This window comes from Megascapheus bottae, chromosome 32 (genome assembly GCF_031878675.1).
Source record: "Megascapheus bottae isolate mThoBot1 chromosome 32, mThoBot2.hap1, whole genome shotgun sequence".
In the NCBI taxonomy this organism is placed as follows: domain Eukaryota; kingdom Metazoa; phylum Chordata; class Mammalia; order Rodentia; family Geomyidae; genus Megascapheus; species Megascapheus bottae.
In genome coordinates this window covers 3730861-3869366 of record NC_143540.1, presented here as the reverse complement: position 1 = coordinate 3869366, position 138506 = coordinate 3730861, and the positions used below count along the sequence as shown (strand labels likewise).

Here is a 138506-nt window from a genome sequence, read left to right as displayed (position 1 = left end):
GAGTGTAAAAGAGCTCAGGGACAGCGCCCAGGCCCTGAGTTCAAGTCCCACTGCTGATAAAAACAAAAACCCAAAGAAAAGAAACTAGTGGTGGAGTCAGGCCGGGCCTAGGGGAAAAGGGCGCTGCTGGCGCCACATCAAAGCTTGCTTTGCCCAGAAGAAAAATGCCTTTTGTTTCCCACATGAGGCCGACGACCTCTGCGTCCACAGACCTGGCCGCGGGAAAGGAGGGGCCCGGCTTTGTTAGGCGGAGCCGTTTCCTGAGAGCTGACCGCCATGTCATTTTCAATTCCCTGTACATGCTCTTTGACATTCTGGAGCCTCCCGACATTTTGTACCACGTTCCCCCATCCTCTTCCCCAACAAGTATCCCCCCTAAACTAGCGTTTCCCTCTCTTCTGCATTGGGGTGGAGGAGATCTGAGGAGTTGGAGTTTACAGGCAGGAGCTTATTTATTGCTTGCGGTGGTCCTGGGGCTTCAGCTCAGGGCCAAGGCGCCGTTCCTGAGCTTTTCCGGCTGTAAGCACAGCTCCAGTCTGGCAGTTTGGTTGTTAACTGGAGATCCTAGAGTCTCCTGGACTTTCCTGTCCAGGCTGGCTTCAAACCGTGATCCTCAGATCTCAGCATCCACAGTAGCTGGCTGGGATTAGAGGTGTGAGTCACGCATGCGCACATGTAGACTGCTTCTTCAGTGTTTATGAAGCCATGTGACGAGAACGGTAAGGTTTTTTCCTCCCCCTCCCCCCCACACACAGCACAGCACATTGCCTTTTGTGTTAAGGTTGCCAGTGTCAGCCCATGTGTGGGCCCTCCCCCCTCGCCCTCCCCCCTCGCCCTCCCCCTCTGCTCCTCCCCGAAACCAACTCATTACTCATCCAGTCATGCACTCAACGAACATTTTTTCCATGCCCGCTGTGCTGCAGGAACTCGAGTTTCGGGGACTCTTGTGAGTCAGCGCAGTTAGTTATCAGCCGTTGCACAAAACCAAACTCAACATCTCTGTGGCTTAACCCAGCAAAAGCTGATTTCTGGCCCACATGAAATCCACGGCAGGCTAGAGGCAAGCCCTGGGGGAAGGCCCCACCATGTGTCAACCACCTCCACCTGCAGGTGGACGTGGCCTGGGAGGTGGGGGCACCTTTGCCCTAGGGATGTGTGTGCGTGTGTGCATGTACTAGGGTACTGGGGCTTGAACTCAGAAACTTGTGTTCTCAGTTGGCTTTTTCCACTCAAGGCTGGCGCTCTACCTCTTGAACCACACCTTCACTTCTGGCTTTTTGGGCTGGTTCGTTAGAAGTAAGAACTTTCATGGATTCTTCTGCCCAGGGCTAGCTTTGAACTGTGAGCCTCTTGTATAGCTAGGGTCTCAGGCATGAACCAGTAGAAGTAGTTGAGGCAGGAGGAGGTCAAACCCCACTTTCTACCCAGTCCCCGAATTGTGCTGTGAAAAGCCAAGCTGGGCTTTGCTGAGGGGGCAGAGGGAGGGGTGGATATGGAAGAGGAGGGCAGGAGGGGGAGAGGGCAGCCACACCAAGGGATCCCTCGGTGCTATGGGTCTGAGTCACACCTGGATACCAGAGTACACTGAACGCTGGTGGGGGGGGGACCACTTCTTGGAACAAAGTGTCTAGACACTCACTGATTTATCTATGACTGGGGAGATGGGGTACCCCAGGTCCTCCTGCAGGTCTAGCTAGGCCATAGATTCGAATTTCGAGATCCAAATGCTTGTCTGATGACTTCCGGAAGGAATGAGCAGGCAGGTGGTCAAAAGGGAAAGGTTCAAGTGAACGCACACACTAAAGCAACAGCAGGAGGAGATGGATCCGCCCGAGCCGGGCAGCTGCAGGGCTTGCTGGAGCCCAGGGGCTGCGGGGTGGTGGTGGTGGGGAGAGTGGGAGAAGTCACTGTCCCCTCCCACCGAGAGAGCAAGGGCCTTCTTCAGAAACAGTGCACACAGTGTGTCTGCAGCAAGACTGGATCACCAAAGCCAGGGAGCAGGGTGAGGGGCTTGGAGATGACAGCAAGGATTCTGGATTGGTCCCCAGGGCAGTTTTGATCTAGCTGGCTAAAGGACACCAGAGGAGCCAGGCCTGAAGGGGTCAGGGCCAGGCCCAGGCACACGGGTACCTAGCATAGTATTTTAATTATTTACTAAGCCAAGCGCCAGCCGCGCTCGTGCTGGTTGTCCCAGCTCCTCAGGAGGCTGAGGTGCGAGGAGCCACGGTCTCCAGGAAACTACCAAAGAGCCAGAGTGGTCCCGTGGCTCATGTGGCAGCCTGGAGCTGCTCTCACGGGTCTGCCCCTGTCTCGGCAGCCATGCTCCAGGCCGTGCGGGCACTCATGATCGTGGGCATCGTGCTGGGCGTCATCGGGATCCTTGTGTCCATCTTCGCCCTGAAATGCATTCGCCTCGGCGGCATGGAGGATTCTGCCAAGGCCAAGATGACGCTGGCCTCCGGGATCCTGTTCATCATCTCAGGTACGCGGGGCCGCTCCCCTCTCCCCTCTCCCCCCACCTCCCCAAAGGGGTTGAAGGGGGGGCTACAGCCAGGCACTGCAGCTCGCTCCTCCCCATCATCCATCCTAGCTCAAGACAAGCGCTCTACCACTTTGAGCCCCAAAGCACCGTTTCTGGTTTTCTGGGGGTTCACTGGATGTACGAGTCTCACGGGGACTTCCCCGCCTAGGCTGGCTTTGAACCATGATCCTTAGCTCTCCAGCCTCCTGAGTAGGTGGGATGGATGACAGGGAGGAGCGAGCCACCAGAGCCTGGCTTCCAGCACCCTGAGGGTGCTGACTGGCTCACTCCGTGCCCACAGGCATTTGTGCGATTATCGGGGTGTCTGTGTTTGCCAACATGCTGGTGACCAACTTCTGGATGTCCACAGCCAACATGTACGGCAGCATGGGTGGAATGGTCCAGACGGTGCAGACCAGGTAACCCCGCCCCACCGCCGAGACCCTGGCAGGAAGAACCATTCAAAAGTGTGTCGCTCATGGGGCTGCCAGGACCTAAAAGAGCAAACTTTCTCAGAGGCAGCCACGCCAGGTGGTAAATCAACCATCACCCATAGATTCATAAGCTTCATCTCGGCGAGCTGTCCCTGGGGACAGAACTTGAGGCTGATCTGACATTCGCGCTGAAATACAGCCCTGGTTTATCTCACGTTCTCACACAGGGGAGGCAGGTGGGGGGGGGAGGGCCTGGTGGTGGTGACCAATCAGGAGCATCTGGGGACACAGCAGCCTGTCTGAGGGGGAGGGCCCTCAGGGGTGGTGACCAATCAGGAAGTATTAGTCCAGTATGCAAATATACAGTATGCAAATGAAGTGTGCAGATATGAGAGCAAATTGCCCGGGGATCAGGGAGAACTGGATAAAAATTGGAATGGAAAAGGAGAAAGGTGTCAAACAGACCTGCCCCTTTCATTCATTCGTTCTGCCACTGTATTGGTTACCTGCGGTGGGTACCTCAGTGTCCCTCATCTACAGGAAATTTAGGGGAAATAAAAGGGATTATGAAGCCAGGTGGCTCACGCCTGTCACGCTAGCTACTCAGGAGGCTGAGATCTGAGGATCACGGTTCAAAGCCAGCCCCGGCAGGCAGAAAACTGCCAAGTGGAGCTGTGGCTCGGGTGGTAGAGCGCCAGCCTTGAGTGAAAACAAAAGCTCCAGTAAAGGAGGCACAGAGGGTTTGGGCCTGGCAGGGGAAGAAGCTTCTAGAATCACCCCGTCTGGTCCCTGCTCAGGTACACGTTCGGCGCAGCTCTGTTCGTGGGCTGGGTGGCCGGGGGCCTCACGCTCATCGGAGGGGTGTTGATGTGCATCGCCTGCCGGGGTCTCACGCCAGATGACACCAAGTGAGTTCTCCAAAGCCAGCCAGGCTGGGCATGCGTGGTCTGTGGGGCGGGAACCCTTCTCCCGTGGCTAATGGTTTATTGGACTTCCTCTTGTGCGGTCAATCCACAGAACCACACAAACACATGCCAACTTAGACTTAGGAGGGAGGCCGAGCACTCACGGCTCACACCTGCTATCCCAGCTCCTCGGGAGGCTGAGGTCTGTGGATCACAGTTCACAGCCAGCCGGGACAGGAAAAGTCCATGAGACTCTGATCTCCAGTGACCCAAAAGCAAACCAGACAAGAGGTCAAGTGCTAGTCTTGAGCGTAAATGCTCTGAGACGGTGCCCAGGCCCTGAGTTCAAACCCCATGACTGACCAAAACAAAAGATGTAGGAGGAAAAAAATACACCCTTTCTAGGTTCCTTCCAGCACCAGTATTTCATGCCTCAGTGGTCCTCCCTGGGGAGAGGTTCGACACCACACCCCCTCCCCCCTTCGGTGACCTGGCAACACGTAAAGGCCATGCAGGTGGCGTGGGGAAAAGGCCTCGGTGACAGGCTGTTCTGTTTCGCTTGCAGCTACAAAGCCGTGTCGTACCACGCCTCTGGTCACAATGTGGCCTACAAGCCCGGAGGCTTCAAAGCCAGCACTGGCTTTGGGTCCAACATCCGGAACAAGAAGATCTATGACGGCGGGGCCACCCGCCCCGAGGATGAGGCCCAATCTCAGCCTTCCAAGTACGACTACGTATAGTGCCCCAGGACCCCTGCCCCCCGCAAAGCCAGACAGAGCCCCCCTCCTGCCAGGAGAGTGCCTTCCTCCCCAAAGGAGACGACCTTCCTTCCTACTGCTTCTGACGCATGGTTGGAAGTTACACTTGAGTTGAGCTGTGGTGACCACTTGGCCACATGTGCCTGTCTCCAACCACTTCAGCGCAAATCTGCCACATTTTCTTTCATAAATTAGAAGACATAGATACATCTAGATCACTAGAGAAGAGAGAGGATGGATGAATAGATAGATGCCAGATTAGATATAGGTGATAGATTGTAGAGATAGAGGAAAAATAGATTGATAACAAAATTGTTAAGATAGATGTAACATATCCCAATCTTCTATTTTTAATATATCCCAATTTTCTATTTTTAATATAACCTTTCTAAACTGACAATCAAATGGGGGCTTGACTCCGTTCCTGACACTTGGATAACTTAGACACTTTCCCTCCTCCTATTTAATAGATCCTTCGATAATCTCCTCCCCAGTTTACCCCCATGAAAATTTTGGAGAAAAAAAAAAGTAGAACAAAAGCTTTACTTTCTGCTTTTTTAAATGTTTGCCTCCTTTAACCCCAACTTGACTAACAAAGCCTTATTGCATCAGGGTGCTACTTGCTCATGCCTGTCATCTGAGCTTCTCAGGCTGAGATCTGAGGATCCAGGTTCAAAGCCAGCCCCAGTGTGAGGCTCTCAGTTACAATAAACTACCAAAAAGCAGGAGTTCAAGCTTCAGGACTGGCACAAAATAAATGAACACGACCTCACCACAGAGCAAATTGCAGGGCCGAGATGACGCATCACCCCGCAGCCCACGACCTGGCTTTTCTCACATTGGGAGCTCAAGTGACAGGATTGATGCATTTCCAGTTGGATTTCTAATATTTTGTTAGCGTCTGCCAATCTCACCTCAGCCTTCCAGAGGCCTCAAGCACTGCACTGGCACAGACTGTGTCAGATTCACACCAGATCAGGGCCCAGTCAGTAATCGAGAGCTGTGTTCACCAGGGACCAGCACACAGCCCTCCAGAGAACCTTCACCCGTGGTCAGAGGCCAAAACCAGTGCATGCTACCCGAACTCATTGCCTGACAGACCACTGAACTAGCCAGACCACTGAACTAGCCAGACCACTGAACTAGCCAGACCACTGAACTAGCCAGACCACTGAACTGGAGGGGGAGCAAAGATGAGAGGGAAACAAGCTATCTAGGAATACAGGTGAAGGACTGTCAGGGTCTGAGTTGAGTTCAAGGCCACAGACATCACCCCCACCTCCCCATCCCTCACCAGCCCCGCTGTATACACTACAGAGTCTGAGCAGATGGGAGGAGTGAGGTCAGCTAGGTTTTCTCTCAATCCCTGGATTGTCCCAAAGCTCCAGGTGGCTGAGAGACTCCCTAGGTTTCCTTCCACTCTCACATCGCTTGCGCAGGCGCTGAGTGTTCACCACGTTTCCTAATGTAACTATTAAACACACTTGTATCTTCCTGTGGAATGGCTGCTGTTCTCTTCTTCCCCGGCCTCTGGTCTGTGGCCTGGCTGCTCTGATGCCAGGCAGGGCTGGGTCCCCCCCGCACCCCCCCCCCACCCAGTGGGTCCTGCACATTGAGCAGCCTTTATTATAAAGAAGTTCAGAGCGAGTGGGCACATGGGGTGGCTTCAGGTATTTGCCAGTTCCAGCCCCCCCCTCCTTCATTATGAAAGCTGCCGCCCTGGGCCCTCAGGAACCCAGAGAGTTTGTTTGCTTTGTTCAACAGGCAACTTGAACTTGACCCTAAAGAATATTTTGCAAGTCAAATATCAAACTTGAGCCAACACAGGTAGCTCATGCCTGTAATTCTAGCCACTCAGGAGGCTGAGCTCTGAGGATAGTGGTTCAAAGCCAACCCAGGGTTGCGAGGGGGGAGGGAAGAGACTCTTTATCTCCAGTTAACCAGTAAAAATCTACAAGGCAGGCTGTGGACTCAGGTGGTAGAGCACCAGTCTGGAAGCAGGCAAAAAGAAAACAAAACAATCCTCAGAGACAGCACCCAGGCCCTGAGTTCAAGCCGTAGTACTAGCATAAATAAATAAATCCTCGCTATAAACTTGCACTTGTGAGACTGTGTTTATAAAAAGCACCTTTGAAAATTCTTTTCCTTGGGATCTCTAGTTCCTGGGCCTTCTGTGTGGAAAGAGGAAGAGCTGGGCCAAGGGAAGCCTTGGCCTCTAGTAACACAGCCAGGAGTGACAGCACACTCCTATAATCCCACCCCTGGGAAGACAGAGGCAGAAGGATCCCAAAGCCAAGGGCAGTCCCAGCTTATATATAAGATTGTCACTCCTGCCGGGAGTTTGGCCTAGTGGTAGAGTGCTTGCCTAGCATGCACGAAGACCCGGGTTCAATTCCTCAGTACCACATACATAGACAAAAGCCGGAAGTGGTGCTGAGGCTCCAGTGGTAGAGTTCTAGCCTTGAGAAAGTCCAAGGACAGTGCTCAGGCCCTGAGCCCAAGCCCAGGACCGGCAAAAAAAAAAAAAAAAAAGATTGTCATTCCTCTCCCTCCCTACCCGCCGCCCCCTCCCCCCCAGGCAGGGTCCACTCCAGAACGGCTTCCAAAGTGGATCCCAGCCATCCCTGAACCACAGGGAGGAATCAGGCATCCTCCCCCACCCCCAACCCCAGGTTCCACCTTCAAAACCCTTTCCTCCACTCTTAAGTCCCCTTGTCTCTAACCCCCTCATCTCTAACCGGGGCCAGGCGTTCCTGCTCTAGTTCTCAGCTCCCTCCTGCTGGGATTCTCAACCACTCTCCACCACACACGGTTGCTTCTACTTGTGGATCTTAGTGCTATTGTCTGGTGTAGCATTGTTCTTGTGCCTCTGCTTCAGGAACGAGAATGAAAGTGTCTTTTGTTCACTGAAGGAGCTGGTGGACAGGGACCCCGCTTCATATGTAACAAAGCCGAGCCAAAGTAAAATTAAAAAATAAAAAACCTTCCACTTTCCTCCCACAAATACTTCTGGAGTACCAAGAAAATAACTAAATAAAAATAAAACCGAAAAGGAAATGCATCCATAGTTGAGGAGCTTATGGGGGGGGGGGGGGGGACAGCGTGTGACACAGGGCTCAATTCCTTTTTTTTTTCTGGTCCTGGGGTTAAACTCAGGGCCTGAGCACTGTCCTTGGGGCTTTCTCAAGGCTAGCACTCTACCACTTGAACCACAGCACCACTTCAGGCTTTTTCTGTGTATGTGGTACCAAGCAACTGAATCCAGGGCTTCATGTAAGCTAGGCAAGCATTCTACTACTAGGCCACGCTCCCAGCCCTGGGCTCAATTCGTTTCCATACCAAGTTCCCTGTTACTGGGTGAGGAAGAAAGGAGGGAGAGGGGAGGGGAGGGGGGAGGGGGAGGGGGAGTGGAGAGGGAGGAGAGGGAGGGGGAAAAGGAGGAGAGGGGGGGAGAAGGGGGGAGAAGGGGGGGAGAAGGGGGGGAGAGGGGGGGAGAAGGGGGGGAGAAGAGGGGGAGGAAGAGGGGGAGAAGAGGGGAGAAGAGGGGAGAAGGGGGGAGAAAGGGGAGGAGGGGGAGGGAGAAGGGGGGAGAAGGGGGAGGAGGGGGAGGAGGGAGAGGGGGTGAGAAAGAGAGAGGGGGGGACAAAAGAGGGGGGAAGAAAGGGAGAGGGCCGAGGAGAGAGGTTTGCTAGCAGGACATAGTGATGCCACCTATAATCCTGGCAACAGGGGAAGTGGAGGTAAGAGGATCATTATCTTAGAACAATCCCGGGGGGGAATGAATGGAACCTGGTCTAAACAGACACAAAGCAGAAAGGAACATGGTTAGGGCACCTGGCCTAGCAAAAAGCAAAACCCCAGGTTCAAATCCCAAGCCTGCAAGAAGTGGAAAAAAAAAATAAATGCTAGATGGCTTTGAGAAAATATGATTATCCTCCAGCACAAGCACAACCCCTTGGAAAATTCGGGAGCAGAGGCAAGTCTGAGGCCCTCCTTGCTGAGGCAGCCGACCCCACAGCCAGCCATGACGAGAGGGCCAGAGCTGGAGCCAGCTCAAACAACGGGGTGTGCCTGACAGCCAATCCACAAGACACGTGGGGACCCCGAAGGGGGAGGGTCTAAGAGGAAGGTGTGTGGACACGAGTGCACTCTGACAATGTGAGAGTCAAGGTTCGAAGCCAGCCAGCGTGGGAAGTCTGGGAGATTCTTATCTCCAACGAACCACCAACAAGCCAGACGTGGAGCTGTGGCTCAAGGGGGAAGAGTGCCAAGCCTTGAGCAGAAAAGCCCAGGGGGACAGCTGCCAGGCCCCGAATTCAGCACGCGCACACAACACACGCACATTCTCTCTCTCTCTCTCTCTCTCTCTCTCTCCCTCACGCTCTCAGGCCTGGTCACGTGTGGCCTGGTTATAATCCCGGCTCAAGCTCACAGGTGTCCCACGCCTGCCTGCCTCCCAAGATGGCCGCAGAGGGACTTCAGAAGAGAATGGCACTGCACGTGTATGGAAAACTGGGATGGGAGGGGGGTGCCTGCCCTTTGCCCTGCACCCAGTTAAAAAACTCATGAGCCCAAGGAAAGCTTTTGGGGTGTCCACACCCCCACATTCCATCACAGCTGCGCCCTGTACCTCTGGCCCCTGGGGTTATGACTCAGTTTCTCTTTAGTCCCCCCAGAGTCTTAACCCCCACAACCAGCATGGGCCCCACTTTCATCCTAGACCTTCAAAGGCCCCAAAAAATACCACACCGAACCCACAAAGCAGTTCCTGCTGTTCTACATTAGCTACACGCACAAAACTAAAGCCAAAATAACAGAAGTAACAGAAAACGGCGTGAAACCACCCCAAGCCCCCAAATAACATGGCAATAAACACAGCTCCGAACCCCCAAATTAAGACGGTAATAAATACAGGCTCCTGGCATCTGGAATGAGAGCGCTGGAAATTTTTCACAGAACAAGGGGGAAAAAAAAAAACCACGTTTGTTTTGGTTTTCTTCCAGATCCAGATGGCTTGTAGGTGAGCATGAGTAAACAGACTCACCTTTTTGGGGGGTACACGCCCAGAGGGTGGAAGGCTGGAAGTCCAGAAGATCCTATCCGTGCCTCTCCTTGCCTAGAGAAGGTGCCAGAACCTTCTCCAGGTCGTGGGAAGCTTGTGTTTGCTAGGGTCCCTGCGGGGACGCCTGACCTCCTTCTTGGCCAGGCTGTGGTGGGGTTGGTTTATAAGGCGGGGTGATTCCCCTCACTTGTGGCGGGGCACTGGGCGGGCAGGTGGGGAGGGTGGTTGCTATGGCTTTAGCTGGCTTTACCTGGGAGCAGGTGGGCTTCATTGAGGCTGCAGGGCGGGTTGGGCGGTGCACACCTGTAAGTCCTAGCTAATCAGGAGACTGGGTGGGAAGCCTGAGGTTCAAGACTACCCCAGGCCAATAATAATGATAATAATAATGATAATCTGCTGGGTCTTGACGCAGAGTGAACCCTGAAGCACAGCCCGCCGCCCCTGCTCCAGTCCCGGCTCCAGGTGAACAGAGGGACTCGTTTGTGCCTGGCGTTTTAACTCGTTGTTTGTCTGAAGACTGAGTGCATCGCCTCCCGGCTGGAAACCTGGCCACCCAGGCGTCCACTCAAACGCAGAGGAAATGTCTGTGGGATTTTTGTGGCCTGAGGTGCCACCCTGCTCACGACAAGACCAGCGTTGGCAGCTTCTTAAGTGATCTTCTGGTTTCCAGGCTGCTTTGCTCAGGAGAGAGAGAGGAGAGGGGGGAGAGGAGAGATGAGAGAAAGAGTAGTGGAGAGAGGAGAAAGAAGGGAGAGGGAGGGAGGGCGGGAGGAAGAGGGGGGGAAGAGGAAGAGAGAGAGAGCACACCCTGGAATTTCACCCACATGTCATTGCAGCTCTACCGAACCCCACTCTGGCCCCTTCCCCTTTCCCTTTTCTCGGGGTAATTCCCCAAGAAAACTCTGGCCCTGGCTCCTTTTCTGCCAACAGAGCCCCAAAGAACCTCAGTGGGCACCGGCCCTCTCCACCACCCCTCCAGTCCCAGAAACAAAAGAAAAGAGCTCAGCATGGAGCTGGTAGAGCCTCACGTCTGCAGATCAGAAACTCGTGTTTTCACATGAAAAGGAAAATAGGACAGGGCTGTGAGTGCATGCACGTCGGGGGTGCTGGGCGGGGGAGGTCCCCTAAATCCCAAGGCTTTGAGAAAGGATGATAACAAGATCACACCTACTCTAGGCGGGAGGAGCCCCCCTCCCGCCAGCCCCTCTCCCTGAGCCTTGTGCCAATCCATGGACCATGGTGGACCTGGCTTCTCTGCCCACTGTTGACCTGAAGTTGGTGCCTGGGCACCGCCTCCTCATTACGTCCTTCCCCTCCCACTGCTGCATTCCCAGGTGTAGGTAGAAGCGGGAGGGGGCAGAGGGTGGCAATCTGGGGGAGTAATTAGCAATGGAGATTAGGGGGTCACTGGGGTCCCCTCAAGGTGAGGGCTCACCCTCCAGACAAGGCCCTGGGCCTGGCCTTTGCACTCCCGACGTACAGGCAGGAGAGAGTGGACGGGCTCCCTTCCCTGCTCCTGTCCCTCCGGAGGAACGGTCCCTCCCGGCTCAGGATGACGATGGAATCACCAGGCTGGGACCCTGTGTCGACCAGAGAGCCAAGGACTGGCATCGGATGGCTCTGGTTGCTTAGAGTGGGACAAGGAGTTTGGCTTCTTTCTTTGGCCCAGATTCTGAGAGAGATCTTCCAACGAAGAGATCTCCAGGTCACTCTCCTCCTCAGAAAGCTGCGGGAACCAAAGCAGGGGGAGGAAATGCCATATGAGCCCCCACCCCACGCCACCCCACCACGGGTGGTACACGCCTGTCATTCGCGCTACTCAGGAGGCTGAGACCCAGAGGATTGTGGTTCAAACCCAGGCAGGCAAAAACATCCCTGAGATGCCAACTCTAAAGTCACTAGCAAAAAATCAGGGTTAGAGGACTGGCTCAAGTGGTAGAGCGCTAGTTGAACAAGTACACTGAGTGAGAGTGTGAGATCTTGAATTTGAGCCCAAAAAGAGAGAGAAATAGGGACAGAGACAGAGAAAGGGGAAGGGAGGGAGAGGCGTTGATAATGCAATGGAAGTAAAAATGCATAAGCAATAGAGAAATCACTTTTCTTCCTCATGCCTGTTTCCCCACCTTGCAGCATCTGCTTCAGAGACCCCGGGGCCAATGGGTGAGCAGGACAAAAAGTACCCCAGCCCGGTCAGGCCCCGTCCTCCAGCTTACCTGAGGCGCCCCTCCCGCCATGGCTGTGGCTGCTCGCTGGGGGCCAGGGCCGGGCCTTGAAAGCACGCTGACCCCACCTGCAGGCTTCTTCGCTGGAGCCTCAAGCTGCTTCTCCAGGTTTCTGACAATGGACTGGACCAGGGTCCCTGGGAGGGGAACATGTGTCTGGGTAAGGGGGACCAGGGTGGGGAATGAGAGCTCTCTGGTGGGACTCTTGACCAGGCCCCCGGGAGAGAGGAGGGGGACCCAGGGGTGGGAGTGGGTCCCTAGGGAGACACATCTCCATCAATCACCAGGAAACCAGAAGTGGTGCAGTGGCTCAAAGAAGTAGAGCGCTAGCCTTGAGTGAATAAAGCTCAGGGACAGCCCCCAGGCCACGAGTTCAAGTTCCACAACCGACAGAGAGAGAGAGAGAGAGAGAGAAATGGAGCATGGAGAAGGCTGACTCCCAGCCCACTTACTGGAGGAGCCCCAGCCAGGGGCCTGGCCATCACCGTCCACCCCTTCCTCCTCCTCTGAGAAATCTGTGTCAGACCAGCCCAGGTCTTGGCGGGGCGGGGCTGCCGCCCTGGAGAGAGCTCTGGGGGGCCGGGGCGCCGCGTGCTGGACCATGTCTCCTCCTGAGTCCTCTTCTGAGCTGAACGGGGACGTGCTGCTGCATGAGGGGGGAGGAAGGGCACGCAGGGCTGAAGGAAAACTTGCAGAGCCAAGTCTGTCACCTTGCCCACCTGTTGGGTTTGCCCAGGGCAGTGGCTCCCCCTGTCTCCACCAGGGGTCACCCCAGCCCCAGCCTTTCCAGCGGGGATGGCAGGAGAGTCTTGATGGCTCAGGCTGGAATCCCCCCCAAGGCCTCTCCCTGTCCATGTCTGACCCAAAAGCCTAGAGGGCCAGGCACGGGAGCATCACGCCTGTAATCCCAGCCCCTCAGGAGGCTGAGACGGGAGGATTATGGTTCAAAGCCAGCCGGGGCAGAAAAAGTCCCTGTGAGACTCTCATCTCCAGCAAAAAGCCAGAAGTAGAATTGTGGCTCAAATGGGAGAGCACCAGCCTTGAGTGGAAAAAGTGAGAGCAGGAGGCTTTCTGGGCCTCACCTGAGCCCAAGTCCTGGGGAGGCCGGGGCAGCAGGGGTGGTGGGGGCGGCAGAGGTTCCCCGAGCTCTGGGGCGTGGCGTGGGGGTGGGACGTGTGGGTTGGGGGACTCTGAAGGACGGTGGTCGGGAGCTCTGCTGTCTCGGATGGCCATGCTGCCGGGCTCTTCAGCTGGGTCCGTGCAGGGACTGGAGTCTTCTGCTGGCTTTGGACTAGAAACACAGAAAGAAAGTGGCGCTGGGTGCCTGCAGGCCCCTGGGGCTGGCTGGAGAAAGACAGAGCAGGACTCTGGACACAGATGGATCACCCCGCAGAAGTGGGGGTGGGGGGGAGTTGTCCAAGTCTATGCCACTCAGGATGCCTGGAAAGCCTGGGGACCCAGCTCACAGCTGGACCCATCAGTGGCCTTGCAGTAATGCCCTGCTGCCACTAGGGGTCACCATAGGACCACGTAGGCCACCAAAACCCAGCCACCTTCCATGGGGCCCCAGACAGGCAATTAAATGCAGCCCCTCCAGGCTCCACATTGGCCCCCATGAAGGGCGGGGGGGGGGGGGGGGGGGGGGGGGGGGGGGGGGGGGGGGGGGGGGGAGATTCAGGGGGTGATCAAGAAACATTTCTGGAAAACAAATAGGGGATAAAAGCCATCATGCTCTCAAAGGTGACCGCTGGCATTGCTCGGTCTGTAGGAAAGTACTCCTTGGGAGGCGTATGAGAGGGGGTGGATGGATTAACGGGAGAAGAGCTTTGGTCCAGCCATGAAGACCGGCAGCCACAGCAGAGAGACACCTGCCATCTGTCCGAAGCCCACACCACCCAGAACACATCGGGATTGGAATTTTCAACTGACAAGAACAGTTTTCCAGATACCAACTGCTCTGCCAGCTGCTGAACGTTTTATAGGTTTTTTGTTACTGTTGTTGCTTGTGTGCTTTATCTGTCGTGGGGGCTTGAACTCTGGGCCTGGGCACTGTCCCTGAGCTCTTCAAGGCTAGTGCTCTACCACTTGAGCCACAGCACCACTTCCCATCTTCTGATGGTTCAGTGGAGATAAGAATCACATAGACTTTTGTACCCAGGCTGGCACTGAACTGAGATCCTCAGAGCTCAGTCTGCTGAGTAGCTAGGATGACAGGCGTGAGCCAGCGCACTGGCACCCGGCAATGACAGCACTGTTACGTGACAAATCCCGCTTCGGACGCATCTCAGGAATTATTTCTATGATCGTCACATGATTTCTGTGAAAGGTATTTTTTCTAAGGTAGACATGGTAGTCTATATCTGTAATCCCAGCTATGTAAGAAGCATAAACAGATGGATTACAGTCCAAGGCTGGCCCAAGGCCAAAATAGGGGACTGGATCTCAAAAGTAAACTAAAGCGCAAAACAGTCTGATAAACTCTGGACAGCATTCTGGAGGGTCCTCAAAAAAACTAAACATAGACCTTCCCCATGACCCAGCCAACCACTCCCGGGCCTCTACACTGAGCCTGATAAGCCAGGATATGCTAAAGACACCTGCACGACCATTTCACAATCACACTATTCGCAATAGCCAAGATATGGAGACAACCCTGATGCCCCACAATACATGAGTGGAGCCAAAAATGTGGTGCTGGTGCACAATGGAACTTTATCCAGCCATGAGAAAGAAGAAAATCAAGTCATCTGCAGAGAACTTGAACCAATCATGTTAAGTGAGCACAGCTCACAGAGACAAAATGACCCGTGTTCTCCCTGATATGTGGAAGTGAGATCTAAAATGGCAAATAATACAGAATTCAAGATATGCTCACCCAGCCAGATCAAAAGAAGACACTTTCAGGAGAGAAACACAAAGATGCCTCTTCATATTTATATAAAATAATATACATACTAAAACTCCAGATTGGAAACAAGAGAACTACCCCCCCCCCTTTTCCAGTTTTTGGCGATTCTGTCCTCTTTCCCTTCTGTGTGGTGAATTCACGTGTATATCTTTGGGAGGGTCGGGGTCGGGAGAGGGCACCAAACTCAAGGGGAAAAGAGTGAAAACAGTGGAACACACTGGACACGGGTGAATATGAACTATACAACTCGTGGGTGGAGACAGGACGGAGGGACTGGGAGAGAATGAGGGCGCAGAGGACACTGTACAAAAGGAAATGTCCTCACCACCTGACTCCTGCAACGTAAATTTTAAAAAAAAGTCTGGTGAGCCAGGCGCTCACCCCTGTCATCCTAGCTGCTCGGGAGGCTGGGATCTGAGGATCATGGTTCAAAGCCAGCAGCCCTGGCAACAGAACCGTCCAGGCCTGTGCGTGGCTTACCTGCTGGCTGGCGGTGGGGCTGAGCCGCCGCAGCCCTGCTGGGTCCCCTCTGCGTCATTCTGCTGGTGGCTTCCTCCACCAGCTTCGCCCTCAGAGTCAGGAAGTCAGCAAACTTCCGGGCCTTCTGCTCCCGCTGTGCGCGCAACAGGGACTCCAGGTACCCCATCCTCTCCACCGAGATCCCTTTGGCATCCTGGGGGACAGACAAGGTGGGCTGGGCATACACAGGTCCTGGCCCCCCTGCGCGGGCTGTGGCGCGGGGGGATGAGGTGCTGGCTTGTCACTTCTCTTTTCATTCTGTAACAGAACCAGGGCTTGAACTCAAGACCAAATGCCAATTTCTCTTGGCTTTGATGCCCAAAGCTGCCATGCTAACTAACCCCTTTTGAGCCTCAGCTCCACTTGGGTTTTTCAGGTGGTTCACTGGAGATGGACTTTCCTGCCTGGTCCTGCTTCGAACTGTGATCTACACATCTCAGCCACCTGAGAAGCTGGGACTCCAGGCATGAGCACCAGAGCCCAGCAGCTGGCTCTGTCTTATGCTGGCCTGGTTGTCTCCGGGCTGACACTCTTGGAGAAACTAAGTTAGAGAAAAATAATAATAATAAGTCATCGCTAACCAGCAAAAGTCTGAGCTTTGTTGCCTCTCAGGTGATTGGCGGGGGGGGGGGGGTTGGGGGGCTGGCATCTGAATCCAAAATGAAAATCCATTCATTCAAAACTGGAAATTATTCAACCAAGTCTTGAACATGCGACCAAGGTTACATAACCAAGTCGAAAACTGTCCCAAGTCAGTGCTTATCCAACATTAAATGTAGGTGTCTGGGGCTGTTTGGTTTCTGTCTCTTACTCTTTGAACTATGAAATGGCTATTTTCAAGGCAGTGATTATCAATAGTAAGATGCATTTGTTTTCAAGAATAAATTTCAAGCCAGCTGCTGTTAGCTCATGCAGACACTCCCCAGATACTTAGCAGGCTTTGAAACTTTGAAAAGTGTACTAGCTGGACTGGAGGCATGGTTTCAGTGGTAGAGTGCCAGCCATGAGCAAGAAAATCAAGCACAAGGATCTGAATCCAAACCCTGGGCATGAAAAGAACAATAACAGTAACAGTAAGAATGACTTCACTGATGCCTTTAAAGACAACATGTAGTCTGGCAACACACAAGGGCCTTCAAACACTTATCAGCGCCACCTTTTTCTGGGCTGGCCCCACCCACAGCCACCAGCGAAGGCCTTCATCTAAGGAGAGGGGGTGGGGCCTGGCTCAGAAAATGCAGAGACGTGGGAGAGGAGGTGGGGAGGGGAGAGGGGACAGGAAGTGGGGGAAAGGCAAGGCAAGGAACGTGGAGGGAGCCCCAGGAGGCCGCGTTCCGGCCAGGAGGTGATGGACGGCCAAGGAGGTGAGGGGGAAGCTGCTGACTGCAATGACCCCAGCGGGGAGAACATTCTGGGCCTGGGTGGAGGGCTCTGAGACGCACCCTCTTGATCCCCAAGCCTTCCATTTTCTCCTGCAGCGTGTCCTCCAGAATGGGCCGGAACTGCTTCAGCAAGGTGGGGTTTTGCCTCAGAGCTTCCAGCACTTTCCGCTGGTCGTCTCTGGAATCGTCCGGCTCTATGGAAGAAGACGGTGGTTGGGGTCAGCCTGTCCGCCCCTCCCTCTCCGGCCAGCCTGGCCCTCCCCAATCGATCTGCCAGGGAGCATGGCGTCTGGACCCGCAGCTGAACCCTGAAGGCAATGTGTTCCCTGGGCTCTTCTGTAGCCTGCCTCCTCTGCTTGCCAGCCTTGGCACTCTAGGGTGACCGGCCTTCTCCCAGCCTCAGTTTCCCTACTGGCGAGTCAGAACACCTCCTGTTCTTATTACCTGGCCGGGCCCAGCAACCTACACCCAGCCTCCAGTGTCCAGATCGTGGTGAAGCACACACCAGGTAAACCACAGCAAGAAACTGGGTCCCCACCTTCCTCGGTAGAGTCCTCCTCCACTTCCACACCCTTTGACAGCTCCTGCACCCCTGGAAAGAGCAAGGAAGGGTTAGAGTGTTTGGATGCCCACTGGAAGTCCTCCCTGGTTGATCCCCAGCTGAGCACTGGCTGGAGGAGCAATTTGTTCTCCAATCAGGGTTCACACCCTGCTCACTGCTCTCCTGGGCTGAGCACTGCATGGCAAGACTCTGAACCTCTCTCTGCCTCAGTTTCCTCATGCTCGGGGAAGCCAGGCACCACTGGCAGTGCACACCTTCAAATCCCGGCCCGAGACTAAGGCGGGAGGCGAGCCTGGGCCGCCAGCGAGGGAGGGTCTGCAGCGTAAACAAGTGACTGCATGAATAAACACACAAATAAAGAAGCAAGGCAGGCACCATGGCTCCAGCCTGTAATTGCAGCTACTGGGGAGGGAGTGATAGGGGGATGGTAGTTCTAAGCCAGCCTGGGTAGAAAAGTTCATGAGACTCCATCTAACTCAAGGGCTGGCACGGTGGTACACGACTGTCACCCCCAGGGGATTTGGGGGTGACAAACTCAGGCAAATAGCAAGCAGGCCAGCAACCCCATTAAGGACAAGACCAAGCCAGGGGCCTAGCTGGCCCTCCATCACTGTCCCCAGTCCTCCATGCCTTCACTCAGGGACAGCTACGCCCCCGCCCCACCCCTGCACACTCACCCTCCACCTTCCCCGCAGACAAGGTCTGGATCTGCCAAGAGAACAGAGTGGGTTTCAGGCAGCAGCGCCACGGCGGGGAGACTGGGCCAGCAGGAAGGCGACAGGCCTGTCAACACCAGTGGCCTGGAGCCTGCCTATCTGAAGGCCTGAGCAAGGCTTGCTACCACCCTGCCTCAAGTGGCTAGCAAGTACGAGGCCCTGAACTCAAACCCCAGTAATTGCCCACTCCCCCGGGAAGGAAGAGAGGGAGGGAGGGGAAGAAAGGGAGGGAAAGGAGGGAGGGAGGGAAAGCAGGGAGGGAGGGAGGGAAAGGAGGGAGGAAGGGAGGAGGAAAGGAAGCAAGGAAGACAGGAGGGAGGGAGCGAGGGAGGGAGGGAGGAGAAAGGATTAACCAAGGCTGGGAGGAACACAGTATAAGGAACACTTTGAGTCTGGCCGGGCTAGAATCGCTCTGTGGCTGACCCTCAGGCAGCAGGAGGTGAAACGTGGTCTCCAGGACCAAGTGTGGCCGGCAGCCGAGCACGTCACGGGTGTGAGGGTCCCAGCCCCCGGGGAACCTCCTTCCTGTGTCCATCGCCCTTCTTCCGTCCCCTTCAGGACCCCTGATGAGCTGGATGCCATTGAGCCCAGGGGAAGTCGAGGCTGAAGGGAGTCCTGGGGGGGAGGGGACAGGCCTCCGACCCACCATGTCCTCCTGCGAGGCAATGCGTTTGGCCTGTTCCTGCAGCTGGGCACGAAGGGCACTGAGCTGGCGCTGGGCCTGGGCGGCCATCTTCCTCTCATCCTGGGCCAGGGAGGCCCGCAGCCGCTCATTCTCCTCCTGCAGCTGGGAGGAGGAAGGGGGGGGGGGTCTGTCCCATGTCTGCAGGGATCAGGGTGTGGGCAGCAGAGAACAGCAAGAAGAGCTGTGCCACGCTTGAACAGAAAAAGCTACAGGATAACAGCCAGAGCCAGGCACCGGTGGCTCACGCCTGTAATATCTTAACTGCTCAGGAGGTTGAGCTCTGAGAATGCAGTTCAAAGCCAGCCTGGGCAAGAAAGTCCATGTGGCTCTTGTCGCCAAGGACCCACCGAGCTTTTCTGCTCAAGGCCAGTGCTCTACCCTTTGAGCCACAGCTCCGCTGGCTTTTATTTAATGATTAACTGGAGATAAGAATCTCACAGACTTTTTTCCTGCCCAGGCTGGCTTTGAACTGTGATCCTCAGATCTCAGCCCACAAGGCCTGTAGGGGCAGCACGGAGCACAGACTGCATGGTCAGCTGACCCACCTTGGTGCCTATGGAAGCCAGCTGCTAAGGCCTGCATCCACAGCAAAAATGTCTGATGGGCATCTACGAGTGGGGTGACAGGAGGTGAAGGGGACTCTTAAGGTCACAAGCTTCCCGCCCCACCATCCCACCACCCCGCCCGCTGACCAACCAATGGCAGCTACCTCTCTCCTCTCCGCTGACTGTTCTTTGTGAAGCTGCTTCATTTTCTTCTTCCACTCTGTTTTCTGAAAAAGAATGGGAGCTTGGCTGGGAACCAGCGATTTATACTTGTCATCCTTGCTACTCAGGAAGCTGGATCTGAGGATCCTGGTTCAAAGCCAGTCAGTTCATGAGATTCTTATCTCCAGTGAGCCACCAGCAACCCACAAGGAGAGGTGTGACTCAAGGGGTAGCACACCAGCCTTGAGTGGAAAAGCTAAGGGGCAGCACATAGGTTCTAAGTTCAAGCCCTAGTATGAGCACCAAGGAAGAATGGGGGTAAAAAAAAAAGAAAAGATTGTTACATGGATCCCTCTCTAGACATGAATATATATGTACATATTTGTGTGTGTGTGTGTGTGTGTGTGTGTGTGTGTGTATGATAAAGTTGAAGACAGTATATGGTATTGGCTTGTGATTAGACAGAAAGACTAATTAAACTGAATTAAAAACCTAGACAAATATGAGTTAGTGAAAATTCAAGTGGTCAGTGGATAGGTTACCACCAGTGATTGATACTGTGTAAATAACTAGCTAGCTACCTCTGTGTGTGTGTGTGTATAAAACCTTGAAATGTTGGGCTGGGAGTTTAGCCTAGTGGTAGAGTGCTTGCCTCGCATGCAGGAAGACCCAGGTTCGATTCCTCAGCACCCCACATACATAGAAAAAGCCAGAAGTAGTGCTGTGGCTCAAGTGGTAGAATGCTAGCCTTGAGAAAGCGCGAGAAAAATGCTCAGGCCCTGAGCTCAAGCCACAGGACTGGCAAAAAAAAAAAAAAAAAAAAAAAAACTTGAAATGTTATACCTTATCTTAAACCAAAACAACTTCCACAAAGTCAAAGCATTCAACATAAAATTTAAGGCCATAAAAGCACTGAAAATACAGAACTATTTCCTTCTCAAATCTCAGAATGAGGGAGTCCATAAATAAAAGATGAATCATTTAATTATCTGGACCCCATAAATGTTCTGTCTATCATTTTCTCTGACAATAAGACAGTGGTGGACTAAGAGAAATGTGCCTGATGATTGAGGGGTGGCACTGGCTAGAACAATAAAAGGACTGGGTTGATTACAGGTTATACAAACTCATAAAAGGTAAGGAAAATAGCAATACACTCACATTGATGATATGAACTCTGCCGGTGTAGGAGTGTGTACACCACAAAAACTGGCAAGTGACACAAATCAGAGCTTTTTATTTTCTTAGCTCCAGACAGAACTGCTTGCTAAACATTCCAACTTATCTCAACATTTCAATCTAAATTGATCCTTTAACGCCCAGATGTCTTCACATTCAGGAGACTTGTCACATCTCGTGAATTGTTTTCCACTGGGTTAAGATAAAAATGGCAACCAAGATGTTCAGCCAGAAGCCCACGTGTTTCCATCTAGCTTGCTCTGTGCATATTTGTACCTAGCAGGCAAACTGGATATGGTATACCCACTTTCGGCCTTGTTGAGAAATCTGCCTTCATGCTTATCTGTACTGGTATAAAGATCTACAGGGCGGGAGTGTGGCCTAATGGTAGAGTGCTTGCCTAGCATGCACGAAAACCCAGGTTTGATTCCTTAGTACCACATACATAGAAAAAAGCCAGAAGTGCTGCTATGGCTCAAGTGGTAGAGCTCTAGCCTCGAGAAAGCCCAAGGACAGGACTCAGGCCCAAAGTTCAAGGCCCAGGACTGGCAAAAAAAAAAAAATCTAAACATAAGCTTTGGCATCTTTCAACCTTCCTAACCCACACAGCAAAACTGAGCAGCCATGCTGAGAGCAGTACAGGCTCACGCCTGTCAGCCTGTCATCGCAGCTCCTACACTGAACTCGGAGAATCACAATTCAAAAAGGGGCCTCTTACCTCCAACTGACCACAAAAAAAAAAAAAAAAAAAAGCTGTAAGAAGAGCTGTAGCTGAAATGGTAGAGCCCTAGCCTTGGGCAAAAATACTCAGAGACAGATCTAGGCCCTGAGTCTAGGCCCAGGAAAGACACAGACACACTCACACAGTCAAAAATAGAGCAGTCTTGCGGGGTGCCTCGCTCTGGAAAGAACTCCGAGGACCACTGTTGCTCACCTGCATCTCCAGCTTCTCCTTTAGGGCCTGGAGCTCCTGGGCCTGCCGGAGCAGCTCCTCTGATTCTTCATCCCGCAGGGATCCAAGGTGGGATTCCACCACTTTGTGGGCCTGCAGGGCCTGCAGCTTCTAAACAAGCCAGGCAGAATCTTACTTAAGACACAGATCTACACACGTGGACTAGAAACCTTACCCCACACACCAGCCATGAGACCCCACAGCTCAAGCTCACTAAGAACCTACATGACTTCAAGTATCACACAAATCACCTGCCTCTCCTGGGGCTCTTGACAGCACCCCGTCTCTACCTCGATGCAAGGGATCCCCTGAGAAAACAGGGCCCCGAGTGTTGCTTGCAGTCCACTGACATTCTACTGCATTCAAACCCCCGAGCTCAGTCAGGAGCGCTGGCTCACCCCTGCAATCCTAACTACTCAGGAGGCAGAAATCCGAGGACCATAGTTTGAAGCCAACTCTGGCATGAAAGTCCATGAGATTCTTTTTTCCAATGAATCGCCACAAAGCCAGAAGTGGAGCTGTGGCTCAAATGGTAGAGCCCAGGCCCTGTGCCTTAGTAGTGAACACGAAAGAATAAACGAGAGGAGAGAAGAGAAGAGAAGAGAGGAGAGGAGAGGAGAGGAGAGAAGAGAAGGGAGGGAGAGGGAGGGAGGGAGGGAGGGATAGAGGGTGGAAGGGAGAGAGGGAAGAAAATCCTGAGAACAAATAGCAGGTTTCCAAAGAAAACATGTTGGTACTGATTTTATTAAATAAATAAAACAATTTTTGAAAGTTGGGTACCTCTTCTAGCGTAGAGTTCTGGTTAGCAACTGTTTTAAATTCATCCCAAAATAATTGTTTTAGCTTGTCTATTTCCGCATAAAATTTGCTTCGCTCTTTTTCTCTCCATTCCTCAAATTCTTTCTTCGTTTCCATTTCCCTCTGGCGCATGACCTCCACTTCCTAACAACAATTAAAAAAAAGAAAGAAAGAAAGAAAGAACGAACAATATATCACTACAATATTCGTGAAAACTCACGCAGCTCTCTATGCAGGCTCATCACTATGGAGACCCAAAGAGTTGTCCATCCTAATCCATTCACAGTAAGATAAGGACTTGTCTTTCTGCATATCTTCACAATATCTGGCACCATTGGTAACCAAAAAATACACTCAGGAAGACCAATCGAAGGGATGCACAGTACTTACAGATGTCTGTTGAGAACCCCTTTGTACAACTGGTTTTAAAGACAGTAACAAAACACACACACAAATTTAATCTAACCTACATTTTCATTTAACATAAATAAAATCCATGTCATGCAGACAGGCCTGTGGGAAGCGAGGGGCCTGAGGCCTTCCAGATGCTTTCTGGCCCACCAACAGAGACCGGCCCCACCCACCTGCAGAAGACACGCCCACCCTGCGGCCCCACCCACCTGCAGAAGACACGCCCTCCCTGCGGCCCCACCCACCTGCAGAAGACACGCCCACCCTGCGGCCCCACCCACCTGCAGAAGACACGCCCACCCTGCGGCCCCACCCACCTGCAGCTGCCGCTGCCTCTCTGCCTCCCGCTGGGCCTCCAGCTCGCCTTGGGTGGACTTGAGCTTGGCCCGCAGCTCCTCCAGGGCCTCCTCCAGCATCCTCTCCTGCTGCTTCTGCTTTCCTGGGGGTGTCCAAACAAGACAGGGGAGTGAGGGGTACAGTAGAGTTCCTACCTGAGCAGTCACAGATCAGCTTTGCCCCCAGTTCACTGACCTTGAGTGAAGGGCATAGCCCACATTCAATCCCAGCCCCAGTCCTCCTGCAGGGCCTCCCCGGCTCCTTACCAACACCTTCCACTGTGCTCGTGCCCATGCCCGTGTGCCTGCGCTGGAGGTGGCCCCGGAGAAAGGTGGCGTTCATGAAGGTCTTGTCACACAGGTGGCACTGCACAGAGGGGGAGCAGTTAGCGGGGAGGGGTGGGATCATTCGAGATTCCCCAGTGATCACCAGAGATAGCCTGGGAACTTGCCCTGGGGGTGAAGCCCCTTCCTCGGGCTGCCTCTTGGAAATTAAGTCTTTGAGCAGCTGGGATGTGGCTCTGTAGTAAAGGGATGTGCTTATCATGCATGAGGCCCTGGGCTCAATCTCCCAATTGCAGAAGAGTGGGGAGGGGAGGGAAAGGGTTGGAGGAGAAAGAGGCAGGGGAGGGGAAGAGGAGCACAAGAAGAGAAGAAGAGAAAGCAGAGAAGAAGAATAAAGAATTTAAGGGGCTGGAAATGCGGCTCATGGTAGAGTGCTCGTCCAGCACGCACAAAGCCCTGGACTAGCCCTGCTAATCCTCAGTACTTCATACACCAGAAAAGCTGGGAGTGGCATTATGGCTCAAGTGCTAGAGCACTAGCCTTGAGCAAAAGAAGCTCAGGCACAGTGCCCAGGCCTTCCATTAGTTAGACATATAACATCATAATTTCTTTTGTCCCACCGTGATATATGGTAATATAATAAGAATACTTGTGGTGATGTTATATGGTAACATAACATAATACAATCCGGTAATAGAAAGCTATCTGGTAACAGCATTTATAGAAGGACATCCCCAGTGCCTGGCAGAGTTCCTTTGTAGCCTAGGCTGAACTTGAACTTACAGTCTTCCTAACCTCAGGCTCATGAGGGCTGTGAGGCCCAGCCTGTAGGATTCAGATGACCCTGGGGTGCTGGCTGGGCGGCCTGGCAGCCTGGCAGAACGCGGGGGGGGGGGGGGGGGGGGGTGTTTCTCACCGGGTGGTAGCTGTGCGCCCCGGTCTGCATCAGCAGCTGTTGTAGTGTGCCGATCATCTTCCGCCGCCGCCGGCTCTCCTCCCGCAGGCCCTTGAGCTCCTGCTGGCCCTGCTGCTGCTGGCCCAGGCTGGCCTGCAGCCGGGCCTCCAGCTGGGCCATGCTGACACTCAGGCAGTCCTGGCAGTGCAGCAGGTACTCGATGGTGAGCTGGGCCAGGCGCAGCACCTTGAGTAGTGTGGGGTCCACGGGGTGCCCGCAGCGGCTGCAGGCCTCATGGCCCAGGTCGCAGAAGGTGATGCTGCTGATGTTTTCCTGCAGGGCCTCCACGTCCAGCTCCTGCGCCACTCGCTCCACGTCCAGGGCACTGATGCGCCTCCAGTCCAGGCTCCCACGGCGAGGCTGAAACTTGAAGGCAGGGAGGGTGGAGGCCCCGAAGACGGAGCTGCCAAGGGCGGCTGGGGACTGCATGAGGCCGAGCACTGGGGTGGTGGGGTGCCACCAAGGCCACGGTAACTGGCCAAGGGGCTGAAAGACAGCCTGGAGAAATGGAAGAGAGGAGGATGGCGGTCAAAAGACAGTCCAGGGCAAAAGCACCAGACCCCGAATGAATAGTAAACTAAAAGAAAAAAAGAAAAAAGCGGGAGGTTTGGTTCCAGTGCTTCAAGTGCCTGATTGAGCACGTGTGGGGCCCTGAGTTCAAGTCCCAGTATCATTTTTTTTTAAGTTCAGGAATGGGGAGAGATACATGTGGTGCATCTGAGGATCTGAGCATTCAACCGAGGCAAGATGGGGTAGGGAATGTGGCCTACTGGTACAGTGCTTATCTAGCATGCATGAAGACCCTGGTTCGATTCCTTGGTATCACATACATAGAAAAAGCTGGAAGTGATACTGTGGCTCAACGGTAGAGCTCTAGCCTTGAGCAAAAGAAGCTCAGGCACAGTGTCCGTGCCAAGTTCAAGTCCCACTACTGACAAAAAAAAAATAGTACTACCACTCAGGAGGCTGAGATCAGAGGATTGAGGTTCAAAGCCAGCCCGTGCACAAAAGGACCTGAGACTCTTATCTCCAATTAACCTCTAGAAAACGGGAAATGGGGCTTAGCTCAAGGCTAGGGCAGTAGCCTTGAGCTAAAGAGCTGAGGGACAGCACCCAGGCTGAGTTCAAGCCCCATGACACACGCACACACATACGCACAGAAGTACTACCTTTGAGGATGAGCATGCAACTAAGACAAGAAGAGGCAAATTCCCTGCTAGGCCAACTTCCTTCCACATTAAAAGTCATGGAAGGTTGGAGAATAAAGCCAAGAGCAACAAATGGTAGATATGGATTGGCAGAGGCGACAGGGCCCAGGAAAGGCCCCACACCAGGCTGACACAACAGTCTGGGGATTGTGAAAACGGAAGACAGGTGGGGGAGCCCAATCCCAGTGGCACAATGCGGAAGCGTAGCTCTCAAACGGATACAGAGGAAACTTGAGTGGGTGCAGTATCATTAGCCCCACTTCCCACACAAGGAAGGTGGGGTCTGGAGAGGTCAGATGTCTTACCCCCACGTCTGGAGAGCCAAACTCAAGCGCAGTTTTACATGCATCTGGACCTACTCAATACTGATTCTTGTGCCTTCTTGTCACAAAAGACTATTAGTATTCCTTTTACCATCCAACTTCCAAGTCCATTCTTCATTCCCATCCTCGCTCATTTAACAGATGCCTATCTGGGCCCGGGTACAGGGCCCACGCAGGTGAATCACCCACACACACCTGCTCTCCACCCGGGAGCTCAGCGTGACTCCTGGCTGCCAAGGTATAGAGTGCAAATCTCTCAGCCAGGTCCTGAGACTGTCCACCAGACAGTATCAAATGCTCTACCCTATCATAGACTTAGAAAAACAATAACACACAGCCGTGTGCCCCCTTCCCCTCCCCCCCCCGTACCCATGACCACTGGAAGACAGCCTAGCCTACCCTTGCCTCAGTGTGGAGACACAGAAATAAAAACCACAGTGGGATGATACAGGACTCACCATGCCTAGCTCTGTGCTGTAGCTTTGGGGACAGTCCCTCTCAACTCGCCGTATGTTAGAGCAACAGCAGGTTACCAGGCATGCTGTGGGCAGGGGTAACAAGACGCCTGCTTCCTGTCCTCACCTGAGAATGCCACTACTTAACTATTTAAGCTCTGGTCTGAAGTATGTGCCACCATTCTCTCTCTACATGAAGGTCAGGGTAAGGCTGGTGCTTTACCACTTGAGCCATAGCACCACCTTCAGCTTTTTCTGAGTAGCTTATTAGAGATAAGAGTCTCACGGATTTTCCTGCCCTAGCTGGCTTTGAACCACAATCTTCAGCTCTCAACCTCCTGAGTAGCTAGGATGACAGGCGTGAGATGCCTGGCTACCTCGCCTCTTCTCTGACTGTCCCCTACGCTTTCTCCTTCACAGAGAACACTCTTTACCGTTCATTTAAGGGTGGGGGCCCAATGTCCCCCTAACATTGTGCTGTTCACCTGCACCCCATTTCTTCTGTATGCTTTCCCAGTTTTGCCTGAGCCTCATCCACGGCCACCCCTTCATTCTCTTTCTCTGGCTTTTGCAACCATTAGACCATTAGCCCTGTCAAAATGCTTATATCAGAAACCCAACACTTATACTGGAAACCCAAGTTCCAGACTAAGTCTATGAAGACCCAGGAAGAAAAGGAACCAATGGCATCTGAGGGAGAAAATGAAGAATCATCAAGATGAGGAGGAGGGGAGGAGGAAGAGGAGGAAGATAAGGGGGAGGAGGAGGAGGAGGAGAAAGAGGAGGAGGAAGAGGAGGAGGAGGAAGAGGAGGAAGATGCTGTTATCTGCCAGTTATCTACCTGCCAATTCTGTGCCAGCCTGGAAAGGTATGCTTTCTGGCTAGCCCACAGCCCTTGGAAGTAGCTCTGATGGGCAAAATCTGGCAGATCTACAAACTATCACTCTGAGAAGTAAGGGGTCTACACCCCAAGTCATTCAGCCACAGGCCAATGAGGCCAAGAACCATCAAAATTCAGTCAGACTCCAGAGCTTGTGCATTACACCAAACTAGCGCATGCTGGTCGTGGCAGTGGGAGTGGTGAGAAGGGTGGGTGGTGCTGGTGAGGATGGTGTGGTCACGATGGTAGAGGTGGTTGATGGCGGCGATGCTGGCGGTGGTGATGATGATGCTGGCGGTGGTGCATGGTAGTGACTGTGATTAGGGTGATGCTGTGGTGCTCATTGTGGTAATAACGATGGCATGCAAATTAGGGAAAGCACAGTACCTGAGATTTCTTGAATGAAGTGCAAGGAATGACAGAGTTCACGGCAAATGGAGGTCAGGGTCAGTGCCGGAAACTTCCAACCCTCCTTGTACCTGGGCCAGGCTTGGCTGAACAGGACTCAGCCCCCTGCTCGGTCCCTGATTAGGACAGACAGAAGACAAGCCAAGTGAGAGGGCTGTAGGTTACCTGGAAACCAAACACCCTAGGGGTGAGGACTCCGCCTTCTCCAGGCTGAATTAGCTGTGGCTGGCTTCCCCCATGTGGGCTCAGAAACACAGGATGCAGGTGATTCAGTCTTCAGGAAGCTACTCGAGAGGCTGAGATCTGAGGATCTCAGTTCAAAGCCAGACGGGGCAGGAAAGTCCGTGAGACTCTCCAATGAACCACTCCCAAACTGGATCTGTGGCTCAAAGTGGTGGAATGCTAGCTATGAGCTAAAGAGCTCAGGGAGAACACTCAGGCTCTGAGTTCAAGCCCCACGACCAACAGAAAGAAAGAAACAAAGAAAGAAAGAAAGAAAGAAAGAAAGAAAGAAAGAAAGAAAGGAAGAGGAAGGGAAGGGAGAAAGGAGAAAATCCACCCTCGTCTCATCCAGTGACAGAGCCATCCTAAGGGACATGATCCCTGGAGATTCTGAACACTCCTCACCTAAAATCTGTGCAAGATAACATCCACAACACTGGCCAAATGCTTCCTCTCCCCCCCCCCTTTACATTAACATTTAGACACCACCACCACCTCACTGTTTCCCCAAGCAGCTAAGAGGAGGAGGAGCTGGCAGCCAGTTACTAAGAGGCTGCCAGACAAACGTTGACAAACCTGCCCTGGCTGCCAGTGAGCGTCCCCGGGCCTGCTGAGCCCTGCCTGGGAGAACTCAGCCATGTCATTAACACTAATTGGAGTGGCTGTCAAGGAAACCTTCCCACAGTTTGCAAACAGTCTCGGTCCTATAGGCCAGGGAGCCCAGGGCCCCAGCAGGGAAGAGATGGAGCCAGGGAGCGCCTGCGACCGACCTCAGACTCATCTTGGATTCTGTTCCTTTCTAAACTAAAAACAAAGCAAAAATTGGAATCTTCACTCACGCTGCCCTGAACCTTCAAGTTACAGGAGACAAAGCCACTCCAAGAGGCACAGAAAAGCCGCTCAAAGCTGCCTTCTCCTCTTCCCTGCAAGCTTGGGAGAGATTTTTTTTTTTTATTGTATCTGTCTACTGATGTATGTATACGTGTGTATGTGTATGGGAGGGAGAGAGAGAGACAGAGACAGAGAGAGAAACAGAGGGAGAGCCAGGCATTGGTGGCTCCGGCTTGTAATCCTAGCTACTCAGGAGCCTGAGAGGGGAGGATGGCAATTCCAAGCCAGCCCAGTTGGGAAAGCGTGAGACTCTTACCTCCAATGAGCACAACAAAAACAAAGCCAGACGTGGAGCTGTGGCTGAAGTGCCAGAGGCCTTGTGCATCCAAGCTCAGAGACGGCACGCAGACCTGCAGTTCAAGCCCCAGGCCCAGCACATACGTGCACACACACACACACACACACACACACGTGTGGAAATGCCACAATGAAAACCCTGGCACACTTCATAGAAAGGGAGGGAGGGGAGGGAGGCAGGGGGAAGGAGAGAGGAAGTGGGCAGAGAAGGAAGGCAGGGAAGGGAGAGGGAGGGAGGAGGGAGGAAGAAAGGAAAAAAGGAAGGAGCGGGCGACCACCAAACCATTTCCGGGCAAAGCCCCCAGGCCCTCCGTGGCCCCCCTCGTCCCTCCCGGCCTGGGCTACCTGGGCGCAGGGGCGCAGGGGCGCAGGGCAGCCGCTGGGCGCAGGGGCGCAGGGCAGCGGCTGGGGCGGGTTTACACTAATGTTTAACCCCGGCGGTGTGGACTGCGCTGGATTCCTGGCATATCTGTCCCCAGGCGGGCAGCGGCGGGAGGGGGCCGCGCCGGGCCGCCCCCACCCCTCCCCGGATCGGGGGTGCGCGGGAAGAGGCCGGGGTCCCGCCTCCGGTCCAGCCCACCGGCCCAGACCCCGCCCCCGACTCACCCCGTCTCCCTCCGGCCCCGGGCCGCGGGGTGCCAGTTCCGGGGTCCCCCTCCCCACCCCGAGCTGCACCTCGGCCTCCGCCGCACTCGGGAGTCTCCGGCGCCCCCCACACAAAGGAAACTGAGTGACAGACAGGGCTCCTGCCCGGAGCCCCGGAGCCCCGGAGCCCCGGAGGCCCGGAGGCCGGCGCGGATGGGGAGGAGGACGGAAGATGCCACGTTTGGTCCGTTAAAAAAAAAAGGAGAAGAATCCAGGATGGAACGAAAGGAGCTTGGCGCGCTTTCCCCAGCAGCCCCCACCCCGGCCGGGTACCGGACCCAGTCCTCCTCGGTCACCTGGGCCCGAGAACTGAGCGGACGCCAGCACCCTCCCGGTCCCCGCGGGTGCCGTCCCCGGGGCCTGCCCTGCCGCGTGGCCCGGCGAGAGCCCTGTGCTGGGCTGTTTTTCTTTCCTTTTTCTTCTCTTTTCTTTCCTTTTTCTTTTTTTCCTTTCTTCCTTCCCCTTTTCTTTTCTTCTTAGGGCCTCAGATGCGTGCCCGTGTGCACACACACACACACACATTATACAATTGCCATCGGATCAAGCATTTCTAGGGATATATGCTAAAGAATATTTAAAAGAGCATCGTTCAAGCCTGGCACCAGTGGCTCACGTCTGTAACTCCTAAGGACTCAGGAAGCTGAGAGCTGAGCAGCAGGGTTTAAAGCCAGCCTGGACAGGAAAATCCATGCTAAACCGATTCCTTGAATTTACATCACACAAGCATTAGAAAAGAAATGTTGTAGCCTGGCCCAGGTGGCTCATACCTGTAATCCCAACTACTTAGGAGGCTAAGTAGCTGGAAGAGAGAGTGGCTCAAAGCCAACCCCTAAGAGTCTATCTCCAGTTAACTAGTAAAATGCTGTATGGGAGGCATGGTTCATACGGTAGAACACTAGCTGTGAGCAGAAAACCTGGCAAGAGTACAAGACACTGAGATGATGACAATGATGATTTAAAATAGAACTTTATTAGTGCATTAGATAGAAAGCTTGACACTTGACATAGAAGGAATAGAAGTATAAACAATTATTCCAGACGCACAAGGTATAATGGCATTGAGTGATAAGGTTTCAGGTACCACTACTACTTCACAACTGAAGGACATGATAAATGTTCACGACGAGCAGAAATAAACATGGAAGTTGTCAGACACCCAAATTTAAAGTCCCTATCTAAGTATCACCAAGGTGAGTACATTAACCGGCTGCCTCTCAGAGGTAAACATTGGAGGCCCTCAGGTCTTTCCTTCCCCCCAGCCCCACCCCAGGGAGACAGCTGAACTTTGATGCGGAAACCCAGCATGAAACCAAAAGGCCATAAATGCCAAGGTCAGGTAGGATTTTTTTTTTGCCAGCCCTGGGACTTAAACTCAGGGCCTGAGCACTGGCCTTGGGTTTTTTCAAAGCTAGCACTCTACCATTTGAGCCACTGCACCATTTCCAGCTTTTTCTATGCATGTGGTACCAAGGAATTGAACCCCGGTCTTTGTACATGCTAGGCAAGCACTCTACCGCTAAGCCAAACTTCTGGTCCCTCAGGTGACATTTTTTTAAAAAGTGAACTTATAGTCAGGTATCTTGTGACTCAATCCTAGCTACACAAGAGGTTCAGTCTTGGAGGATTGCTGTTCAAAGCCAGCCTGGACAAGAGAGTCTGGGAGGGGCTGGGAGCATGGCCTAGTGGTAGAGTGCTTGCCTACCACGCATGAAACCCTAGGTTCAATTCCTCAGTACCACATACGCAGAAAAAAAAGGCAGAAGTGGTGATGTGGCTAAAATGGTAGAGTGCTACCCTTAAAAAAGCCCCAGGACAGTTCGTAGCTTGGACTCAGAAAGAGAGAGGGCGGGGCAGGGGGGTGGAGAGAAAGAGAGAGAATGAAAACAGAACCATGCAGGCAGGTGATTCAGGGGCAGGTCAACTTCTATGTGTCGATCACTGGACGAGGCGCTGTCCCTGACTCTTCACTCTAGGCTAGCTCTGTGACGCTTGGAACCACAGCACCACTTCCAGTTTTCTGTGGTTCACTGGAGATAAGAGTCTCAGGGACTTTATTACCCAGGGTGGATTTGAACCATGATCCTCAGATTTCAGCCTCCAAATAGTTAGGATGACAGGTACGAGCCCCTAGCGCCTAGCCTAGGTTTAACTTCTGTCTCCTCCCCATGGCTTCCTCTTGGTTTGTCTCTGGAATTGAACTCAGGGCCCAAGCACTATCCTTGGGCCATCTCAAGGCTAGAGCTCTACCACTTGAGCCATAGCACCAATTCTGGCTTTTTCTATTTATATGGTATCTGAGGAATCAAACATAGGTCTTTGTGCATGCTAGGCAAGCACTCTACCACTAGGCCAAACTGCCAGCCCGCCTCTCTTTCTTTTTGCCGGTTCTGGGGCTTGAACTCAAGGCCTGGACACTGTTCCTGAGCCTCTCTGTGCTCAAGCATAGCACTCTAACCACCTGAGCCACACTGCACCACTTCTGGCTTTTTCTTCGTATGTGGGACTGAGGAATCAAACCCAGGGCTTTGTGCGTGCTAGGCAAGCCCTCTACCACTAACCGCCACTGCTCCTGGGCTCGCTAGTTTAGACAGCCATTACAGATCTCGAGATGTGAGGACCCGCTGAGAGAGGGCATCACCAGTGCCATGTGGCACTGCCCAGTCTGGGCTCTATGGGGTACCCGGGCCCAGCCGTGTGGTCACAGCCCCCTGTGGGCCCTGGATCAGGACCCTGTAGGTCCTGGGGCAGTGCTGGCGGTAGAGGCGCTCCACCAGGGTGTTGCTGCCCAGGCGCACGGTCTTCCTCTCCTGGCGGTTCATGAAGTTCCACAGGTGCAGGGCGTAGGAGGCCTGGAAGCTGGGGTCCGGGGGGTCCCACACTTGGTAGTAGCGCCTCCACTCCCGGAAAGGGATGGGGTAGAACCTCTGGGGGTGCAGGAAGGACAAGTTCAGACACCGCAGGTCCGCCAGCTCCTGGAAGTCTCCCAGCGGGCACCGCACCCTGAGCATGCGCGTCATCAGAAGGGGGCCCTGGTTGCCCCAGATGTGCGAGTTGTAGTGCTCCACGAAGTTCTCCATGCAGTCCCACAGGAAAGGGTGGTGGGGCTGGAAGCCAAACACCCCATTACTGGAGGAGCGAGGGCCCTGCGCGGCCAGAAAGTTCTCCTCCGGGATGGGCCTCAGGGAGATGATATCCGTGTCCATGTAGATGCCGCCGTATTTCCAGATGATGGCCAGGCGCGACGCGTCCGAGCTGACGTGGAGCCAGAACCGCTCCTTCTGGGTGTTGATCTACAGGAGCAGGAGCCAATCAGCAGTGAGGAGAGGGAGGGGCTTCCCAGTAAAAGGTTGACCAAGAACCAATCGGCAGCAAGAAGAGGGAGGGGCTCCGCCGTAGTAATATGGCTCAGAGCCAATCAGCAGCAAGAAGAAGGAGGGGCTTCTTAGTAGTAGTGTGGCCCAGAGCCAATCAGCAGTGAGGAGGAGGAAGAGTGTGGCCTAGTGTAGCTGGGGAAGATGAGGGGAGGGAGCAATCCAGTTTTTCCCAAATCTATTTGCCCTTAAGCCTAACTTCGCAAACTTTCCAGATTTACCTCCTGAAGTAAAAAAATGTTTACAACAATTCATACCAATGGTGAGATTTTAACTAACCTTTTGAAGATTTCATTGAAATGTTAAAACAAAATTTAGTTAAAGCAATGGAAAGATAATGGAGAATCCAGCGGGGATTTCACAATGAGTCAGTATGAGAATGAGTCAGTCTTCTGCGTGGTTGTACTACATTAAGAACAAATCTTACATGGTGGAGGAAGAAGCGAAAACAAGTTTTCAAAATGCTAACAAGCTGATTTTTTTAAAGTCTCGGAAGGTAGAACAACTCAATGTGTATGCTAGTTGAAAACTTGCTGTAGACTCTTTCTCATGTGTGCCCTGGCTTGCTTGTTAATTGCACTAAGTGCTCACAGCATACGCACCAGGCTCTGTTAAAGCTTGCCAGGGCTGTAGCAATGAAAAAATGAGCCAAAATCACTACTGGGAGCCTTTAGACAATAGATAAGCAAATATATAATTTGCTGGCTGTTGATAAGGACTACAAAGGAAAGTCAAAGTTGGGTTGTGTGAGCTATGAAAGGTGCAGGATGGAAGATGGTGTTACATATAGAAGATCTGGCAGAAACTTGAATCAAGTGGGTGGAGAGACCGTGGCCATATCTGAGAGAAGACTGTTGGTTCTAGGTAAAAGGGAATCACAAGGGCAAGGGCTCTAAGGCAAAAGCACTCTGGCTGTGGGGCAGAAGCAGAGGAGAGAGGAGAGAGAAGAGGCGGGAGAAGAGAAAGGGTTAGGAATGAGCACAGATGGACTTGGCGGCAGTAGTTCACACTGTAATACTAGATCTTAGGAGGCTCAGGATCACTGTTGGAAGTCAGCTTTGGGCAGAAAGTCTATGAGATTCCATCTCCAAAATAACCAGTAAAAAGCAGGGCTGGAATCATGGCTCAAGTGATTGAGAGCCAGCTCCAGGCAGGAAAGTCCAGGAGACTGTTTTCTCCAACGAACTACATGAAAACCAGAAGTGGCACTGTGGCTTGAAGGGATTAGAGCCTTGAGCAAAAGAACTCAGGGACAGCACTCAGGGCCCTGAGTTCAAGACTGATGACCAACAAACAAACATAAATAAATAAATAAATAAATGTGAACCCCACTGAAGAGTCTTCCATTCACAGGATAGAAAAGAAAGCTAGTGAAAGTCAGAGGATCTGGTGCCAGCTCCACCTCTGTGCTCAATTTATCACTCATCCATACAGCCCTGCGTTCCCCTAACTGGTCCCTCCCAGCCCCAACTCTTGAAGTCTCCCTGAACACTTACTCGAGTGTACCATGGAAGTAGAGGTGTGTCTTCAAACAGTTTTTTCATATCCAGCGGGAAGAAGAAAACATTGTCCAACGTGGAGAGCAGGGATAAGGCTGGGTAGCTGGAGTTTGGGACCAGCTGGGTTGTGTTGCTGAGCCCCTTCATAAAGAAGGCCACTGGCTGCTCTGGATAAACGTTGGCTGCAGACTCCACGGCACAGGAGACCAGTGACGTGGGTTCTATTCTCTCAGAGGTCTCTATGAATACGATACTGCGGCCCTTATGCAAGAGGCTTTCTGGCGCCTGTGGGGACTTGAAAGGAGGCAGACAGGCAAAGAGGCAGCGGGGCTTCAGGCTGAGCCGGTAGAGAAAGCCACAGGCAAGCAGCAGGACCAGCGACAGAGACAACTGGAGCTCCTTCAGCATGTCCGCCAACCTCCTGCTTCAATGAATATGCTTCATTAACAATCGCACTAACAGGGATACCCCAAACACTGTAAAAGTGGTAGAAGAGCCAGGAGCTCACACTTATAATCCCAGCAATTTAGGAGGATAAGATCTGAAGAGTTCCGTTCAAAGCCGGCCCAGTCTAGAAAGTCTGTAAGACTCTTATTGTTAATGAACCACCAAAAAGCCAGAAGTGGAGTTGTGGCTCAAGGGGTAGAGCACTAGCTTTGAGTGAAAAAATTAAGGGACAGTACCCAGGCTCTGAGTAGCAAGACTCAGTAGTGGCATAAGAAAGACGGAAAAGAGGGCCAGGAGTTTGGCCTAGTGGTTAAAGTGCTTGCCTAGCATGCATGAAGACTCGGGTTCGATTCCTCGGTACCACATACATAGAAAAAAGCCGGAAGTGGTGCTGAGGCTCAAGTGGTAGAGCTCTAGCCTTGAGAAAGTTCAAGGACAGTGCTCAGGCCCTGAGCTCAAGCCCAGGACTGGCAAAAAAAAAAAAAAAAAAAAAAGAAAGATGGAAAAGAAAAGGAAAGGAAAATAAAGAAAAGGAAGGATTCATCAGGGTTAGTTACAGTTTTCCTAGATTTAAGAATGATCTGATTTAGGAAACTAATTAGGTGAAAGAGAAAAAAATAGTACTGGATACATTAGCACAAGACAATAAAGGAAAAAGCCATCTGATCATTTTGATTTGAAGATGGAATGGACTTTGATATCCATTTTAAAAAAGTGTAAGAAGCCAGGCTCAGGGGCTCACACCTGTAATCCTACATACTGAGGAGGCGGAGATCTGAGGATCGCAGTTCAAAGCCAGCCAAGGCACTAAAGTCTGTAAGACTCTTATCTCCAATTAACCACCAGGAAACTGGAAGTGGTGCTGTGGCTCAAGGGGTAGGGCTGTAGCCTTGAGCTGAAGAGCTCAGGGACAACGCTCCGGCTCAGAGTTCAAGTCCCACGACCGACAAAAAAAGCAAAATTAAAAAAGTGTAATAAAGCTTTGTTAAGCTAATAAATTATGCCTATCAGATCATCTATCAACTATTACCATGCACAAAACATTTGAATCACCCCATTGAGATCAGAAATACAATCCAGACACTCACCATTATTGTTCCTATCCAACAGCATTTAGCAAATTCTCACCACGCAATGACACTCAGGAAGAAAATACCTACTGTGACTTAGCCAAGAAGGAGAAATATCACGAGCTGCAGAACAGCCAAGAAAATCCAGGCGCATTTCCTGAAAGACTGAGTGAAGAAGAATATTGAGCAAAGATCAAATGGTTAAGTTAGAATGTTCAAACACACAGGTTGCAAGCAGTTGTCATGTAAATCCAACTTGAATCTACCCACTGCCCCAAACCTAGGCTTCTGAAAACTACCCCAGCACCAGTCTCTCCATAAATGGTAGCTCAAAAAAAATGGTAGCTCAGGTGTACAGCAAGCTCAATGCCAAGGGAGTCTTAGAAAACACAAACCCAGCAAACTAGAGCTAACCTTCCAGACAAAGACTTGTAATGAACTAGCATTGGAGGTCTTAGAAATCAGGACACGTTTTCCTGGTATACCTTCTGATAAATCACCTCCCAGTCTTCCAATTGAACAGCTCAGAGGTAAGTAAACAATTCAAAGATTAAGGCTAAACACAAGAAGTCCCAGTAAGCTCCTCCCTTTGCTAAGGCTCTCCTCACCTACACCCCCAAAACAGACACCAGGTGACAATTAGGCTTCCCAGGATTTCTCCCACGACTCACATACTAATTGGGGCTGTCTGGGGCTCTATCAGAGCTGGAGAAGCTGGGGACCATTTGATCTGGAGGAAGCTGTTCAGGCATAAATCTGGGGTCCATGGATTCTGCACCTACCTGCTCTGTGTAGCTTGAATCAAATTCACGGATGGAGACACAGAAGAGAATCTTCACTAGACAGAGCTAGATGTGGATTCTAGCTGCTTGGAAAACATGAGGCTTGATGAGAAAACAAAACAGGACTCATCACCTACAATTTTTTTTCTTCTGCAGGTCCTAGGGCTTGAACTTAGGGCATGGGTGCTGTCCCTGAACCTTTCTGTGCTCAAGTCTAGCACTCTACCACTTGAGCCACAGTGCCAAGTCTGGCTTTGGCTTTACTGGAGATGAAAGACTTAGAAACTTTCCTGCCTGGGCTGCTTTTAAACTGTAATCCTCCGGGTCTTTTGTCTCCGGAGTAGCTGACAAGGTGAGCCACTGGTATCCGGCTCCAGTGAATTCTTGTGTGACACGAGCCCCCTTACTGCTCTCACAAAACCAGCTTGACCGTCCATGCTGAATGAGGTAGGCCCACACCTCCCCAGGTAATTCTCACTCTAGGGTCTAGGCCCATCACCCCTGAAATAAGCATTTAGTTATCCTCTCTGGAGCTCTTCACAGCTTCAAATAAAATCTCTGCTCAGATGCAGGCACCGGTGGCTCACATCTGTCATTCTAGCTGCTCACATCTGTCATTCTAGCTACTCAGGAGGCTGAGATGTGAGGATCGCCATTCAAAAGCAGCTGGGGCAGCAAAGTCTGGGAGATTCTTGTCTCCAGTAATCTAGAAAGGGAGCTGTGGTTCAAGTGGTAGAGAGCCAGCTGAGTAAGCACGAGGCTCTGAGTTCAAAGAAAGCAAGAAAGAAAGAAAAAAAGAAAGGAAGAGAAATGGAGAGATGGAGAGGAAGGAAGGGAGGGAGGGGGGGAGGGAGGGAAGGAAGCGTCAGGCACCAGTGGCTCACACCTGTCATCCTAGCTACTCAAGAGGCTGAGATCTGAGGATCAGGGTTCCAAGCCAGCTGGGCAGGAATGCCTGTGAGACTCTTATGTCCAGTTAATCATCAAAGATCCAGAAGCGGAACTGTGGCTCACGTGGTAGAGCACTAGCCTTGAGTAAGAACTTAAAGGACAGTGTCCAGGTCCAGAGTTCAAGCACAAGGACCAACACACACACACACACACACACACACACACACACACACACACACACACACACACACACACACACACACAGAAAACAGTGTTTGCTTTAGCTTTGAGCTTTGAGCAAAAAAGCTCAGGGACAGTGTTCAGGTCGGGAGTTCAAACCCTAGGACTGACAACAAAGAAAAAAAAGGAAGGAAGGAGAGAAAGAACAAATGAAGGAAAGAGAAAAGAACAAAGAAAGAAGGAAGGATGAAAGAAGAAAGGGAGAGAGAGAAGGAAAGGGAAGGGAAGAAAAGGAAAGGAAAGGAGAAAAGAAAGGAACTGTTGCCAGGATTCTAAATGGTATTTGGGCTGGCTGCTAAACACCATTAAGTTGTTTTGTAGTCAAATTAATAAACCTTCCCCCCAGTGAACCTCTAAAAAAGATATTCTTGGGGCTGAGATGTAGCTCAGTGGCAACGTGCTTGCCTAGCAAGTACAATGTCCTGGGTTCAATCCCCAGTACCAAAAAAAAGAAAGAAAGAAAAGAAAACAAAAAGGATATTCTTTTTTTTTTTTTGCCAGTCCTGGGCTTGAGCTCAGGGCCTGAGCACTGTCCTTGGACTTTCTCAAGGCTAGAGCTCTACCACTTGAGCCTCAGCACCACTTCCAACTTTTTTCTATGTATGTGGTACCGAGGAATCAAACCTGGGTCTTCATGCATGCTAGGCAAGCACGTTAACCACTAGGCCAAACTCCTGGCCCCCAAAAAGGATATTCTTGCTGGGCACTGGTGATCGTGCCAGAAATCCTCAGAAGGCTGAAATCTGAGGACTGGGACTCAATGTCTGCCCCGGTGGAGAAAAGTTTCTCTGAGACTCTCATCTCCAGTTAACCAGCAAAAGTGCCAAAGTGGAGCTGTGGCTTCAGTGGTAGAATGCCAGCCTTGAGTGAAAAAGCTAAGACACCCTTGCCCCTCAGCGCGTCAATGAGGTATGTCCAGAAAGCATAACAGTACCTGGGCGTCCTTGGGGGTCACAAGCTGATGTCCTTCCTGGAAAGGCCTCCGATCCACCTCAACGTAGACCTTGAAGATCTCATCGACTCGTCCTTCCTTTCTCTGCTTGGCTCTTCTTTCAGCCATATCTCGCTCATGTCCCACTGTTTCTAACCTTCAGGCAGGAACCCCAGCAGAAAGCAAGAACCCTAGACTTACGGGGACACCCTGAACGGGGGGCCCCATCTTTGCCTCAGTAACTTAAGCCTGTGAGGGTCGTAGACAGCTTTTCTTCCATCTCACATGGAATGTCACTGGTTGATTCTCTCCTTCCAGGTCTTAATTATTTCAGGCCAAGCCACCTCTAGGAATCCAAGTAGAGGCGCAGCAGAGGACAGCTCTGGAGCCACGTATCGATAGGTGCACCTACCGTGGTGACAGAGAGGTTTAACAGTTATCTGCTTCCTAGAACTTCTGTAGGTGAGAGGTTTTTTTCTTCTTCTTCCTCACCTGTTGGTGGGATGGAGAGCCATGGTGGACTGACAACACCTTAGAACTCAGTGTGACTCCTTCTGGATGCATACAGCAGAGCTGGACATTCATGGCTCAACCCTATAATCTTAGCTACTCAGGAGGCTAAGATCAGAGAGGTAGGTATGGTTCAAAGCCAGCTTGGAAAGGCTGTGAGAGTGTGATCTCCAATAAAGCACCAAAAAGCTGGAGATGGGGGTAAACTTCAAGTGGTAGATCGTCCACCTTGAACAACACTACCAAAGCTAAGGGACAAATGTGTAGGCCATGACTTCAAATACCAGTACTGGCACACACACACACACAAATAAACAGACAAGCAGAATGTGGGGAAAACATCTCTAGATCCAATGTTATTGCTATTTTACAAGGCTGTTCTGGGCCTTTGGATTTAGTATAATGAGGAGGCCAGCATGGGAAATCACAGAATCAGAGAAACAATTTCTCTATCTCTTCAAATAACCTGCAGTAGAAATTGTGTAGTGACTAGGGCTCAGCTCCCCCTTACATAAAAGACCCACTGTATTGGGCCATGAAAGCTAGAGGCCTCTTTCACAATAAGCGTTTATTGACTTGCATTACACATGGAAAGTACACCTTATAATTTCTGTAGCTTCTTTCAACTTGGGTTTTATGACAAGAAGGAAATGTTAGTCCCAACCATTCTGGTCCTGTTTGCTTAGGAGTCTGTGGGACCACAGTTCCGGTTTTTAACATATTTGTTAAGCAAGTGGTACTGATAAGCTTGTTAAAACATTCAGCTACAAACAGAACAAAAGAAATACACAAGGTGCTAATCCACATTGCTTTTTCTTTTTTTTCTCTTTCCTTTCTTCTTCTTCTTCCTCCCTCCCCCCTTCCTCCTCCTCCTCCTCCTCCTTCTTCTTCTTCTTCTTTTTGTGACAGTCCTGGGGCTTGAACTCAGGTCCTGGGCACTCCTGAAGTAGCTAAGATTACAAGCATGAGCCACCTGTGCCAGGTAGAGGAAAGAATCTAAAGGGATTTTTCTTTTTTTTTTTTTTTTGCCCAGGCTGGAATTGAACCAGCATCCTCAGATCTTAGCCTGTGGAGGAGCTAGGATTATAGGCATAAGCCACTGGAAACTGTACCAATTTCTTTCTTCTCTGGAAGATGGAATAAAGGTAAAGGGGTGCCTTTATACATGGTGCAGGGACCTAGCTATATCCAGACATTTTTGGGTTCAAGTGAGGGATCTGTCCCCACTGAGTTATTGGGAAACCCAGAAAAAATTAATAATAATTTAATTATTGGCTAGAGTCAGTACTTGAGGGTCTGAGTAAAATTTCTTTTTTCTTTTTTTTTGGGGGGGGGGATGGTGGTTATGGTGCTTGAACTCTGGGCCTGGGTGCTGTCCCTGAGCTCTTTAGCATAGGGCTACCACCCCACCCCTTGAGCCACAATCCCACTTCCCGTTTTCTAGTAGTTAATTGGGAAATGAGTCTTACAGACTTTAGTGCCCTGGTTAGCTTGGAACTGTGATCCTCAGATCTCAGCCACCTGAGTAGCTAGGATTACAGGCGTGAGCCACTGCGCCTGGCTGAGTAAAATTTCTTTGTTGCATAGAAATGACTTCCACAAGTTAGAATCTAGACGATAAACTATAAACCAAAGCATATGCAAGGTCATATAAATGCACACACACATATGTAAGCACGGACTAAAGTAGGGCAACACAGGGAAGGGATGCAATAATGTAACCCTTTCAAAGGACTATAACTTACAGATGAACAAAAGGAACACCAGGAGGTTAGACCATGAGCTGTGGGGAGGGGAGGGGGGGAGCAGATAAATGGAGAAAGAAAGGATGGGCAAATGGCAAATGCAGTCATAATATTCAATATATGTATATGAAAATGGAACCAGGCAACTTGAGGGGAGGGGTAGGGTTGAGAGATGGTGGAGCCAGGTACCAGTGGCTCACATCTGTAATCCTGGCTACTTCAGGAGGCTGAGATCTGAGGATCACAGTTCAAAGCCAGCCTGAACACAGAAGTCTGAAAGTCCGTGAGACTTAATCTTCAATTAACGACCAGAAGTGACGCTGTGGCTCAAGTGGTTAAGCTCTAGCTCAGGGACAACATCCAGAGTTCAAGCCCTGCAACCAATAACAACAACAACAAAAATAAAAAGGAAAGAAAGAAAGAAAGAGAGAGATTGATGGAGGATAAAAGAAGGGGTGACACTGGTTCAGATGCATTGTCTTCACAGATTGCCATGTTGAATTGTAACCCATTTGTACAACTCCTCAAAGATAATATAACATTTAAAACAAGGTACAGCTTCAACTCATCCACACCTTTGAGTGTATGTGTATTCCAGTACTGGGTCTTGAACTCAGGGCCTGGGCAGTGTTGTTGGGCATTTTGCTCAAGGTTAGAACTCTATCGATTGAGTCACAGTTCCACTTCCAGCTTTTTCAGTGCTTACATGGAGATAAGAGTCTTAGAGGGGCCGGGAGTTTGGCCTAGTGGTTAAGGTGCTTGCCTAGCATGTATGAGGACCCGGGTTCGATTCCTCGGTACCACATACATAGAAAAAAAGCCGGAAGTGGTGCTGAGGCTCAAGTGGTAGAGCTCTAGCCTTGAGAAAAATCCAAGGACAGTGCTCAGGCCCTGAGCTCAAGCCCAGGACTGGCAAAAAAAAAAAAAAAGAATCCTTTGGGGCCGGGAGTTTGGCCTAGTGGTTAAGGTGCTTGCCTAGCATGCATGAGGATCCGGGTTCGATTCCTCGGTACCACATACATAGAAAAAAGCTGGAAGTGCTGAGGCTCAAGTGGTAGAGCTCTAGCCTTGAGAAAGTCCAAGGACAGTGCTCAGGCCCTGAGCTATAGCCCAGGACTGGCAAAAAAAAAAAAAAAAAAAAAAAAAAAGAGTCTTAGAATTGCCTGGGAGAGCTTTGAACCACAGCCCTCGGATCTCAACTTCCTGAGAATTATAGGCATAAGCCAACAGCATCTGGCTTATGTTTTCAATAAAATAATCCTAACCTCATATTTCTGGCTTTTCATTATCTGTTAAGCTATACCAATCAAACATCCTTCTGCTTATAGAACCTTCCAGAACTATCAAGGATACCTTAATACCCTTTCTGGGTTTGTTCCAGAAATTCTTGTATTTACACATATAATTCTCCACGCACACATCTCCCTTTAACATTTACTTGAGGATAAAGTAGTTGGTGGGGCAGAAGGGCAGGGAGATAAGGTGAAATCATTGTTCCAGTGAACCAATTATGTTCTCGGCCCAACTCTTTCAAGCTAAAGAACTGGACCTCAAAATGGCAGCGACTAAGGGCGGATTGAAGGAGGTTTTGCTGGGAAATTGTGGGAGACAGAGTTTAATTGCTTCTTCCTGCAAAGAACAGGGAACATAAGCCAGGCACCATCCTAGCTACTCAGAGAGCTGAGAATCACAGTTTGAAACGAGCCTGAGCAGGAAAGTCTGTGAGAGTCTTATCTCCACTAACTCACCCCAAACAAAAACAAAACAGGAAATGAGCTGTGGCTCAAGTGGTACAGCATTAACCTGGAGCAAAAAAGAAGTAAAGGAGAAAGCCCAGGTCCTACCCAGAAAGAAAGAAAGAAAGAGAGAGAGAGAGAGAGAGAGAGAGAGAAAAGAAAGAAAGGAGGGAGGGAGGGAGGGAGGGAGGGAGAGAAGAAGGAAGGAAGGAAGAAAGAAAGGAAGGAAGGAAGGAAGGAGAGAGGGGGCGGGGGTGGGCAGAAAGAAAAAAAAAAAAGAAGGAGGGGGTGGACACAGTAGCTCATGTCTGTAATCCCAGCTACTCAGGAGGCTTAGATCTGAGGATTGTAGTTCAAAGCCAGCCTGGGCACTAAAGCCATGAGACTCTTATCTCCAATTAATCATTAGAAAACCGAAAGTAGTGCCATGGCTCAAGGGGTAGTGCAGTAGCCTTGAACTAAAGAGCTCAAGAACAGTGCCCAAGCCAAGGGCAAGCCCCATGACCTGACCCCCTCCCAAAAAAAAAAGAAAGAGGGAGAGAGGGAGGGAGGGAGGGAGGGAGGAAAGGAAGGAAGGAGCGAGGGAGGGAGGGAGGGAGGGAAAGGGAGAGGGAGAGGGACAGAGGGACAGAGAGAGAGAGAGGGAGAGAGAGAGAGGGAGAGGGAGAGGGAGAGGGAGAAGAAGGAAGGGAAAAAAATATGGAACATCTGGCCTTCCTGGGCTAAGTGTCCCTCCCACAGGCTCTGGACTTTTATAAACCATCTGGGAGAAAGAACTCAATAAACTATTATAGACTATATATTTGTGTTACTCCCATATTCACATATTGAAGCCCTAACACCTTAAGGTGATGCTACTTTAAGTGATCAGGTTTAGATTGAGTCACTTATGAGAAGATCTTCCTCTTTTTCTTTCTTCTTCCCTCCGTTCTCCCTGCCTGCCACGAGGTGAGACACTCTGTTCTGTCTCATGGCTTCTCTTCTACAATGTTCTACTTCACTTTTTACAAGCAAGAAATCATTAGTATTTTACTCTGTCAAGAGACCCAAAAAGAGGCGGCCACATTCTGAGAGGCAAATACGGATAAAACACCTATCTGACCAAGATTGTTCTCCAAAATATACAAAGAACTTATAAAACTCAACCATAAACTAGGTGTGGTGGTACGCACGTGGACTCCTCTAATTCCCGCATGGTGGAGTCCAGGGGATAGGATTATAAATGTAAAGCCTGTCTGGGCTACATACTCAAGTCCTGTCCAAAACACACACACACACACACACACACACACACACACACACACACACACACACACACACGAAGCAACTCAATAAATTCAACATAATAAAAATCTATGGCTTAAAAAATAAACCAAAGCCCTTATTAGGGATTCTTTTTTTTTTTTTTCTTATTAGGGATTCTTTCCTTGCTGGTGGTAGCAAAGAACGGTACAGCTTGTGGGAGATGGCAGTTCTGTAGGCTCTTTTACTCACAGGAGCTGAAGGCTTATGTGAACACACATTACGTGTACTCTTAGCACAGGAGCCAAATGCTTACACGAACCAAAAGCCCTGCATGTGGCTGTTTACACAGGGGAGGCTGCCATCCACATGCCATTTAGGACAGGGACCATTATGGAGGCAGTATAAAGGGGAAGGGTGGACAGGGGCTGAAGGAGAAAGGACATGGAAAGGACACAGGGTTGTTGGGTTGGCCTGCAGGATGCTGTAAAGATGGATACATGATTCTGTGCACTCACCCAGCTCCACAGAATATACAGCAGCCACAGCGAGACTGCTGGTGAAAGCTGTCTGTCCTGACATAAGGACCACTCAGGGAAAGGATGCTGAGACCCTACGAGGAGGCAGAGGGCCCTTTACTGTGAACCTGTAACTCTAACTGGATGCTGATGGCTCATAACTGACAACCTAGATAATGAAGAAGCTGAGTCCTAAGGATCACGGTTCAAACACAGCCCAGGAAGAAAAGTCTGTGAATCTCTTACCTCCAATTAACTACCAAAAGGTCCTAAGTAGAGCTGTTGTTCAAGTGATAGGGCATCAGCCTTGAGTGAAAAAGCTAAGGAACATGTCCAGCCCTGGCGTTCAAGCCCCAGTAGCAGCACCAAAAAAAAAAAAAAAAGAAAAAGAAAAAAGCAATCAGGAAGGACAGGTACATTACATACAGAGGAAAAAAGATAAAGATAAGGGATTTCTTATTGTGATGCATAAAAGTGAAGGAACAAGCCAATGTAGATTTAAATCCCCTGGGAAAATCTCTGTGAAAAATGAAGACAAGCCAGGCACCAGTGGCTCACACCTATAATCCTAGCTACTCCTGAGGCTGAGATCTGAGGATCATGGTTCAAAGTCAGCCTGGGCACAAAAATCCATGTGACTCTTTTTTTGTTTTTAGGTACTGGGGATCGAACCCAGGACATTGCACTTGCTAGGCAAGCGCTTTGCCACTGAGCTACATTCCAGCCCCTATGGGAGACTCATCTCCAATTAACAAACAGGAAATGGAGGGCAGGGAGTGCGGCCAAGTGGTAGAATGTTTGCCTAGCACGCATGAAGACCTGGGATGGATTCCTCAGTACCATATATATAGAAAAAGCCAGAATTGGAGCTGTGGTTCAAGTGGTAGAGTACCAGCCTTGAGAAAGCTTAAGGAGAATGCCCAGGCCCTGAGTTCAAGCCCCAAGACTGGCAAAAAACAGCAAAACCACCACCAGAAAACTGGAAGTGGTGCTGTGACTTAAAGTGGTAGTGTGCTAGTCTTGAGCTGAAGGGCTCAGGGACAGCACCCAGGCCCAGAGTTCAAGACAAAAACCAACAAACAGAAAAATGGAAGACAAACACTCTTGGGAGAATGTGGTTAAAGTACTTTATATGCCTGGATGAAAACATAACAGTGACACCTGCTAAGATTGTTTTCGAAGGGGGAGGAAGAGTGGAGGGATGAGTTGATTAAGTATATCATATACAGAAATATCACCATTAAACCCCTTTAGACAACTAATGCATGCTAATGAAAACCACCTTCTAAAAAGAAGACAATGTTTTTAGACACACAAAGCTTAAGTGATTTATTACCAATGGATCATCACTGCAAGAAATGTTAAAAGAAAATTATACCAGGATATTTGGCTTTATGCAGGGAGTGAGGACCACTGGAAATGGAGCAGCTACATGAATAAATGTTTTTGTTTTTGTGCTCGTCCTGAGGCTTGAACTCAAGAGTCTGGAGCCTGTGTCTGAGGTTTTGTTGCATAAGTCTAGAAACTCTACCACTTGAGCCATATAACCTCCACTTCTGGCTTTTTGGTAGCTATCTGGAGGTAAGGGTCTCACAGACTTTCCTGTCCTGGTTGGCTTCAAATGGAATCCTCAGATCCCAGCCTCTTGAGTAGCTAGAGTTACAGGAATGAGCCAGTAGTGCCTAGCTACACCCTGATCAATTCATAGTCAACTACCCTACAGGGAAAACAATCTGTGTAAATATATAAATATATATATATATATATATTTATACTCACTGCTAAAGCTAAAATATGCTATGCAGAGATTGATAAGGATATCAATTTTCGGCAATGAAGTGTAAGATTTCATGTTTTACCCATGCTCGCTATTTAAATAATTTCCTGACATTTTATGGATCATCTCCAATTGCAATTTATCTGATGGACATTAAGCTGACTGGGGGAGGCGGGGGAAATGATCATGAAAAGGAGGGATAAGCCAAGTGTTGGTGGCTCACACTTGTAATCCTAGCTGTTCAGGAGGCTGAGATCTGAGGATCATGGTTCAAAGCCAGTCTGGACACAAAAAATCTGCAGAGACTCTTATCTCCAATTAACCACCAGAAAATTGGAAGTGGCTCTGTGACTCAAGTGGTAAAGCATTAGCCTTGAGCTGAAGAGCTCAGGACAGAGTCTAGGTCCAGAGTTCAGGCCCCACATCCGACAGGAAAAAAAAAAAGGAGATATAGTTAAACGTACAAAAGCAAAGTAACTTTGAAATAAATATGCCTGTTTTTGAATACATCAAAACATTTAATTTTAACTCCTTAAAAAAAAAATCTGGGTGTTCTTTGCATTCATAGTTCCATGTTACAGAAGAGGCGTCTGTCATAAAGTAAATGAGCATTAAGTGCCTAGAAATGGAGGTTAGCGACGTAGATCAATCAAGACCATGCAAGAAACTAATGCATTTATATCTAAAACATATAAAGGCCTAAAGACAGAGTTGATATCATAAAAAACAAGGAAAAAAAATCTCCTTCATAACCTCATTATTACAAAGGTAACACTTGCATCAAAAACCCAACTCTAAAAATAGGGTCACATATGTACACACAATATAGGAAGGGAAGTCAATGTCTTATGCTTCATCATCATCTTTGGCTTTGTCGTCATCTTTGGCTTTGTCGTCATCGTCGGCTTTGTCGTCATCCACTTCTGTGTAGATGGCTTGATTCCTCCTCTTAATTTTCTTTCTCTGTTCGGGTTCGTGTTCCTCACTCAGCCTCTTCAATGGTGCCTCGGTGAAATCCTTCCCATCGTCCTCTGGGGGTTTCCCTTCAGTATCCGGCAGAGAGGCAGACAAGTCATCAGAGGAGACAGCCATGGAATCCGGCAAGACCCTCACATCAGAAAAGCTCGTGGAAAGATCAGAAGCCTGACAGGATGAAGGTTCTACTGATGGCGTGTTCACGTCACTGGGGGACTTTCCACAATCCTCCTCCCCCCCCTCCTCTTCTTCCTCATCCAATGTGATCTCATCCGGGTTAATGGAGGACAGGGCGGATGTGTCTGTGGCATACTCGCTCCGGTCCTCTCCACGGTCCTCTCCAGAGTCGTTGCTCCCCTCCTCTTGCTCTTTGTCTTCCCCACACGGGGGTTTCTCTTCCTGGGCCTCCTGGAGTTTCACATTAATGTCTGTGATGCCCAGCTGGGCGCAGAACTCAGTGGTCTGAGGGTTGATACTGTGGACTGGCTGGAATGGCATCTGTAGCTGGTTGGGGTCGTGGCAGGCTGCGGTGACACTGAAGTTGCAGGGTACTTTGAGGTCTTGATTCATCCTGTCCATGACCTCCTTCATGGCTTCCTCGGTGGCACTATAATCCCACCTAGAAGAGGCAGAGCAATCCACTTTCACATGCGATCCCCCTCAAATAATAGTTGGTGAGACCGGCATGCCAAGTGCACAGAAAGGAAAGGAATCGCCCACAAAATTCTGTATGGTAAGATTGCAGTCAATTTAGTGAAGGACCATTTCAAAACTAAAAACCATCTTTAATTCGTATCTCAAAAGTGAGTATCATCATTCTGTCACCATCGTATCCATTCACTCAGAAGCTCTGGGATGATGTTCAGTCCTTGTCTCCCTCGGGAGAAAATGTGGAGCTTCTTCCTCTGTAACTGTCAGTCAACCTTCAGTTGTCCTGACACTTACTAAAGAAAAAGTTCCTTGATTTAAAAAAAATAACTAACAACTAATGATAGGAGGAGCCTGGGGCTGGGGGCTCATACCTATAATCATAGCTACTCAGGAGGCTGAGATCTTAGGATCTTAGTTCAAAGTCAGCTCAGGCAGAAAAATCTGTGAGACTTTTATCTCCAAGTAAGCACCAAAACAAACAAACTAGAAGTGCAGCTGTATGTAGCTCAGGCGGTAGAGTGTTAGCCCTGAGCACAAAAGCTAAGGGATGGAACCCAGGCCAGGGCCTGCTGGGGGAAGCAGAAGATGCCACGGGCCTCACAGGTTATGTCAGGTCAGCAGGGAGTCACTTGTTAGATTTGCCCAATGCCCAATTCCCAAGAAATACTGTCCCCTGCCCCTCTTGTCCATCCCCCAAACCCAACAAAACAAAACAACACAAAAGCAGCAGAAACCTTCCTGCAGACTCGAAGCAGAAGTTCCGCTCACCGTGTATGTAGGCCATTGTTCTCGGGCATATTCCACCGGTCCACCGTCACGTTCATGAGGTCATTAGTGGCCCGGAGAACAGCGAGCCATTCCACATCATACTCCAGCTGGTCAGAAGCACTGGGGTCATGTGCGATTTCTAAGACCTGGGGGAGAAAGCATCATGATGAGGTGATATATATGCAACCTGAATAGGCTAAAAATTTTAAGATAACCTAATCAAACTATAAAGGAATATAAGTCTGGTGCCAGCAGCTCATGCCTATAATCTCAGCTACTCAGTAGGACGAGAGTTGGAGCCAGTCTGAGCAGGAAAGTCTATGAGAGCATTATCTCTAAACAAACCACAAAAAAGCCAGAAGTGGTGCTCTGGCTCAAGTGAGAAAAGAGTGCTAGCCCCAAGCAAAAAAAGCTCAGAGGCAGTTCCTAAGACCTGAGTTCAAACCCCAGGACCAGCACAAAAACAAAAACAAGCCAGGGACTGGGAGTTTAGCCTAGTGGTAGAATGCTTGCCTAGCATGCATGAAGACCCAGGTTAGATTCCTTGGTACCACATACATAGAAAAAAGCCAGAAATGGTGCTGTGGCTCAAGTGGTAGAGCTCTATCCTTGAGAAAGCCCAAGGACAGTGCCCAGGCCTTAAGTTCAAGGCCCAGGACTGGGAAAAAAAAAAAACAAAAAAACCCACAAACAAGCCAGGCACAGTGGCTCACACTTATAATCCTAGCTACTCAGGAGGCTGAGATCTGAGGATCAAGGTTCAAAACCAGCCCAAGCACAAAAGGACCTAAGATTCTTATCTCCAATTAACCTCTAGAAAAACGGAAAGTGGGGCTTGGCTTAGGCTAGAGTGATAGCCTTGAGCTGAAGAGCTCAGGGACAGCACCCAGGCTGAGTTCAACCCCCAGGACCTACAAAAAAGAAGGAAAAAAAACCAAACCAAACTTTTAAAATCACAGCAAGAGTAAAAATTGTTTTGCCACACATACATACCACACACACACACACACACACACACACACACACACACACACACACAGTGTTTACTTACCTGAAGAAAGTCTCTATGTGGTAAGCATTTGTCCAAGGCTAAAAATCTGGTTGCTTTGGCTGTCTCTCCTGTATCCGTGGCCTAGACAAGATACAACACAAATATAGAATATTAAGGTACCATGGGTAATTCCTGTATTGTTCAGGACACTATCACAAAGGCTCCTAAGCTGTGTATAATAATGCTACTCCCCCCCCCAAAAAAAATAGTCTACATTGACTATGGAATAGAAAGCAAAGCTGGACTGGGAGGTGTGGCTTAAGGGGAAGAGCACCTGCCTACCAAGCACAAAGCTCTAAGTTACATCCTCAGTATCACCAAAAAAACAGTCACCAAACTGGAACCTGTGGCATCTGCATGACTCAGAAGATGGAGGTAAAATCAGTGAATTGTCTGTTCAAATTTCCTGCTATAGGGCCAGGAGTTTGGCCTAGTGGTTAAAGTGCTTGCCTAGCATGCATGAAGACCCGGGTTCGATTCCTCGGTATCACATATAGAAAAAAGCCAGAAGTGGTGCTGAGGCTCAAGTGGTAGAGCTCTAGCCTTGAGAAACTCCAAGGACAGTGCTCAGGCCCTGAGCTCAAGCCCAGGACTGGCAACAACAACAACAAAAAAAAAAAAAAAAAAAAAAATTTCCTGCTATATAATTATACTTCCAAAGAAGCAAGTAGGGAGAAATCATAAATGTGAAAGTGGTACTAGACGTAACACACACGCTTCCCTGAAAACTGAAGTGCTAGTGGGCTTCAGTGCTCATGCCTGTAATCCTAGCTACTCAGGAGGCTGAGATCTGAGAAGTGAGGTTCAAAGCCAGCCTGGACAAAAGAGTCCATGAAACTCTTATCTAAACTGACCAGAAAATAACCAAAAGTGGAGCAGTGGCTCAAGTGGTAGAGCACCAGACCTATTAACCACAACACAAAACTGAAGACACCAAAGAGACACACAGAGCGCCTATTTCTTCCTGGTACTGCAGGGTTCAACTCAGCCTTCAATTCCCCTCTCCACTGCAACCAGGCTGGTATAAGGCGCCACGGTACCCTGCCATTTCCCCATCAAGTCCAGACTGCTTTGTAACTATCGGCTTCTTTACCATGCCAAGCACGGAGCTACTCAGAAGAGGATGGAGACTCACTTCTCTCTCCAGCTTTACAACTCTGCCTAAGTCTCGCTCACGAGTGTTCGGTGAGCGCTGGTTAGAGGCCAGAGAAAGGACATGGCTTCCCACCTTGTGCTGCATCAAGGCTGCAAATTTGACATGAAGGTGGGCAGAGAACCAGTAAGTGGGTTTCAGATGATCCAGAAGTTCTGAGGCGGCCGGGCTGCCCAGCGTGTTATTCTCCACTTCTTGTCGGAAAAAAGACTTGATCTTAAGGAGTTCCTTCTTATTTCCATAGTGATAGATACTTCTGGGCCAGTCGTGAGATAAGAATATATCTATGGGCTGCTTCAGCTTTAAGAACAAAACAGGAAGGAAAACTCTGAACATGAGCTTAAGTAACCAAAACAACCCCGTCTCTTGTCTCCACCACTGAGATGCCCAGACTTCTGCAGAATTCATGCCAGGGACCCATCCTAACACGAGGCCCCTCACCCATCTACACAGAGAAACAGCTTTTCCCTGCCTCAGGAACCAGCCCAAGTAGCCCACAGATGGGATTATAATCATGAACCACAGTGCTTGGCTTTAACACATAATTCTTTACTGTAAGTACTGGAAAAAATAGGGCCACCTGTGAACTTCCGAAGAGCAATTCAAATTAAAAATTTTAGAAAAATCAAATTGATGTTCTCAGAAGTAGCATATAGCAGCTGGGCACCAGGTGCACGCCTCCCATCCTAGCTACTCAAGAGGCTGAGATCTGAGGATCGCGGTTCAAAGTCAGCCAGGGCAGAAAGTCCATGAGACTCTTATCTCCAAATAACCAGCAAAAAACCAGGAGTGGTGCTTTGGCTCAAAGTGGTAGAGGGCTAGCCTTGAGCAGAAGAGCTTAGGGACAGTGCCCAGGCCCAGAGTTCAAACCCTATGACTAAAGAAAACCAAAAAAACAAAAACACTATGACATACAAACCCTCAGCCTAATTTTAATTGTTCTAAAATCTAAGTGCCAGTGACTGTACACAAATTCCCTTCAAACACATCATTTGAAATATGATGTAAAAATCAATGTTAATAAATTCTTTAATTAATGGGGCCGGGAGTTTGGCCTAGTGGTTAAAGTGCTTGTCTAGCATGCATGAAGACCCGGGTTCGATTCCTTGGTACCACATACATAGAAAAAAGTCGGAAGTGGTGCTGAGGCTCAAGTGGTAGAGCTCTAGCCTTGAGAAAGTCCAAGGACAGTGCTCAGGCCCTGAGCTCAAGCCCAGGACTGGCAAGCAATAAATAAATAAATAAATAAATAAATACTTTAATTAAAAAAAAATGTCTGGTTATTTATGAATCTCCTAAAAGCAATTCAAGTCCCAAATTTTAGAAATATAACATTACTGTTCTCAAAAATATCATACAAATAGAATCAAAATGCACTCTGGTACAAAATCACTGAACTTTTTTCAAGTCTGCTGTACCTTTTACGTACCTGCTTTAATTTATAGACTTCAATATTTCTCACATGATATATACTCCTTATTGTAGAAGAATTATAAGGAGGATACTCAAAATGACCTTAAATCAGAAGAGAAACAAACTATGTTATCAACTGTCTTCCTAATAAAGCTATAACATGAATGGGATCATGCAAGTACAGCCTATCTTTATAAATCTATACCAGAGGTTAAGACCACATAGGAGAGCCATTCAGGGGCTCACATTTGTAACCCTACCTTTTTAGGAAGCTGAGATTTGAGGATCATTATTCAAAGTCAGTCTGGGTAGGAAAGTCCATGAGGCTTTTATGCATAGAAAACCAAAAGTGGAGCTGTGGCTTAAGTGGTAAAGCACTAACAGCCTTGAGCATAAAAGCACAGGGACAGAGCACAGGCCCTAAGTTCAAACCTCAGCACTGACACACTGACACACACACTGACACACACACACACACACACACACACGCACACAGAAACCACCAGGCAGAGCAAAAGGACAGAACAGATTTGCGACTTGACCATTATTTCAATGATGTTAAGTTTTGGCTGCCAAATTAATTTATGAAGTTTGATTAATAAATATAAATCTGTGCTATTCCAATAACTTAAAACTCACACATTCCAGGTTAAAAAAAAGTCTGTGAGAGTCTTACCTCCACTGAACTACTAAAAAAGCTGCAACTAGAGCTTTGGCTCAAGCACAGCCTTGAGCAAAGTGGAGGTCAGGGACAGAGCCTGGGCCCTGTGTTCAAGCCCCAAGACCTGCACAGAAAAGCCAAAACCAAACAAACAAAATGAAACATAAAAACTGAGGATGAAGCCAGGTACTGGTGATTCATACCTATAATCCTAGCTACTCAAGAGGCTGAGATCTGAGGATCACAGTTCAAAGTCAGCCTGAGCACAAAAGTCTGTGAGACTCTTATCTCCAATGAACCACTAGAAAACTCAAAGTGGTGCTGTGGCTCAAGGGGTAGCCTTGAGCTGAAGAGCTCAGGGACAGTGCCCAGGTCCAGAGTTCAAGCCCCACGACCGATCAAAACACAAACAAATAACCAAAACAACTGGGGATGAAATTCTTCACAGGAGAAATAAAGTGCAATAATTAAGTCACAGTGTAAAACATTCAGGACAGCTAAGATATAAAAGTAAAGAACGAATCTTCACAATGACAATACCTTTCCGATAGTCATGAGATTTGAAGATACCAGAGATGCCACCAATCCTCACACCTCGGTATTTCACCACACCTGCCAAACCTGGAAAATCACGCAGTGAAACTGAATTACAGCTGGGCTCTGTAGGCTCACACCTGTAATCCTGAAGCTACTCAGGAGGCCGAAATCTGAGGATCATAGTTCAAAACCAGCAGGGAAGTAAAGTTTATGACACTTAACTCCAACTGATGACCAAAAGTCCAGAAGCAGAGCTGTGGCTCAAGTGGTAGAACGCTAGCCTGGAGCACAGTAGCTCAGGGATATAGCCCAAGCACTGAGTTCCAGATCCAGGTCCAACAGTAAGTACATAAGGCAATTGTTTTTGTTAGAGAAAAAACTATGCAGAGGCCTGGAATTTCATGCAGTTCCACATAATAATTATTCAACTAAATTCTCACGATAAAATTAATGATAAAATTTACATTCTGAGAACACTGTTTAACACTGATGTTTAATTAAAATGAATTCCAACAAGCTCCTCCATCTCTTTAAAGCAAACAATGACATAGGATCAACATACCTAAATAATAAATGTTTGGTGCCACCCAGCCGCCGTAAGGTAACTCTTGCAAATGATTTGAAGCTTCATGGTTTCCGCCAATGAAGATGGTGAGAACTGGGGCCTTTTTCTCCCCAGAATAATACCTAGAAAACAGAAAGATAAAAAAGTTCTCAGTTATCAAATCCAGCAGGGATGCAAAATGTTTGGAAGGCAACGTTGATCTCATTCAAAAAAGCTCTCCGTAAAGGACTCCTTCATCCATCCTTGCCCTGAAGAACAAAGGAGTCCAGTGTCTGTGACTGACATCTATCACCCTAGCTACTCAGGAGGTTGAGATCTGAGGCTCAAGGCCAGCCCAGACCGTTAATTCCATGAGACTCTCATCTCCAATTAACTATCAAAAACAGGAAGAGGCGCTGTGGTTGAAGTAGTAGAGCATCGGCCTCGGAGCAGCATAGGGACAGCGCCCAGGCCCCGAGTTCTAGTCCCAGAACACACACACACACACTCTCTGAAGAAGGAAGCCTGGGTTTGGGACCAGCATGATTCAGTGAGGGCAAGAAGCTTATGGAGGGCTGGAAATACGGTCTAGTGGTAGAGTGCTTGCCTAGCATGCATGAAGACCAGGGTTCGATTCCTCAGTCCCACATACACAGAAAAAGCTGGAAGTGGTGCTGTGGCTCAAGTGGTAGAGCTCTAGCCTTGGGGGGGGGGGAGGATTTAGGGAGTCCGTGGCTGTAACCTGAGCGCCTAACGCGGGGACACAGCAAACCTCCTGCACCATTTACAGAACGACCCCAGATTTCCACCCAGTACACAGCAGGCACGTAAACCTGTCCAGTCCCTCGGAGTTCCCCCGAGACGCCGGAGGGGCAGCTGGGTACGGGGGGAAGGGGGGTGACATTCCCTCGGCGCCGGGGCCCGGAGGCGCGGCGCGGCCCGGAGGCGGATCCCCGGAGGCGGATCCCCGGCCGCCGCCCCGGGCTCACCGGTAGAAGGTCTGCATGTGGCGGTAGCGGGGCGGCACCGCCATGCAGCGCAGGTCGGCCTCGTTGCGCACCGCCTGGAAGTCGCCGCAGCACAGGAGCAGGTCCACCGGGCCCGGGCCGCGCCGCTCCGCCACCGCCAGCGTCTCGTAGATCTTGTCCAGCTCGCCATGGCAGCAGCCGGTCACCGCCACCCGCAGCTTACTGCCCGCGTCGCCCTGAGACTCCTGAGGCCCGGGTTCGACGTCCATGGCCACCAGACGGACGCCGTAGTTCCCGCCAACATCACGCAGCCGCGGAGGCCGCGGGGGGGGGGGGAGGGAAAACGCGCGTGACGTCACTTCCGGCGCGCACATCTCGCGAGAGCGGCATCCGGAAGGGCACAGCCGACGCCAAGTATGCCCTGGAGATGTTGATTTACATTTGTATTTATATATTTATTTACATTTGGTATATAGAAACGGCTCAGTGTATTTACATAAAACATGTAGTTTACACACCATGTTATAGACTATATTATAGATATATCATTTACGTATTACATAGTATATAACACTTCACTTCCATGTTACATTATACTATATTATTGTGATAGCATAATATATACTATACGTCGTAGCATATGATACATTACAATAATAAACTATATACGATACTATAACATACTATATATTACAGTATTATATAGAAATGTGTTTATGCATATAGTTGCATGGAAGTTTACATGTATTTATTTTACATGCAAATTTACACGTGCCTTAGGTAAACATATTTACATGTAAATCTCTGTGTAAGTATATGTGGATTTGCATGTAGATACTGACATGAAGTATGTATTTACATAAATATGTACTTATGCTAGTGTGAATTTACATAAATATGTGATTTATATATAATCACATATATTTACATAAAGTATACATTTACATACTACATAAGCATTTTAATAGCTTTACATGTATTCGCTTGTATTTGTATTTATTACATGTAAATAGCTGTTACAGATGCTTATCTACATTTACTTATGTTTACTTGTATTTCCTTATCTATATTTGCTATACATTATGCACTTATTTATTTACTTATCTATGTATTATGTCAGTGTAGGGGGTTGATGGTTGTCCCTCGGCTGTTTTGCTCCAGTGGAGCGATTTGTTCCACCACTTGAGCCACAGTTCCATTTCTGGCTGTTGAGTAGTGAACTGGAGAGCAGAGTCTCTTGGACTTCCCTGTCCAGGCTGGCTGTGAACCGCGATCCTCAGATCTCAGCCTTCTGAGCAGCTAGGTTGACAGCCCACACGTGAGCCTTGGGAATGCGGTTGCCCTGGAGATTTTAGTGTGCACTGGGAAAATCAAGGAGACTCAAACTGAAGGACGACACTTGGAAGGCTATCTTTAGCTTTAGTCCAGGGGGGAGGCAACAGCCTAATTCAGGCATGTGGCCTCATTTCTCCATAAAACATTCAAACGTTTGATCAAGCCCCCTCCACCCCGAATTGATTCAGAGGCCAGAAACAGGCTATCCCGCGTGTTGTATGAATCTTTTTACGTTCCAGACTAAGTACTGGTGTTCACTGAGGCTCCTCCATCAAGTCTTATTTAACACTCGGGAAAACTGAAGTGGAAAGGAGATTTAATAATCTCTGATGACTGAAGTCCATTCTCGACGGGGAGAAGCGGGAGCGGGCAGTCACCTGTCACATTCGGACCCTGGTTGGTGTCGAGAAGCCCTGATTTCAGAATAATCATCAGGTGTAAAGACAAGAGTGAGACCAGCGTGAAAGCGAACTTCACACGATGCAAGCGGCTCCACCGAGCTTTTCTGAAAACTGAAAAACAAAACCAATAAACAACAAAAACAGAACCCGCGCACCCCATCTATCGAGTCCTGACGGGCAGCGCCTGGCCCGAAGCTCCGCCCACCCACGAGGCCACGCCCACCGGGAGTGGCCCCGCCCCCCGCGGCGGCGGGCCGCAGACGCCGGCCGCCCCGTGCGCATGCGTACAACGCCGCCCGCGCCCACCTCCGACCCGGGCCGAGCGGAGCGGCCGTTTCGCAGCGGCCGTTTCGCCAAGCCGGCGCCCTGACGCGTTTCCCCTCGCCTCACTTTCCTCAGTCTTACGAGCTCCCTTCCGGTCGCCGAGCGCTGTCCGGGGCACGGGGGCGTACGTTCCGGCGTGCCGGTCCCGACTCTCCCGCGGAGGCTCCGGGGGTCTTTAGGCGGGTGTCGAAAGTGCCGGCCCCCGCGCCGGCGCCGGCAGCCAGCCGGGTGGGAAGGCTCAAGATGGCGTGTCTGCTGGAGACCCCAATCCGCATGAGCGTCCTCTCGGTGAGTGACCCGCGGGGAGCGGGGACGTCGCTGGGGACCCCCCCCCCTCCGGCGGTGACCGGCGCCTCGGCCGCGCGTGGGGCCGGAGGAGGAGGCGGCGGGGTCCCCCGCGACCCCGGCCCCGCTCCCGCTTCCGGAGCTCCTCACGCCGGCGGGGCGGGGTGGCCGGCCGCGGGGCCGCGAGGCCGCGGGGCGGGGGCGCCCGGACCTTCCCCGCTTCCCCTCCCTCCTGCCCATCGACCCCGGGCCCCGCGCGCGCGGACCCCCGGCTGGGGTGCCGGGACCGGGAAGCTCCGGAATCCGAGCCCGCGCGGCGAGAGGGGCGGGGCGGGGCGGGGACGGGACGGGTAACCGGTGCCCCCCCACGGCCCTTCAGGGCTTCAGGTGGCTCTGGTCCCCGCACCCCCAGGCCCTGGACCGGGACCCGCACGTGTGGACTCCCCCGAGCTGCCACTCTTCCCGGGGTGCTGTCCTCCAAGAACGGCCCTTTCCATGTCTGCAGGGGTGTGTGTGTGTGTAGTATGTGTGTATGTGAGTGTATGTGAGTGTAGTGTTTGTGTATGTGAGTGTGTGTGTGTAGTATGTGTGTATGTATGTGAGTATGTGTGTGTGTAGTGTTTGTGTATGTGAGTGTGTGTAGTATGTGTGTATATGTGTGTATGTGAGTGTGTGTGTGTATGTGTGTGTAGTATGTATGTGTGTGGTGTGTTCGTGTGTGATCCTCCCGCCCTCTCCTCTATTTCTCTTTCTCTCTCTCTTCTAACCTTCCTTCTTCATCTTCTAACTTCATTGTCTCAATAAAAGAGGTTGAGGGTTGGGCCAGCTTTTCCTCATTAGCAAAAGGAGGGAAGGGCCTGACAAGAAGGAATACCTGTTGTTTTGTGTTCTCCTGTTGTTGTTCAAGGCAGACAACGAAGACTACTTTTCATCTTTCACTGTTTACCTTGGAAAGGACAAGGAGCCGTTAGTGAAAGTTTGCTGGGAGCTGACAGCGCGGGCGTTTGTGAACTGTCAAGATTCAGACTGGTCCAGTTTTGTTTTTTTTGTTTTTTTTTTTAACTTAATGGTTCATCTGGAAATAAGGAAGAAAGAGGCAGACCCGTGTAGCGTGTGGAGGGCAATCTGCGGGGGAGAGGGTGGTTGGATTCCAGGTGATGTGTTAGGTACTGCGGCTGGTTTCTCTTCTCCCACAAGCACACCTGTTGAAAACGCTAGGGCCAGATAGCAAGCTGTGGCCTTGAAAACGTTTAAGGTGACAACAAATCGAGAATCTTTTTCTTTGAATGTCGATCCTGGGGCTTGAACTCCTGGATTCTCTCTACATGTGTCTCCTTGCCTAGCTGGATCATAGTTGTGCACTGCCGTTACTTGGCTTATTTGTTGAGAGAGAGCTTTGCTAATTTTTTTGGGGGGGTGGAGGGGCACTGGACTAACCTCTAACTGATTATCTAGGTCTCTCCATTACCAGGTATATCATCTACATTTTGATTGTTCTTCAGTTCACCTGAAGAACAGCTCTTTTACTACTTGATACATTATCAACCTGTATAGTGTGTACAATAGAAAATTGTTATTTACTTCAGTTTTTAGTAAGCAGTTATCTCCTTATTCTGTTCAAAACCTTTCTAGTTTCTGTTAGAATTTGCTTTAACCCAAATCTCATTGAAAGTGTGTCTGCCTGCCTGCCTGCCTGCCTGGCTATCTATCTCTACCTGCATTTTTGTTTGTTTGTTTTTTGCCAATCCTGGGGCTTGATTGAGTTCAGGGCTTGGGCACTGTCCTTGGCTTTCTCAAGGTTGGCACTCTACCACTTGAGCCACAGCACCACTTCTGTTATTGTTGTTGTTGGGTTTTTTCTATGTACGGGGTACTGAGGAATGGAATCCAGGGCTTTGTGCATGTTAGGCAAGCACTCTACCACTAGGCCATGCTCCTGGATCTACCTGCTTTTTTTTTAAATAAGTGATTTAATTCTAGATTCACTGATTTTACTAATTGGTGTGTGTTTGTGTGTTGGTCCTGGGACTTGAACCCAGGTCCCTGGGCACTGTTCCTGAGCTTTACTGGCCTTCATCTTATGAGGTGACCCTTCTTCAGCCAGCCTCTCTAGTCTCTGGGACTATAGATAGTCTCCATGTCTGGCTTTAATAATGTTTCCTCCTGTTGTACTTCTCATTTGAAATTCATTTCTACATTAATTTTCCTAAAGAACATTTTGGGAGACTCACTCCTTTGATTTACTTATTTTTGTGTGTGTGTGGAGGGGAGGGGATGTATTTGAACTCTGGGCTTTCTGCTTGCCAAGCAGGCATGACCATTTTGAGCCATGTGTTCAGCCCTCACCACCCCACCCCCTTTATACTTTTACTTGACATTTTTGTCCAGAGCTGGCCTCAGACCATGGTCTTCTTACCTATACCTCCCTGTACTTGGGATTACAAGCACACTACCATACTCTGCACGTTTCATTGATACGAGATCTCACTAACTTTTTGCCTGCTGATATCATGATTCCCCCCCCCATCTCCTGATCAGTGGGTACAAGCTTAAGGTTAAGCCACTGTGACTAACCTCAGTCTTGTGTGTGTTTTGAAACGAAGCCTTACCATGTAGCTCAGGTTGGCCTTGAACTCTCCATTATTCTGCCTTAGTGTCCCAAGTGCTGTGATCACAGGTATGGACTACCACACCTTGCTGTGTTTAGTTTTGAACCTAAGATTCTTTACCCTGTCCATGAATTGTCCATCCCGTGGATACTACCTTCTTAGGTTAAAGTTGATCGTTGGGTCCTTCCAAACTGCAGTACTTACTGGCTGCCGTCTGTGATGTGAATTACAGCTTCCTGTGGATTTCTTCCTGTAATGTATTTGGAGCTTTGGACATTTTCCAGGCATGGTGTTGGGCAGGTGCACAGGCAGGTCTTCTTGGAGATGTTAGCATTAGGGTGAGGGGAGTATTTATCCAACAGTCCCACAGAAATAGGAAGGCTTTCCCTGAAAAAGATACTGACCTGGAAGTCCAAGAACAAGTTAAGAGCCCACGAGGGAAGGGAAAAAAAGACAGAGGAGACTTGCAGGCAAAGTTTTATCAAGGCTGTTTGTAATTATTCTGCTTTATCTTCTTAGAGTGTGAATTAATTCGGAAGTGAACTGTTGTCCTTTCTTAAACTCTTTGTCCTGCCTGTACTAGATACTTGATGGTTGGGCTGTCTGCTTTGGGAGATGGACCAGCTCCAGCTTTTAGCAGATGGCCCTATGATCTCTCTATTCCTGTCTGGTTTGTGTTGAGCCTCACACCCTCACCCTTTACAACTGATTTGCAGATCGTCCCGTTTTGCAAACTTGCAGCTTGTTTTATGGTTGGAAATGAGTATAGATCCTTAGGAAGTGGCAAAGAGTGTATGGAGGTGTCGTGTATACTTCATGTGTGTTCCCCCATGGGTTCTGACTTACACAACTACAGTACAGTGTCTGACCTCAGCCACTAGGGTAAGCCTGTGCATCTCCTGTCATCATGGATTTGCCACCTCCATCAAGGTAGAAAACAGTCCCATCCCCCCATTTCCTCTCACCCCAGGATAGGATCTCCTTCACAATACTTCTTTAAAATCTGTAATCTAGTCACTCCTACCTCCACCATTAACCCCTGACAACTACAAACCTGCTCCCCTTCTCTGTAATGCCGTTTTCTATGACTACACGACATGCAGTTTTTTGCTATTAGCTGTTGTTACTCAGCATAGTGCGCTTGAGATTCCTCCAGGGTTACTTGTAATGCCTGGGTGGCATTTGTGCTCCCAGTGGTGTGTGTTTGTGTGTCCCATCTTCATTCTTGTTAAGTGGCATCTATCATATAGGATGGGATTCCATTGTATACTAGTTTGTTTAATCATTCACCTATTGGACATTTTGGTTGTTAGGCAGTTTGGGCCATTATAATAAGCTGCTGTGAGCAGTCGTGTAGAGCCTAGAAGCATAGTTTCCAGGGTATGCAGTCAGTGTGTGCTAGTGTGCAAAGGATCTGATGAACTTTTTCAGAGTGGCAGTACCATTGTAAGATTTGGGGTTTAATCCCTAGTGCCCCTCCCCTAAAAAACTTGGTTGTGTTTTGGTTTTGTTACAGTACTGAGGGTCTCCCATGCTCTCCCTTAGCTTTTTCTCCCAAGGGTGGTGCTCTACCACTTGGATCATACCTCTACTCCTGGCTTTTTGGATATTATTTGGAGATAGGAGTTCTTGCCTGGGCTGACTTTGCTCTGGGATCCTCAGATCTCAGCCTTCTGAGTAACTAGGATTACCAGCGTGAGCCACCAGCAAGTGGATGATAGATTTTTATTGTAAAATGTAAAATTTTTAGAATAAGACAGGAAGAAATCCACAGAATCTTATGTTTGGTGATGAATCCTCAGATGTATTTAAAAAAAAATAAAATCAACCAATTAGACTTAACAAACTGAAAATGTATGCCCATGGAAGACCTTGTTAAGAGGATTGAGTTTGCCTACTGTAATGCTTTAATGGTTTGAGAGAGGCAAGGGAAATATGCCTTTGATCACACCGTAGGCTGGTGTAGACAGATAAGCAAGGTATTGATAAATAATCTGCCTCTCTACAGTCTTCCAAATGCCAGTCTGTTTTTTTTTTTTGGTGGGGAGGGGGCAGCCAGCCATTAAAACTATAAGCTATTCAGATTCCAGATAGAACTTTAGTTCCTTGAGTTCTTGACAGTAGTTGTGTTCCGTTGGCTTTGCCTCTTGCTTCATATTGATTTGCTCTCTTACATAGGCAACTGACAAACCCAGGTCTGCTTCAGCCTTGGTTGTTAGTCATGAATACAGAATGAAATCTGTTCAGCATCTGGAAAATCTTGTAGTTAGTTTACCTTACCGGTTAAGTACAGGGGATATCAGCAGATGGGCATAAGTTAATCAGGAGGAACTTCTTGCTCTTCAGTGGCAGGCTGTGAAGAAATGGGTGTGCTTATTGTGTGTCTCAGGACCTTAAGGTCAGATTGCCACCTAAATTCAGACACCCGGTACTCAGGAAGCCTTTCCCTGTGTGTAGAAGCTGTGGATGTTAAAATCCTTAGTGGTGGGGATAAGGAAACTTAATGATCACCTATGTAAATGTAAATCCAGGGCCTCAGATGCACTGGGTGAGTGCATTACCACTGACCACGTCCCCATCCTGGTGATTTGTATCTTTGTGATTTCTGAGTTGGCGGTTGTTTCATAATACCATCTGCCATGTGGAGTTCTGGTAAAGGTAGTAGGCAACAAAACAAAATTCTAGTTACCTACTGGAAATCAGAAAGTATCTGCCATCACTGAACCCCACAGCGATACCTGGACTGTTTGTATAGGAATGAAAGGCCTTCCACTTCTCAACCCTGTCATTTTGACTTAATTCCATAAGCTTAAAAGAATAAAGAGCTACTTAGATTCTTCGGTTTATTCATAATAGGGTTATTTGGGAAGGAGGACAGTGAGACAGTGTTGTCCTTTATATTAGAAAATAAAACTGTGAGGGGTGGTAGCGTGCTTGCCTAGCATGTACAAAGCCCTGGGTTCAATTCCCCAAAACCACAGAAAAAGCCGAAAGTGGTGCTGTGGCTCAAGGACAATGCCCAGGCCCTGAGTTCAAGCCCCAGGACTGGCAAAAAAAAAAAAAAAGGAGGGGGGGAGGTACAGAGGGAGGGGTGAGAGGAGGAGAGGGAGCGAAGGAGAGAGGGGAAGGAAACTGTGAGTCCAGGCGCCAGTGGCTCACTCGTGTAATCTACTCAGGAGGCTGAGATCTGAAGATTGTAGTTCCAAGCCAGCCCGGGCACAAAAGCCCTGTGAGACTCTTATCTGCAATGAACCACTAGGAAACTGGAACTGGTCCTGTGGTTCAAGGGATAGAGCGGTAGCCTTGAGCAGAAGAGCTCAGGGACAGATCCCAGGCCCAGAGTTCAAGACCATGATTAACAACAAAACAAAGAAAAGAAAAGAAAACTGGTTAAGTGGGAAGAATTTCCAGTCCATGGACCTGTTAATATTTGGAGATGCTTACCACCTGGAAAGTTGTTACAGAACATTAGCATCTTTTGTCCTGGTTGAGGAAGAAGGTTAAATTTTCTTTATTCAGCTTTCAAAAGGCTCTGAACCTGAATGGTGATCGATGGGCTAAGAAGAGGAAGAGGAAGAGCCACCATAATCAGCTTGATCAGGCATGGTATACAGAAGCTTTACCTCTTGGGTGAGGCAGTGTTGTCTGCTGACACATTTATACATAAGTGGTTCTTAGCCCTTCTGGGGTAAGCTACTCCACATCCTCTTCCTCAGGAAAACACATAATTTTAAGGAGCTGTGGGTTCTTGAATCCCGGCATTAGTTCTAAATCAGCACCTTTACTTGTCCCCGCAACAGTCATCAGAATATGCTTAGCCAGAATGTAATTTTAAGTCATATGAGGTTGTGAATAAAAGTACTACAGTACAGCTTTGAGATTCATACAAGGGGGCCTGGGAATGTGGCTTAGTGGTAGAGTGCTAGCCTTGAGAAAAAGAAGCTCAGGGACAGTGCCCAGGCCCTGTGTTCTGTGCTCAAGCCCCAGGACTGGAAATAAAGATGCTGTGTGCGGTTTGGCTCCAGAGGCCTTTCATTTTATGTTCGGAATATGCTGGCCATCTCCTGCAAAGGTGCTGTGTCCCCAGAAAGGGCTTTGTGTAGCAGATGGGGTATAAAGTGGCTTATGATGGTCATTATTGCAAACCCAATGCGAGTGACACATTGTTTAGACCCTGAGGGGGGCCTATGATAGGAAAGCCAGAGCAGCAGCAGGTAGAAGAGACAGCCAGCCAGGCGGGAGACAAGCACCATGGATAGCTCCAAGGCAAGGCCATTGCTGCCCTTGAGCAAATAAGGCCTTTTTGTTCAGAAGGCCGCTGGCCCAGTACCACTCCTGAGGTGTACTGCGAGAGTTGGCAGAGTGTCTTTCTATTGCGCAGTCTCAGTGTTGAACCGCTAATGTAACTTAAGCTGTGGACTGGCACAACACCATGCCTGCAACCAAATAGCCTCACTTGGCTATTCATCAGGCTTGGTGTAGGTGTTTGCTGGCCCCGGCTTTCCTGAGCCGTCTTCTCTTTGGAGGCATGTGCCCTCTGTTTTTTCCCCCCACACCCAGCAGTTGGTATACTTGCTGATGTGTAAGTATGTCCCAGGGTTGTGATCCTAACATTGGCTTGTTTGTTTTTCCTTGTCTTCCTGGTATACTGTCACTCGTTTGCCAAAACCACCTTGTCTGAGAAGCCTTTCTCCCCTCGTTCTTCCAGCTAGTAACTCCTCTCCAGTGCTGCCTTCGTCTTCTGCAGACTTGTGTTTTCAAGTACTCGTGGGGGACACAGAAGAGTGAGGACAGTTAGAGTAGAAAGAGACATTGGTCCTTGCTCTGCTTTTCATCTTCAGATTCCCAGTGCTTGTGGCATCCACGAGCCAGATGCTGAGCAGCAGGGTTGCTATGCAGACACATGTCTTTAAGCCCAGATACAGTGCCTTTTCATGATTGTTTTAACCTCACTGAGAGACTTGAGATGTAGAGTTGTGGAACAGTAAAACTAAGATCCACCATAAAATAGAACAGAGGCTAAGGATTTGATGTGCCCGGAAGAACTTACTTTTACAAAAACAAAACAAACCCCCAAAAAACAGCGAAAAAGCAGCCAAAGGGGAAAATGTATCTTAAATTGATTGACCAAAAAACCCAAACAAATAAACCCTGCTGTACCCTAGCTTTTGCTCTTGATATATTACTTCCTGATATGTTTTTGTCATTACTTGTAGCCCTATTTAAGATTTGATGATCTGACCTCTGGATGAAGATCATAAGAGGCTTGTGTTTACACAGCAAGGAATTGATGGGACCCATAATTATTAAAGAGTCCTTCCAGCTCTGGTTCTGTTACGTGAGGAAAGCAGACCTGACTAGAGAGTGCTTTAGTGGCCAATAGTGCTGCAATCATTTCTGCTTGTTTGCTTCTAGTGTTGGATTTTCATACACGGAGTTAATATTGGAAGTAGTAAAATAATTGAATTGCCAGTGAGGAGATGAGAATGAAAGCATCACATTGATTTGGGTTCCTTTGACTGCTGGCAAACGGGAATCTGTGCAGTTCTCCAAAGCTAGAGTTTTGTAACTTAGTCTTTTAAACTGGCATGCCACCTTGGCACTTAGCTCTTCTGAGTACACTGAAAAAGTTACTTTCTCTCAGTGATGATTTACCGCTAAGTGGTGGCAGTACATGAGCATATTCCAGCAGGCTTCTGAAAGCAGATGTGCAACAAATCCTTCGCCTCCGTTCTTCAGTGCATGCTCTTGGCTTTAAATAATGCACTATTGAAAATAAATATAAACTGGGTGCCAGTGGCTCATGCCTGGCATCCTAGTTAGTCAGGAGCCAGCCAGGGCACGAATGTCCATGGGATTCTTATCTCTAACCACCAGAAAACCAGACGTGGCACTGTGGCTCAAGTGGTAGAGCCATAGCCTCGAGCTGAAGTGCTCAGGGACACAGCGCAGGCCCAGAGTTCAAGCCCCACAGCAGACAAAAAAAAATACAAATAAGTAAAAATAAAAGGAGGTAAGTATCTCCCCTTGGTTGTTCTGTTTTGTTTTATTTTGAACTTTTTGAGATCTCAGCCTCCTGAATGCTAGGATTACAGGCATGCACTACCTGGCTCCAGTTACTCTTTATATCCTAGCTCTCCATTCACCGTGCCTCATCTAGTTTAGACTAGGTAGATTGTTCTGTTGGACCTATAATCAGCCCAATTCTGATTGTTTTCCTTTACAGGAATGTGACAACTCTATTATTGAAGTTTTTGTTTTGTTTTTATTTTCGGGGTCAGTCCAAGGGTCTCCCTCAGATACCAGGCACACTCACCCTTTTCTTTGGCTGAGGAACAAATTTTGTCTCCTCTGTGTTTACTAAAGTCCCATCACACCTTCCCCCGCTTGGAGTCTTGCGTCTTGAACTCAGAGCCTGGAGCTGTTTTTTGTTTTTTTTTTTTTGTTGTTTGTTTGTTTGTTTTCTCAAAGCTAGTTTTCTCCCACTTGAACCATAGATCCACTTTTAGCTTTTTTGTTTGTTTGTTTGTTTGTTTTAGAGAGTGCTTAATAAGAGTTCCTTGAAACTTTCCTACTTGGGCTGGCTTCAGCAGAAATCCTTAGCTCTGTCTCCTGAGTAGGTAGGATTACTGGCACGAACCGTCTGTGCCCAACTTATATTACTCTGTATTAAAATACTTCTACATATATGACTTCTATCTGTTAGCCTGCTTCCTAAGTTGAGGAAGACTGTGTGCCCAGATTCATGAGAGAGAGCTCATTGTCTAGTTAAGTTTCTGATGGGAATTGGTGTCTTGTCTCTTCCCGAGCTTGCCATTTGTCATGGAGTCCCAAGCTTTTCTCAGAGTGAGTTAGCAAAGTAAGCTACAAAAATGTCCTCAGTATTTTCCCCTTTTACTTTTAAATGAGCGTAGTTTTGTACTTTGTATCTATCTTTCAGTTCAGTTTTTCCATGGACTTCGTTATTTTTGAAATGGGTGGCTCTTGGAAAACAAAAATACTGATCTTCGACATCTTGAAGGGCACACTGCAGTTTGCAGTTCTTTTTTTTTTTTTTTTTTTTTGCCAGTCCTGGGCTTGAGCTCAGGGCCTGAGCACTGTCCTTGGACTTTCTCAAAGCTAGAGCTCTACCACTTGAGCCTCAGCACCACTTCTGGCTTTTTTCTATGTATGTGGTACTGAGGAATCGAACCCGGGTCTTCGTGCATGCTAGGCAAGCACTCTACCACTAGGCCAAACTCCCGGCCCAGTTTGCAGTTCTTTTAAGAACAACCCCTGGCCTGCATATTCCAGATAGACAGGTGGAGGCAGCAACAAGTTTTGAGTAGGAATCTGTACACCTGCCTTCAAATAGATGATGTAGCTGGTTGATGTTTGGGGGTGATGCTATAAATTTTGATATGCATGGCTTCAGATGTCATCATTTCTCCCCTACTTTCTAGGAAGTAACAGCTAGCAGTCGCCACTATGTTGACAGGCTATTTGACCCTGATCCCCAGAAAGTTCTGCAAGGTGTCATGTAAGTAGTATGTATTTAAGAGTCTTTCAAAAAGTCTTGTTTGTTTTGTTTTAATCTGCCGCTTATTGTAATTCTGTAAATGCAGGGTTGTAACTTTTTTTTTTTTTTCCCGTACTTGGCTTCTTTTTGGAAAGACTGTTATTTGTGACTTTTAATATTTTATTGTAAAGACTTGTCTGTTGTATAGTTATAGCTCTGACCTACTTAAATAGCTTCGTTTTGTCCCCCTAGAATATTGGTTTCACATTTAAAAAATTAAAACATTTCCTTTGGAGAATACTTGTGCTGCTTTCAGTAGCCAAAAGGAAGAGAATAAAATTGCAGTTTTGTAATTGAAAGCAAGGGGAGTATAAGGAAGTAGATCTGCTTAGTTCTTCTTTGTTTTTGCTTTTGTTTTGCCTTATTTTTAGTTAACTCGCCAATTGTTACTGAATCTCCTAGTGCTGTTTTAAATATCAAAATTGAGAAAGCAGTCAGTCATTAGACACTTAGGTAAACTCTTCGTAACTTACATGCCCTTTTCTCCAAAATTCCCTCATGTTTACTAAGGGGAGACATTTTAAAGCAAAGTACTGGAGGTGCTTATACTTTTAAGAATTATAGGTGGATAATAGGATGAGATTTCATGGGACTGACAGGTGAATTGTCTCCTTTTGCCATTCAGTTCCTCACCTGCACTACGCAGGTGATTTGGAAGGAGACTGTCTAGCTTAGGTCTAGCCTACAGCTTCTCATGGAACTGGGAAACACACAGGTCCCAGGGCCTGGGCTCTTCCTGGGAAGGAGAACAGCAGATGCCATTGGGCCTGGGAAAGCTGGTCCCTTTCCTGTCTTCCGTTGTGAACTGTCACCAGTCACATAGTTAGTGTTTTACATTTACTCCAACTCAGTCTAGATCCTCTGACTTACTGAAAGTTCCAAAGTCAGGAAAGTCTATGAGATTTTTAGCTCTAGTTAATCACAAAAAAGCTAGCAGTAGTGCTGTGGCTCAAGTGATAGAGTAGTTGGTTTTTTCCCATGGCTTTAGAAATCTGTCCAGATTATTTAGCATCTGTTTTCTTAGCCTTGTGAATGCTCAGGTACAACACAGCCATGCCTTACATTGTGAGTGTTGTCTCTCCAAGAAGATTGCAAATGCTCCAGAGCAGGTCCTTTATTTGCTGTTTCTGTATGTTTCCAGTGCCTAGTACTGTGCTGAGCTCCAAACCTAATGGTTGAATTGTAGTGACTTAACTAAGGTATTCCCTTCCCCTGACATTAAAGTTGATTGGCAAGAGATTGTAAGTGTCTAAGAGAGACACTTTTATTTTGTGCACAAATGTAAAGGAAATGAATTTACCAAATTCATTTTTCCGTCAGTTTATTATAAAGCCTGATGTGTTCAAGGCAATGGAGTAATCATGTGAGTTCAGAGGATTGGCTGTCACTGAATCCAGGGTTCTGGAAGCAGCTCCACACCTGAGCTGTGCCGCCCTCGTCATCTGCCCAGTGGGGTTGATGCTCCTCAAGGCTGTGGTGAAGATAAAGTAAACTAGGAATGACAGGCTGTCTTGTAAATGTAAAGGTGATTCTACACAGATCTTGCATGGTTTTGCTGTGCTCCTCTCTTGTGATAGTTGAGTTTGCCTTTTTTGAAAGTATTTATTTCTTTGTAGTACCTTTTCTGGAATCATGATAATTATTGGTAGGACAGCTCTGATATTTCCAGGCCAGCGTAGACTGTTGTCATAACAGAGTGCCAGGTATGTTTTCATCGAGAGACTTGAGGTGTTGATCGTCTTTCTGGAGGACATGACAGTGACATGTTAGCTCAGAAGTGAGGATGAGGATGAAGAGATGTGTAATGGAGGGATGAACAGATAAACTGACTGACTATTGTGTCCTTAGAACTGTGGAGAATTATGATTATTTTCTCTTTTAGCTTTAGCTTATTCCAAGAAGTGACCTAGTTTGCTCTTTTTTTTTTGGTGGGTCATGGGGTTTGAACTCAGCCTGGGTGCTGTCCCTGAGCTCTTCAGCTCAAGGCTACCACCCTACCCTTGAGAGCCAAGCTCCACTTCCCATTTTCTAGAGGTTAACTGGAGATAAAGAATCTCAGGTCCTTTTGTGCGCAGGCTGGCTTTGAACCTTGATCCCCAGATCTCAGCCTCCTGAGTAGCTAGGATTATAGGCATGAGCCACCGCTCGGCTAAAATTTATTTGCTCTTGTAGGCAGATTTAGTTATTAAAGCCAAAGTGGGAGTTTTTTGTTTGTTTTTGTTTTTCCCTTCTGGTCCTGATTTTGAACTCAGGGCCTGGATGCTCTCCCTTGTCTTTCTGAGCTAGAGAATAGTGCTCTTCCACTTGAGCCACAGCTCCGTTTCTGGCTTTCTGGTGATTAATTGGAGATAAGAATCTCACAGATTTTCTTGCCAGGGTTGTCTGGCTGGCTGTGAACGGTGATCCTCAGATCTAAGCCTTCTTAGTTGTAGGATTATAGGTGTAAGCCACCGTGCCCAACTGCAAGAACCTAGATATAGGTACATGTTATTAATTGTATTTTTTTTCAGGCCCGGGGTTGTTTAAATGTTTATAGAAAACATTTAATTTGGGGCCAGGAGTTTGGCCTAGTGGTAGAGTGCTTGCCTAGTATATATGAAGCCCTGAGTTCAATTCCTGAATATCACATACATAGCAAAAAACAGAAGTGGTACTGTGGCTCAAGTGGTAGAGCTCTAGCCTGAGAAAACCCAAGGACAGTGCTCAGGCCCTGAATTCAAACCGGGAACTGGCATGCATGCATGCATCCGTGCATGCATGCATAAATAAATAAGTAATAAATAAATGAAAATGTAAAAGCATTTAATTTATTCCTGTTTCTTATGTTTGGGATGGGATGCTGGGAGCCTTGTTTCTGTTTAAGAAGAATGGGGAGATCAGGGAAATACTAGAGGTGAGAGTTCTAGATTATTCACAGGGGCACCTGGTACAACATAGACTGTGAGTAAGTGACTGCTAGGTAAATGAACAGGCTGCATTTATAACAGGCAGAAGCTATCGGAGAGGGGAACAGGAAAGCACAAAGGGCTAGCTGCAAGGTTGGGGGCTACAGAGCACAAGTCAGAGGAAAGCGTTGTCCATACAGATGGGAAGCGCAGTGTTCGGTGTTCACCAGGACCAACCAATGAGGAGAGAGTTTTTAAGACATTGTGTTAGAAGTGCTGGGTTTGATGTTTCTCCACATGTGCTTTGGGACCAGTTACGAGCTCAGGAGCTCAATCAGGATACAGATAGAGGCACTCGCTGTAAGTTTTCTTCCTGAAAACTCTGTGTGGCTAGAATAGATATACCAGCCCATTTACGAGAAAAGTAAAAACGTGGCCAGGAGTTTGGCATAGCAGTAGAGTGCTTGCCTAGCATGCACAAAGACCTGGGTTCGATTTCTTGGTACCACATACATCGGAAAAAACCAGAAGTGGAGCTGGAAGCTCAAGTGGTAGCTCTCTAGCCTTGAAAAAGCCCAAAGACAGTGGTCAGGCCCCAAGTTCAAGCCCTAGTACTGGCAAAAAAAAAAAAAAAGAAAAATCCAGTTTAAAATATTTAATCTGCCTACAAGAGAATTGACTGCTTAGAGCAAGAATAGCACAATCTGTCGTGTTGTTTCCAACCCGTTTACAAATAAAATGTGTGACTTAGCAGCCCAGAGAAAGGCAGGGGAATGGAAACACACTTGCAGGCTCTGCTGACCGGTGTGGTACCGCAGGGAAGTTGTGATAATTAAATGATGCCCTGTACATTCTCAGGGAACCATTGAAAAACCAGCCGAGCAAAGGCACACAACTCACAGACCATAAAGTAGATCAAATAGAATCACAGGAAGTAGTCCAACCAAAGTAAGAAAGGGAGGAAACGAGTCCCAGATGTTGAAGGGCTGCTGGTTTGAGCTGGGTGAGGAAGATGGCCTATACTTCTCCACATGCACAGGACCAGACCTCCCTAGAGCAGCTCAGGAGCTCTCTCCCTCTCCATACTGCTGTCATTCATGCCCCATGGTCAGTGAGCACCTAGTGCTGTCCCTTCCCTTGTCACACAGCAGCTGGTCAGTGCACCACACTTGCCAATTCAAGATAGTGCATGCAAGTGGCGTGAATTCATCTCTTTACAATATACGTTTATCTTCTTTTCTTTCCCTTCATTCAGAGACATGAAAAATGCTGTCATTGGAAACAACAAGCAGAAAGCCAACCTCATCGTTTTAGGAGCTGTTCCAAGGTGTGTTTGCTTCTCACTTCCTTTCTAAGTTCCTAATGTGTTTCCTAACTGCCAGTGAGAACACTCTTTCAATTTTGTATTGTCTTTCCTATTTTTAAAATGAACCCTTTTATTTAAAAAAAATGCTTCCAAGCATCTGGATTATCTCTAAGGAAATCTCTATATATAGCACACATGTTGTGTATGAACGTGCATGATGCTAAAGTGGAGTAAGAAGTGATTGTGGCTGGACACGGGTGGCTCATATTTGTGATCCTAGCTGCTCACAAGGCTGAGATCTGAAGATTGCAGTTCAAAGCCAGCCAGTAAAGTCTGTGATACTCTTACCTCTAAGTTAACTACCAAAAAACCAGAAGTGGCTCAAGTGATAGAGCAAAAGAAGTGCTTGAGCAAAAGAAGCTCAGGGACATCTCTGAAGCCCCGAGTTAGAGCAGGACTAGAGGGAAAAAGAAGGAAATGATTGTATTAATACTCTGGGAATTCAGGAATATTATCGACCCTTCTCCCTTTTCTGAGGATTGATTCAGATTTCTTTTACATACATATTCTCTGGATGGATAGAAGATAGGTATTCTGTTCTCTATATAAAACTATTTAATAAACTTATCTTTATATCTTTGAAGTTGCACAAAGAAGTTTCATTTCAATATGTCAAATTATGAGTTCAGTGAATCTTGATCAGCATTAGTCATTGAGTCATCATTCTCTACATAGAGCATGCTCCTTTTTTTTTTTGGTGGGTCATGGGGCTTGAACTCTGCCAGGCTCTGTCGCTGAGCTTAACGGGAAAAGTACTGCACTAAAAATTACTTTCTTTCAAACTATGCAAAGAGTACACATACATGTTATATGTATGTACCTGTGTAGACATGTACAAATGCACATGCATGCACAAACATCAATTCAGAGAGCCCGAGTGATGTTCTGAAGCTGTCATAAGTTGTGAAGGGCTGGGATTCGGGGAGTAGGACCAGTCTGACAAACTGGACTGGAGTGGAAATGGGAGGATTTCTTCATTCACCATGCAGGACTGTTAGAGGAGAAGAGCTCTCCTTGCTGGAAGAGCTTCTCGGGGTCTGAGCCTTGAGCCTCATCACTATTGGTCTGGACTTAGGGTCCGTTTGTACTTTGAAGTGAAGACCCAGCAGAGCTTGGCTTTGGTAGTCTCTGTATTCTGGAGGAACGCCCTGGGGAGGAGCAGGTAACCGGGGCTGTGGCACTGTTTCCACAGAGACCACTGTATGAGCATTTCAGGTGTGTACCCTGCTAAGCTCTTTTGTTCAAAATGAACAGTCGTAGGGCTTGAACTCAGGGTCCACGTGCTCTCCCTGAGCTTTTGTGTTCATGGCTAACACTCTACCACTTTGAGCCACAGCTCCACTTCCAGTTTTTGAGTGGTTGATTGGAGATAGAGTCTCACAGCGGCTTGGCTGACTGGGCAGCCTTTGAACTGTGATCCTCAGGTCTCTGACACCTGAGTAGCAAGGATCACACACAGAAGCCAATGGTGCCTGGCCAGATATTTATTGAATGACCAGATAGTAGAATTAAATGATTATCTACAGGTCATATGAGCACAGCCAGCCATGTTTTTACTCTGTGGAAGGTGAAGGTAGCCTCCCTTGTCATGTTGCTTTATTGCATTAACTTCTGTCTTTTCATCTCCAATTACCAATTGCCTTCTTTGTAGATTGTTGTATTTGCTTCAGCAAGAAGCGTCAAGCACAGAGCTGAAGGCGGAGTGTGCAGTGGTGTTAGGGAGTCTTGCGATGGGCACTGAAAACAACGTCAAGTCTCTCCTGGACTGCCATATCATCCCTGCCTTGCTGCAAGGTGGGTAGTGACGCTGCAGAGGGTCAGCATGGGCTTGTCGTGTTGTAGCCTGTCACTGGGGGAGAGGTGAGACTCACCAACTGCCTCTGCTCACAGGACTGCTGTCCCCAGACCTGAAGTTCATTGAAGCATGCCTCCGATGCCTCCGTACCATCTTCACCAGCCCCGTCACTCCCGAGGAGCTGCTCTATACGGTGAGTTTGATGTGCTTCGGTCGGCAGTCACGTTTCACTTACTTTTTCTAGCCTGCTCCAGACCGGTCCATGTCCTACTAATGGGTCCTAGTGTATAACTTGGAAGGCTCTGGTCTAGGCCACTGTGAGAGTAATGAAGCCCCAGAGAGGTTACATTGAGACAGTAAGGTCATCTAAATTATGGACTACGTCACTTTTATTCTCGGAGATTTTTATTTCCTGGAGACATTGGAGAATCCTCACAAGGGTTGGGCAGTGGGGGTTGGGGCTGACAACCACCATATCTCAGTGTGCATGTGAGTTAGAGTGTACACAGGTTAGCTGTACGCAGTCACCTGGACACTAACTAGAAGTGACACTGTCTATTCAGAAAAGGGCAGGACTTGTATTTTGAACTCCTGTGTATTGGATGGGTCACTTTGGGCAGTAATGTAACTGTTCGTGGTCATAGTCGTCTGTAAACTTGGGATACATCAGATACACAGAAAGGGAGTGAGTGTGAAGAACTGGGATGCAGCTGTGGGTGAGCAAGAGAGTGGAGGAGGACAGGAAGTGGAGGGAGTGCTGGGGTACCCAGAGTCTCCTGCCACAGGAACTGCTGTTTCATCTTTTTTTTTTTTTTTTTTTCCCTGTGCACTAAGTACCTGGCTTTCTTTTGAGATATCCTAAGTTTTTAATTTCTCTCTGCTTAGGACAGCTTGTAGAGAGAAATGCCTTCTGTCTTCTCTGCTCAGCAGCTTTTGCATATGTGGGGCATTCTTTTCTTCCTTTTGTGAGGGCCTGCAGTAGCTAGTGAGGATGGAGGCTGAGATCCCTTCCCAAACCACAGGACAGGGATCGCTGAAGAGCTGGGAGTCTGCATGGGCTCTCACTTGAGAGACAAGCTTTGTCTGGGATGCTGGATGCAAGTCTCTTTGCCATTTGTGGTTCAGGCTAAAACTCCTTTCACCTTATGCTTCCTTTTGTATTGTAAATAAAAGGAAATTCCCCGGGTATCCGGGAAATTTCCTAGGCCACCCTGTAAGTGTCACGTCAGCAATGGGCAGGTATTGGGCTTTACGTAAGAAGGGGCTAATCATGTAAATTATCTTGATGAATGCAGGCTGAAAATAGCCAGCTACTGTCATTGTGAGCAATTGCAGTCAGTACTGGTGCCTCCCAGAACATTTCAAGATCAAAACTGTCAAGTCTTATTTCTACACAGTAGTTCTTCCTCATGTGCCACTTCCTTCTGTATTGTAGCGGTCACCCTGTTTCAGCGCTGATTCCCTCAAGTCTTACTGCACTGAGAGTACTTTATTGTAAGAACAGAGGCTGATTATGGGAGGGAAAGTTGCCTGCTTGTATTGATTTCAAGGATAAATATTGAAGCCCTTTGCCTTGTTTTGTTTGGTTGTTTTGATGGCCTTTGATGTTGCTTTTGTTTCACTTCATCTCCTAAGCAGACTTGATTGACTGCAGATAGATATGAGTGGAGGTCACGCTGCTAAGGGAACCCCCTCATCAAACCTGTGCGGTGTCTAAGCTCCTTGTTGTCTTCTCCTTCCCTTCTGCTCCAGGATGCCACCGTAATACCACACCTCATGGCGCTGCTCAGCAGGTCCCGCTACACCCAGGAGTATATCTGTCAGATCTTCTCACACTGCTGTAAAGTAAGAACCACACCAGTGTGCTCTCTAGTGGAAAATCTTACATGTTGTTCTGAGATGGGCGCCTTGCTTCTGTGTTCTCCCAGAGATGAGGGTACATGTATGTAAGTGGAATTGTGGGTACTGTTTTTCCTCTGTGTGTGTGTGTGAGTGTGTGAGCTCGCACATGCACTCAGCTTGAGACTTGAACTTAGGATCAAGGCACTATCCTGAGCTTTTTTGCACAAGGCTAGCACTCTACCATTTGAGCCACAGCTCCACTCACTTCCAGCTTTTTTGGATGATTAATTGGAGATAGGAGTCTCACAGACTTTACCACCCAGACAGCTCACCTGCCTTTTTAATGATACGTTTTATTCTCTTCTGAATAAAGAAAATCATTTGATACCATCCCTACCCTGGCTTTAGTTGAATTCTCATTGATTTGTTGGATGAGACAAAATGCATAAGAATTGTGGCACAATTAAATTAGCTTTACTATAACACTGCTACTTTGAAAATCACTATTACATTGACTAGTACGAGATAGTTGATGAAAAATAAAGTAATTCTATTTTCTATCTCCATGACTTCCAATTCTAAGAAGTAACTATTGTCAGGGCTGAGAGTGTGACCTAATGGTAGAGTGCTTGCCTAGCGTTGCATGAAGCATTGGGTTCGATTCCTCGGTACACATACACAGAAAAAGCAAGAAGTGGCACTGTGGCTCAGTGGTAGAGTACTAACCTTGAGAAAGCTCAAGACCTAGGTTTGGGGGAAAAAATGTAACCATTTTCAAAAGAAAAGTGCAAAGAAGCACATTGTGTGTCTGACTGTCCAGTATGCTGTGGTCAGTGCGGTTCTCTTGCAGTTGGTTTGTGTTCCTTCCGACAATGCCCATCAGACCCAAGTCCTAAGAGTGGCAGCACCTGTCTCTCCCAGGCCTAGTGCCGAGCGTGTGTGGGTGAATTTGCTGTGCAGCAACAGCAGAGCGCTAGCTTCCCTGACCCCACCCTCCCCTGCGACCCTCTGTGCGACTACAGCAAGGTCCACTTTACTGTTTTGGGGTTGACCTTATGTAAGGGTGACTGCAAAGTCTATGCTGTTGTGAATGCGGTTTTCTTCACAGATGTCCATGTAATTTTCCTGGGAGGAAATGTGACTTTTGTTAATATTTTGTATTCTCCCTTCTTACAGGGGCCAGATCATCAAACAATTTTATTTAACCATGGTGCAGTTCAGAACATTGCTCACCTACTAACCTCACTCTCCTACAAAGTAAGCTGTTACACACTATGGCCAGGTTTTGTTTTGGTTGTAGAAAAAGAGGCCCCATGGGGTCCTACTTCACTGATAGACTTGGGTCAGGACAAGTGCTTTATCAGGAACTGATACAGCATGCCCTGTGACCCTAGAGAGAATGCTTTTGCTTAAAAAAAAAAAAATGCCCATCTCATCTTCTCAAGACACTGCTGTCCTGTGAATTGCTGATGTTTTTCGCTGGTTACGTGCTATTTCATATCTCCGTGGTTCTGCTTCAGTACTGAGGCTTCTGCTTCAGCAGTAGCTTCTGATATACATTGGAAGCCATGGCTGCCTGGAGCAGTGAAGATTTGGGAGCTTATACTGCAAACATTTACTTGACCACAGCAACTTAAACTTACAGCATACATCTGCATTTAACCCTCTGGTTCTTTGCCCTTCGCCACCCAGTACATTAAATAGAGGATTTTTTTTTTAATTTGTCTTCTTTTTAGTTTTCTGGCTTGTATTTAGAAGAAATAGAAGCATCCACTTGAAAGAACATGATATTTAAAAACCTAAGAAAGGGGCCAGGTGCGTGGCCTCATGGTAGAGACTTGACTAGCATTTATGAAGCCCTGGGTTCGATTTCTTGGTACCACAGACACATAAAAAGGCGGAAGTGGTACTGTGGTTCAAGTGGTAGACCATGAGCTTTGAGAAAACCCAAGCCCAGTGCCCAGGCCCTAAATTCAAATCCTAGGAATGGGGGGGAAAAAACCAACAGCAACAAAAAAACACCCTAAGAAACATTGTGTTTTATATGATATTCTCTTATACTTGAAAATCAATTTTGGCTCTTTCTTTGTTTTCTTCAAATACATGGGTGTTACTGTGATCCTCAGGCCTTTGTCTAGTTCAGTGTTTTCCTCCGTGCTAGAGATTGGGCTGAGGCCCTCAAGCATGCCAAGCAAGCTTTCTAGCCTGCAGCCACACCCTCAGCCCACATGCAGTATTTTAAGCAGAATTGAGAGAGGAGCTTAGCTTCTGACATCACAATTAAAATTAGGGTATCTTTCATTTTTTGCAGGTCCGAATGCAAGCACTGAAATGCTTCTCCGTTTTAGCTTTTGAAAACCCCCAGGTATCGATGACCCTGGTCAACGGTAAGCTGGGGCTTTCTGTGGCCCCTTCATGATTTACTTCACACACTTTGTGCATTTCAAGGCCTGTCTTCATCGCTGCTGTCTGTGTCATTTCCAGTGTTGGTTGACGGAGAGTTGTTGCCGCAGATCTTTGTGAAGATGTTGCAGAGGGATAAGCCCATCGAGATGCAGCTCACATCTGCCAAATGGTAACCTTCAGAGCCCAGTTCCTTCTCAGTGGCTCCACGGCCTCTCCACTCCCCATCCATGAGGGTATCATGAAATCCTTCATTACCAGTACCGTGCTGGACAGGAAGTCTCTTGACAGCTGAGACCACAGAAAATACTTTATTATATCCTCACCTATTCTCCTTCCCTGTCTCTCAATTCAAACTAATACAGAATTAGATCCTGTCAAACCAGTGTCATGTTTAAGCACTAAGCCGAAAAAAGAGATCTGGGAGTTGGAGTTGAGATGTGCACATATCAATATGTACCCTGAGCGCCTTTGGTGTTCTGTTAACTGAACCATTGAGTTTTATATTCAAGGACTGGGCTTTTTCTGTGAACCAAAGGTGCCTATACATTAGTTATTTGTTTGGTGTTTCTGTTTGTCTGTTTTTGTCTCAACCTTGAGCATCTACTTCTTCATTAATACAGCAATATTTTCATGTAAATAGTTAAAATGACAAGGCAATAACAAGCTTCATGACTGTAAACAGTACAGACAAATAGAGACAATAGATTTTTTTTTTTTTTTGGCCAGTCCTGGGCTTGAACTCAGAGCCTGAGCACTGTCCTTGGACTTTCTCAAGGCTAGCACTCTACCACTTGAGCCTTAGCACCACTTCTGGCTTTTTGCTATGTATGTGGGGTACCGAGGAATCGAACCTGGGTCTTCGTGCATGCTAGGCAAGCACTCTACCACTAGGCCAAACTCCCGGCCCCGAGACAATAGATTTTTATAAAAGCCAAACATAGGATGTTTTAGCCTTCTCTTCCTACCTTACTAAAAGACTCAAACACAAAAATGAAACTCACTAATTTAAATTTTTGAAGTACTTGAAGTTTATTATCTTTCTACAAATTAATTTTATGTTTTACTCAGAAGTTATTTTCAAAAATAAAAATATAATTATGAAGTGAGAACCAGATCATTGACTTATCTACAAAGCTACAACTTGTAACCTTCAACTAGTTAATTTCTCATGGTTCTCTGTATTTAAGCAAATGCAAGCCCTCCTTTCTGTGATTGTCTCCTGCTGCTGGAGTTAGAATACTAAGATGGTTTGTTAATCTACTCATGCCTGTAATCCCAGCCAGGAGGCTGATACCTGAGGGTTGTGGTTCAAAGCCAGCCGAGACAGAAAAGTCCATGAGACTCGTATCTCCAAATAACCACCCCAAAATCAGGATCTGTGGCTCTACATGGTAGAGTGCTAGCCTTGAGCAAAAAAGCTCAGGTCCAATGCCCAGGCATGAGTTCAAGCCCCACAACTGACAAATATGCGTGTATTTAAATTTATACAATATACACATATAATATATAAATTTATTTATATCTATAATACTTGAATATATGTCTTTGGCATACTGTTTATACAGAGAGACAGATAGATATAGCCATCCTAGCTATCTAAGTAGCTAGAATTACAGGTGTGAGCTACCATGCCCACTTAACTTCCTGCTTTTTCTGTGTACCAACAAATTGAACCCAGGGCTTCATGCATGCTAAAGCATTCTACCAGTAGGCCATGCTTCCAGCCCTTATTTTTTAGTTTTTTTTTTTTCTGCCAGTCCTGGGCCTTGAACTCAGGGCCTGGACACTGTCCTTGGGCTTTCTCAAAGCTAGAGCTCTACCACTTGAGCCACAGCACCATTTCTGGCTTTTTTTTTTTTTTTTTCTATGTATATGGTACCGAGGAATTGAACCCGGGACTTCCTGCATGCTAGGCAAGCACTCTACCACTAGGCCAAACTCCCAGCCCCTATTTTTTAGTTTTATTATTGAACTGACTGAACCTCAGATAAGGGAATGGCAAAGCCCTTTTTTTCCCCAAATAAATGACAATAATTTTTTTTTTCATAAAATCTTAAAAGACAAACATTTTTCTGAAAGGAAAGGTTTAAACCTGAAAGTAAAAACTTACCTTGTCTTTTTATTCCAGTTTAACTTATATGTGCAGAGCTGGAGCAATTCGGACTGATGACAACTGTATTGTATTGAAGGTAAGCTAATTAATTGATAAAAGTCATACAAGCTTTTAATTAAGTGTTGATGATGAACCTTGCTATTCCTGTTTCTTTTTACAGTTATTACTGTATGTGTGCATAGTCTAAAATAATATTAAAATATTCTTTCCAGAGGGATACCTTGTAGATTTTTATTTTTATTATTTATTTTGGTGCCAATTCTGATACTTAGAACTCAGATCCTTGATGCTGTCCCTGAGGTTTTTTGTTTTCTGTGGGGCATGGGGCTTGAACTCGGCCTGGGCATTGTCCCTGAGCTCTTCAGCTCAAGACTACCACCCTACCCCTGGGCTTGGGCATTGTCCCTGAGCATTTCAGTTCAAGACTACCACCTCACCCTTGAGCCAAGCCCCACTTCCCATTTTCTAGAGGTTAATTGGAGATAAGAATCTCAAGTACTTGTGTGCCCAGGCTGGCTTTGCACCTTGATCCTCAGATCTCAGCCTCCTGAATAGCTAGTATTAGAGGCATGTTTCCCCCTTCCTTCCTCCCCCCCCATCCCTGAGCTTTTTTGCTCAAGGCTAGTGCTTTACCACTTAAGCCACAGCTCTACTTCCAAGTTTTTTTGTTTTTTGTGTATGATTGATTGGAGATAAAAGTTTTATGAACTTTTCTGCCCAGGATGGCTTCAAACCACAGTCTTCAAATCTCAGCATCCGGAGTAGATGGGATTATAGGTGTGAGCATGGGCACCTGGCTTGTCAGGAATTAAGTGTCTTTCATAAGGTAGTTTCATGAAGCTTTAGTCCTGTCCACTGTTTGTTTTGTTTTTTACCATATTGAGAGTTGACCTCAGAGTCTGGGTGCTATCCCTGGGCTCTTTTTTTTTTTTTTGCCAGTCCTGGCCTTGAGCTCAGGGCCTGAGCACTGTCCTTGGACTTTCTCAAGGCTAGAGCTGTACCACTTGAGCCTCAGCACCACTTCTGGCTTTTTTCTATGTATGTGGTACCGAGGAATCGAACCCAGGTCTTCAGGCATGCTAGGCAAGCACTCAACCACTAGGCCAAACTCCTGGCCCCTCCCTGGGCTCTTTTGCTTAAGACTAATACTGTACCTGCTTGAGCCAGAGTTCTACTTCTGTCCATTTGGTGGTTGATTGGAGATGAGAGTATCATAGATTTTCCTGCCCAGGTTGGCTTTGAACTATGATCCTCACATCTCGGCCTCCAGAGTAGCTAGGATTACAAGTGTGAGCCACCAACGCCCTTCTTTACCCAGTCTTAAAACAGAGTTCCTGCTTAATATATATTGTTTACCGTACCAGCACAAATGGTTAACTCATGCTGCATTTTGTTTTTGCATTTAAGAGACCCTTTTATTCTCTGAAAGCCAGTAGAGGAAGTACTTGATTTTATGTGACTCTTAGCAAAATCCATTATGTCAGTTAAGTTTCTACATGCTCTTGATCAAACTTTTGCCTTTATTCAGAAGCCAATCATTAATCTGTGTTTCAGACCTTGCCTTGTTTGGTTCGAATGTGCAGTAAGGAAAGACTACTGGAAGAGAGGGTTGAGGGAGCAGAAACGCTGGCCTATCTCATTGAGCCTGATGTGGAGCTGCAGAGGATTGCCAGCATAACTGACCACCTCATTGCCATGCTGGCCGACTACTTCAAGTACCCCAGCTCCGTGAGTGCCATCACCGACATTAAACGGGTGTGTTCTTTTTCCTGTTCAGCAGCCACGAGAGGGGGCTTCATACTGCTTTTCCATACTGCTCTCTCTCTTCCAAAACAATTGTTAGTTTAAAAATCCCCCCGCCCTTTTTTTTCTGGTCCTGGGGCTTGAACATTGGGCCTGGGCGCTGTTTGTAGACAAGAACCAGCAGCAGCACCCAGTTGGCCTTTTAGAATAAAGGACTATCTTAGCCTTATTCACAGAGATGATATTGCTTTGTGGTTTTTACCATTTCCTCTCAGAAAAGTTTTTACTAACCACATAAACAGAATAAGGAAACTTGAATTCCTAGCCTGTAAGTAAGGCCCTGAACTAGCTGAGTCTCTACTGTACACCAAGACGGGACACCCACAAGGTCCCAGAATTCAGCTCTGCCTCTTCGTTCTCAGCCTTTTGGTCAGAGGTGGTTATCTGTCTCTCTATCATCCCTTCCCATCTTCCCTTACTCCAGTTCACACTGTGCTTCAGGCCTGCCAGAGACTAATGGCAAAAGGGCCATTTGACCTCTCGCTTGGGACTGTGAGGGACCAGATCACACGAGCGTGTTCTGAAATAGAAGTTGCCTATAGCTGGAAGCTATTTCCCTTGACTCATTACTTCTCAGCTATTTGCTCTGTCTATTTCTCTAAGAATGGGAGATTCTCTTACGCGCTTGTGCTTCAGGAGGTTGTAGCTGAGAGGGTGCTCTCAGGAACTTAGTTCCGTCCCAGTGTCATTGTCGTCATGGCCTCTCCACGTTCTGAATTCCAAAATAGCTCACACAGCAGGCATGAAACGCTGAAGATGAACTGTTCAGCACTTGTCTCTGTCTCCGTGGGGGCCTGGGATCACCTCTGGTGACCTTTGCGTTAGTCATGTCCACTGCCCTGCCTTCAAATTACATGTCTGCTCTTCCACAGGGCCCTCTTTTCCCTGAGCTGGTTGTCTAGTCTGCTTCCCTGAGGCTGTTTGTTCACAGTGCCTGTGAACATGCAGCCAGCCCTGGGCAAGGCCCCTGGGCACCGTGGCTTGGCTGGTCCCTCAAGGCCAGGAGCTTCTGATGTGCATTCATGGGCACGTCATATAAGCCCACGGTGGATGGTTTCTGCTGGGAAAGAAGTCTTTCCTTCCCATTTCCTTCATAGTGACACATTCTTTAAAAAACAAAACAAAAAACCTCCTGCTGCCACCTTTGAGCAATAGTTAGTTTTGTTTTGTCGTCTTTAATTTTGATGGTGGATCATCCACCACCACCAAACTGCCCCGAGTTTAATCCCCAGTATTGCCAAATAACTTCATGTCAAGCTGGAGTGTAGTTAAGGTTTTAAAGGTAGATATTTTAAAGCCTACAAAAAAAGTTTTTTTAAAAGATATTTGTATATTGCGAGGCTTCCTCCCATAATCCATCAGTAGAAAGTATTTTTGGAATTACCTTTCAGAATTGTCTCTAAGCTGGGTGCTTATGGTTCACACCTGAAATGCTAGCTACTCAGGAACCTGAGATCAGAGGACCACAGTTCAAAGCCAGCCAAAACAGGAACATCCGTGGGACTCTTTATCTCCAGTGAACCACCAGAAAACCAGAAGTGGGACTGTGGCTTAAAGTGATAGCGTGCTAACTGTGAGCAAAAGCACTCAGGGGCAGGGTCCAGGTCCTGAGTTCAGGCCCCACACCCAACCAGGAAAGAAAAGAATTGCCTTCATAACTACTTCACATTTGTTCTTGTTGTCTATTTTATAGCTTGTGAAGCTTTTATTACCCTAAAGTACTCACTGGATTTTTTTTTTGCCTGTCCTGGGCTTGAGCTCAGGGCCTGAGCACTGTCCTTGGACTTTCTCAAGGCTAGAGCTCTACCACTTGAGCCTCAGCACCACTTCCGGCTTTTTCTATATATGTGGTACCAAGGAATTGAACCCGGGTCTTGGTGCATGCTAGGCAAGCACTTTAACCACTAGGCCAAACTCCCGGCCCCGTGGATTTAACACATTATAACCAGTGACAGTTAATTTACCACTTTCCTGGTTGGTAAAATTATACCACTGATACTGTTTTTGTTGTTGTTTTGTTTTGAGCCAATATGCCAGTTAGCTCTCTAGGGAGTTTGAAGAGCATCTTAAAATGTCTTAAACAGCACCTAAGCCATGGGGTAAGAGTTTACCAGGGGTTTTCTAAGGTAACTCCTTTGGAAAGAGTGCTTGGAGCTGGATGCTGGTGGCTCACGCCTGTCTTCCTAGCTTACTCAGTAGGCTGAGATCTGAAGATCAAAGTTTGAAACAAGCCCAGGCAGGAAAGTCCTTGAGGCTCCTATCCAATTAAATAAAACCACTGCAAGTCGAGCTGTAGCTGAAATGGTAGAGCAAGATGGCTCTGGAGCTGTGCCCAAAGCCTGAATTCAACCCGAGGAGTGGCATTTAAACTAAAAACTAAGTCTAGTCATTTGATGAATAAGCTATGGCTTTTTGTCTATACTGATGACTGGTTCCTGGTCATGTCCTGAGAGCACACTCGGCGTCGCCTTGGGGGCAGTTTGCTGGAGCAGTGGGTGTTGGGAAGGATGCTCTGCTTGGCTACCACAGGTGTAAAAAGCATCCTGTCAGCTGATCATTTTAGTAGTTTTTTTTTTTCAACACAAAAGGAGATTGGACATAAATCTCAGATAATTGTAATAGTAATGACAACTGCAATATATTCTATATTGTTTATCAAGTTTTCACGAAGAGTTGCCGTTTCTAAAAACGTTTTAAATGATGAGATCAGGCAAGCATTTTTCTCTTAGTGTTTGGGAAGCCCTGTGGAAGCCCTGAAGTGACAGCATGCAGTTCAGCGGTGGCAGCCAGCGCTCGTGGAGCCCACGCATGTCTCCTGTTCTGTTGGTTGAGAGCATTTCATGTGGTGTGGGAAGCAAGCATCCTGCTTCCTAGACCTGCCCCTGGGAACACGGAGATTTGAGGGACAGACGTTTAGAAAGGCTTTTTGTCTTGTCCTAGTGTCAGATGTTGTGGGGTTCGTTGTGAGACGCTGGCTGCCAGCACAAGCCCTGCCGACATCAGCCGTGCGTGGCCTCAGTGACATGTGATAGAACCAGAGCTAACTGATAACCAGTGGCAACGTTCCCTGGTCATAGTTGTTCCAGTCAGTTGTTTTGATAGTGAACGTCAGTGGCGGGCAGAGTTGGACTGAATGTGCTTTCCTCTCCTGTAGCTGGATCACGACCTGAAGCATGCGCATGAGCTCCGCCAGGCGGCCTTCAAACTCTACGCCTCCCTGGGCGCCAACGACGAGGACATCCGGAAGAAGGTGAGTGTGGGAGAGGGGCGTCCCCCAGTCCTGACAGCCGGCAGGCAGGGCGTGGCGGCACCCTGAGAGTCCCGAAGAGCACTAACAGCGACTGTGAATATAAAAAAGCAGTGACAGAGGCATAAGTGAAGAAGGAGTGGGACCTGGATCTGGGGTCTGTTTGTTGTTAGAGCATAGAGTTGGCATGGCCGTGCTGGAATGACAAATAACTGGCCTGCTTCTGTGTGCGTGTGCGTGTCATTAATATGGATTATTGTGTTGCACATTCTTGCATGTGTTCTGATAAAAATCACTTCTAGCACTGTGAAGCTTCAGACACTTTGAAAGACCTAACACTTAGAATTGTAAATGTTATTTATGGAAATTCCTTCCAATGCCATGGAGAAGTTCAAATCTATATTGTATATTATTCTTTGATATGTGGCTTAGTTTTTATGTTTGGGTTTTTTTGTTTTTTGGGGGGATTGTTTTTGTTTTTTGCTACTGTGCAAGTTTAATGTGAATAAAATCTTCGTGGAATGATGTTTTTATGTTTAGTGAGTGGTCATCTGAATTTTCTAGTTCTCCAAAAATGTGTCACTGACACAGAATCCTGTGCCACTAGTCTAGTCCAACACTGAACTCATTCTTTTCTTTTTCTTTTTTTTTTTTGCCAGTCCTGGGCATGGACTCAGGGCCTGAGCACTGTCCTTGGGTTCTTTTTCTCAAGGCTAGAACTCTACCACTTGAGCCTCAGCACCGTTTCTGGCTTTTTTTTCCCCCTATGTATGTGATACCAAGGAATTGAACCCGGGTCTTCGTGCATGCCAGGCAAGCACTCTACCACTAGGCCAAACTCCCGGCCCCTCCTAATTCTTTTTGAGAAAAGAACTAGGCAAGAAGTAGAGTAGTGATACTTTCTGACTGGCTTCTGCCACAAGCCCCAAAGTGCTGGAGCTTATCTTTCAAGACATGTCCCTATAGTCTATACGAGACTGTCGATAGTCTCCAGGGAGCAAAGCCACCTGGCAGGTGGCAGTATCCGCTGAGCACAACTGTTTCCTGACTCTCCCCATCTCTGCCAGTGGTTTTGAATAATAGCTACACGTGTTCATACCTTCCGTCGTTCAGAGAAGCTCCTCACGCCCATTGGAAAGGGAAGTGTAGGACAACTTTAAGTGTGCTGAGATCAGTTGGAGATGAACCATTGTTGTAGTCACAGGAGAAATGGCAACGAGGTCAGATGCATCATTAGCTGCCTTGCAATCTGTGCGAAAAAGCACAACTAACCCCCACATGTTCTCCTCACGCTTCAGTCAAGGGCAGCTAGCAAGTTTGTTTCTATTTTGTTTTCTTCACCTTTGAGGGGAGCTTGTTACCAAAAGACCTATAAAATTTATTTTGGACACCTCTAAAAGGTTTCACTTACAAATTGTTCCTTGGAGGCATATATACTAGCCATGCACTATTGCCTATCTATGTAAAGCTGACTGATGGATGTGGAACCCTCCCCCGCTCGTTCACCTGAGGTGTGTGGTACGGTAAAAGAAACTCAAATGTAACTGTGCATGTCTCGGAGTGTATCCCCTACATGCACGTTGGGGCGCGGTTCGGGTGGTTACAAAGGCCCACCGGAGAACAGGAGCAGCCTTTCACCCACTCTTGCTGCTCTAAGGCCAGGTGTGGCACAAACCGGAAGGGACGTAGAGAGATGAATAAGAATGGGGGAACCAGGATGCATACTTGTACCTCTTTGTACTCTGTCAATAAACTTTGTTTTGGAATTCATGGCTTAATTTGTGATATCATGTTCCAGAAATACTTGCAAACAAACAGTCTAATCAGCAGTCTATTAAAGTGTGTGTTCATAATATGTACAGTTTCCTGGTAAGGTTAACTATTGATCATTGCTGTAGAAAGATGACAAATAAAGAACAAGTTATCCTTATTAATCATAGTTTTTTTGTGTGTGGTCAAGATACTGTGACGTTTTCATAAGGGGATTCTTGTAGTGCTTTTAAGTTCTGGAAAATTATTTGAATAATTTATCGTTCCAAGTACATGCCAACGAGAGAAGTTATAATGTGGAAAACATGATTTTGTGTAAAAAGTTACTTAAGTCTGTGCTTAGAAGTGGCAAAATCCTTGTTTCCGCTGTATAAGAAGTAATTATTTTTCCTTTGAATGCCTTCATTTTTTTATCTTTTGTTGAGATAATTATTTGGATAGATTTTAATTTCCTCCATGAAATAGTTCTTCTTTATACATATGCCTTATGAACATTGATTATATTCCTTTTTGTGTGTAGTTTCTTAAAGTATAATGTTTCCTGTTTTCTTTTTTTAAATGTGTTTATGCTTGTCAAGCTGGAGTTTCAGTTCACTGAGTACACGATCTCTGAAAGAAGTCTCTCCCCCTTCCCCCAAGTAACAAAGGATTTTTTCTTTCCATAGAAAAAGATTAAAAGTTCACTTGGTGTGATTTTGAAGATACAGAAAATGGGAATAGATTGTTACTAGAGGAATTAAAGTGCCCTCTTGTGGCTAGTTAGGGAAAGGAGAGGGAATAAGTAGAAAAAACAAGAGTAGAGAAAATATACACCATATTAAAGAACTAACCTTGTCCTAGAATTATGTCTCTATTTCACCACTATAAGAGATATCTTTCTCCTTAGATTTTTAAATTCATTTATGTATTTATTGCATTGTTTTTGATTTTTGAGAAGGGGATCTTACTGAGTTGGACAAACCAACCCTGAGCATATGGACTCAAGCTATCTCTTCTTGCCTCGGTCTTCTAAGAATCTGGAACTACAGGCATGGGCCACCATGCCAGGCTTTAACATATCTATTTATGAAGGCTTGCTGTCTGGCCGTCTCTTCAGGCCAGGCAGAATTAAACTGAAGTCTGACTCTGACCTCTAGGTTAGAGACCTTGCTTTCGAGCATTGTGGGTACATTCTAACTAAAGCAAATTGGCTGTTCCTAAGAAACACTCAAGATAGCTCATTTCTATGAAGAAGTGTGGAACTGAAGATGGAGCAGTCACACAGAGAGAGATTAACCTAAATGGGTCCAGATTTTTCTGTATCCCATGTACAGCGGATATTGTAACTCCCAGCCTTGCATCCATAATCACTCTGTGGCCTGCATGGACTCCTTGAGAGGTCGTGGTCACAAGCCCGGGAGGGCGGTGCTGAAGAGAAAGAAGAGACCCAAGAGAAGATGGTGGGGGGGACACTGGAGCAGATTCACAGTAACTGCACTGACCACAATGCTGAGTGAGCCTGGGCCTTCATCTCTGCCAGTGCAGATAATCTGGACCCCATGTCAGGGTCAAGTTCAGGTGTTTTCTGTAAGCAGCTAACCAGGGCAGAAGCAGCCACAGCAGACAATCCTATAGTTTTGAGGCCAGTTCTTTTTTGTAAGAAAGAATTGTTATTAAACTGATGAACACTGGATCGATGCTTCGTGATCATCCATTAGATGACTGTCATCCAGAATGTAAACTGAAAAATAGTTCCCTTTTATCCATTCCAAGAACCAAGTGGAACTTGTCACAAACTATAAATTGAAGAAAACGGGCAGTAATATAAATTAAAATGTAAGAGCCTGACACTGGTGGCTCACACCTGTAGTCCTAGCTACTCAGGCTGAAATCTGAGGATCATAGTTCAAACCAGCCTAGACAGAAAAGCCCATGAGATTCTTACCTCCCTAACCAGCAAAAAACTGGAAGTGGAGGTGTGGCTTAAATAGTAGAGGGCCAGCTTTGAGCGACAACACTAAGGGATAGCCCACAGGTCCTGAGTTGAAGCCCCAGTACCAGCAACAACAATAACAACAAAGTAAGGCATTTAATTAACCAGGATGGTTTTCCTTTTACTAAAAATAAACACGGTGCAAATGTACAATGAAGTACTTTACCCTTTGCAGACTGACAGCCTTTGAGACAGCTGTCTCTTCCATCTGAACACTGCTTTCAGCTTAGCCTACCTTGGGTGACCTAGAATGTAAGCTGGAGGAGGGCAAGGATTGTGCTGTTTTGCTCATTGACTGTACTCTCACCTACAACGCTGCCTGTGCAGAGCCAACTCTGAATAGATACTTGAAGAATGAAAGACTGGGTCATGCAAAGGCATACACGCTAAGGAAGCACTGAGCCACCGTGCCGCAGATATTGCCCTCCCCCTAGGTGCTCCCGTCTGCAGTAGACCCTAGCGAAATTCAATATATACATCTTAGCATCCAAGCACTGGTTGGGAGGGAGGGGAGGAGTGTAGAGAGGGAAGACCAAGAACAATGTGACACAGTCTGGAGTCTCAGCGTGGTGGTGCACGCTTGGAATCTCAGTAACCCTAACCATGTAGAGGCAGGTCGCAGTAAAAGAACCCTGTCTGAAAAATAAACTAAAAAGAGACAGTTTTAAGTGTAGCCTCCCTCACAAGCCTTACTACGTCAGAGGAAAAGAAGAAATGGATGAGTAGACATTTGCCACCAGGAAGTGTTTGGAACCTATTAAAACTTATTGATATGATCCTTGACTCGGGGTGGCCTGAGTGCCACCATGAAAGGGGACCAGGGGAATCATTCAGTCCACTTGGTAAGAAAGTAGCAGTGGGGGTACTCCTTCAAGAACCCACAGATCTCACTTCCTGAGGACAGAGAATGGACTGGATTTTCTAGATTCACTGCCTGAAGCCTGAACAGTAGAAATTTGTTTATAATCTCCTGCCACCCCGGTCACAATCGTTTCTTCAGAACCTAAGCCTTTTCATACTGCTTTGAGTGTGTTCAAAAAGAAACATACCTCCTTCTCTCCATCTGTTATGTCAGCCTGGCTTGCTCTGGGCTGGCCCTGCCTTTCTGATGAGCTGCTCCCCTTCCCTCTGCGAGACATTGATTGAGAGGTAAAAACAAACAAAAACCTTTGCTGAAAACAACTTGAAACTTGTAATGGACATTAACATTCTTGCATTTTCGAGCAGTTAAGTTCTGTCACCTTCATGTTGTTATTTATGCAGCATTAACCTTTTTCTCCAGATCATTGAGACTGAAAATATGATGGACCGAATTGTGACTGGCTTGTCTGAGTCTAGTGTCAAGGTGCGGTTAGCTGCCGTCAGGTATGAGCTCTACATGGCCTCAATCCAACTTTATTTTTTTTGTCCTTGTTTTTAACCCAATTCCTTTCTGGTCCTTCATGGAGTAAGTGTACAATGCAAATATGACTGGAACGTATGCTCAGGTGAATTCATATAGTCTGTGCCATTCCCTAACAGAACCTAGCATCCAGCACCCGGGAAGGGTCTTCGTATAGTTGGCTTAACTTCCATAGCTGTGCTTGCAGTGGACATTAGTGATAAGTGAAAAAGCCAGGTGATGTATTTGGAATAAAAGTTTAAGCTTCCTGGTAAAGCTAATTTCAGGTTATTCTTTGTAGATGTTTGCACAGTTTATCGAGATCTGTACAGCAGCTTAGAACCAGTTTCCAGGATCACGCGGTGTGGAAACCTTTAATGAAGGTAAGAAGGCATCTTCCTTCAGCTGGGCACTGGTAACTCACACCTGCAATCCTCAGGAGGCTGAGATCTGAGGTTGGCAGTTCAAAGCCAGCCCTGGTAGGAAAGTCCATGAGATTCTCATCTTCTGTGAACCACCAGAAAACCAGAGTGGAGCTGTGACTCAAAAAACACTTGGGGACAGCATCCAGGCTCATTATTCAAGCCCCATAGCCAACAGCAAAGAAAAGGAGTCTTCAAGGCTGAGCCCAGAAGTACGCAGGGCCTTTTGGACATCTGTTTCCTCGAAGCAGATGTTCTGAGCCTCTGTGTGTCTCCATGCTGTTTCTGAGGGAGGGTCCTGGTGTGAGGGGGAAATGCTGGGTTTCTATGTTAACAAAAAGCTTTAATCCCTCACCTCCTGGGATGTTTGTAACCCTCCTGAACCTTAACTCTAGAGCTATCCTTGTAATTTCCAATTTGAAGAAAAGAAAATCCGTCACTTAGATATATTGCTTCTGTAACACCAGTCAGCAAAGCTTTCTGGCACAGTACAACAGCAGAACCGTTTTCTGCAAGGCTTTTGTTCTCACTCCAAGCTTCGGACTAGAGTATGAGTGTCACGTATAGCAGAAACTCAGGAAGACTTGAGGCCAGAGGTGGGGAGGACAACACAGACTGCAAAGGCAAAAGAAAGGATCAGGAAAAGTTTCCTGCATGAGCAGAAACGTCACGTATGGTTCCACGTAGGGGACAGAAGGGACACAGGAAGGGGTGGGGTGTGATATGACATGCCAGTGGGGGGATTAGAACCAAGTGGAAGATTGGACCAACGCCACAAGAGGTCCCTCTCTCTCAAAGGTGGCACCATTGGGTTAAGAAAGACAGCACTGGCAGCTCATGCTTGCGATCCTCGCTGCTCGAGAGCCTGAGATCTGAGGATTGCAGTTCAAAGCCAGGCCAGGCAGGAAAGTTTGTGACACTCTTGTCTCCCGTTAATCGCCAGAAAGCCTGAAGTAGCACTGTGGCTCATAGTAGAATACTATCCTTGAGCAAAATAAGCGCACGGACAGTGCCCAGGCCTGAGTTCAAGCCCCACAGCCAACAGAAAAGGAAGGCAGGAACGAGAGAGAGCAAGCACTACATCCTGGAGATGTTCCAGCTGAAGGACCGGGGAACTGGGTGTGTGGTTGGCTAGTCAGGAGCTTTCAGGAGACACTGGAAGGATTTGAAAAGGATGTCACGACATGGCTGTATAAGGCTCATTCGCCATGTCCTGCGTAAGGCCTGGCCTGTTCCCGTCCAGCAGCGCCCCTCCCTAAGGCTGCCCCCTCTCTGTCCCCCCCACATCAGCCCTTCAGACCAGGCACTCCTTACTTCCTGCTGGCCTTGTCTTTCCTCTCTGTGATCTCAGAAAAGTGATTAATCTGCTCTCCAGTGTAGCACCGGTGCCTTTCTCACTGGGTAGACAGATACGCAGTCTGTTTCAGGTCTGCAGTCTGGAATTGAAGCCACTGGGCCAGGTTTGACTCTCCACCATGATTTTGAAGGTTTTGCCTAAGTTGATTGAGGCTTTCTCTCGTTTTCCCCACACTTTCTTTTTTCTAGTTTGTCTTTTTCACAGCAACCTGGTCTTAATTTGTTGATCATCCAAGATTTTTTTTTTTTTTTTTTTTTTTTTTGCCAGTCCTGGGCTTGAGCTCAGGGCCTGAGCACTGTCCTTGGACTTTCTCAAGGCTAGAGCTCTACCACTTGAGCCTCAGCACCACTTCCGGCCTTTTTCTATGTATGTGGTACCAAGGAATCGAACCCGGGTCTTCGTGCATGCTAGGCAAGCACTTTAACCACTAGGCCAAACTCCTGGCCCCAAGATTTTTTTTTTTAACTTCCAAAATCACTCCTTCTGGGCCGGGAGTTTGGCCTAGTGGTAGAGTGCTTGCCTAGCATGCACAAAGACCCAGGTTCGATTCCTTGATACCACATATACATAGAAAAAGCCAGAAGTGGTGCTGAGGCTCAAGTGGTAGAGCTCTAGCCTTGAGAAAGTCCAAGGACAGTGCTCAGACCCTGAGCTCAAGCCCAGGACTGGCAAAAAAAAAAAAAAAGAAAAAAAAATCACTCCTTCCTTTATATAGAGAGAGCCCTCTTCTCTGATGGCTCAGCAAAGACTGCCCCACACTGATTTCAAAATGGAGTGACACGATCTCTGTCTAGCTCTCAGGGAAGGATCCACACGCAACCTAGAAGGGTTTTGTGTACTGTGTGCATGTGGGAATGACTGCTCTCAAACCACGAGTCATTTGTACATTTAAATATACTACTAAAACCTTTCTTCCAGGCACCAGTGGCTTGGTTTCTCATAGTTCAGAGGCTGTTTACATATCACCTGGCTTTTCCCTTTTGTTCCTCCAGTTTTAAATGACTGGAAAACCACAAGAGTAGACATTGATTTTATTTTATTTTTTAATTTTTGTGTTTTTTTTTGGTCATAAGGTTTGAACTCTGGGCCTGGGCGCTGTCCCTGAGCTCTTCAGCTCCAGGCTACCACCCTACCCCTGGAGCCACAGTGCCCACTTCTGATCTTCCGGTGCTTAACTGGAGATAAGTCTCACGGACTTTAGTGCCTGGGCTGGCTTTGAGCCATGATTCTCAGATCTCAGCCTCTTGAGTAGCTAGGATTATAGAGGAGAGCCACGCCTGGCTTAGTTAAAATATTTGTTGACATTTATTTTTTGTTTCTATTTTGATGAAATCCTATTTAGTCCACATTCATTGTCAACTTGTGAATTTCAGTGTGGATCTCACGTGTATAAATATAATTTTTTTTTTTTTTTGCCAGTCTTGGAGCTTGAACTCCAGGGCCTTGGCGCTATCCTTGGGCTTTCTCAAAGCTAACCATCTGCCACTTGAGCCACAGTGACACCTCTGGCTTTTTTTCTGTGTATGTGGTACTGAGAATCAAACCCAGGGCTTCATGCATGCTAGGCAAGCACTCTACCACTACGTCACATTCCCAGCCTGAGATAGATATATATATAACCTCCAGGATTCCAAACAAGTAATGTTTTTATTCCATAGGTCTTACAGAATGCACCAGATGAAATCCTGGTAGTAGCATCTTCCATGTTGTGTAATCTTCTTCTTGAGTTTTCTCCAAGCAAAGAGGTTAGTTCTGATTTTCTCTTCCTGCATATTGCCATGTCTTGCTAGAGCTTAGTCAAGTACTTGCTTGCTTGCTTGCTTTTTTCAAATTTATAGGTTGGCTTTAAGAATTACTTCAGAATTGCTTGATTTGGGGAGGAGGATAGACGTTAAGTTGTTTATGTAAAAATAATATTGTTTCCTGACCTATATTCTGCTTATTTAAAAGCTATTACAAAACCAAGCACTATAGCCTGTGCCTACAGCCCCAGCTACTCCGGAAGCTGAAACAGGAAGATCACTTGAACCTAGGAATTAGAGGCTAGCTTGTTAGGGCTAGCAAAACTAAGATATTACAGCTTAAAGTTAGTCTATATGGCTTGAATTTGCTAATGTAAGAAACACTTATCTAAAGCCAGGCATGGTAGGGTACACTTACAATCCCAGCCACTAGGAGGAGAAAGCAAGGAGCCAGTCTGGGCAAAAGTTAGTGAGACTGTGCCTCAAAAACAAAATAAGAGCAAAGAGGCTGGGGGTGTAGCTCAATTGGTTAGAGGTCTTGCCAAGCAAGGACTCTGAAGGAGAAAAGCAAGAGAGGACATTAGCTGTCTGCCCTGCAGTGGGATCTTGGCCTGACCTTGGTCTGCTTACAATCTGCACACCCGATCAATCAACTTGAACCACTCTCAGCTTACCTGCAGAAAAAACCTTTATGGTTAGGTTAGGAAACAAGTGATAGCTAATCTGAGTGTTTTTGTTTTTTTTTTTTAACATTGAGAATAAACCTGATCTTGAATGAGAAAGGAGAAAAATGCTACAGAAACACTGTTGGACCAGTTGTCAGGATTTAAATCAGGGCTATAAAAAGTGCTATTTTAATGTCATGATAACTTCCCTGAAGTTACCAACTATGCCGTGATTTCCAAGACAATGTCCTGTACTTGGGGCAGGGGGGCTTTATCTGAATGATGGGGTAAGATGCATGGCTGTGGACACATGTATGAATGAGAGGTGCTGAAACAATCGTGGCTAAAAGTACTGTAACTTGTACACATAGTGGGATGAGGACCACTTTTAAAAGGCCACCTTGAAAGGGATTGCCCTTTTCCTAGGTGTATAATCTGATTACCTAAAATATTTCTATACTGCACCTTGCCATGTTGCCTTTTTGGCAGTCACAGATGATGGTAAATCTTAATCCTCCAGTCTAGGATCTAAAGTTACCAAAAACCCATTTTTAGCCAAGTATGCATGCATGACTAGAAAAGCATGGTTCCTAGGAATAGTTCTCAGAGACACATTGTGGGACATGCCTCCGTTATCTCAGTCCCACACCACCGTGTGGCTGCAGCCAGTGCCCAGCACGTGAGGGGCGTGTGGGGACAGGCTGGGGAGGTTGAGAGCAGGTTCCTAGAGTAGAGACGATGAGGGCAGGCAGGTGTGGGGGTGAAACAAGCAGGTAATGGAGATGTCTCCAGACCCCCACAAGGAAAGGAAATGGCAGGAGTTTGTTGTCTAATTTGTGAGAGGAAAAATCTCTCCTTGCAGTATGGCTTTGGGCTCTGTAAATGTGTGTTTTGCTTGCCAATCTGATTTTAAAGCGGTTGTCTGCTTTCTTTTCTCAACCATAGCCCATTCTAGAATCAGGAGCCGTGGAACTACTTTGTGGATTAACCCAGAGTGAAAATCCTGCTTTACGAGTGAATGGAATTTGGGCTTTAATGGTATGTTTTTATCCTTTTTAAAGTCACAATTTACAAAGAAAATAAAGGTTTTGTCAAAGTTAGTGCTTCAGGGCCAGGAGTTTGGCCTAGTGATGGAGTGCTTGCCTAGCATGCACAAAGACCCAGGTTCGATTCCTCAGTAGCACATACATAGAAAAAAGCCAGAAGTGGTGCTGAGGCTCAAGTGGTAGAGCTCTAGCCTTGAGAAAGCCCAAGGACAGTGCTCAGGCCCTGAGTTCAAGCCCCAGGGTTGGCAAAAACATACACCACAACCCCCTCCCCGACACACACAAGTGGAAGTGTAGCTCAAGTGGTAGAGAGCTAGCCTTGAGTGAAAAAGCTGAGTGCCCAGGCCCTAAGTTAAAGCCCAAGGATGACATTAAAAAAACAAAAAAGTAATAAATAGATTTGATGGTTACTCGGGGATCTTTTTTTGTTGTTGATCATGTGGGACTTAAACTCTGGGCCTGGACACTGTCCCTGAGCTCTTCAACTGTCTTACTCTACCACTTTGAGCCACAGCACCACTTGCAGTTTTCTGGTGATTAATTAGAGGTGAGAGTCACACGAACTTTCGTGCCCTGGCTGGTTTTGAACTGTGATCCTCTGATCTCAGCCTCCTGAGTAGCTAGGATTACAGACATGTGCCACCACACCCGGCACCTCAGGGACCTTAAGACATTCAGATGCCCCTGTGAGTGAGAAAGCAGCTGTGTTCCCCATGGAGAAGCGTATTCAGGAGTGGCACTGAAAGAAGTGTGCATTTCACTAATAGGAACTCAGAGCAGTGTGGCTCACCCCAAAGGACTTTGTATCCATGCTGCTTGTGGCTTGAGAATATCAGTTACTATGAAATCTCATTTACTAAGTCAATGTAGACATGATTCTTGCAACTTCTTCAATCCTTTCAGAATATGGCATTTCAGGCTGAACAAAAAATAAAAGCCGATATTTTACGAAGCTTGAGTACTGAACAGCTCTTCCGGTTATTATCAGATTCAGATTTGAATGTGCTGATGAAGACCCTGGGACTTCTTCGGAATCTCCTCTCTACTCGGCCTGTAAGTAACATCACCCACCCACACCCTGCTCACCTCTGCCTGGAAGTGTGACGTAGTTCCCTCCTTTCCCAGAGAAGCAAGGCCTGGTGGGGTCGCCCGCCATCTTCAGAGCTGCTTTGGGAACTATAGTACACTATAAATGTCACCATGTAGTCCACCCACCACCCTGCACTGCCACCCAGCTCTTCTCCTCCCTCACCTGCCTGGCCTTCGTACCTTATTCTGAACCTGCTTTGCCAGTCGGCATGGCTTTTCTCCTTTGCCTAAAATACCCATCCCTGAGGCCTTTGCTTGCCTGTAGAGCCTTCTTTCCTAGACGACCCCTTCCCGCCCACCTTTACTGGCTGGACCTCAGAAGGTGTGTTTGTAGATCAGTGAGTTCATGGCAGAGTGGAAAGGAACATGCACTTGGCTTATGGGGCACCTTTTCCCCCCTTCCCCCCCCCGTTTGGTGGATTGTAAGCCTGGGTGCTTTCCCTTGGGTCTTTTGCTCACTTTGAGCCACAGCGCCATTTCTAGTCTTCTGGTAGTTAATTAGAGTCTTACAGACTCTCCTGCTGGGGCTGGCCTTGAACTGTGATCCGCAGATCTCAGCCTCTGGAGTAGGTAGGATGACAGACATGAGTCAGCAGTGCCCCGCTGGAGCTCTTCTTCTCTGCTCCCTGAGTGAGCGAGTGTTGGTATCCTTCAGGTAGATGGGGAAACATGCCTGCCACCTTCTCAGGGCCCTGCTGGTCTTTGAGTCTTCTGCTTACATCAGTACCTGCCCCAGGATGCTAAGATAGTATTAATAAAGCCTATCATCTCTCCCACCCCCCATTTTTGTGCTGCTTTTATCTTTGGGCTTGGGGATCCCTGGGGATTTTAGTTCTCTATTCAACTGCATGCTCTCTTCCTGGTCAAGTCACCACTATGGATGAAGGTAAAGCACGGCCTTGAGGTTTGCCATCTAGTCTTGCATGGTAGGGTATGGTGCTTGGAGCAGCAGGGTCTCCATCACTGAACTTGTGGAAGGCTTCTTTCTGTGGTCTAGAGGATAATCCTGCTTTTCCCGTTGTTTTGCAGCATATAGATAAAATAATGAGCATGCACGGGAAGCAGATCATGCAGGCTGTCACCCTGATACTGGAAGGGGAGCACAGCATTGAAGTGAAGGAGCAGGTAGGTGTTGTTCCTAAGGCGGAAGCCCCTGAAGGGGTTTGAGTTCTCTCCTTGCCTGATGCAAAGTCCAGGTGGGCCGTGGTCACTGTTGGAGGGGATGCGGGAGTAAGACGTCGGGGCATTGAGAGAAGCTGAGCTTAGGGTCTCGCCTTCCCTCCCTTCCTCCCCTGGTGGTAAGTGGGGTTTGAACTCAGCCTTGTGCCTGTGAGACAGCTGCTCTGGCACTTGACCCTCCCCTCCACCCCGACCTCGGAGCGTTCTTGACCCCGGGCTGCTGGCTCTTTCCAGACGCTGTGCATCCTTGCTAACATAGCCGACGGGACGACAGCGAAGGAGCTCATCATGAGCAACGACGACGTCCTGCAGAAGATCAAGTACTACATGGTGAGCCTGAGCCCCAGCGCCGCCGACGGTCACCAGTTCCCATGGTCACCCTTTGACGGAGGCAGAGACCTCTGCTTCCCGCAGAAGAGAACGCCTCTACCCCAGGCTCTGCGTTTTCCATCCACCCCTTGCCTCTCTCTTACTCCGAGAGCTCCGGGCTCTCAGCTCCCCCTCAGCGCCCCTCCTTGGCTGGCTCCCTGCCAAGGCTTCGGTGTCTATGGTGGAGGAGCCCTTGAGTCTCTTGGGACCTTCATCCCTTCACCTGTTTGATTCTGAACACAAACTTGTGCCTGTTGCTAAGGCCAGACCCTGAATCTCATTTTCACCATTGCCAAATTGCCCACTGCCAAAATCTGGATGTTTGGCAACCCAGATTTGAAATGATACCCATCCCTTCTCTGCATCAACAGGGCCATTCCCACGTGAAACTGCAGCTTGCCGCTATGTTCTGTGTATCCAACCTCATATGGAACGAAGAGGAAGGTAAGAAACTGGTGAGATTTGCTCTGAGTTAGATCACGGGAAGAGAGGAAGGGCAGGCAGCACGCTGTAGTCCATGGCGCCGCCTGTGACATGATTGAGTGGTCAGTCTCTACAGAGGCCACATGCTAGCATTCCAGCAACGAAATCCGTCTCTTAAGGGTAGACTCGGGGCATACCTGGCCTTCGTGCTCCCCAAGTGATTCCTGCATACAGCCAGGCGTGACCAGGTGGAGAGGAGCCCTGCATGTCGGAGCCGGATTGGCTGGATCGTTCCCACTCTCCAGTCCTGCATTCTAACGAGGCCTAGAATCTGGCTGGCTGGGTCTAGAGGGGGTGTGCATGAGGGGTCACCACTCTTCAGCGGGGAAAGTGGACTCCTAAAAAAGGGTGCACCCTGCACTCGCTAAGTACTTACATCCAGAACAAAGTAGTTGGAAGAGAAACCAGACTCTGCCCACAGGCCTGGAGATAAAGTCACATCTGTATTGCTGGGAGGCCAAGCCAGGCTTGGATTGTGCTAAGAGGCAATGAGCAGTGCAGGGAGGAAGGAAGAGAGTAGAAAAGAATGGGAAGTAAAACAAGACCCTTTGGAACAGGAAGCCTCTGGTTTGTCCTAAAAGCAGGCTGAAGAATCTGACCATGACCTTGTCCATGGAAAGAGCAGCTGAACACAGTGTACTGCCAGGAGAGCCTCGAGGCATAGATCGTTTTAGAAATCTGTGAGAGGCTCAGGAGGCAGAGGCAGGAGGATTGCAAGTTCAAGGCTGGAATAACAAGCCCGGAGAGTGGCCCAAATGTACAGTCCTTGTCTAGCCTGAATGAACTCAGAGTTCAGTCCTCAGTACTGCAAAAGGAAGGGCAGGGGACAGAGGCTGCAATCCGGTTACACCGGGGCAGAAGGGAGGCAAAGGCGACAGGAGAGATGAGCCGTGCTGAGACGTGAGCCCAGCGGCCACCACATCTCGTTTCCCATAACCGACAGTGCTCATCTTACAGGTTCACAGGAACGCCAGGATAAATTACGAGACATGGGCATCGTGGATATCCTCCATAAGCTGAGTCAGTCACCAGATTCAAACCTTTGTGACAAGTGAGTCGCGTTGGAAAAGGACATCATTTTATCTGGGCTGTATTCAATTCTTTTATGAAAGGTTTGAGTTGGATTTCTCATGAACCAACTGTGACAGTTGAGTGACAGAAGTAATAATTAGCAGAGTAGGGTGGCCTCTCATTTCTCCAGGAATTAATGAGCTTGGGCCGGTGGCATCTGACTATTAGAATAGAAATGCAGCTGGCCCATTGGAGAGCAGAAAAGACTTAATAGTGAAACAGTTCAAACTCGCTGAGTACTGCCAGGGTGCCACCGAGGAATTGTCTTCAAAGAGCTCACTTAACACTTCCAGCGAGACCCAGCTCACCCTCAAAATACTCAAAAACACTCTCCCTGGCTATGCACACCCCTTTTACATCCTTGATATAACACAGCAGCAGGGACCACCAGCTCCACAGCTCTCCATCCTGGTCGGTCTCTGCCTTGCTTATCCCCTGTCCTCCACACTCCTTCCACACCTACTTGTCTCAGGTATCTGCCTTCCTGCAGTGTGTGACACAGTGTGTTCCCCCCGGTGTGTCCTCCGTCCCGCTCCCAGTCCATCCACTCAAGGCATAGCTTTAAGGAGATGCCCTCGATCCACAGTCCCCACTGCCTTGGCAGTAGAGGTAGACTGGTGAAGAACTTGGTAAAGCCCTTGTCCTTGTGCAATTCATATTATTCCAGTCCAAAAAGCAACATGAACACATAATACCATAGAAGGACAGGTACTCTGGAGAAGAAAGCAAAGTAAGACAGTGCAGAAGAAGTCTCTTCACATAGGTCAGTGATTAACGGTGACTTGGAGATGGATGGTGGGCAGTGATGACACCTGTAGCATCACTCCTAACACTAGAACTCAGCTTGCTCACATCTTAGAGTCAGTCTGTTCAGAGCTTTCTGTCCTGGTGGCCTGGACTTTTCACAGGATTGTCTTCACGGAGCCTTGCGTAACTGCAGATTGTGTCCACTTTATAACAGAAACAGCTTTCCTGTCACGTGTGCAGTCTTCTTGGTACTCTCTTGATCAGCTGGTAGTAGCTGGAGATCATAGCCTTTTCCTTAACTTGCAGACAACACCTCATCACCTTCTCCTAGTCAGCTCTCCTCCTCTCTCAGCTGCCCAAAGCCTTAAGTGACCTCCCCCAGGGCTGAGACACCACTAAGGAATTCCATCCATCACAGCCGCATGCCATCATTAAAGGAAAATCATACACCCTAAGCCACAGTGGGCTTAAACAAACATGTGACACAGCGTCAGGCAGAAAGCTATAACCCAATGGGAGTTGGAAGCTGGATTTCCCAGGTCCCCCGGGAGATTGGCCTTTTTAAAATATGCTCATCTACCCTCGTGGTACTACTGGGGTTTTCGCCTCTGCTACAGTACTGACATGATGGTAACAGAACTTTGTGCTTTCAGGGCAAAGACGGCACTGCAGCAGTACCTGGCGTGATGGGAGCTCCCCGGCCGGCCCAGCCCGCCACCTGCCAGCGTCCCTCGTCCTTGCCCAAGGACACACACTAGCCTCATTTGATCCCTTCTATTTGCACAAGTCACCTTGGACTGCAGGGAGCTGTTTTGCAAAAGCAATTTAGTAGGCTTAGATCTCAAATTCATCTTGAGAACTTTTTTTGTTATGGGGGGTTTTTTTTGAGGTAGTATTTTCCTCAGAGGACTATCACATTTTATTTTGGTTTGGTTTGGTTTTTCTGAGCTACCTGGACTCTTTATTAGAACAATCAATCATTTTCCTTTGGACCTACAATTTTTTGCCTATGCTGCAGCCACTTTGTGGGTGTGAATGAGTGTGTGTTCATGTGTGTGCGCGCGCATGCGCGTGTGTGTGTGTGTGTGTGCGTGTACATGGAGTCAGAATTGAATGGATGTATGGATGAGGGATACCTCAAATTTTTTCTTTTCTTATTTTGTGTGAAAATCTCTTTTCTACAGATTTTCCAGGGTTTAAGCATTGCTTGCTGTATAAAAGAAAATAACAAAAACTTTACTGAATTATATACAGTTTGAATGAAATGTTATTTTAAAACAAAACAATTGTTTAGTGTTCCATAAAGGTTATGTTGAATTTTGGTCAGATGAATATTTGTAAGTAAAAATATATATATATGCATTTCTGAACCTCAACTTACATAGATTTTCTTTATATTAAAAAAAAAAAGACCAAAAAACAAAAGCAAGCAAGCAAACAAAAATCACAGCAAAAAACTTGGCTGTAGCTGGCCTGAATAACAGGCTTGGTGCTGTGTGAAACCGCGCATCTTACTGCCGACGGTGTGCGCAGGCATAGAGCCTCCTGCCCCTGTCACCATGGCATCCTCAGTGCACACACAGGCACGGAGCCTCCTTGCAGCCCGTCACCATGTTCTCAGGTGTCCCGAGTGGAGTGAGCAAGGCAACATTCACCGGGGTTCTGGAATGCCGGGAGGTGGCCCCGTTGCTGGGGAAAATCCTGTGGGCTACCCTTGATCAGAAGTCAGGAGCCGAGCTTCTCAGTTGTCTTGAACCCCCATCGTCCTTATGGGAAGCTCTGGCCGGATTGAGAAGAACTGGAACCTCCATCTCAAACTACAAGTGCAAGTCCTAGTCAAGTCAGTTCATTGTGCTTTCTGAAGCAGCAGCATCTTAACACTGTGAAGCTCAAAGGGTTTCTGCAAATCCATCTCTGGGCCAAGCTGAGAAGCCCAACTCGCAGCCATCCCTGCAGATTGCATGAGCACTAGCTCGGGAATGCTCGTCGGGATGCTTTTTGTAAAACAGCCAAGATCTTTACCTGCGTGAAGATAAAGCTCCTCTCTGGGTGGAGCGACGGGAAGAGACTCTTTCCCAGGATGATTGAAGATGGTTTCTGTCCTCCTGGCCCCTCTGCACCCCTTGGCAACCAACAGTGATTGCTCCTGACTGAAGGCAGAGCTGGCCCTTCATTTTGCTGAAGCCTGCGCTTGCGCTGTGTGCCACTGGTGGGCCCCAAGCCTGTCCACCACACCCACCAGCCACTCCCGAGGGGCTGCGCCCACCACAGCACCCTCTCTCCAACTCACACCTGCCATGGGAGGCTTGAAACAGTTAATGGTGAATGAATGTTTTTAAGATGTAACATTTCCTATTCTCAACATGACCCTCCCAAGATTCACACATGGAGATGTCCACATTATTTGTGCTTTTTTTTCCTTTTTTTTGGAATATTACTGATTTTTAAAATCTGCCCTAGCAAGAACTTATATTGTGTGCAGATTCCGGGAGTGCTAATGTAAGAAAAAACCAGTTTAGGGCCGGGAGTTTGGCCTAGTGGTAGAGTGTTTGCCCAGCATGCACGAAGACCCAGGTTCGATTCCACAGTGCCACATTCATAGAAAAAGCCAGAAATGGTGCTGTGGCTCAAGTGGCAGAGTGGTAGCCTTGAGGAAAAAGCCCAAGGACAGTGCTCAGGCCCTGAGTTCAAGCCCCAGGACTGGCAAAAAAAAAAAAAAAATGAGGAATTGAGCCTTATTTAGGACCCACTCCTTGTCACTTCTGATACTAGTAAAAAAAAAAATGTGTGTATGTATCCTGGGTTGGCATTTGAAACACAAAAACACTCTAGTGTTGGCATTAAAAAGTACCAGGTAGGGGCTGGGAGTGTGGTTACTTAACTAGCATGCAGGAAGACCCAGGTTTAATGCCTCAGTACCACATATATAGAAAACAGGCAGAAGTGGTGCTGTGGCTCAAGTAGAATGCTAGCCTTGAGAAAACGCAAGGACAGTGCTCAGGCCCTGAGTTCAAGGCCCAGGACTAAGGGTGGGGGTGGGGAGTACTGAATAAATACCAAGAAACCAATAGTGCTTTGCCAAGACAATCTTCAACCTAGATAGCATTAAAGAGTGGAGGACCACAGGACTAATGCTCTGTCCCTTACTCTGGAGAAATCCTGCTGTGTGTATAGACGGTGCTGGAGAGAAGCGCTTTATGGTTTTGTTTTTGTTTTTTTCCTTTTCCGATCTGAGTGAAAGGAAATGTGTTCACCGCCACGTGCAGGTGCCGTGTTCGGGCAGTGTGAAGACAGGAGGAGGAAGACCGGGACAGTCTCTGCAGCCTCCGGACATCGCCTTCCGCTCTCCTTTATGTCCAAATTGTAACCCAGAACTTACGAACTAGAAAAGAATGTAAGAATGTCCAGGTAATAAGTTGCTTTCTTCTCCTCCCACCCCCCCCCCACTTCCCCTCAAGCACTTTATTCAGAACAATACATGTTCTTCTGGTAGTGTTTGGATTTGGTTTTAACACATGTGAATAAACGCCAAGAAAAATAATGGCAAGTTCTTAAAAAAAAAAATGAGTCTGTTTTCCACGTGTCTGGATTGTTAGGAACTGTTAGGTCATACTTGGTGGCTTTTTCTTGGTGACTAGAGGGCTGTTGTGGTGAAGACCTACGCCTGGGGCTCCTACAGGTATGTACAGCCGGCTGGGTGCCTGTCTTCCTGGCCTCCTGAACACAGCAAGCCCTTTGCAGGTGGCTGTCCCAGCTACCAAGACACCCCTTGCTAAAGGGCCAGCCCCTTCCTCCTCCATCTCCCCTCAGGTTTCATTCACAGGTGTCAGCAGCATGGTCACCTCTCAAGGACACAGGGCGTGGACTCTGGGAAGAAAATGGTGGGATGGCTGGCAGGGAGGGGGTTGCAAGGAAGCTCTGAGTGGACCCAAGGTAAGAGAAGAGGAGCAAGACTGGGAAAGCTGCTTTTATCACTGCCACAAGATCAGAAGTAAGGCCTGAGGAAGAAGAAAGGGGACAGGCCCTGTTTGTCACCTATCAGTGCCTTTCTTGCTTTCTTTGCCTCTGCTCTCCTCCTCCTCCGCCTCCGCCTCCTCTTTCTGGGGAAAGGTTCAAGATCCACCAGTAACTCACCTACCATCCCCCTCCAGCCTTTGCTGTTGGAGCCCCCGGTGACCCCATTTCTCAACTTTGCCAGGCACAGAAGCCCCTTGGCATGGTGGCATCTGGGCGGGTCAGATAGCTGTCCATTGGTGTTCCCCTCCATGTAGTACGGATGCCTGGGGACGAGCTCAGGGCGTTGCCAGCTCTCATACGAGCAGATTGAATACCCTTGTGAGCCCATCCACTATGGAAGAGCCCTGCCCTGTAGCGAGCAGTGCCCTGGTTGGGGGGCAGTGTTCCTGCCATCCAAAGGCCATGTGAGGTGCTGGGAAGCACAGTGGCTTTAAACAGCAGGGCCCACCCGGTGTCCAGAGCCTTGCTTCCCACCTTTGGGCGGCCTGGCTCACCCTCCTATCCCCAGAGCCAGCACAGGGCTCACCAGAGAACGCTTTAGGCCAGGCCAATGGAAAATGCAGTGCTTCTAGAAAGTACTGGCTTTGGGGAGCCAGCTGCCTACTTAAGAGAATTCTTCGCAGGTCTTGGGATTAACTCGTGGGTGCTATCAGTGCAGGAGGAAGATGCTGTCTGTGGGAGTTTCCTTCCTGATATGGAACGGAGGGACACAGCCCTTTCTCTTTAGTGAGAGCAGAGGGGGCCTGGTTTGGTGAACCTAACAGAAGCCAAGAAAGAGCTGGGAAGAAGAGGGTATGGCTGTGTGCCGGAAGTGTTCCCTGGGGTTCTCTATCCCTTAGAGGAAGAACTCGGGAGCCATGGCCAGTCAGGGAGCTTGAACTTGGCCTAGGTCCTGTCCTCGACTTATTTGAAAGTCGATATACGGCTGAGGAGATCCTGTCCCGTGTGACAGTCATCTTAGCAGAGTATGGTGACTCATGGGCACTGATTTTTATAGAATCCAGAAGCCACAGGGGAACATAGTATGTCTTTTCTACTGTTTAGTAAGGCTGAGAAGCATATAATGTTCTTACTGCCCACAAAGGACAGTTAAGCGCAGTACCCAGTTGGTGCTCAGCTTGTTGTCAGACTCCTTTCCACAGGCTGACGTGTTATTTGCCAGATGACCCCGTGGCCTTGTCTCTAATCACAGCCCTGGAAGAGCAGCATGAGGTCTTCTTCATCCATGTCCTCCGAAGCCTCCGTGGGGCTCGCCACTGCTTGGGTCTCAGTGCCTGTGGGGTGACAGGTGCTCTGTAGAATTTCAGAAACAGCCACAGCCCAGGCGTCCTCCCGCTTGCCACCCCCCAAGGAAACAGCCAGACCACCTAGCCTCAAGGTAGGGGTTGAGTTGGTATTAGGGTTGGTGAGGTTAAAATTTTTCTAAAAAGGAATAACATCTATTCGGCATTTAAGATGTCATACAAAACCAGTGGCTTACACTTGTAATTCTAGCTACTCTGGAGGCTGAGATCTGAGGATCATACTTTAAAGTCGGCCGGGGCAGGAAAGTCCATAAGATGTGGTGTTGTATGTAGTTCCAAGTAGTAGAGCCCTAGCCCTGAGCAAAAGAGCTCAGGGACAATACCTGGGCTCTGAGTTCAAGCCCCACGACTGACACCCCCTTTCCAAAATTCAATAAGGAATAACAATTATTCAGCATTTAAGATGTTATACATAGGAAACAGCAGTTTAGCCTAGTGGTAGAGTGCTTGCCTAGCATGCATGAAGACCCGGGCTCATTACTCAGTACCACATACCTAGAAAAAGCCAGAAATGGTGCTGTGGCTTAAGTGGTAGAGCTCTAACCTTGAGAAAGCTCAAGGACAGTGCTCAGGCCCTGAGCTCAAGCCCTGGGACTGGCAAAAAAAAAAACCCAAAACATGTCATATACAAAGCCAGTGGCTCATGCCTCTAATATAGTTACCAGGAAACTGAGATCTGAAGATTACAATTCAAAATCAGCCTGGGCAGGAATGTTTATGAAACTCTTATTTCGAATTAATTGCCCAAGAGCCAAAAATGGAACTGTGGCTCAAGTGGTAAAGCACCAGCCTTGACTGAAAAAAGCCAAGTGAGAGAACCAGACCTGAGTTCTGCCCAGTACTGACACACAAAAGTCAAATCATTAAAAAAATAACTGAAGAGCAATGCTGTTGCTCTGTGCAAGCACACAATGCTCAAATGTTGCAAACTCAGTCATTTATGTAGCTCGTTACAGGAAATCCCATGTTTTCGAAAACAGGACTTGATTAGGTTAATAAGGAAGAATCAAAATTCCCCCTCACCTCAGATTTAATAATAGAGACCAGTTGGGTTCTGATGACTTACCCTGAAGGGCTTCTGTGTCTTTGTCTGAAAACCTGAAATTGGGGAAGAGCAAGGCCAGCTCTCTCTTAGCATCTTCTCTGTCCCAGCTTCCATGGACAGCATTGAACGGCATTTCTGTGCCATACTGAGCCCGGAGACTGGGGACATATTTATAAAAAAGAAATGATTGCTGGGCACGGCGGCTCACACCTGTCATCCTAGCTACTCAGGAGATCTGAAGATCACGGTTCAAAGCCAGCCCAGGTACTAAAGTCCATGAGACTCTCATCTCCAGTTAACCACCATAAATCCAGAAGTGGTGCTGTGGCTCAAGGGGTAGGGTGGTAGCCTTGAGCTAAAGAGCTCAGGGACAGCACCCAGGCCCAGAGTTCAAGTCCCACGACTGACCAAAAAAAAAAAAAAGGAAGAAAAAGAAAGTGTTTCATGTGGGGATCTACCAATATGGTCACCAGCTACTTGGGGGCTCTCAACGTTTCTGTGGAACTGCTTTCTCATTGTAGGAAAATAAATCAGAACACCAGGTACGAACGCTGGAGCAAGGGCACGCGGGCGTGTGCTGAGTCTCCAGAGCTTCATCTCATTCTACCACAGCCCCACGAGTGGCGCCCATTCTGACCCTGTGAGTATCAGCAGAAGCATCTGAGCTGCCGTTTTGTTAGTGTTGCCAGAAGAGCTCCATACCATGCCAAGGGCTTGACATTGCTCCTGCAGAGAGCCAGAACTGGCAGTGACCACACACCTTGCTAGCCTGTCCTGGTGCAAGTACTGAGCCCAATGCCTCTGCCCTTTCAGAGTGGTTATCTATACCTCCCTTGTACATGGGAGACCTGAGGCTGAGGAGAAACTCCCTCCTTCCCACCCAGAACAAGGTAACCTCAGATCTGAACAACTGCACTGCTTTCCTCCACCCAGCCGTCTTGTATTTGAATGCTCTGGGGGTCTCAGAACTGCAAGGGCCAGGCGCAGGCTGGTAGCTCACACCTGTCATCCTAGCTGCTCAGGAAGATGAGATGGGAGGATTGTGGTTCAAAGCCAGCTCAGGCAGGAAAGTCTTTGACTATTTCCAATGAACCACCAGAAAACAAGAACTGGTGCTGTGACTCAAAGTGGTAGAGCAAAAAAAAAGCTCAGGGACAGCACCCAGGCCCCATGACACCTCCCCACCCCACACAAAAAAAGCAAACAGAATTGCAAGGGACAAGTACAGTTCCTTGGTCTCTTGCTAAGTTCTTTTTGTGTTGTCTGGGTTTGGCATTGGTGACACCCAGGGTAACTTCACAGAGCCAAGAAGCAAGGCACGTGTCTCAGAGTATCACGCTGGACAAACATCAGAGGCCCTCAGGTCACTCAGGGTGGACAGCGGACGTGAAAGGGGGTCAAGTCTGTGTCACAGATTGTTCCTGAGTGTCTGCCATGACAGGCTCAAGTGGGACCCTAGAATCTACTTCCCGGGTAGGAGACAGACTGTGTGGCTGCCTCTCTGGAGGGGGAGCAGCAGCCTTCAGAGGTGGGACGGGGTCGATCACAGGAAGCCCTTAGCTGGGCTGGGTGCTGAGTCAGGAGGATGTCGTGGGGGACTTCCCAAATATATCATAAGGGGTCCCTATGGCTATGGGGGAACCTTCTCTGTCACCCACAATTCTGGTGGTCCGAACCCCCCAAGGTGGACGGCTGGCTTTGAGATGGGTGACAGGACCGTAAGGGATGGCATCACCTTTCGGGTTGCTCCCTCCGGGCCACATCTGGGTCACAGGGTCCCATGAGGGTTCTCCAGGCAGTCACCACATCCTGGGCGTCCTCAGACCTGGTGAGGATCAGCTGACAGCTGGGGCCACTGCACATGTGATAGATCAGCATTTCAAATATGGCCTAGACACAGAACCAACAGTGAACCGGGGCAGGGCCCCACCCAATGAGAGCTGGTGAGCAGCCATGTCGCCTCCCAGCATGCCCACAGATAGGGGATCCCTGCCTCTGCTCAGGTGGCAGGAACCAGAGAATGGTGGCAGGGGTCACCAGCCACCCCAGGACAACCACCCGGGAAGCTGATGGGACGCTGACCCCGTTGAACACATTGAACAGGACATGTCAAAGACTATAAGGCCAGGTGCCAGTGGCTCGCACCTATAAATCCTAGCTATTCAGGAGGCTGAGATCTGAGGATCGCTGTTCAGAGCCAGGCCCTCCCCTCCAATAATGTCCCTAAGGGACTCTTACCTCCAGTGAACCACTCAAAAAAATGAACATGTCACTGTGGCTGGAGCGTAGAGCGCTGGCATTGAGCACAAAGAGGCTCAAGGACAGTGCCCAGGCCCAGAGTTCAAGCCCCCCAACCACCAACAAAATGAACCATGTAATATGGAAATCTTGTGGTTACTAAGTTACCAAGGAGTGGAATGTAGTTGAAACCTTTTAATTTTTTTTTTTCTGATGCCTCATAGCCCTTCTTCCTCTTTGAGTAACAATGCTCCTGTTTCCTTTTTGGGGAAGAGCCCAGGGCCCTGTTTCATTTGGCCATAGTTTGATTTGTATTCTCCCAACCCACCCCTGACAGATAGGTGGCGCTATAACCCAGGCCAGGTCAACCAGACTCCCAAAGTAGATGAATTGTGTATTTTAAGTGACAGTTGGTAGTGTGTTAGGGGCTATGCCTGGGGCTTTGGTTTCTGAGGTTTCTAGAACTTTCCTAGTTTTTCTTTTCTCCAAACCTTCCTTGTTAAAAGCCTTCAGTTTTCAGTAATTCTGGATGTTATGAAGTCTTGTTCTAATAAATCTTTTATTTCCTTACTTAAAATCTTTTCTTTGCAACCACTGAACTTTACCTGATACAGGTTTCATTCATTCATTCATTCATTCATTCACCTGCAGTGCTGAGTCTTACAGTATTCTAGCATTTTTTTTTTTTTTGCCAGTCCTGGGGCTTGAACTCAGGGCCTGGCACTGTCCCTGAGTTTCTTTTGTTCAAGGCTAGCACTGTACCACTTGAGTCACAGCACCTTTTTCTATGTATGTAGTACTGAGGAATGGAACCCAGGGCTTCATGTATGCTACGCAAGCACTCCACCACTAAGCCACATTCCCAGCCTATATGCTCTGACTTTTGAGCTATGGTTTCCAGTTCTTTGGCTGTTAGTTTAATTTTTTGTTTTGGTTTTGTCGATTATGGGCTTGAACTCAGGACCTGGGTATTTTCCTTGCACTCTTTTCCTCAAGGCTGGTGCCCTATCACTTTGAGCCACAGCTCCACTTCCGGTTTTTTTGGTGGTTCATTACATATGAGGATCCCACAGACTTTTCCTGCCCAGGCTGGCTTTGAACTGCAATCTCAGCTTCGTAAGTAGCTGGGATTACAGATGTGAGCCGCTGGTGCCTGGATAGTTTGCTTTTCGTGTAGGAGCTTGTGCTAACTTTGCCTGGGTTGGCCTTGGACAGCCATTTTCCTTTCCCTGCTGCCAGAGTACCTGGGATTACAGGTCACCCTGCCTGACCCTGGTGGTCAGAAGTTGTGAACACTTCCTGTCCATATTCCTGCTCTTCACCATGCTGTAACTTCTCTCCCAGGACTGCCAGTGTGGAAGCGTGGTGCTGGGGGAAGACAAATGAGTAGAGACAAGAACCGGGCACCTCTTCAGCCCTGTGTTGGTAGAAGAGTCGTACTTCTGTCTCTGTCAAAGTTCTCTCTTCATTTGCCAGAATGTCGAACCCAGCTTCTTGAATCTGTCAAACACATGTAAGTATGCTATAAAACTAAGTCAAGTCCATATTTCTGTCCCAGTCAGCGTTAACAACTCTGTTTACTCAAGTGGAAGTTGAGTTGCCTGTCCTTGGAAGCCTTCTTTCCCCTACCACGTCCCCTCCCTCTTTATCTACCAGAGAGGCCGGTCTCCTCTCACCTTTGTGATAATTTCATCCGTCTGCCCGTGGACCACTGCCTCCGGCTTAATGATTGCCAAGGTATAGAGCTGCTTTACAGACACTGAAGCAAGCACAGGGATAAGATGTCAGTCGCTGGTATTGGAGACTCCCAGAGGCCATTTGCCTCTACGCCAGGCTCCATGGTGCCACATGCTAGGCCCAGGCTGGCACTCTCAGGTGCCCTCCCCTGGATTTGGACTGGACCCTGCAGACCTGGAGAGTCCCGCAGAGTCTAGTGTGAGCTGGGCTTGGACTGCCACGTCCACCTGGCTGAGAGGAAGAGAGACTGACTCATATAGGCAGGGCAACCGCTCAAAGGTTACTTGAGCTGCCAGTGGCTTACGCCTGTCATCCCAGCTACTCAGGAGGCTGAGATCTGAGGATCAGGATTCAAAGCCAGCCCAGACAGAAAGGGCCATGGGACTCCTGTTTCCACTTCTCTAGCAAAAAGCCAGAAGTGGGAGCATGGCTCAGGTGGGAGAGTGCCAGCCTTCAGCAAAAAATCTAAGAGAAGCCGGGAACTGGTGGCTGACGCCTGTTAACCTAGCTACTCAGGAGGCTGAGAGCTGAGGATCGAGACTCAAAGCCAGCCTGGGCGCAAAAGTCCATGCGATTCTTGTCTTCATTAACCACCAGAAAACCAGAAGTGGCGCTGTGGCTTAAGTGATAGAGCACTAACCTTAAGCTGAAGAGCTCAGGGACAAAGCCAGGCCCAGAGTTCAAACCCCACGGCCAACCAAAAAAAAAAAAAAAAATGCTAAGAGACAGCAGTCAGACTTTTTTTTTTTTTTTTAAACTTGCCTTCTTTTTTTTTTTTTTTTTTGCCAGTCCTGGGCTTGGGCTCAGGGCCTGAGCACTGTCCTTGGACTTTCTCAAGGCTAGAACTCTACCACGTGAGCCACAGCACCACTTCTGGCTTTTTTCTATGTATGTGGTACCAAGGAATCGAACACGGGTCTTTGTGCATGCTAGGCAAGCACTTTAACCACTAGGCCAAACTCCCGGCCCAGACTTTTTTTTTTTACCAGTCAGTCCAGGGCCTGAGCCACTGTCTTTGAGCTTCTACTACTTGAGTCACAGCACCACTTCTGCCTTTTTCTGTGTATGTGGTACTGAGGAATGGAACCCAGAGCTTCATGCATGCTAGGCAAGCATTATTCCACTAAGTCATGCTCCCAGCCCCTAAATTTGATTATTTGAGAACAGAAACCTAGAAAGGACTGATGAGCTGGCCTAGAACAGGGTCCCAGTCACCCTCGTCCTCTCCCCACTCCCTCTGCGACTGCAGGATTTGGCCTGCCCACCTCCTTGCTTGCCTGCTGCCCTGTCTTCTTCCTGCTGTCTTTGTTCTTCTCCCTCTCCTTCTTGGCTTTTCCAGCTACTTGGGCAGGAATGGCTGCCCCAAACTCTGAACCTTGACCCTTTCACCCTATTTCAGCCCTCATGGTCTCAGTTGATTTATTCCCGAGACAAGACCAGATTGACTAGCTCAGGTTTTTTTTGTTTTTTTTGTTTTTTTTTAAATTAAATTGCGTTTAGGAGTTCCTTTGTTATCTGTGAACGGTGCTAGGGTGGTACCCCAGAGCCTCTTGCACTGTGGGGAAGTAAATGAATACAAGTGTTGCCAGGTGTGTGAACACAAAACACTTCATGGGCTTAATCCCAGGGTTCAGCTTGCCAGTCACCAGCTACATCATGTGTACAAAACCCGCTCACCCACTCTACAACTCACCCGAGTCCTCTATCTCTCCACGGGCTTCGTCATGGGAAAAATATTCATAGTCATCATCACCATCATCTTCATCAGAAAGAATCTCGTCTGTAATCTAGCACAAGCAGGTCATGAGTGGAGCCACTTCAAAACCCCGCAGAAAGAACAACAAAAGGGGGCTAGGTGGTTGTAGCCCATGCCTGTAATCCTAGTTACTCCAGGGGCAGAGATCTAAGGATCACATTTAAAAGCCAACTAGACAGGAAAGTCTGTGACACTTTCATTTTTTGCCAGGCCTGGTGCTTGAACTCAGGATCTGGTCATTGTCACTGAAGGCTAGCACTCTACCACTTGAGCCATAGCGCCACTTAGGGCTTTTTCTGTGTATATGGTACCAAGGAATCAAACTCAGGGCTTCATGCATGCTAGGCAAGCACTCTACCACCAAGCCACACTCTCAGCCCTCTAACACTCTTATCTCCAATTAATCATGAAAAAGTGGGAAATGGTGCTGTGGCTCAAAATGGTAGAGTGCTAGCCTTGAGCAAAAGCAGTTCAGGGACAGTGGCCAGGCCCTGTGCTTAATCCTGAGGCACACACACATACACATACACACACACACACACACACACACACCAATGAAATGTATAGGACTCAAATACGGAACAGAAAGAAAGGGGAGGTACAGATTCTCAGAGCCTTGCAAATATTACATGGTTTTCTTAGTAGTTGGGGTACTATTAGAAAATGGCAAAATGTCTGGCTAGAGATGGGGTGGTTCACTGGGAAAGGTCACCTTGGGCCACAAGTTTGCAAAACCTCATCGCAATCACTAGCTGGGCTCAGCCATCCACACCCCTCACCTCTGCCGCCCTGGATGGAGATCCCGGGCACGCGGAAGTGATCTTACCACTTTGCGTTCTCTGGTTCCCGCCAGCACCCTCTTTTCCGCCTCTAGCTGGTCCAGGATGGTTTTCTGCAGGAGGGGGGCATTTGCGCCCCTCACCACAGCCACCAGCTCTCCCCCCTGTAATGCAATGCAGAGCACACACCTGAAGCCCCTTCTTCCAGAGACAACAGGAGGGTTTACAACTGTGCCCAAGTCCCAAGATGCCCTGGGCATCCTGGGCACACAGCCACCCTCCTCCCTAGGTTTGAATCCACCTCTGATGCTAGGGCTTTCCCAGCACCATGCCTCCAGGTTCTAGAATGTTCCTGGTTCTCAGAGGATTTCTCTCTCTGGCCTTCACTTTCTAAGCCATGTTTCTCCAGAGAGAAGTGCTATGCCCTGGTAACTCAGTACGGCTGATATGTATTTAACAAGCACTAGTGGACAACTGGCTGATATGTATTTAACAAGCAGTAGTGGATAACTGCTCTGTCAAGCACCCAGCAGAGGTAAAGCATAGGAATGCTCAACTTGGAAAGGTCAGTCACCCGCTGGGCACAGTGGCTCACACCTGTGAGCCCAGCAGTTGAGCAGGCTGGCATCTGAAGGACTGAAGGCAGCCTAAACAAACAAACAACAACAAAAAGTCTGCTAGACTCCATCTCTAAAATATAATCAGCAAAAAGCAGTCTTGGGAGAATGACTCGAGTGGCAAAGTGCCAGCTGAGCAAGTAAACCAAGCAAATATAAGGCCTTGAGTTCAAGTCCTAGTACCAAGGGGGGGGGGGAAGAAAGGGAGAAGGGAGGGAGGGAAGAAAGGAAGGAAGGGAGGGGTAGAGGGAGGGAGGGAAGAAGGCAGGGAGAGAGGGAAGAAGGAAGGGAGGGAGGGATTGTAAGTGACAAGTGCTTTTTCTCTGTGGGCCATCAGGAAGCTGTGTGATCCATCTAGAGCTGAGATGGGCAGCAACTGCCTCATGGAGCAGGTGTCACTGTTTTGAAATAAAAAATTAAAAAGCAAGCAGTACTGCAGGGGACGTGTCACTTGTCAGCATCGTTGAGACCATACTGGTTCTGCTTGAATGTGGAGAATCTTCACTCAACTACTTCCATTCTGCAGATGACACTTACCGCATAAAACAGAAAGATCGGCTCGCATTTCCCACAGTATCTTGCCAGCACATCAAGGCAGTCTGCCTCTGCCTGAAGAAAACGGGTCACCTGGGCGTGGTGGCTCACACCTGTCACCCTAGCTACTCAGGAGGCTGAGATCTAAGGATCGCCGTTCAAAGCCAGCCTGGACACTAAAGAACATGAGACTTATCTCCAATTAACCACTGGAAAACGAAGTAACGCTGTGGCCCAAGGGGTAGGGTGGTAGCTTTGAGCTAAAGAGCTCAGGGAGGACACCCAGGCCCAGAGTCCAAGCCCCACGATCAAAACAAAAAAAGTTTCTCCTGCTTTCACCCAGCTACTCCACCGTCCAGAGCAGCTCTGCCAACTGGTATCCGTCAGCTCTGAGTGGCAGGGACAGATGTAAACATTGCCCTGTGGTCTGGTGAGCTTGCACACCCAGGGGAAGAAGGAGAGAAGAAGAGCCTGGGCCAAAGAGACTAAAAGGTGGGAGGCTCAGGTCCTTAGCAGTCTGCTGAAATCAACCGACCAGCTCTCCATGCGCTGCTCCCCCGTCCTGCTCCTTAACTGTCTTTACATTTCCATGTGTTCCAGTGTCCCGCAACTCACCAGTGCGAAATGCAGAAGGTCTAGGCCCACCTCCATCCTCATCTTCTGGAAGAGGTTCTGCACGGGCTTGCAGGGGCCACACCAGCCTTGATGGACGTCCACCACTGCAAGAGGAAAGGGGCAGGGACACTCGGTGCGTCCACCCGTGAGTCAGGAAACGCTATTCAGGCTATTCAGGTACTGCCTCGCCTCACACATCCTCTAACAAACAGAGGAGACCCAGGGGCGGGACCTGAAAAGTTACTCTCACTTTACCTTACCAGTGAGTCCTTTGGAACTGAGCATTTCTTCCCAAAGTTCCTGGGTGCTGATGGGGACCTGAAGCCAGAGGTTCAAATGGGGTGTCAGTGAAACTATTCGACATATTTCTTCCAGATCTTTGTCTGGAGTATGTATCAAAGACTTCACCTTCCCTCTCCCTCCCCCTCCTCCTTCCTACTCCCCAGCCAAAACTACTCCTCTAACGACAAAGGGCACTGTTATCAGACACTTCAACATAGAATGGCTCACACCTGTCATCCTAGCTACTCAGAAGGCTGAAATCTGAGGGACTGAGGTTCGAAGTCAACCCTAGAAATTCTGTGAGACTTTTTTTTTTGGTCAGGGGCTTGAACTCAGGAGCCTCAGCACTGTCTGTGGGCTTTCTCAAGTCTAGAGCTCTACCACTTGAACCACAGCACCATGTCTGTTGTTTTTGTTTTGTTTTGTTTTGTTTTGGTATATGTGGTGCTGAGGAATTGAACCCAGGTCTATTGTGCCTGCTAGACAAGCACTCTACCACTATGCCAAACTCCCAGCCCTCTGTGAGACTCTGATCTCCAGTTAAATATCAAAAAGCTGGAAGTGAAGCTGTGGCTCAACGTATCTAAGGTACAGACTTGTGTCTTTATGCAAAGAGCAGTCCTGCTGTCTGCAGTTAATTCTGGACACGAAACACAGCAGTCACATGAATTATGCTGGTTGTCCTCTTATGACCTTGGAGTTTTGTTCTTATGTGAGTCTAAGTCCTGTGGTTTATGTGAGTACTGGAAGCAAAAGAGCTTTGCCCAGTTTGGTTTGTGTAAATTTAAGTAGAAAAGGAGTCACTGAGGTCATTGTTGTTTTACTTGAGGGCAGGATATAAAACTCAGAGAATAGTGAAGTACTGCTAAAAAGAATTGCCACTTTTAGCTGGGGTACCCAGTGGCTCACACCTGTAATCCTAACTATTCAGGAAGTGGAGATCTGAGGATCACAGTTCACAATCGGCCCAGGGAAGCAAAGTCCATGAGACTCTTTATCTCCAATAAATGAGAGGGGGGGAGGGAGGGGGAGAGAGAAAGCGAACCAGAAGTGCAGCTGAGGCTCAAGTGGTCGGGTACTAGCCTTATGCAAAAAGCTCAGAGGCAGCTCTCAGGCCCTGAGTTCAAGCCTCAGGACTGGCACAAAAGAAAAAAACAAAACTGAATTATCTTTTTTTTTTTTTTTGAGTCATGTGGTTTGATCTCAGCCTGGGCGCTGTCCTGAGCTCTTCACAGCTCAAGGCTACCGGGCTACCCTAGAGCCAAGCCCCACTTCCCATTTTCTAGAGGTTAACTGGAGATAAAGAGTCTCGGGTCCTTTTGTGCCCGGGCTGGCTTTGAACCTTGATCCTCAGATCTCAGCCTCCTGCGTAGCCAGGATGACAGGCGTGAGCCACCTTGCCCCGGCTAGAATGATCATGTTTAGCATGAAACCCCCACCTGCTCTCACCACCTTACTTGGCCCCCAACCTCATACCTAGCGCTGGGAAGCAGCAGCCCCCCTGAAGTCTCACCTGCAAGGCTGTTTCCTTCTTCTTGCTTCCCATGGCTCTGCCGGTAAGATGGAACTTTGTTATTGCTGACTTGGGGGGCTCAGAGCGGCAGCCTTGTGTGAATCAGCCGAAGGCCACGACCTCCTTCCCACAGAGCCTCCCAAACTCCTTTTAAAATGCTCTGGGGAACTCAGCCACCGCACGATCTTCCGACGGGTCCTCAGCCTCAGCACTGCCGCCTCCAGCACCCGGCCACCCGCCTGCGGTTGCCCTGACAACTCAGACACTAGGAAAAAAAAAAACCGGAATTGTGAAGCCGCGCCCACTTCAGGGTCTCAGCCAATAACAGGAGGGCCTGCCGGGGTAGGCATGTTCTCATTGGTTCAGGCGTACGTCAGTCTGAGGGCATTGAGAAAAAGATCCCTCCTCTTGAGCTGTGTAATTAACTGCCTCCCCCACTCTCCGCGTCCTTCTTCCCTGGCTTGTGGGGGATCAGGGAGCAGGGTTTTTTTTCTTCCGTGTTTACGTATTGTCTGCCCGGAAAGAACCAGGGTTTCTTGAAAATTGAAATAACCCCTGTAAATCCTAGCTACTCAAGAGATTGGCACCTAAGGATCATGGTTAGAAGCCAACCTGGACAGGAGAGTTCCTAAGATTCTTATCTCTAATTAACCACTAAAACGCTGTAAGTGAGCTGGCTACCCGTGGTTCACATCCGTAACTCAGAATGCTGAGAGCTGAGGATCCAAGTTTGAAGCCAAGCCAGGCAGAGAAATCCTCCTGTCACTCTTATCTCCAAACTGGACTTGAGCCAAAGAGCTCAGGGAAGGTGCCCAGATCCTGAGATCTAGCCCCACAACTGCCACAAACCAACCAACCAAAGCCGGGGGTGGAGCTGTGGCTCAGGGACAGCAGCAAGCTCTGACTTCAAGCCTCAGTACGTACACACACACACACACACACACACACACACACACACACACACTTTTTTCTTTTTCTTTTTTGGTACCAGTACTGGGGGCTTGAACTCAAGGCTTTGCCCTCTGTTGGCTTTTTTTTTTTTTTTTGCTTAATGCAGGTGCTTTACCACTTGAGCCACTTCCAGCTTTTTGCTAGTTCATTGGAGATGGGATTCTCACAGACCTTCCTGTCCCCGCATGGCTTTGAATCATGCTCCTCAGATCTCAGCCTTCTGAATAGCTGGGATTCCAGGCATGATTCATCAGCATCCAGCTGACAGACAGCACTGCAGCACTGGACTAGTTGCACATAAACCTTCATTATCCCCAAAATGGTAGAAGGTCTTGAAATGTTTAGGATCACTCTTGAAACTTAATTCCCAAAGTAAAATTCAGATCATATGCTCAGTTCTTCTTGTCAGCATAGGCAGTGATGTTTGATCCCTGGAGGAGACAGTGTGAAAGTTTTAAACATGCCATCTTTACCACAAATGCATTCCCGTTTGTATTCTGAGTCCCAGAGACAAAGTTAGGGACATCATATGTCCTTGGGTTTGCCTGGCATACCTCTGTACCATACCTGTGGTCGGCTGTGCTCACTTCCAGCAATCTCATTCATTGTAGGAAGCCTCCAGATGCTATGGAACCCCCAAATCTATATCCCTGGGCCACCCTGATGACAGTTTGATCTAATGATACCACCTTTTACGTGACTGATAAGAGTCAGGGATTTGATTGCTCTGTCTAAAAGCCAGATGTCTTTCTCCACCATTGCTGTTTTTAATTAGGCCCTTACCCTATGAGATGGGCTTTTTGTTTATCAGTTTGACTCTGTTTTAAAGCAGCAGCAAAAGTTTCTATCATTGAGAGTCACTGAAATAGTGTCAGTAGAGCAGCGTTTGCTTTATCAAAACACTTCAGGAGTCTGGAGCTGGCCACTCAGGCCTATAATCCCTTGCTACTCAGGAGGTTGGATCTGAGAATCGCTGCTTAAAGCCAGCCGGGGCAGGAAAGTCTGTGAGACTCTCATCTCCAGTTCCCCACCAGAAAACTGGAAGTGGTACTGTGTCTAAGCGGTATAGCACAGCCTTAAACAGAAGAGCTCAGGGACAGTGCCCAGGCCCTGAGTTCAAACCCCACAAACATGATCACAAGTAAAAACAAAAAAAGACACCTGAGAACTATGTACAATGTGACGGGATTGTGTACAACGTGAATGAACCTACTGGTTTTAAGAACAAATCAGCTGGTGTCACACCGGTATGGGTAGAGATTTGAAGCCAGCTCAGGCAGACAAATCTGTGAGACTCTGGTCAAGCAGCAAAACTGTAAAATGTATATATTCACCTCAGCTCTGTCTAACCTGCTCCCTCTCTTTTTCCAGATACCTCCCCCTCTACCCCCGACCACAAGTAACTGCAGCCCCTCCCAGGATTTGCTCTGAGGAAGGCAGCCAGGGAGCATTAGAGGCAGATACACTCTGGCTAGAGCCTGATGCATGGATGACTACCTGCCAATCTAAGCTTGGGTAAGTCGTGCCGGTTCCTGATCCTCAGAGGAGAGGATGTTGTGAGGAGAGATTGTGTTTTTTCAGAGTTCTTTGGCATCAAAGCCAAGATGCTATAGCATATCTTCAGAGCATGATCTTGGGCTCTGTGGTCAGAGTATGGCAGTACCTCCTTCCCTCATCCTTCTCTCACCCACAGGGGACCATCTGATAAGATCCCGTCCACCGAAGTTCTAAGTTTTCATCATTGTAAGGAAACCATAGTAACAGGAATCATTGGAATATTACATTCTACCACGGAGCCACTCCTCTGTGTGTGCTCATTACCAGCAGGCGTGCTTTGAGGCCTGGTATTCAGAACACCCGGGCACAGCCCGCTCACTCTGTCACTCACTCCCTTGAGAAAGCTTAGCCACTCTGACCTGTGTCCTAACCCAGGAATTGGCCCTCGGGGGACATGAAATGTTGGCCTGAGTGTGGCCAGAAGCCTGACTTCCTAGCATGCCTGCCTCACACACCTGGTCAGTCACGTAGATCTGCTGGATTTTTTTTTTTCCTCCAGACTTTAGTTCAGTGAAGCTTGCGTGAGCTTGCAAGGCTTCTCATTTCCAGTTGCAGCTTGGCTGTCTGACCCAGTGGCCAGCTCTCCCTTGTCTCCTCCCCAGTTTGGGTTCAGAGCACCTCCTCAGTACCCTTGGCCCCTGGCCTTCTCTTTCCCACACCGCTTGCCTCTTTTTCTAGTGATACTGAGGTTGGAACTCAAGGTCTCATACTTGTCAGGGAGGTGTTCTACCACTTGACCCATGCTTCCAGCCCTCTTGGCTCTGGTTATTTTTGAGATAGGGTTTCTATTTTTGCTTTAGCCAACATAGATTTCAGTCCTCCTGTTTACACTTTCTGGGTAGCTGGGGTGATAGGCACATACCACTTTACAAGTCTTGAAAACTTTTTTTTGGTGCTGGTTGAACTCAAGGGCCTGGGCACTGTCCTTGAGCTTTTCCCCCCCTTCCCTTAAGGTTAGCTCTGTACCACTTTGAGCCATCGCTGTACTTTTGGTGTTTAATTGGTAATAAGAGTCTCACAGACTTTCCTGCCCAGGCTGGCCTCAAACTGCTATCCTTATCCTTAGATCTCAGCCTCCTGCAGAGCTAGGATTACAGGAATGAGCCACTGGAACCCTGCTTGAAAACTTGTTTTTTGCCCAGCAATCCTAGTCTGAGATACATATTCAGGAAGACTGTAAATATAGCTTCACAGGCAGTCACTTCTAAGAATGTTCCTAGCAGCTTTATTCATAATAGCTTCAAAGTAGAAACTTAAATACTCAGGAACTGAAGATTGGATAGACACTTTTTTTTTTTTTTTTTTTGGTGGGTCATGAGGCTTGAACTCTGGACAAGTTGCTGTCCCTGAGCTCTTCAGCTCAAGGCTTCTGCCCTACCCTTGAGCCAAGCCCCACTTCCCATTTTCTAGAGGTTAGAGGTTAATTGGAGATAAGAGTCTCAGGTCCTTTTGTGCCTGGGCTGGCTTGGAACCTTGATCCTCAGATCTCAGCCTCTTGAGTAACTAGGATTACAGGCGTGAGCCACCACACCGGCTTGGATACAATCTTGTCCATACATCTGGTGCATTATTCTGCCATGAAAAGGAATGGCATATGGCCATTATACGAACCATCAAAACCTTGAGGTAACTTAAAGAAGCTGGTCACAAAGGGCCATGATGTATGATAATATTTATAGAAAGCACCCTAAACATGGGGCCAGGAGCACAGCCTAGTGGTAGACTGCTTTCCTAGCATTCAAGAAGTCCTGGGTTCAATTCCTCGGTAGCACATACACAGAAAAAAGCCAGAAGTGGTGCTGTGCCTCAAGTGGTAGAGCTCTGGCCTTGAGAAAGCTCAAGGACAGTGCCCAAGCCCTGAGTTTGAGATAAGGACAGGCAAGGGAAAAAAAAAGAAAGAAAAAAAAGAATCAGGAAATACCCTGATCAGGTAAATACCTAGAGACTGAAAATTAGATCAATGTTTTTTGGTTGTTTTTGTAGAGGGGATGACAAGGAGCTACTCATACATGTTTATTTGGGGAGTGACTGGGGGATGGTGATTAAAATATTTGGTAATTAGATCTTAGTGGCAATTGCACAACTTGGTAAATACAGTGAAAGCCACTGAGTTGCACCTTAAAAGAAAGAAAAATTCTAGGAGACAGTGGGGCAACAGAAGACATTGTATATCAGCCAGACCCTGGTGGCTCATGCCTATAATCCTAGCTACTCAGGAGACTGAGATCTGAGGATAGTGGTTCAAAGCCACCCTGGGCAGAAAAGTCCTGGTTCTTTCCTCCAAGAACTACTACTCGAAAACCAGAACTGGTTCTGTGATTTAAAAAGTGATAGAATGCTAGCCTTGAGCAAAATTGCTTTGGGAGAGCTGCCAGATCCTGAATTCAAGCCCTATGGCTAACTTAAAAAAAAAACACACAACAAAAAAAACCCTAAAAATAAAAAAACCAAACAACAATGACACACACAAAAAATCCCCACAACTGTACAAAAGGAAATGTAGCCAGTACCCGACTCATGTAATCACAATCCAGCTGTACGTCACCGGTATAATAACAATAGAGTAAATTGATTTTTTTAAATAAGAATAAGCAAAATTAAAAAAAATAAAAATCTATAGTGGGAACTTCTGGCTCATGCCTGTAATCCTTGTTACTCAGGAGGAGGCTGAGATCCCAGGATGGTGGTTCAAAACCAGCAGGGGCAGGAGAGTCCATGAAAATCCAGTTAAATACCCGCCCCCCAAAAAACTTTCCAGAGGTGGAGCTAAAAAAATGTGGTAGGTGTAGAAGGGGGTTTCATTTCACATGTCCGTCAGTCCCCTCCATCGTCACCCCCACTGCGGACTCTTTAGGAGGTGAATTTTATGTGAATTCTTTCCCCTCTTCCCCCCTTCTTTTTCCAGAGGGGGAAAAATAACGGAGAGGAACTAGGGGAACCGAAACAGTGAAATGGGGGAGGCTGTCACGCGTCCCCTCCCCCTTATAACGTACAGTCAGGAGCCCCGGACGCACAGCCTCTGTCGTCCGGGCTCCGAGGGGCGGTGCAGGGACAGTGGGGACAGTGGGGCCGCGTGGACTTCCCAAGCTTTTAAAGGGCCGGAGGCCTGGTAAGTGCGGCGACCTGGGTCGGGGGACCTGTGCAATCAGCGGGGCCCGGGTTGTAGGGGAGAGGATTTGGAGTCGGGGTACCCAGAGGGAAGGGGTGCTTCACCCCGATCTCCACGCTCTGCGTTGCAGTTTTAGCTGGCGTGGCTGCAAAGGTCAGAATATGGGACGTGGACTGGCTGGTGAACGGGCTGCGGTTCCTTTAAGGCGTGGGAGCGGGGCTAATACGGGGCGGGACCGGGGGCGTGGTCTGGTCGGCGCGGGGCGTGGTCTGGTCGGCGCGGGGCGTGGTCTGGTCGGCGCGGGGCGGGGCCTGCGCGGGGCGGGGCCGGCGCGCGCAGTTGGCGGCTGGCGGAGGACCCGAGCGCTTAGCCGTCCGCTGCCTGGAGCCCTGGGGCCGGGCAGCCGCCGCCGCCTCCTGAGGCCGGCCTGAGGGTCCCCGCGGAGCTGCGCGGGCGCTGTCGGTGAGTGATCTGCGCCCTGGAAAGGGAGGGGGCTGGGCAGAGACACCCCCTCCCTACCCGGGGCCTGCGCTTTGTTCCGGGGTGGAGGTGTGGCGGCCCCGGGGCGCCCACGGGGGCTCCGCCACCCCCCGCCCGCGCGCGGACCGGGGCGTGCGCCGCCTCTTGACCCCGTCCCGGGTTCGCCGGATGCAGTCGGGGTGTGGGGTGGGCCTGCTGTCTCCCCAACCCGGACAATCACCCTGGCTGTCCTGGGCCAGGGGGACGCCAGGAGGGCAGTGGGGATTGGCGGGAGCTTGGCGGGCGGTCTCTCCCCCCCTTGAAAATGGCGTTGCGGGGCAGGGATCCGCCGAGAGAGTTGCAATGTCTACCGTGACAAGCGGCCCCGATTCGTAAATAGCCCCCCCCCTCCTCCTCCTGGACCCGGGGAGCGGGACTCTGGTCCCCTCGGCGTCCAGAGCCCCTGTATCAGGCTGCTATGGTGGTAAAGTACCCACTGTGTGCCAGGCACTGGGCCGGCCACAGCTTCCAAGGGACCACAGGGATGCAGAGCGGCAGCCCCGTGTAGTCACTGCTAGGATCCCCCAAACCCAGGCAGGGTCTTGGGAGCTGCCTCGAGGCCCCAGCTCTGTTGTGGGAGGTCAGGGAGGGAGGTGTGGGCCCTGGACACCAGCTCAGATCCTGCATGGGGCTGAGGCTGCCATTGGCCCAGGAGAGTGGGGGGTGGGGGGGACATAGACCCCTCCAGGGGGGCTCTGATCCATGCTCTGGAGCCCTTGGAGTGAGGAAGGTCCCCAGACTACAATAGCTTCTTGCTTCTCTGAGACTCACAGTCTTATCTTGGAGCCAACCAGAAAGAGGGTGAGTGTTGGATCTTGGAATTGTGGTCTCCAGAGTTTGGCTGGGCATCGGGAGTCAGCAGATGTGATTTGAAGGCCTCAGAGCTCTGTGGTCATGAGCAGGCACTGGCCTGTGCTCATGGTTCACCTCCCCGGAGTTTGACTGCGGTGATGATGATTCTCGGCTTCTGCAGATGGAAGGACTGGAGCTAGAGGAGGCCAAGAAGTTGCCTGAGACTTCTGTGCCTCCACTCTGTGCTTTGGACCAGGGGTTTGGGCCCTTCTGGCATCTCACTGGCTGGAGGTGCTGGGCTAGGACGCTAAGGGTCAGCTTTGTGTTGTGTGCAGCATTTGCACAATCTGAGTCTGTGTACTGCACTGGCAGGTTCCTGCGTGAGTTCCTGACTGCGTGTATTAATATCTGACACGTGTCAGCGCTAAGCCCTGAACAAAGCGCTCCTAAGAGTTTTTTTCTGACTGCTTTTCCCGGAGCAGAAACCTGAGCTGTCAACCTCCTCATTTCCCGTCAGTTTCATGGCCCTGCTAACCAGGGGGTGTTTCAGGCCAAGGATTTTACCCACGGGGTCTGTTCAGGTGGCTCAGCACCTCTGTATGTCTAAGGTTGTCTGGGTGGCCTGGGGCTTTGATGCTGTGGGGTATTCTAGGTCTGCCAGCTGTCTTTGGGGTGGTATCTGCCATCCTAGATGTGACCTTGACATTTCCTTATGACAGGTCAGACTGTCATCTTTGCCTTGGCATAAAGCAGCTTGTGTTTTCCATTCTCTTGTTTTCATCCTTTAGGCACAATGATTTCCTGTTGGTCAGTTCTTGACCCCTGGAGCACCCATGCCTTCCCGTGGTCACCTCTGACCCAGGGCAGACAGCTAGCCTCCTATGAGTTATCCAACCCTGATCCTGATCTCAATTGCAGTCCCGTTTGGACCAGGGAGTAGTCAGTTCCCAGAGAAATGTGGCAATGGCCTTACTATAACCATTATACTTTATCAACACAATCAGCAGATAGTGCTGTGTGATGTCCCCCCTGGAGGACACCACACTCCCGTGAATAAGCAGGAACAGGTTTGTTGTGCTAAGATGGGGTTTCGAGGATCTGTGCCTGCCAGGGCTCGGGTACTACCAGCTCTGTGTGGAGACAGGGAAAAAAGATAGGGGCCCCATGAATTTTGTGGCCTTGGGTGTTTAGAGGCTCCCCTCAGTGGAGGGTTTCTTAGGGACTGAAGAGTTTTGATGGTGGACCATCATAATCTAGATAAAGCCTGGGGAGGGGGCTGCTGGAGCTTCTGCCCTCAGCCTGCCATCCACCTTCACCCACTGCACCCCGCCCACTCACCAGTAGAGGACGGCAGCCCAACTCCCACTTGTCCGGGACTGGGTAGGGGCTTCCTGCATGTCTGAGATTTTTATGGAAGAAATCAAAATAAGAACAAAGCTTTGGTTTGATTTCTGAACTCAGGGATGGCCGGAGGAGTGGAAAAGGGGGACAGGAGCTGGTTGTTTGGCACTTGAACAAAATATCTTGGTGAATGAAGCATTTCTCTGGGAGTTGCCCATGTGGGGTTGATGTGGATGAACTAGAGGCCGGACGGGCCCCTCTGTGTCCAGGAAAGCCTAGGGGCAGCCACTGACCCCCGACTGAATCTACCCACTGCCTGCTGTCCTCGCCAGCCTCTTCTGTACACCGTCCATACTGGCTTGGACCCCATCTCACTTACATGCTGAAGTGTGACCCTCACCCTTCCTTGGCGTTCTCTGATAATTTATTTTTCTGTGAAATGTGCACAGGTACAGATGGAAACCCTACCTTTCTGTCATACTTCTGAGGATTTCAATTATCCCCCCGCCCCCAGCAGTCTATGAGTGGGTGTGTAGCCACTGGTCTCTAGGGCGTCTGCTGTGGCTCACCACGCAGCACAAGGTGAAACTGAGCCACTGGCTCACGCCTGGAATCCTAGGGGGCTGAGATTGTCAGATCAGGTTCCAGCCAGGCCTTCCCTCACCGCCCCCACCCCCAAGGCCGAAAAATCTGAGTTATCTCCAGTTAACCAGCTGGAAGTGGAAAAGTGGCTCAAGTGAGAGCGCCAGCTTGCCAGCTTGATCAGCAAAAGCTAGTGAGAGATGAGGTCCTAGGTTCAAGCCCCAGTACATCCCCCCCCCCGCCCCCCCCGCCCCGGCCAGGAGTTAAAACTAAGAGCCTAAGTTCTTCCTTTGCCTGGTGTATTGCCATTTTCCAGGGACCAATTTTCCTGGTCACTATTTCCCCACACCTTTTTTTTTCTTCTTTTTTTTCTAAGGTCATGGGGCTTGAACTTGGCCTGGGTGCTGTCCCTCAGCTCTTCAGCTCAAGCCTACCACCCTACCCTTGAGCCAGCCCCACTTCCTGTTTTCTAGAGGTTAATTGGAGATAAGAGTCTTTGGTCCTTTTGTGCCTGTCTTGGCTTTGAACCTTGATCCTCAGATCTCAGCCTGGCTTCCCCCACACTGTGACAAGGTCAGTTTTCCGTTACTTTGACTGCAGGGCAGTGATGACATGTATCCTAAACTGCAGGCTGTACTTTGTGTGTCCGCTGAGGACCATGGGAGAGCTTTGTAAAAGCTAGGCACAGAGCCTGGCACTGGGGCTCACACCTGTAATCCTAGCTCCTCGGAAGGCTGAGATCTGAGGGTCGAGGTTGAAAGCCAGCCTGGGCAATAAAGAATGAGAGACTCTTATCTCCAGTTAATCACTAGAAAATGGGAAGTGGGGCTGTGGCTTCTGGGGTAGGACAGTAGCCTTGAATTGAAGAGTTCAGGGGCACTACCCAGGCCCAGAGTTCAAACCCCATGACAAATAAAAATAAAATAAGTAAACGTAGGCCTGCCAGCCCATCTACTCAGAGGTCAAGATCGAGAGGAATGCAGTTCAAGTCTACTCCAGGCAAAAAGTTAGCAAGATCCCATCTCAACCCACAAGCTGTGTCTGATAGTGTGTACCTATCATTCCTAGCGGGATCAGAGGCAGAGAGAGGAGAAATGTGATGCAGAGCTGGACAAAACTCAGGAGATCCTACCTGAAAAATAACCAAAGCAGTGAAGATGAGGGGTGTGGCTCAAGTAGATCCTTGACCTGAGTTTGAATCTTAGTATTCAAAACAAAACAAAAAAGCACTTTTTCTGTACAAGAACTGTGTGCCATATCCCTCAGTGAACATCAGCAGGGGGTATGGTATTGTTCTTCTGGCAAATCTTTTTTAGGCAAATCAAATTCTGAAGTCAGGCCCTTCTCCTCCTATGACCAGAAGAAACCCATGTGTTACCCAGAGTGCTTTCCTCTGGATGACATCGTCTACAATAGCTATGAAGCCCAGGGATGATGTAGATCAAGAAGCATTGGTAGAACTCTGAGCCGGGTATGTGCAGGGCCTGGATCTTTACTACGAAAAGCATTCATTTATTGCATTAGAAATAACTCATCTGGGCGTGGTAGCTCATGTCTATAATCCTAGTTCCTCAGGAAGCTGAGATCTGAGGATCACAGTTCAAAGCCAGTCAAGTCAGGAAAGTCTGTGAGACTTTTATCTCCAGTGAACCACCAGAAAGCCACAGGTGGAGCTGTGGCTCAAGTGGTAGAATGCCAGCCTTGAGGAGAACAAAACAAAACAAAACTGAGGAATAACACCCAGGCCCTGAATTCAAGCCCCAGGATTGGCACAAGAAGTAAAAAACAAAACAGAAAACACACGGGTGGATGTTTGGGGAAACTGTTACACCAGCCTCACCTCATCTGGGGTGGAAACGTATGTTAAGGGCTTAGTCCACATCAAGGCTGAATAAATAGGCTTTTTGATGACCAGCCAGCCCACAGGACACAGCCGTACCGCCTCTAGCTGCATGCGCTCACCCACAGGCGTGGTGCAGAGGTCACACAGCTACCAGAGAAGTGAAGACTTCCGCTACTTTTGTCCTAGGGGTTGGAACTCGGGGTCTTACTTAGGCCTGCACTGGGAAGACAGCGCTCTATCCTCTGGACCACACCTTCAGCTCTGGATTTTGTTGTTGTTCTGTTGAGAAAAGGCCTTGCTTCGTGCTCCTCTTACCAATCGGGGACTGTGCTCTCCCTGTCGGGGTTTCCGGGAATGGTGAGGTGGTCAGGTGTGTACTGGCACACCTGGCTGGGGATTGAGATGGAATCAGAGTACATTTTTGTTTTCCCTGCCTGTCTGGCTTCAGACGATTAACCCCTGCCCTTCTCCCATCTCTCTCTGCCTTCTGAGTAAGTAGGAGTGCAGGCTGGTTGATGCGTGTGTGTGTGTGTGTGTGTGTGTGTGTGTGTGCATGTGCTGTTCCTGTGGTTTGAGCTCAGGGCCTGGGCACTGTCTCTGAGCGCCACAGCTCCACTTCTTGGTGGTTCATTGGTGATTAGAGCCTCCCAGACTTTCCTGCCTGGGCTGGCTTTGAACCTTGGTCCTTAGGTCTCATCCTCCTGATAGCTAGGATTAGCTGGTGGCTGGTGTTGAATGGAAGTGCTGCAGGTGGGGATAGAGGGTAGAAGAGGGGGCAGGTCAGTTAGGGAGGGCAGAAGAGAGAAAACAAACATCATTGAAGTGCATCCGCTCTGGAAAGTGGCCTCTGGCTAAAGGATCGTGGGCTTGGGCATTGGGCTAGGCCTACCCATTGCCATGCCTGGCTCGTGCTCAGGAAGTTTCTCGTCTGCCTTTAAAAAAAAGACTGCCGGCCTCTCCCCTTCCCCCCTAACCTTTGGTTCTTCCTGGGGTTGTTTTTGGTCATGCATAAAATAAAATTCGCATTCTTCATTCAATGGTGTTTCACATTTTGAATATGAATGATGGAAAGGAAGGGAAGGGCAGGCTTTTTTTTTTTTTTTTAATGTGCCATTTGCCCTCCCTCCCCCACTGTACCTTGCTTCTCTGGAAATTTCCCTTCAGGCAGAAAGAGCCCCTGCCCTGCTCTGCTCTCTGCCTGGCGCTCCTCAGGGTGAGTTCCATTTCCTTTCATGTCTTGTCTCTTGTCCAAGCCAGCCAAAGCTTTCAGAACATTCTCTGCCTTCTGGTAGGCTGTATTCAAACCGTAAAGAGTCCCAGGGCCAGTTAGTGAGCTGAGGCCAGGCCCAGGTCTGGAATTTTTATCTCCTCTAACAATTCAGATTTCTGTGGGCCCTATCAGTTGTTGTTGTTTTTTTTTTTTCAGTCAGTTGTAGGACTTGAACTCAGGGCTGGGTGCTGTGCCTGAGCTCTTTTGCTCAAGGTTAGTGCTCTACCACTTTGAGCCACAGCTCCACTTTGGATTTTTAAGAGGTTCATTGGAAGGTCTCATGGACTTGCCTGCTTCGGCTGGCTTTGAACCACCACCCACACACCTCAACCTCCTGAATGGCTAGGATGACAGAGGTAAGCTGCCCAGCGCCTGGCTAGATGTCTGTGACCCATGTTCTCTGTTGCATCCGGTGCCTAGCCTTTCGGGGAGCCAGGGACAAAGTCTACCCTCAGCCCATGCACCCTCGTTCCTGGGTTGGAGGGAGGCAGAGAGGGGCTGCTCACCCTAGAAGAGGCAACGCAGCCGGGAGCTTTGTGGTCAGTCCTCAGCTGAACAGGCATCTACAGAACTCAGGACATAACCAGGAAACTGTTTCTGGGTGCCCTGGGGCTAGCAGCTCTCATCTTCCTCCTCCGCCTTCTTTGTGGCTGTAAAGGTATTGGAGCTCTAGGCCACACCCAGCCCTTCTTGCTTTAGGTGTTTTTTCCATTAGGCCTCTTGGATCACGATCCCCCTTTTGCCCTCTGTATAGCCAGGATTACAGGCACGATCCACCATACCCTACAGCGCTTCTTGGCGCAGTATGTGTGAGTTGTCAAAAGGAAGAAGGGTGGCAGAGGGCCGGGAGGGGATGGAGGTCTTGTATTTGGGAGCGGCTTCCTGGAAAGATCCTTGTGGTAGATTGAAGGGCCAGTGCGGTGGTGGTGGCGGCACAGGGTGGGGGCGGGGTGGCTGGTGGAGCTGAGGGTTAGCCAAGATCAGAAACCCTGTGCTAGACGGGGCTGGGGGAGGAAGTGTGAACCTGACCCTAGAGGGATGCCTGGAGGCCTCCTTGCACCACCCCTCCACCGAGGCCACACCACCCCAGGCCAGCCTGCCCGTTTCTGGGAATTGTGCCTAAGGGAAGGGCAACCCTGGGAGTGCACCGAGTTCCACAGCCAGAGCCCGGGCCAGCACAGAAGAGGTGACACCAGCCACCCTGAGCCACGAGTCCCACTTCCTGCTCACTGGAGCAGAGAAGAGCCAGAGAAGACAAGGCAGTGCTGCCGGGCACTGGGGCTACTCAGGAAGCTGAGGTCTGAGGATCCCAGTTCAGAGCCAGCCCCGCCGGAAGGAGAAAGTCTGTGTGAGACTCTAGAGTAGTCCACTGAACTACAAAAAAAAGAAAAAAGCCAGAACTGTGGCTCAGGGGTAGGATTCCTCGTCTTGAAAAGAAGCTCCGGGACAGCACGCAGGCCCTGAGTTCAGGCCCTGGACCAGCATAAAAAAAAAAAGCAGGCAACAACCAGAGCCACCTCCTTTTCTACTTAGTTTTCCCGGAGGCTTCCTTCTGCAGGGGTGGGGGGCGGCTATTCAGCGGCTAGGGCAGCAGGCTCGCCTGGGGAAGAAGTTTCCAGCGTGGGGCGTGGAGTCGGCTGGGCGGGGCTGGGGTTGCCATGGGAACCAACTGTGGCGGAGCAGCTTCATCCGTTTGCCATGGAAACCATCCCCTCAGTGCCGGGCAGCCCACGTGGGCCTGTGGCTGTGTGCAGTGGCCCGCTCTGCTGTGTGGCTGCTTTTTTCTTTTTTCTTTTCTTCCCCATTTTTCTATGTGCTAGTTCTAGGCTTGAACTCTGGGCCTGGGCGCTGTCCCTGGGCTTCTTTATGCTCAAGGCTAGCGTTCTACTATGTAAGCCACCGTGCCACTTCCAACTTTTCAGTGGTCCACTGGAGATCAGAGGCTCCATGACTTTCCTGCCCGGGCTGGCTTTGAACCTTGATCTGAAGATCTCAGCCTTCTGAGTGGCGGGGGTGACAGGTGTGAGCCCCAGGTGCCCAGCCAGAGGAGCTGCTCGACATGGCTGTGGGCTGTCCTTGTGGCAGGAGGGGAGGGCTGTGTCCCAACCTAGGTCTGTCACGTCCATGCTCAGTGACTGGCAGTCCAGTTCTGCTGCCTTTCCCCATGTTTAAACCATGTTGGAGTGAGGAGAGGGGCCCCTGCCTCAGTCTCCCTTCCTTGCCTCCTCAGGTCTGACTGACCAGAAACAACATGGCGACCAGTGCTGTCCCCAGCGACAATCTCCCCACGTACAAGCTCGTGGTGGTGGGAGATGGGGGCGTGGGCAAGAGCGCCCTCACCATCCAGTTCTTCCAGAAGATCTTTGTGCCGGACTACGATCCCACCATCGAGGACTCCTACCTGAAGCACACGGAGATTGACGGCCAATGGGCCATCCTGGATGGTGAGTCCGGGATGAGGGGCCATCAGTGGAGGAGGGTGGGAGGCTGGGTGACCGTCGGCTGTAGACAACTCCCTACAGGGCCTGAAAGGCTTTGTGGAAGAACGGGAGGCCTGGTTCAAGTGGTAGAGTGCCGGCCATGTGTAAAAGCTGAGCGAGAGCTCGAAGCCTGGGTTTAAGGACTACTACTGGCATGCACACGTGCGCGTGCATGCACACACACACACACACACACAGCAAGAAAAAAAGGTGTTAGAGAATCCAAAGTTTCCTTTCAGTGAAGAGATATTGCTGCCATCGTGCAGATCCTGGGGCTTGAACTCGGGGCCTGGCACTGTGCCTGAGCTTTTTGGATCAAAGCTAGTGCTCTACCACTTGAGCCACAGCTCCACACCACTCCCAGCTTGTTTGGTGATTCTGTGTAAGTGAGGGTCTCACAGACTTGCCTGGCTGGCTTTGAACCTCCATCCTCAGATCCTCGAGAGTCCTGAGTAGCTGGGATTACATGCGCCAGCCACGGTGTCCCTGGCTGTCCCTGGCTGCTGAGGAACCACGGCCTCATTGTCTCACAAGCCCAATGTCACGGCCATCTGCATGGTGTGGGTGGCGGGAGATGCTGGGAAGGAGAGAGGAGGCCAGGCCAGGGGGAGAGGCCGTGAGGAGCTGGGGCCTGGCTTAGAAGTATCAGGCGCAAAGGTCCTGAGGCAGGTGTGTTCACCATCTCTGTGCTCAAGAACAGATGGAAAGCTAGGACTTAACAGCTGGTGAGGGGGAGCCGAACAGCGGAGTGGAGGTGGCTGCTTCTAGAAGGTTCCTAGAGGAGGTGGGACATGATGTGGTGGGGAGATGAGGGAAACTGGGGGGGTGGATTCTGTCCTGATATGCTGTAAAGGATATGAGGATTGGAGGACGGAGGACAGGGAGAGGTCGGGGGAGAAGGAGAAGAGCCCAGAGAATGGAGTTTGCAGGGGAAACCGTGTCCAATCTTGGACCTGCACTGTGTGGGCCGCCTCTCACCCCTGCCGGCAGACAAGGCAGCAGCTGGGTGACTGGGCCTGGAGAGGGAGCTGAGGGGCTGAGGTGCAGGTGTGGGAGGGAGGGATCACCAAGGAGACAGCCGCGGGAGGGCCGGGCGGTGGGGGGGGGGGGGCTGTAGTCTCTGCCCCTGGAGGTCTGTGTCAGGAAGATGGCGGTTGAAGGCCAAAGTTAGGACAAGCCCCTATCAACCGAGAAGCTACGAGCAGCTGCTGGCCAGCTATCACCCCAGAGCTGGGGCAGCACCCCAGAGCTGCACCCCAGAGCTGGGGAGGGGCTCAGGGGATCCAGCACCTTGGACCTTAGCAGGCACCAGGCCCTGAGTTCATGGGTGCTCTTCTGGCTCGGGCCATGCTCTCCTGACAGCGGGGCTCCTGGGAAGTGGAGAGGTGGAGAGGCAGATGGGGAGGGGCAGCTGGATGAGGGCCAGCCCCTCTCCTCCCTCCTCCCTTCTCCTCCTCCTCCCTCTCCTCTTCGTCCTCCTCCCTCTCCTCCTCCTCCTCCTCCTCCTCCTCCTCCTCCTCCTCCTCCTCCTCCTCCTCCTTTTCCTGGCCTTTGCCCATTGCTCAGGTTGCATGTTCAGTACCGGGGCTCTGCCATTTGGTGTGGTGTGCGCTTCCCCACCCCCGTTTGGTTGATTTTCCTTCCAGGCTGACTGGAATTGTGATCCTCAGATCTCCGCCTCCTGAGGGGCCGGGATTGCAGGCGGGAGCTAAGGCCCCCGGCACTCAGGGCCTTTCACCATCCTGTTCACCTGTGGCTTTGTCACTGGGGATTTGTCTCGCTTAGATTCTGTCCCCAGCCTTTCCTTTGGCTGGCACCTGGGTGGCGTGCGCTTTTCCCTTCTTCTGTTTCTCGCGTGGTCTTCGTCACTTGGCCTCCACGTGGACCTCGTGAGGAGCAGGCAGGCCGACGCTGCAGTCAGCCTCTGATGCCCGCTGCGGGTGTCTGTGCTTGTTCCGTCCCCAGCCAACCCCCCTACAGCGCCCCAGCTTCCTCCCCCGCCCCCCCTCAGGGTGCCAGCCAGGATGGCAGGCCTGGACCCAGGCGGCCTGAGTGACCCCGCCCCGCCCCTGCAGTTCTGGACACGGCCGGGCAGGAGGAGTTCAGTGCCATGCGGGAGCAGTACATGCGCACAGGGGACGGCTTCCTCATCGTCTACTCCGTCAGCGACAGGGCCAGCTTCGAGCACGTGGACCGCTTCCACCAGCTCATCCTGCGCGTCAAGGACAGGTGAGGGCGGGGGTGGGAGGCGGGCAGCCTCCCCCCCTCCTCCCCTCCTCCCCTCCTCCTTCCTGTCAGTCCCTCCTAGGCTCCTCCCAGCTATCTTTCCTTGGTTTCTTTGGTGGCTCTGGAGTTGGAACCCCAGGCCTCCTGGCTGGGCTGAGCCGCCCCCTCGCCTTTCCTTCTTTTCTTTTCAGTTATTTTTCAGATAAGCTCTTGCAGTTTCCTCTTTTTTTTTTTTGGCTGGAGTCTGTGGCTCTTGCCCTAGCTTAGCCTCAAACCACCATCCTCCTGCCATGCCTCCCGGGTGGCTGGGGCTGCAGGCCCATCCTTCCCCAGGATCCCGCATCCAGGATTCCCAGGGGCCAGCCCCTTCCCCGCCTGCCCCTAACCGTCAGCGCAACTCCACTTTAACCACGCTCCTGTGAGGTTCGAAGAAAAACAGCATTTTCCCCTCCAGTAAGACTTGATTAAATTGCGTTCTGACTCCTGAGGTTCATAAGCTCCTAATTAAAGGCTTATTATTTTTTTCCACTTAGCATTTCATAAGATAATAAAAAGGATTTGGAGTCTGTTTTGAGTCCAACCAGTGTGGGTCATGGACTCTCCAAGAGGCAATGGAAAGAGCAGAAAGTGAGGCTCCGGATAGAGCTCAGAGGCAGAGCCCTTGACTTGGCACGCACAAGGCCCTGGGTGCCATCCCCAGAGCAGGGAGAAGTGGGGGAGGAGCCCCTCGTGGGGAGGACCACGAGAGCCATGGAGAGAGGAGGACCAGGCCTGGGGCAGGGGCAGCCCTCAAGGGACAGGCTCCCCGGGGGCGCCGCGCTCACCCAGCTCTGCCTTTGTTTCCCAGGGAGTCCTTTCCCATGATCCTCGTGGCCAACAAGGTGGATTTGATGCATCTGAGGAAAATCACCAGAGAGCAAGGGAGAGAAATGGCGACGAAACACAATGTAGGTTGTGAGTGTGATTGTGTGTGTGTGTGCGTGTGCGTGTGCGTGCGTGTGCGTGTGTGTGTGTGCACGTGCGTGTGTGCGCGTGTGCGTGCGTGTGCGTGTGTGTGCGTGCGCGTGCGTGTGTGCGCGTGTGTGCGTGTGCGCGCGTGTGTGTGTGTGTGTGCGTGTGCACGCGTGTGCACGCCAGCACCGGGGCTTGATGCCAGGCCCTCACAGTTTCGCTTGGCTTTTCCACTCAAGGGCGGTGTTCTACCACTTTTTGCCACAGCTCTGCGTCTGGCTTCTTGCTGGCTCATTGGCGATAAGGGTCTCCTGGAGTTCCCCCGCCTCCGGGCTGGCTTTGAACCACCATCCTCAGGTCTTGGCCTCCTCTCTGGGAATTACAGGTGTGAGCCACGGGCCCCTGGCTCTCAGGCTGGAGAGGAAGGCAAGGCAGGTCACAGGCAGTGGTGTGGGACACCGCAGGCCCCCCCCACAGCACCCCAGTTCTAGCAGCAGATAGCTGCTAGATAGCACACTAGCAGATAGCACACTTGCTGACAGGCATCGTGAAACCCGAGGGCCGGGAGCGCCTGTGAGCCAGCGCACCCTAGTGGGGGGACACGAGGGTGCAGGAGGTGGAGGAGCAGGCAGAAGAGTTCTCCCCACTCGAGGCTGGGGCTGTCCACGCATGTTCCCATTACCGAGGCCTGGGACAGACGGACTCAGCAAGGAGACCGACGGAATCAGAAGAGCTCCTCGTTTGGTCTTTGAGTAGATTAAAAGATGTTTTTATTCTATTTTTAGGGAGCTATTTAAAATCTGTGCCTAGAGAACCAGAGGGTTCTGGGAAAGCCCTTAGGCTTTCCAGCCTTCCGGGGTGAGGAGTCACCAAAGGGGCCAGGACTGCCTAGCGCTCTGGGGTGCTGCTTGTGACCTCTGGGAATGTTGGGCTTTAAAGGGAGGGACAGGCCAGGTGCAGTGGCTCACGCCTGTCATCCTAGCTCCTCAGGAAGCTGAGATCTGAGGATCGAGGTTCAAAGTCAGCCTGGGGCAGGCAAGTCCCTGAGACTCTGATCTCCACCAGAAAACCGGAAGTGGCACTGTGGCTCAAGGTGGTAGAATGCAAGCCTTGAGCAAAAACGAGCTCAGGGACAGCACCCAGGCCCTGAGTTCAAGCCCCATGTCCCACCCCCTATAAAATAAAATAAAACGGAGGGTAGGACGAGGCTGTGTGTAGAGCTTACTGCGCCTAACTGAATGAAGCTTTGCCTTCCAGATTTCGTACATAGAAACCAGCGCCAAGGACCCGCCTCTCAACGTGGACAAAGCCTTCCATGACCTCGTCAGGGTTATCAGGTGAGCTGTGCCCCACTCTGGGCCCCCTAACACCAGAATGTTCCCCCAGGTTGTGTAGGAGTTCCCAAACAGCCCCAGACTTCACAGACTGACTTGTCCTCCCAGACCCCCAGGCCACTGGTCTCCAGATGTTAGTGTGAAGTTTCTAGAACATTCCCTTGCAGACCCAGGGTCCAGGTCTTCTCTTTGGCCAGGCCTCCTCCAGCCTGCAGAACCCTCTGGCATACCCCAACCCTATGCCCAGGGGTACCCCTCTGCCTCTCGAGTCAGGAGTAAAAGGCAGAGGGGAGGCAATGCTACCGCTTCCTCTATCTTCCTCCCCTTCTGTTGTTCAAAAGGCAACAGATTCCAGATAAAAGCCAGAAGAAAAAGAAGAAAACTAAATGGCGGGGAGACCGGGCCACTGGTACCCACAAACTTCAGTGTGTCATCTTGTGATGGCCCCGGGCAGCCCTGGGCCACAGCGACGTGACCAGCCAGCCCCGGGGACCCGCGCCCACCGCCTAACTGCACTGAACCCCTCTTCTAACCACAGCCCTGGGCCCCGAGTGGGCCCAGGGAGGGGGTGAGGGGAGCAGGCCAGGCGGGGGGGGGGGCTTCACTGCATCATTGATTATGGGGACATTTGTCTCCACTCAAAACACCTGGCCGTGAGCACGCGCCCCTCCCCTGTGTGTGAGTCAGAGGTGTCTTTTGTAGATTTGTAAGTTATTCCAATGACGATTATTGTATTATCTGGGGCAGATCGCCCCACCGTGTGTGTGGGATTGAGGACTGTGGCCCTCTGGATTGAGTTTTCCCCAGCAGTGCCAAATTGAGGAGATGACGGACACTGGCGGCCTGGAGCCTCGAGCGGAGAAGACGCCTTGACCTGCAGGTTGAGGACACACGGACTAGAAGGCAGGTTTTGATTTGGGAAATGTGAGTGGCCGGCCCAACCATGTCCCTTCTCACGGAGGTTTCCAAGCCGGGCGCGGTGGCTGACGTCAGGAGGCTAGGGTCTGAGGATCGTTCCAAGCCAGCCAAGAAGAGTCCAGGAGACCCTTATTTCCGACAGACCAGCAAAAAGCCGGAAATGGAGCTGTGACTCAAATGGTAGAAGCCTGGAAAGAAAAAGCTAAGGGATATCGCCCAGCTCCTGAGTTCAAGCCCTAGTACCAGCACAAAAATAAGAGGTTGTCCTTGGCCTGAAAACAAGCAGAGGCGTGCTCCTTGGCTTTGCCAGGGGGCTCCACTCTTCCTCAACCCCGGTGGGCTGTGTTCCTAGATAAGTGAGGGTCCCCTGATCCTCGATTCCTTGGCGCTGCCTCTGCCTGCACAGGGGGCGCAGGCAGCTGCCTCACCAGGAAGGAGCTCCTCCTTTGTGCTGAACCTCCACGCAAAAGACGCCATCCTGAGCCTCGCAGGGTCCTGACCAGCACCCGAAGCCGTTCCCCCTCCAGTCCCCCGCCAGCCACCGGGCACCGCTGTAGTCTCCACTGACTTGATGGAACTCGCTTTTTATGGCTCCTCTTCCACTTGATGCTGATAGAAGACCGGAGGAGATAGGAGCTGCATCTGTGCCTGGCACCATCCTCCTACAAGGAACTGTCCCCCAGTTTCCTGATGAACCCCTCCCCCATGCTGCCAGTGGGTGTGATGGTTGTTGCCCTCATGTTTCCATTGGCTTTCCAGAAACAACAATAAAGGGCTACCGTGGCTGCTTCTCCTTCCTGGAGCCCTCTCCAGGCCCCTGCCACCGTGCTCTCCCCTTCGAGGGCACCCTTTCTCCCTTCCCCACCCTGCAGGCTGGGGCCAAGGCACCCCAGTGTGCTTTGTTTTCCCTTAGGACCTGGCCCAGCACCTTCTCGTGGCACCTGCCACACCCACCATGTGCTTAACCTAGTACGGCCTGTGTCACTTTGCCCCAGGACACTGGACCCAGAAGCACCCTGTCTTCCCCCCACACCTATGGAAGGAACTCCAGAGGCACTGCCAGCCCCCCCACAGCCCGTGGGGTGACGCAGGGCACGAGATACTTGAATTACTATTACGCAGTATTAACATGACGAGCTGGATGCCCGCACAGCGCCGGATGCTCGAGCCTTTGACGTCACTTTTTGATTCCGTCTTGGTGTATCTTGACTCATTAATAAAGAAATGGAAGGAAGGAAGCCCTTGTCTCTTGTTCACACCGCCAGCCGCCCTTGCCCTCCCCAGATTCCCTTGCCTCTTCCAGGACAAGACTTTGGACTTCGCCCCCCAGGAGAAAGGACGTCTGTCTCCTGCCGGGGAGAGAAGGTAAGTAGAGATACTCCTGGCCTTTTGGGAGATGGGAACGTGGGAGGATTGTGGGCCAAGGCTTGGCCTGAGGGCAGGGGACCTTAGCTGAAAAAGTAACAAGCAAGGCTGGGAGTTTGGCCTCGTGGTAGAGCGCTTGCCTAGCATGCACAAAGACCCGGGTTCAATTCCTCGGTACCACATATATAGAAAAAAGAGCCGGAAGTGGTGCTGAGGCTCAAGTGGTAGAGCTCTAGCCTTGAGAAAGTCCAAGGACAGTGCTCAGGCCCTGAGCTCAAGCCCAGGACTGGCAACAACAACAACAAAAAAAAAAGATCAAGGCTCCTTCCCTTGCACTCATTGTGTGGCTGAGGCCTCTGGCAGCCAGTGGGCCAGGCTCGTCACCCAGCATTTCCTCTGCTGTCACACGGGGTGGGTGACACACAGGCGACTCAGCACTGGGCTGGACTGGGTGGCTGGCCGGC

General features: G+C 49.1%; 7 protein-coding genes and 1 long non-coding RNA gene across 14 annotated transcripts in view; 3 read left to right on the top strand and 5 right to left on the bottom strand.

Annotated features, from left to right (window-relative positions):
• Cldn18 (claudin 18) overlaps positions 1-5023 on the top strand; it is a 10063-nt gene extending 5040 nt beyond the window's left edge. For all 3 annotated transcript variants that reach the window (XM_090323732.1, XM_090323733.1, XM_090323731.1), the window contains 4 exons: positions 2318-2482; positions 2823-2940; positions 3753-3863; positions 4426-5023. In XM_090323732.1, coding sequence (XP_090179858.1) covers positions 2318-2482; positions 2823-2940; positions 3753-3863; positions 4426-4600 — 569 coding nt within the window. In that variant the 3' untranslated portion in view covers positions 4601-5023. The remainder of the gene's footprint in view (positions 1-2317; positions 2483-2822; positions 2941-3752; positions 3864-4425) is intronic.
• Positions 5024-9321: 4298 nt separating this feature from the next.
• On the bottom strand, positions 9322-27683 carry Dzip1l (DAZ interacting zinc finger protein 1 like). The gene is given in 18 exon segments (XM_090323218.1): positions 9322-10351; positions 11116-11406; positions 11894-12039; positions 12355-12548; positions 12985-13107; positions 13109-13193; positions 15291-15483; positions 16772-16905; positions 17250-17303; positions 17951-17981; positions 18636-18776; positions 19384-19446; positions 21495-21623; positions 22293-22454; positions 23039-23160; positions 23324-23423; positions 24258-24794; positions 27550-27683. Coding segments are annotated over 16 exon segments (2307 nt in total). The 5' UTR covers positions 24726-24794; positions 27550-27683; the 3' UTR covers positions 9322-10351; positions 11116-11244.
• A 4589-nt stretch (positions 27684-32272) lies between these two features.
• A4gnt (alpha-1,4-N-acetylglucosaminyltransferase) lies at positions 32273-35202 on the bottom strand. Its single transcript, XM_090323117.1, has 2 exons — positions 34493-35202; positions 32273-32915 (listed from the first exon to the last, which is right to left on the bottom strand). The coding sequence occupies exons 1-2, from the start codon at positions 34901-34903 to the stop codon at positions 32295-32297; spliced, it is 1032 nt and encodes a 343-aa protein (XP_090179243.1). The 5' UTR covers positions 34904-35202; the 3' UTR covers positions 32273-32294.
• A 1594-nt stretch (positions 35203-36796) lies between these two features.
• LOC150043049 (uncharacterized) lies at positions 36797-44941 on the bottom strand. Its single transcript, XR_016533494.1, has 3 exons — positions 44854-44941; positions 38860-39264; positions 36797-36877 (listed from the first exon to the last, which is right to left on the bottom strand). It is a non-coding gene; the product is annotated as an uncharacterized LOC150043049 (long non-coding RNA).
• Positions 44942-45720: 779 nt separating this feature from the next.
• On the bottom strand, positions 45721-55479 carry Dbr1 (debranching RNA lariats 1). Its single transcript, XM_090323181.1, has 8 exons — positions 55127-55479; positions 54156-54280; positions 53597-53677; positions 52412-52497; positions 51058-51282; positions 49830-49910; positions 48779-48924; positions 45721-47978 (listed from the first exon to the last, which is right to left on the bottom strand). Exons 1-8 carry the CDS (start codon positions 55477-55479, stop codon positions 47231-47233), a joined length of 1845 nt encoding a protein of 614 aa, XP_090179307.1. The 3' UTR covers positions 45721-47230.
• Positions 55480-57149: 1670 nt separating this feature from the next.
• On the top strand, positions 57150-102411 carry Armc8 (armadillo repeat containing 8). 4 transcript variants are annotated; one of them, XM_090323394.1, is made up of 23 exons: positions 57150-57453; positions 63579-63665; positions 67502-67578; positions 71758-71829; positions 73520-73662; positions 73759-73856; positions 75416-75508; positions 76682-76762; positions 77817-77892; positions 77990-78080; positions 80040-80100; positions 81579-81779; positions 84982-85077; positions 90099-90181; positions 90499-90580; positions 93635-93721; positions 95329-95421; positions 96333-96482; positions 97548-97643; positions 97932-98027; positions 98438-98510; positions 99507-99600; positions 101021-102411. In XM_090323394.1, exons 2-23 carry the CDS (start codon positions 63663-63665, stop codon positions 101052-101054), a joined length of 1980 nt encoding a protein of 659 aa, XP_090179520.1. In that variant the 5' UTR covers positions 57150-57453; positions 63579-63662; the 3' UTR covers positions 101055-102411. The 4 variants fall into 4 exon arrangements, with proteins under 4 accessions (XP_090179520.1, XP_090179518.1, XP_090179516.1 ...); XM_090323392.1 differs by lacking the exon at positions 63579-63665 and having other exon boundaries at positions 81579-81752; XM_090323390.1 differs by lacking the exon at positions 63579-63665.
• Positions 102412-105413: 3002 nt separating this feature from the next.
• Nme9 (NME/NM23 family member 9) lies at positions 105414-119474 on the bottom strand. The gene is made up of 12 exons (XM_090323389.1): positions 119253-119474; positions 116805-117069; positions 115270-115327; positions 115010-115113; positions 114398-114469; positions 113291-113407; positions 112402-112495; positions 110648-110730; positions 110379-110471; positions 108469-108623; positions 106755-106891; positions 105414-105658 (listed from the first exon to the last, which is right to left on the bottom strand). Exons 2-12 carry the CDS (start codon positions 116835-116837, stop codon positions 105567-105569), a joined length of 1038 nt encoding a protein of 345 aa, XP_090179515.1. The 5' UTR covers positions 116838-117069; positions 119253-119474; the 3' UTR covers positions 105414-105566.
• Positions 119475-122787: 3313 nt separating this feature from the next.
• Mras (muscle RAS oncogene homolog) lies at positions 122788-136746 on the top strand. Of its 2 annotated transcripts, none has more exons than XM_090323752.1 (6): positions 122788-122883; positions 130999-131212; positions 133324-133477; positions 134322-134421; positions 135683-135762; positions 136101-136746. In XM_090323752.1, the coding sequence occupies exons 2-6, from the start codon at positions 131020-131022 to the stop codon at positions 136198-136200; spliced, it is 627 nt and encodes a 208-aa protein (XP_090179878.1). In that variant the 5' UTR covers positions 122788-122883; positions 130999-131019; the 3' UTR covers positions 136201-136746. The 2 variants fall into 2 exon arrangements, with proteins under 2 accessions (XP_090179878.1, XP_090179879.1); XM_090323753.1 differs by lacking the exon at positions 122788-122883 and adding an exon at positions 129098-129124.
• The last annotated feature ends 1760 nt before the right edge of the window (positions 136747-138506 follow it).

Bases quoted from the DNA above. Each gene is read 5' to 3' on its own strand.
- Nme9 (XM_090323389.1), bottom strand. From the start codon at position 116,837: ATGGGAAGCAAGAAGAAGGAAACAGCCTTGCAG. The intron at 110,731-112,401 runs GTGAGTTGTAGA...TGCTTGCTTCAG, and splicing joins TGGAGAGATAGAGGACTCGG to TGTCTGTAAAGCAGCTCTAT. The intron at 106,892-108,468 runs GTGATGCCATCC...ATATGTCCCCAG, and splicing joins CGGAGGGAGCAACCCGAAAG to TCTCCGGGCTCAGTATGGCA.
- Armc8 (XM_090323390.1), top strand. From the start codon at position 57,409: ATGGCGTGTCTGCTGGAGACCCCAATCCGCATGAGCGTCCTCTCG. The intron at 75,509-76,681 runs GTAAGAACCACA...CCCTTCTTACAG, and splicing joins TCTTCTCACACTGCTGTAAA to GGGCCAGATCATCAAACAAT. The intron at 97,644-97,931 runs GTAGGTGTTGTT...GGCTCTTTCCAG, and splicing joins GCATTGAAGTGAAGGAGCAG to ACGCTGTGCATCCTTGCTAA.
- A4gnt (XM_090323117.1), bottom strand. From the start codon at position 34,903: ATGCTGAAGGAGCTCCAGTTGTCTCTGTCGCTGGTCCTGCTGCTTGCC. The intron at 32,916-34,492 runs GTAAGTGTTCAG...CTGCTCCTGTAG, and splicing joins TACTTCCATGGTACACTCGA to ATCAACACCCAGAAGGAGCG.
- Mras (XM_090323752.1), top strand. From the start codon at position 131,020: ATGGCGACCAGTGCTGTCCCCAGCGACAATCTCCCCACGTACAAGCTC. The intron at 133,478-134,321 runs GTGAGGGCGGGG...TTTGTTTCCCAG, and splicing joins ATCCTGCGCGTCAAGGACAG to GGAGTCCTTTCCCATGATCC. The intron at 134,422-135,682 runs GTAGGTTGTGAG...TTTGCCTTCCAG, and splicing joins AAATGGCGACGAAACACAAT to ATTTCGTACATAGAAACCAG.
- Dbr1 (XM_090323181.1), bottom strand. From the start codon at position 55,479: ATGTGCGCGCCGGAAGTGACGTCACGCGCGTTTTCCCTCCCCCCCCCC. The intron at 48,925-49,829 runs GTAAGTAAACAC...TTTCTCCCCCAG, and splicing joins CACATAGAGACTTTCTTCAG to GTCTTAGAAATCGCACATGA. The intron at 47,979-48,778 runs GTGAGCGGAACT...TGCCTCTTCTAG, and splicing joins AACAATGGCCTACATACACG to GTGGGATTATAGTGCCACCG.